The 121,896-nt window shown below is 42.0% G+C and overlaps 1 protein-coding gene across 6 annotated transcripts; it reads left to right on the forward strand.

The window, feature by feature from the left end:
* Positions 1-21,708: 21,708 nt before the first annotated feature.
* On the forward strand, positions 21,709-112,980 carry ARK2N (arkadia (RNF111) N-terminal like PKA signaling regulator 2N). Of its 6 annotated transcripts, none has more exons than XM_031003766.3 (5): positions 21,809-21,915; positions 61,816-62,600; positions 85,966-86,148; positions 99,681-99,807; positions 108,907-112,980. In XM_031003766.3, exons 2-5 carry the CDS (start codon positions 61,886-61,888, stop codon positions 109,094-109,096), a joined length of 1,215 nt encoding a protein of 404 aa, XP_030859626.1. In that variant the 5' UTR covers positions 21,809-21,915; positions 61,816-61,885; the 3' UTR covers positions 109,097-112,980. The 6 variants fall into 6 exon arrangements, with proteins under 6 accessions (XP_055224125.1, XP_030859627.1, XP_030859626.1 ...); XM_031003765.3 differs by lacking the exon at positions 21,809-21,915 and adding an exon at positions 22,229-22,533; XM_063699190.1 differs by lacking the exon at positions 21,809-21,915 and adding an exon at positions 35,141-35,249.
* The last annotated feature ends 8,916 nt before the right edge of the window (positions 112,981-121,896 follow it).

A 121,896-nucleotide genomic window follows, 5' to 3' on the forward strand; every position in this document is an offset into this window, starting at 1 on the left:
GAGAGCCACTTGGCAAGGAAGAGTGAGCAGCATTTAGTTGCGAGAACATTCGGCTGACCACCAGCAAGAAAATGGGTACTTCGGTCCTACAGCTGCAAGAAGGTGGATTCTGCCAACAGCCTGAGGGAGCCTGGAAGCAGGTCTTTCCCTGTTTGAGCCTCTGATGAGACTCCAGCCCCAGCTGACACCTTGATTTCAGCCTGGGGAAACCATGGAGCAGAGGAGGCAGCTAAGCTGAGCTCAGGTTCCTGACCCATAGAAATGACGCTAAGTATGTGCTATTTTAATCTGCTATATGACAATCATTTTTAGATGATTTGTGGGCAACACAGAAAGCCAGTACATTAGGGAAGTCTCTTAACCTCCCTGGGTCCCAGTTGTGCATCTGTAAATTAGGGAAATGGTTGAACTGGGTCACACCTAGGAGTCTCTCAGGATCTAGCTTTTGGAGACTCTGTATGGGCAGATGCTGAGTGCTGCACCGTTGTGAGAAGGAAGAATCGTTCTCTAATGGGTGAGCAGGCTAGTGCTCTCATGTGGGGGGCTGTGGGTGCCAAGGAGGTGTGTCGTTGAGGTGGCTGCTGCAAAATGCAGACAGCTGAGGACTCACCCTGAGTCCTCGATGACCCATCTGCCAGCAGGCTAGACGCTGACCACAACTGGCACCACGCCTGGCTGCAGAGGCGATCAGCTTTCAAGAGCAGGAAAAACAAACGTCCTCTTTCCCCTGCTCTGTAAGGGACGCGCGACCATGCTGGGCATCCATCCCCACCTCTGTTAATTTATTGGGGGGCAAAGGGCCCACTCTGCAATCTTCCTCTCATGACACCTAAAACTCTTGGGCTTGTGACCTCTAGGACTGCCCTGGGGAGCTCCTGGGAAGCTGAGTCAGGGAGGGCATCAGGTTTCCTGCTAGCTCTTGGCACACTTCTGAAGTAGGTGAGCTTGTGCTTCTGTGCTGTCCCACCCAGCCGGTCTGCCAGGTCTCTCTGCTTCCCACACCCGCTGCCGCCTGTCCCAGGGGCCCGGACCACCAACACACCCCAGAGGTGGGGCACCCACTGTCTGCCTTCCCTCCCCCAATACTCCCTCACACACAGCTGACACGCTCATCTGACTGGCTAAAGGGATTGTCCCTTATTAAATTCCTTGGGGGATGATCTCATTAAGCCTTGTTATGGGTCACTTCTATTTCAGGGAGAATAAATTTGCTGCAATCTACGGGCAGCTAGTTAATTGAAACCTGAGGAAGGGGCTGGGGGAGGGGAGGGCACGGGTGAGGGGATGGAGGGAGCCTGAAAGTGTGGGGAGTGCCTGGCCTGGTGAGAGCTGGGAGCTGGCTGGGAGGAGGCTGAAGGTGCACATGAGGGTAGCCGATAAGGAGGAGGCCACAGGCAGTGGAGGGAGAGGGGAGACAAAAGCAGGTGTCAGCTGCAGCCTGATGCAGGGAGATAGCCTCCTAACTGCCTCCCAGGCCTCTGTGCTCAGCCCTGCCCCAACATATGAGTCCAGGCCAGCACAAAGTGATAAGCACCTAGGCCAGGATGTGGCAACAGAGATGGAAAAGAAGGAGATATGAGAGAACTTGGAAACAAATTCGATACAGGGATGAAGGAGAGGAAAAAACCCAAGATGACCTTTAAAGATGCCTGGAGAATGGGGAGAGGCGCCAGCCGGAGCACAAGCCCAGCAGAGGCCTCTGAGCAATGCCAAGTTTACTGCTCTGCTGTTTAAAGAATCATTCTTCACCCATTTCCGAAAAAATGTTTCCTATCTCCGGGTTTCTGGCTCTTCCGCCATTCATTTATTCATGCAAGCATTCATTCGGTCCGTCAGAATGGAGACCTTACGTAGCACTCTATCAGCCCCTCTGCTGAATACCGGCAATGCAAATATAAACAAATACATTTTATAGGCTAAGCGTCTTGAGTCCACCCAGACCAGTTAGCCACTCCCAGGAGCTCTTTTCCTTCCATTCCCTCTTTTCCAACAGTTGTGTTGATTTTCAGGATAGCTGCTGCAGAGAAGAGAATTCAAAGATGGAGGAAGGTTTTGTGTTGGGGATCTAAAGCCAAAGGAACTTGTGACTTTTGGTCATGCTGAGAGACAGGTGACCACTAATTGTGTAGCCCTTGGCTGGTCTCTGTCTTTTTGAGACTGAGTTTCGCGCTTGTTGCCCAGGCTGGAGTGCAGTGGCACGATCTCGGCTTACTGACACCTCTGCCTCCCACTTTCAAGCAATTCTCCTGCCTCAGCCTCCCAAGTAGCTGGGACTACAGGCATCCATCACCATGTTGGCCAGGCTGGTCTCGAGTTCCTGACCTCAGGTGATCCACCTTGCCTGGTCTCTTAATGCTCTTAGCCTGAATTTTATCATCTGTAAAAGGAGAAATAGGCTTAGATGATTTTAGAAAACTCTTCTACTTTGTATCTATGCTCTTGTTTTATGGATGTGAAAGTACTCTGAAAAGTTTGATTTCTACGCAGATGTGAGGTAGTTCTTTATTTCAGAAAGCAATAACAATGCGAGTGCCCACAGGATGGATGTGGGTTGTGAAATGGAAACTCCATCCCCTACTTCTTGCTTCCCTGTGGAGGGGTCTCTATTGGAGCCACATTTCTGGAGTCTCTCTGGCCTGACTCTCCTGGCAAGAAGAGTGGTTCCCATCCGGTAATATTTTCTCCACCCAATATTTTACCTGAAATGTCACCAGGAAATATTAATCCCCATGGATCTCATGTCAGCTGCACTCCTTTATATTTCAAGACCATGGTGGGAGGTAGAGCATGAAACCAGTTCACCTTCTGGTGTGAAGGTTTCAAGGGAGAAGTTGAGGTGTGAAGCCTCACCAGGTATTCTCTTTAGGACTTGCCTGAGGGTAGATTCTGGGCTGCTCAGACAGGGCAGCGCTCCTGTGACTGGTTGAATAGTCTGTCTACATTTGCTGTGACAGGAATGGGATAGGAAGTTCATGGGGGCTGCTCATTTGCACCATGTCCCCCAATCCAGCTTTGATCTGCCATAAAGTTGACATTTAAGTGTTCGCCTGTTTCCTGCATCTTATTTTTTAGTTGGTTCCAAACTTGAGGAGAGAAAGAGAAAGGGTTATTTATTACACAGGCCCCAACCCTAGCAAGAGAAAAAAAAAAAATCACAGTCCACGTTATAAGTCTTCCTTGGGATTTTGTTCTTTTTTTCTTTTTTCAAGACAGGGTCTCACTCTGTCATCCACACTGGAGTGCAGCTATATGATCTGGGCTCACTGCAGCCTCCACCTCCCAGATTCAAGCGATTCTCCCACTTCAGCGTCCCGAGTATCTGGGATTACAGGTGCCCGCCACCATGCCCAGCTAATTTTTAGTATTTTTAGTACGGATGGGGTTTTGCAATGTTGGCCAGGTTGGTCTCGAACTCCTGACCTCAAGTGATCCACCTGCCTTGGCCTCCCAAAGTGCTGGGATTACAGGAGTGTGCCACCACACCCGGCTAATTTTTGTATTTTTAGTGGAGACAGGGTTTCACCATGTTGGCCAGGCTTGTCTCAAAGGAGATTTTTTTCTTTTTTCTAAATTCCTCCCTTACCCTTGCCTTCTCCATATCCAAATGAGTATCAGCCTCCGGGCACTCATTCCCAAAATGACCTAGTCCTTTCATTCCACTGTGACATCTTTCCAGAATGCTTTTCCTCTTCTCTATGAGGCAAAATTCTTGTCATTCTTAGAGTCATGGCTCAGAGTTCTCCCCCTCGGTGAGTCAATCCTTCTCAAGGAGCTCAGGCTGAGTTTGCAGCTTCCTTGTCTCAGTTTCTAGGACTCTATTCTATTATGCTATCACTAGTCCTAATGGGAGGCGACCTCATGCCTGTCTTACCCAATAGAGCAGACTAGGTTGAGTGCTGTACCTGGAAGTTCCTCTGGCCACATCTATGTCTTCTTAGAACTATTGTGTCTGGGGTTTCCTGGGTGGGGAAGGCAAATGAAACCTCAGCAATGACTGGTATGAATTCTCCTGCCAGGTGGGGGCCTTAAAGTAGAAATCAAACTGATTTCTAGGAAATGAAGAAAGTGATGTTTCTTGCATACTTGAGTTGGAGGGCTAGAGTATTATTCACTGCAAATAAATTCTGACCTTGTTTTTTCATGAAATGTTGCTCTCCTTCTCACTCTTCCACCCTAGAAATTTTGTCAAGGCTTGAATCACTCCAGAATTTACTCTATTGTTCCCTTACCTGTTGCTTGGAATGTGACCGTTTGGGGAGTGTGTTTTGTTTTGTTTTGTTCTGAGACAGAGTCTTCCTCTGTTGCCCAGGCTGCAGTGCAGTTGTGCGATCTTGGCTCACTGCAACTCTGCTTCCTGGGTTCAAGCGATTTCCTGCTAATTTTGTTTTTTTTAATTTTTAGTAGAAAAAGCATTTCACCATATTGGCTAGGCTGGTCTTGGACTCCTGACCTTAAGTAAACTGGCTGGCCTTGGCCTCCCAAAGTGCTAGGATTACAGGCATGAGCCACCACACCTGGCCTGGGGAGTGTTTTACCATTCCTGAGACTAGATGGTGACAGGTTCTTACAACAGCCTGAGCCAAGCCTGACACAGAGGGGGAACCCCTTCAGTGGATGGGTCCTTCCTGCCACAGACTAAATGTAAATAAAGTCCTTCTGCTGTGTCTTCAGTGAGGATGGAGAACAGAGGGCTGCTCAAGGTCAAGTTGTACACTTGGAGGCTGGAGAAGAAGCCCCACACAGAGAAAGCCCAGGTGAGCTGAGCAGGACAGGAAGGATCCTCCGAGACCTGCAGATCATGCCACCAACCAGCACCAGGCCTATGTCCAAGGAGTGCAGGGTATCCAGGAAGAACATCAGGCCATACTCTCTCTCAGGCTAGACCAGTCCCTTCTATTCCAGAGAAGACTTCTCAGGGCTGGAAGCATCCCCCTCCCCTCTATAGCCCCTCTCTTGTACTTGCTGCCCTCCTTGACCTCGGTTCCCTTGGTTTCCAGTGAGCCAAGTGGAGGTGTACTCTCCCACCTCGTCATGTGCAGCCTGCCTGGGAACACAGTGTCTCCAAGGCTGACTGAGGAGAACAGAACTTGAGGAGAAAAACAGCAGCACAGAGAAGGAAAAACAGAGTGGGGCCTGGGGAGAAAGGAGAGCTGTCAGCTGGGGTTTCCCACAGAAGCAGAGTCTCAGACAAGAGCTTGCACACAGGTCATTAATTTTGGGAATTACCCCAGAACAGGAGTGAGGAACTGGAGAGAGTGACCCAAGGAAGGAGGGAGAGCCATTCCAATGTGTGCTGCCTTATCAAGCTCATCTCCAGGGAGGCCGCCTGGGCATGGTCCACCTGTTTGCCCCTAAAGAGAACCAAAGAACGAGCTTCAAAATTGTTCGTCTGAGGGAAATAATAGAGGATGTTTATCCACCAGTTCTGGCCCCCTAGGGTCAAGGTTGCCCCATAGGATGTTAACTCCTTCTGTCTTCTAGGTTTGTCCACATGCAATCCAGAGTTTCCCAGGAGGGAAACCCCAGGGCAGGTGATACCTACAGGCAACTGCAACAATGACTGGAGGGTAAATGTGGACCAAGGTGTGAGCTGGGGCACCATACACAAGCACACAGCAAGTCAATACGCCGAGACACCGGGTTGAAGCAGAGAAAGAGGTTTAACTGTAGGGTCACTGAATGAGGAGATGGGAGAAAACCTCATCTCCATCTCTCCAAGGAATTTGGGGTTAGGGTTCTTAAGGGTTTTGGAGTGGGCAGAAGTGCGGAGATCATTGATTGGTGGAAGAGTGCAGGCTGAAGTCCTGGGACAGGGAGAGGAATAAGCTGTATTCTCACGTGGATCCTGTTCCTCTGTGGGGATCTTCAGACTGGGTGCTGGAATTGGGGGGGTCTGAAAAAACCTTTTAGGTCGGGTGCAGTGGCTCACACCTGTAATCCCAGCACTGGGAGGCCGAGGCAGGTGGATCACTTGAGGTCAGGAGTTCGAAACCAGCTTGGCCATCATGATGAAAACCTGTTTCTACTAAAAATACAAAAAATTAGCTCGGTGTGGTGGTGCTTGCCTGTAACGCCAGCTACTCAGGAGGCTGAGGCAGGAGAATCGCTTGAACCCAGGAGGCGGAGGTTGCAGTGAGCTGAGATCAGGTGGCGCCACTGCACTCCAGCCAGGAACCATGGGGATGCAAATCAATTATTAGTCTTATGACCCTAATGTCAGAGATCCTACCTGTAGGCAAAAAGGCAATGCAAATGGTCAGGAACTAGTGACTTTTAGCAACAAGAAAGTGGGCAGAGTGCAGCCTGATTAGTGTTTAATTACAACTATATTTCTGTCCAGAACCCAGCATACAATTCTTGTCAGCCTTCTGGGGGCTGACAAGTCTCAGGAGGACAACCGAGGAGAAGACAAAGCAACCATAAACAGTCCTTGTTTCAGGGAGAGACGTGAGCAGGGCAGAGGCAGCCCTTTAGCAGCCGGGGCTTCTGCCGAACTCCTAGAACTGGCTAGGGTGAGCCCTGAATTGTACACAGTTCTTGCTGCTACAAGACTCTGGCAGGCCCACTGGCAGGGATGAGTGGCCCTGGCAGTGACTGTACATTCCCACCCCCTTGTAGCCTGGGACAATCTCTTTTGGGCCTCCCATGATGATAAGCTGTCTCCTGAGCATTCCTGACTCTTCCAGTTCAACAATACCAATTTAGAGTTTCTAGCTGAGAACACACCTCTCCCAAAGGGCAGACTGAAGGAACAGGATTATAAAAGGGTCATGACCTGCTAGAATGGAAACAAGTTTCCTACAGTTCTTGTGGCAGGGGCCCCCCAAGTTAGGGTTATGGTTGCTCCCCGCCATCAATATAGCCCCCAAGATTGGATGGATTTGAGGAGATGGATTCTAGAAGCTTCTGAAATTAAGTGGAAATCTTTGGAAAAGTAAGAAAAGGGTTCCAGGGGAACCTTTTCAGTACCCTTTGTAAAGGCCTGGAACATTCTATACTTGTATTCTATCTACACTTTAGACCCAGTCTTATCCCACAATAGTGTGGGACTCTTTCCACACTATGAGTCCATTGTGGGCTCACTTCCACAATGATCTTTTCCCTTTGTGAATTAATATAGCTCTAATAATATCAGTGCACAGATTTAGCTTTAGCTCTCAATGGTCCTCTTTTTTAAAATTTAATTTTTTTATGTTTATGTTTTAGAGAAGATGTCTTGCTCTGTCATCCAGAGCTAGAGTGCAGTGGAGCAATCATAGCTCACTGCAGCCTCAAACTCCTGGCCTCAAGTGATCCTCCTGCCTCAGCCTCCAGAGTAGCTAATAGGTGTGGACCACTGCACCCAGCTCAATTGTCTTCTTATTGTTCTTTTCCTTTGAGTTATTCGTGTCTTTTTGTATTATAAATTCTAGAGTTAAATTAGCAGGGCATGGTGGTGCATGTCTATAGTCCCAGCTCCTCAGGAGGCTGAGGCAGGAGAATCACTTGTACTCAGGAGGCAGAAGTTGCAGTGAGCTGAGATTGCATCACTGCATTCCAGCCTGGGCGACCGAGTAAGACTCAAAAATTTTTTTAAAATTAAAAAATAATAATAATAATAAATAAATTCTAGAGCTTTGTGTTTTCCTGGTTCCTGGTACACCAGGACTAGAAAATAGTTGGATTTGTGAATCAGTAAGAATCCACGAGTGTGTGTGTGTGTTAGACTGGCTTTCTTAGGCCACCAGAATGTTATAATTTGAGGATTCTATAAAACCTGGCTTGGGGGCCGGGTACGGTGGCTGACACTTGTAATCCCAGCACTTTGGGAGGCCGAGGCGGGTGGGTTATCTGAGGTCAGGAGTTTGAGACCAGCCTGACCAATATGGTGAAATCCCGTCTTTACTAAAATTACAAAAGTTAGTCGGGCATGATGGTGTGTGCCTGTAGTCCCAGCTACTAGGGAGGCTGAGACAGGAGAATTCCTTGAGCCTGGGAGGCAGAGGCTGCAGTAAGGAAAAAACAAAACAAAAAACCTGGCTTGGGAAGTCGAGACTGTGGTGAGCTGTGATCGCCACTGCACTCCAGCCTGGGCAACAGAGTGAGACCATCTTAAACAAAAACAAAACAAAACAAAACAAAACAAAAAATGTGACTCAACAAAAAGATCTCCCTCTCCCGAGCTGAGATGCCTTACTCTTTGAAATTCTTACCCTGTATGTCACTCCTTGACTGCCTCTAGAGAAGTGTTTGTTTTAGACAGACAGAGTATTTTGTCACCTGGGAAGGGCAGTATATTAGCCAGCTACCACTCTAGTAAGAATTAGTTTCTGTAATTAATCGTTGTTAAGACATGGAGTACGGAAGCCTTAGAGATTGAGTCCTAGGCCAGGAAGGTTTGGTTATTGGAAGTGAGGAGGGGCAAAGAGGGCTGAGGTCTTGGGGCCTTGAATAATGAGAGAAGGCACTGGCTGGGTTTAAGAGGTCATGAGCATAGCAGGGAAGGACACACCAAAGACAAACTTTGGGTTCATATTTTTGCTTAGGTAAAGCTTCCTGTAGTGAAGGCAACTCATTCAGGAAACTGCTGTTTGTTTCTTTTTTCTTTTTTTTGAAACAGGGTCTTACTGTGTTACCCAGGCTTAGTGCAATGGTGAGATCATGGCTCACTGCAGCCCCAACATTCCAGGCCCAAGTGATCCTCACACCTCAGCCTCCAGAATAGTTGGGACTACAGGCATACACCATCATGCCCAGCTAATTTTTTTTGTAGAGATGACAGTGTCTCCCTATGTTGCCCAGACTGGTCTTGAACTCCTGGGCTCAAGCAATCCTTCCACCTCAGCCTCCCAAAGTGCTAGGATTACAGGTGTGAGCCACCTTGCTTGGCCTCTGATCATTTCACTAACAGGTCTTGTTACCGGAAAGGGGTCTCAATCCAAACCCAAAGAGAGGGTTCTTGGATCTTGCGCAAGAAAGAACTCCAGGTGAATCCATACAGTAAAGTGAAAGCACGTTTATTAAGAAAGGAACAGACCGGGCGTGGTGGCTCACACCTGTAATCTCAGCACTGTGGGAGGCTGAGATGGGTGGATCACCTGAGGTTAGGAGTTCGAGACCAGCCTGGCCAACATTGTGAAACCTGTCTCTACTAAAAATACAAAAAATTAGCCAGGTGTGATGGTGGGTACCTCTAGTCCTAGCTACTCGGGAGGCTGAGGCAGGAGAATCACTTGAACCTGGGAGGTGGAGGTTGCAGTGAGCCAAGATTGCACCATTGCACTCCAGCCTGAGCAATAAGAGTGAAGCTTTATCTCAAAAAAAAAAAAAAAAAAAAAAAGGCCGGGTGCAGTGGCTCACGCCTGTAATCCCAACACTCTGGGAGGCCAAGTCAGGCAGATCATGAAGTCAGGAGATGGAGACCATCCTAGCTAATGTGGTGAAACCCCGTCTCTACTAAAAATACAAAAAAATTAGCCAGGCGTGGTGGCGGGTGCCTGTAGTCCCAGCTACTTGGGAGGCTGAGGCAGGAGAATGGCGTGAACCCGGAAGGTGGAGCTTGCAGTGAGCCAAAATTGTGCCACTGCACTCCAGCCTGGGCAACAGAGCAAGACTCCGTCTCAAAAAAAAAGGAAAGGAATAAAACAATGGCTACTCTATCGGCAGAGCAGCCCTGAGGGCTGCTGGTTGGCTATTTTATGGTTATTTCTTCATTACATGCTAAACAAGGGACAGATTATTCATGAGTTTTCCTGGAAAAGGATGGGTAATTCTCCTGGAACTGAGGGTTCCTCCCTTCTTAGACCATATAGGGTAACTTCCTGATGTTGCCATTGCATTTGTAAACTGTTGTGGTGCTGGTGGGAGTGTCTCTTAGCATGCTAATGTATTATAATTAGCTTATAATGAGCAGTGAGGACAACCAGAGGTCACTTCTGTCACCATCTTGGTTTGGTGGGATTTGGTCAGCTTCTTTACCGCATGCTGTTTTATTAGTAAGATCTTTGTGACCCGTATCTTGTGGCGGCCTCCTATCTCATCCTGTGACTTACAATGCCTAACTTCCTGGGAATGCAGCCAGTAGCTCTCACCCTTATTTTACTCTGCCCTTATTCAAGATGGAGTCGCTCTGGTTCAAACACCTCTGACAGTCTTAGTTGTCTGCAGGCAGAGACTGGCCGTATGCACCTTATATACCCCTCAGTCTGACTCAAAGTGCATGGATGTGTGCTCTCTTGGGTTAAAGGGATAGGGCCAGATTTGTAGCTCACCCTCCAGCTTTACAGGCATCCTGGACTTGTGGTGGGCCTGGCCTCACTCCGTGAGGCCTCCCTGATATCCCAGGGATGGATTTAGGTAAGCCTCCCTGCAGAGCTGGCCTTCTGCCCTTCTGGTGACTTGAAGAACTAATGAAAGAAACTACCAGCAGAATTAAAAAGCTAAAACAGCTGTACTATGCACTTTAAGGACACATTTCTCCAAAAAGTGAAGTTAGTACAAAGATGCCATTATGTTGAGACTCTTTTTTTTACTTTATTTATTTATTTATTTATTTTGAGATGGAGTCTCGCTCGCTCTGTCGCCCAGGCTGGAGTGCAATGGCATGATCTCGGCTCACTACAAGCTCCGCCTCCCAGGTTCACGCCATTCTTCTGCCTCAGCCTCCCGAGTAGCTGGGATTACAGGCGCCTGCCACCAGGCCCAGCCAATTTTTTGTATTTTTAGTAGAGATAGGGTTTCACCATGTTAGCCAGGATGGTCTCGATCTCCTGACCTCGTGATCTGCCTGCCTCAGCCTCCCAAAGTGCTGGGATTACAGGCGTGAGCCACCGCGCCCAGCTGGGACTCTTTAAAATACGATAGTGATCTCTGAGGTTGCTTCTAGGCTGGTGCTTACTCGTGGTTACCAGTAAATTATAGCTACTCATGAATTGTGGAGCCTTTTGAAAGCTTCCCAGAGACCTGTGGTCCCGGTGGTTTGTCGCCTGGCTGGTGGGGGCCCTCCTAGCCTGCTGTCCCCTACCTCCAACCAGGTTCTGTAAATCTCTTATTTGTCTTTCTCCCAGGGAGTCCCATTCTATTTCCCCAAGGCCTGGTGCCTTTGCACCGGACTCCTCAAGAGAAGACTCACATGAGATACTCTGCTTCATTTAATTTTAGGTTATTGTTGCTGCTGTCAGTCTATTGAAGTACTTTAATGAATGCTTGTATTCTTCTCCTGCCTGGAGTTTTTTCAGATGATCAGCACATTATAAAACACAATAATGAGTCTAATTCCCCACCCCCAATACACAGACACAATGGCACTGCTAAGTCCCCCAGATATGTACAGTAGTGAAAAGAGTTTGGGATTTGGAGGAGCAAAATGAGGTTTAGTCCCTATTCTCCCATTTAGTGCTGGTGGCCTTGGGCAAGTCATTCATTCATTCATTCATTCACTCATTCAATAGGCATTTATTTGAAATCTTTTGGTGTCAGTTGTATAATCTCTGCAAAAGGGTAGCAATACCCACCTAACCTAACTACCTTTCACGGCTGTTTAGAGGAGCTAATGAAATCCTCCTTATAAGAGGGTTCAAGTTAAGCTCTATTCAAATGTACATTCTTGGCATGAATAAGCAAAAACACAAAAACAAAATTGGAGGGGAGGGGATAAGGGCCCAAAACATAACCCTTATGTATCATTTGTATGAGAGACACACCTGTTTTGGAGTCTGGCTGTGCCCTGCACTTTCCTGATACCAGCCTTCCCTTATGCCAGACTTTGCCCAGGATACCTTTCTCTTCATCTCTATCTGTGGAAGCTTTGCTCTTTCTCCAAGGCCCTAGTCAAAAGCTTCCTCTTCCAAGAAGTCCTTGGTGCTCTTGGGAATTAATTTCTCCATGCGACATGTCCCTATTCTGCATCGACCCCCTCTGCTATTGTGATGTGTTTCTAGGTTGAGCCCTGTTCTTAGACAGACAGCAGTAATCTTGAGGGAGGTGACCATGTTCTCTTCCAGGAATCCTGACTCCCTCCCTGACCTTTAGCCCATGTGACTTGCTTAGGTGAATTGTCTTCTCTGAGCCTAAGTTTCCTCCTCTGTAAAACCTACCTGTCCTGCTCATTGTCATGAGGATTATATGACAAGAGCCTAACAATGTGCCTTGTGGTTAGTGGGCAGGCTTCCAATGAATATCTTTAGAATAAAATTGAACAACACGCATCATTTGGCTCTCTTAATACCCACCTAGAGAAGACAGCCACGTAATCATGTGTGCATACAAGGAATGTTGGGATGGTCCCCACCTGGTAATATTTTCCCCACTCACTACTTTACCTGAAATGTCACCAGGAAAGATGAATTCCCATGGATTCCACCTCAGAGGCACTCCTTTATAATTCAAGACCCCTGGGAGAGGCAGAGCATGAAACCAACTCACCTTCTGGTGTCTGGGGGAATGGCCACTTTGACTGCCACCTAAATAAAAGGTAGAGAGGGTCACACAGAAGGAAGGCAAGGAATCCTCAATAAGAGATTTGCCCTAGGACTGGTCTTGCTTAATATAACATATCTAGTTCAAACCACATATAACATATTTGTTTAAAGTCAGGCCAGCCACAGTGGCTCATGCCTATAATCCCAGCTCTTTGGGAGGCCAAGTCAGGAGTGAGAGACAGGACTAGCTGGATTTCCTAGGCTGACTAAGAATCCCTAAGCCTAGCTGGGGAGGTGACCGCTTCCACCTTTAGACACGGGGCTTGCAACTTAGCTCACACCCGACCAATCAGATAGTAAAGAGAGCTCACTAAAATGCTAATTAGGTAAAAACAGGAGGTAAAGAAATAGCCAATCATCTATTGCCTGAGAGCACAGTTGGAGGGATAATGATCGGGATATAAACCCAGGCATTCCAGTTGGCAACTGCTACCCTCTTTGGGTGCCCTCCCTTTGTATGGAAGCTCTGTTTTCACTCTATTAAATCTGGCAACTGCACTCTCTTCTGGTCCGTGTTTGTTAAGGCTGGAGCTGAGCTTTGGCTCGCCGTCCACCACTGCTGTTTGCCGCTGCTGCAGACCCGCCGCTGACTTCCATCCCTTGGATCCGGCAGGATGTCCTCTGTGCTCCTGATCCAGCGAGGCGCCCATTGCCACTCCCAATCAGGCTAGAGGCTTGCCATTGTTCCTGCACGGCTAAGTGCCCGGGTTTGTCCTAATCGAGCTGAACGCTAGTCACTGGGTTCCATGGTTCTCTTCCATGACCTACGGCTTCTAATAGAGCTATAACACTCACCGCATGGCCCAAGATTCCATTCCTTGGAATCCGTGAGGCCAAGAATCCCAGGTCAGAGAACAAAAGGCTTGCCACCATCTTGGAAGCAGCCCGCTGTCATCTTGGGAGCTCTGGGAGCAAGGACCGCACCCCCCCCCCGCATAACAGGAGGATAACTTGAGGCCAGGAGCTCCAGACCAGCCTGGACAACATAGTGAGACCCTGTCTCTACAAAAAAAAAAAAAAAAAAAATTTAGCTGGCCATGGTGGTATGTGCCCCTAGTCCCAGCTACTTAGGAGGCTAAGGTGGGAGGATTGCTTGAGCCCAGGAATCCAAAGTTACAGTGAGCTATGATCATGCCATTGTACTCCAGCCTGGGTAACATAGAGAGACCTTGTCTCTAAAAACAATATAAAAATAAAAATAAATAGGCCAGGCATGGTGGCTCATGCCTGTAATCCCAGCACTTTGGGAGGCCAAGGCAGGCAGACCACCTGAGGTCAGGAGTTCAAGATAAGCCTGGCCAACAGGGTGACACCCCTTCTCTACTAAAAATACAAAAATTAGCCAGCTATGGGGGCATGTGCCTGTAGTCCCAGCTACTCAGGAGGCTGAGGCAGGAGAATTGCTTGAACCCAGGAGGCGGAGGTTGCAGTGAGCCAAGATCGCGCCACTGCACTCCAGCCTGGGTGACACAGCAAGACTCTGTCTCAAAAAATAAAACAGTAAAAATAAATAAATAGGCCAGGCTCGGTGGCTCACACCTGTAATCCCAGCACTTTGGCAGGCCAAGGCCGGTGGATGACCTGAGGTCAGGAGTTCCAGACCAGCCTGGCCAACAGAGTGAAACCCTGTCTCTACTAAAAATACAAAAGTCAACTGGGCGTGGTGGCATGTGCCTGTAGTCCCAGCTATTCGGGAGGCTAAGGCAGGAGAATTGCTTGAACCCAGGGAGGCAGAGGTTGCAGTAAGCCGAGATCATGACACTGCACTCCAGTCAGGTGACAGAGTGAGACTCCATCTCCAAAAAATTAAAATAAAATAAAATAAAAAGGCCAGGCGTGGTGGCTCACGCCTGTAATCCTAGCACTTTGGGAGGCCGAGGCAGGTGGATCACCTGAGGTCGGGAGTTCAAGACCAGCCTGACCAACATGGAGAACCCCATCTCTAATAAAAATACAAAAAATTAGCCAGGCATGGTGGTGCATGCCTGTAATCCCAGCTACTCAGGAGGCTGAGGCAGGAGAATCGCTTGAACCCGGGAGGCAGAGGTTGCGGTGAGCTGAGATTGCATCATTGCACTCCAGCCTGGGCAACAAGGGTGAAACTCTGTCTCAAAAATAAAAATAAAAATAAAAATAAATAAGTAAAATGAAGTCAAAGTTTTAGAATCCTGTATTTTTTTTTTTTTCTGGTACCAGTTTTCTAATTCTCTGACAGCAAGTGAGTATCCAAGCAATTAAGTTCAATTTAACGCAATTCTGACACTAACCACCCAGAGTTATTTCGAACCCCACAGGCTAAGGGCCCAGTACCACAAGGCTGCCCCCACTTCAGATGTTAGCCACAAGTGAGGTGCCTGGGCTCCCATACTTACGTCTAGCAGATTGTGAATTTGGGGGTTCCCATGACCTCTCCCCCCTTAAATTCGATAATTCACTAGCAGGGCTCACAGAACTCTGGAAAGTGCTTTCCTTACTAATACCAGCTTATTATAAAGGATTCAATTCAGGAACCTAAATGGGAGGTCCCGAGTTGGATCCTTTATAATATCCTTCCTTGCCTTAGGCAAGGAAGAAAGGCAGATGGTAGCTTTGAGCTTCCATGCCCTCTCCAGTGGGCCATCCTCCCAGCACCAACCGGAAACTCTCTGACACGTGGTTTTGGGGATTTTACTGAAGTTTCCTTGGCCTTTGGTGATTGAACTCCAACCCCTCTTCCATCCTGGGAGGTTGTGGGTGGGGAGGGGGCTGAATGTTCCAACCCTCTCTCTAATCATATGGTTGGTTCCTGTGGTGACCAGCCCTCACGCAGAAGCTATCTAGGGACTCTCCAAGAGCCAGACTCAGGTGTGGCTGAAAGGAGCTCGTTCTGAATAACAAAGGACATTCCTACTACTCAGGAGATCCTGAGGCTCTTAAGAGCTTTGTGCTAGGAACTGGGGCAAAGACCAAATGCGTATTTTTTATTCTACCACAGATACCCTAATTTTGTCTTTACTTAAATACTGTAGTTTTGGGAGCTGGGGAGAGGAAGGTGAAGACAGTCTCTATAAAGCTGATGTTACAAGGGCTTTGAAGCTTTTACCAAGCCCTTTCTTCCAAAACAGTGTCTCAGCCAGTCGCGGTGGCTCCCGCCTGTTATCCCAACACTTTGGGAGGACAAGCAGGGCGATCACTTGAAGTCAGGAGTAAGACCAGCCTGGCCAACATGGTGAAACCCTGTCTCTACTAAAAATACAAAAATTAGCTAGACGTGGTGGTGGGCGCCTGTAGTTTCAGCTACTTGGGAGGCTTAAGGGAGGAGAATGACTTGAACCTGGGAGGCAGAGGTTGCAGGGAGCTGAGATCGTGCCACTGCTCTACTCTAGCCTAGGTGACCGAGCGAAACTCTGCCTCAAAATAAAATTAAATTAAATACAATTAAAAATAAAAATAAAAAATAAATCCCAGGCTTCTTACGCTCTCAATGCTCTCATTCAATCCCCCAACTTCCCTTGAAGCCTTCTCTCTCCTCACTCCTCTGCTGTCCAGCTGCAGGCATCTGGCCCTTGGGTAGTTGTCCTCCAAACATCCCAGGGGCTTTTCTTTTCTTTTTGAGACGGAATCTCGCTCTGTCGTCCAGGCTGGAGTGCAATGGCGCCATCTCGGCGCACTGCACGTTCTGCCTCCCAGATTCACGCCATTCTCCTGCCTCAGCCTCCTGAGTAGCTGGGACTACAGGCGCCTGCCACCACACCCGGCTAATTTTTTTGTATTTTTAGTAGAGACAGGGTTTCACCGTGTTAGCCAGGATGGTCTCAATCTCCGGACCTCGTGATCTGCCCGCCTCGGCCTCCCAAAGTGCTGCGATTACAGGCATGAGCCACCACGCCCAGCATCCCAGGGGATTTTCTACCTCTTACCCACCCCTCCCACAAAGTCACTTCTCTCCACACTTGTCCTTTCAATCACACAAACTCTTTTTGGCTGTCACATCTGCCAGGCTCTATGCTGGACACCAAGGGGGCAGTGAAGAAGGATGACCTGGCTCTGCCCTCAAGGCACTGAGTCTTCCTCCTTTTTAACCACCTGCAGGCAGGTTTCAGACCCTCCCTGAGGCATTCCCCTACTGCCTTGTCTGCAGGGGTCCCTCCTTCCTCCTGGCTTCTAACCCACTTGGCACCTGGCACCACTTCCTTGTTTCGACATCCTTGTAGGTTTCGGAATCTTAGGTCTACTTCCTCCATTCACTACACTTGCACTGAGCGTGTCTGGGGTCTCTGCGTGAGGCACTGAGCACGATCAGACAGCATGGACCCCGCCCCCTGGCCGCTCGTCCCTCTGGTGTGTCCAGTGAAAGCGAAAGAGAGCATGCAAAGCAGGAACACATGAGGGCACGTGTTAAGAAGACGGGTGCAGTAATGGGGAGGGTGGGTGCTAGTTTAAATGGGGTGTCAGAGGACCCTCTGCTCCACCCAGGAGGTCCCCCAAGGTCACGTACTATGTCACACAGGGCAATTCTTTTCATTAAAATATGAGAGGCTTATACATACTTGTTAAATTTAAAAACTGTCCTTTGGGCCAGGCATGGTGGCTCATACCTGTAATCCCAACACTGGGAGGCCGAGGTGGGAAGATGTCTTGAGTCCAGGAGTTCAAGACCAGCCTGGGCAACATAGTGAGACCCTGTCTCTACAAACATTTTTATTTTATTATTATTATTATTATTTTTAGAGGGAGTTTCACTCTTGTTGCCCAGGCTGGAGTACAATGGTGCGATCTTGGCTCATCACAACCTCCGCCTCCTGGGTTCAAGCGATTCTCCTGCCTCAGCCTCCCGAGTAGCTGGGATTACAAGGATGCACCACCACACCTGGCTAATTTTGTATTTTTAGTAGAGACGGGGTTTCTCCATGTTGGTCAGGCTGGTCTCGAACTCCCGACCTCAGGTGATCTGCCTGCCTTGGCCTCCCAAAGTGCTGGGATTACAGGCATGACCCACCGCGCCCGGCTACAAAATTTTTTTAAAAATTAGCTGGGCATAGTGGCATGTGCTTGTAGTCCCAGTTACTTGGGAGGCTCAAGTGGGAGGATTGCTTGAGTCTGGGAAGTTGAGGCTGCAGTGAGCTGTGATTGTGCCATTGCATTCCAGCCTGGGAGATAGAGTGAGACCCGGTCTCAAAAAACAACAACAACAACAACAAAAAACAACCAAACAAACAAAAAATGAAACTGTCCTTTGCATTTATTTTCACTTTTTTTTTCCCCATTTTCAGAACTTACAGACTTTCTACATAGATGGAGTTTCAGGGGAATCACCTGGTTAGAAAGAGAGACTTGGAGCTGAGTTTCAGAGTACTTTACCCAAGACAGACCAGTCTTAATTGGCCAGCCCAGAGAACCAGGGTGGGGAGCTAGAGGTTTGTGGGGGAAAGGGGGCCCCCTCCCAGTCACCCTTGGCTACACTTTCATGGTATCCTTCTGCACTGTTCCATTCTGGTTCCACGTGAACCTGCTGCTCTGGAAAAATGAGTCTGTTGAGATGGAAATTTCACTGTATTTGACCACTGAGAGTCTGTGGCCTAGAAGGTGCTGGCCTGGAGTGCTGCCATCAGAGCGGCAGCCTCGTTCTAGAGCATTCTGTCTGAGCCGAGCATGGAGCTGAGAGCTGAAATCATGAGTCATTCTACCCTCACTCCTCCAGAGCCTGCAAGGGAGTACTGGGGGGTCATCCATGTCTGGCAGGCGAGGACAATAGGGCTCAGTGAGGTTACATAACTGCCTGAGGGTCACTCTGCTAGAGAGGCGGAACTCAGTCCAACGTCACATCTGTCAAACCCCAGAGCCCCTGGTCCTGACAACTGTCTGATCTTCCACTACTCAGAGTCCTTAGAATGCTTCTGGATGTCCTTGTGTTGGAGGAGGCCATTCAATCCCATGGAATGACGCTGTGAGGCAGAGCGAGTCATGTTAACCCTGGAAGCGGTGACTTGTCTGAGGTTCTGTGGCTACTGTTGTGCAGAAGGTCAGCATTTCCCCAGAGGCCACTGCCTTCTAGCAGGTCCTGGGCGATCCTAGTGGGTGCTGGCTATGGTGGGGGTGGGTGGTTACGTTGAGGGAGGCCAGGTTGCCCCTTCTTCTTTTTGAGTCGGAGTCTCGCTGGAGTGCAGTGGCACAATTTCAGCTCACTGCAACCTCCGCCTCCCAGGTTCAAGCGATTCTCCTGCTTCAGCCTCCCGAGTAGCTGGGACTACAGGAGCGCACCACGACACCCGGCTAATTTTTTTTTTTTTTGAGACAGAGTCTCGCTCTGACACCCGGGCTGGAGTTCAGTGGCGTGATCTGGGCTCACTGCAAGCTCCGCCTCCTGGGTTCAAGTGATTCTTCTGCCTCAGCCTCCTGAGTAGCTGGGACTACAGGCGCCCGCCACCATGCCTAGCTAATTTGTTTTTGTATTTTTAGTAGAGATGGGGTTTCACCATGTTGGCCAGGCTGGTCTCAAACTCCTGACCTCATGATCCGCCCGCCTCAGCTTCCCAAAGTGCTGGGATTACAGGCATGAGCCACAGTGCCCAGCCTTTTCTTTCTTTTTTTTTTTTTTTGAGACAGAGTCTCGCTCTGCCACCCAGGCTAGAGTGCAGTGGCACAGTCTTGGCTCACTGCAACCTCCATCTCCAGGGTTCAAGTGATTCTCCTGTCTCAGCCTCCTGAGTAGCTGGGATTACAGGTGTGCACCACCACACCTGGCTAATTTTTTGTATTTTTAGTAGAGACAGGGTTTCACCATGTTGGCCAGGCTGGTCTTGAATTCCTGACCTCAGGTGATCTGCCCGCCTCAACCTCCCAAAGTGCTGGGATTATAGGCGTGAGCCACCGTGCCCGGCCTGTATTTTTTTTTTTAGTAGAGATGGAGTTTCACCATGTTGGCCAGGCTGGTCTTGAACTCCCGACCTCAGGTGATCCGCCTACCTTGGCCTCCCAGTGTGCTAGGATTACAGGCATGACCCACCACGCCTGGCCTTAGGTTGCCCAATTCTTAGCAATCTGAGATGGAAGGGAGGGGGCAGCCCAGAGCCCAGAAATGAGGGTTCCCTCCCGTCGTCTCCCCCTACTTTCATCATCTCTAGAGTGGTTCTCATAATTGTGTCCATTTTACAGGGCAAATGGTAGAAGTAACCTGCTCAGTCAGGAGAGATCAGGTTACAGTCAAAGCCAGACCAGCCACGCCCTGATGCTATTGTCCAGGCCACCACGGCTGGCAGGTACCTGCTGCAGGCTTAGCCCCAGGCTAGGCGGTATATCAGGTGCAAAAAATGATGGTGAAGAGTGATTCTGACAGGCTTGGCTCTGGCCTCTAGGGCTATGACAGAAGTTGAGAGGATGACGAATATGATTTAGTAGTAACCCTACAGATAGACCAAGGGCAGACATGTTTGTAGGACAGTGTGTGTGCGCAGGGGAGTCCTGACTCACAGTGGAAGGCCAGGATGGAGGGGGTAATAAGGGTAGTGGTGACGGGGGTTGTGTCTGGGCTGAGCTGGTTTTATGGGAGAGATGGCATTTCAGGAGCTTGTAGAGCTAAGTATTGGATACACAGAAGACTTTGAGGCAGAAGTAGGATCCCTTCTGCTCCTACAAAAGAAGGGGAAGAAGCAAGTAACTGTACCATTTAATAATGGAAATATAGTAGTAATAAAAATATTAGTAATTAGGATATCAAATGCCCTAGCCTCCAAAAATATACAAAGGCCATTCAATGTAGGAAATTGACTTATTGGTATTAAACAGGAGAAGGGGCTGGGTGCGCTGGCTTACACCTGTAATCCTAGCACTTTGGGAGGCTGAGGTGGGTGGATAACCTGAGGTCAGGAGTTTGAGACTAGCCTGGCCAACATGGTGAAACCCCGTCTCTACTAAAAAAACAAAAAATTAGCTGGGTGTGGTGGCGTGCACCTGTAATCCCAGCTACTCGGGAGGCTGAGGCAGGAGAATCGCTTGAACTCGGGGGGCAGAGATTGCAGTGAGTCAACATCGCGCCACTGCACTCCAGCCTGGGCGACAGAGCAAGACTCTGTCTCAAGAAAAAAACCAAAAAACCAAAACCAACCAACCAAACAAAAAACAAAGAAACAACAAAAACAAAGCAAAAAACAAAAAACAAAAAACAGGAGAAGGACCCAAGATGGTATCTCAGTAGTCAGCGTCCTACTTTAGTATTTCTGCAGCATTGATTAGATCAGACTGTCAAGGAATCTTTTAAAAACTCAATGTATTAGTCCACATTCATTCATTTCCAGACTGAAAGTTGTGATCTTAGTGTGATTTTTTCTTTTCTTTTCTTTTTTTCCTGAAATAGGCTGGGCTCTTGTCACTACCCCATAACCTCTCAAATCCCTTGAGGACTCAGGTAGCAGAAAGTAAATAAATGAATGAACGAGTGAAATAACATACACAGATAAACTACTTAGCCAATACACACTACGTTCTCTGTGATTCTCAGTGAGGCAGTTGGTGGCTGTGGTTAAGAAAGTAAGCTCTGCCTGTGTTGGAATCCAACACTGCCACTTACTTGGATGTGTCATCTTGGGCAGGTCACTCTGTGCCTCAGTTTCCACCTTTGCAATTTGGGACTAGTAACGCCATCCAACTCATAGGGTTGTTATGAGTTGTAATGAGGATTCAGTGGATTTAACCCATTTAAATGCAAGGTGCCTGGTATAATAAAAGTCATTTTCTTTTCTTAATTTATTCTTGTAGCTGGGGATGAAAAACTCGCACTCCTGTAGGCAGTCAGAAAAAATGAGTGAAGTGGGGGAACTAAGGGGCCTGGTCTGAAGGGGGATACTGATGTTTAGGGGAGTGCGGACCCAGTGGTGTGAGATTTTCAGAATCTCCTCTTGACGGGTCTCATCCGAGGTGATGGGTCTCATCCGAGGTTCCAGCACAGCTCTGTAAAGGTAAAGACCGTTTACATTTTCCTCCTCAAAGCTTTATTATTATTCTTTTTCTTCTCAAAACATTGCTTTGCTTTGGGGGAGCGCGGGTCCTTGGCCAGATCTTGAGTCGTGAGGTATGTCTTCAGCATCTCCTGCTCCTCCTTGGGAAACGCTCCACCCGCCAGTGGGCCTGCGCCCTCCTCCCCTTTTTCGGGGTTCGGGTCCACCTCGTTTCCCCCACCCTCCCCAGGGCTGACTGCAAATCGGAGGGCGACTGCAGAGGCGGAATTCGGGGCAGAGCGGGGTCTCCCCAGCGGGCCCCGTCCCACCAGCAGGTGGCGGTCGATCTGCAAGGCCTGCAAGGTGCCCGGGCAGAAACTTGAGCAGATGTTGGTGCCGCTGCCCGAGAAGAGCTCAGCCGAGTCTCCCCGAGCCCAGCTATCGGCATCCGCGAAAAAGCGGGGAGAGAAGGGCACGGGATCTCCGCTGGAGCGACTCTGGGATTCAGACACCGCAAGCTGCTTTCGGAAGGGCTTCAGGAGGGGGTGAGTACTGAGCAGCGCACAGAAAAGGGAGCGCTGTCCTTTGCTGAAGGCATTGTCCTTGGCTTGCATTGAGTGGCTTTCCCACCCCCCGGGAAAGACATTTCGGGAAGGTGACGGTCTCAACAGAAGGAGGGAGCGCGGGAAAGAAGCCCGGGGAGCCGGCGCCTTCACGCCCCGCAGTCTGCAGCGGGAGGAGCGCGGGTTCCATCGCGCCAGATGGCGCTGTCTGGCTTTTCTCGGGCCTCGGGCGCCAGTCTCCAGAGGTCTCCGGCGCAGCGGCCTCTCTAGCCGGCAGACGCGGGCTCTGTGTTTCCGGGCGGAAGTGAGGCGCCCAGCGGAACGGCCTGTGGTGACATTTTCTTGGGGGCGGCGCGGACGACTGAAGGGACTTGGTGGTAGAGGCTGCGGAGGCGGCGAGGTTCACTTTGGTCCCGGCAGGGGCTCTGACCGTGACCCACTGCTCGCTGCCGGGGCGTGTTCCGAGGAGGAGAAGGCGGCGGTGGCCGTCGCGTCCTGAGTCACCGCAGCGGGGAAGAGTCCCGGCCGGGGGTTCGGTGCGTGCCCCGACGGGGCGCGCGCGGAGCGAGCGAGAAGGCACGGAGTCGCCGCGGAGCGCAGGTGAGGCGGGAAGGGGCGCAGGGCCGCGGCCTGGCTACTGGTCGAGTTGGGGGACCCGGGTTGCGTCCCAGAGAGGGGTCGGGGCGAATCGGAGGGCTGCGGGCCGCGGTGAGGACTCTGCGGCGTCCGGACGCTGGGGTCCTAGCGGGCCTGGCTGGTGGGCGCCGGGAACTCGCAGCCTGGATTGCTGGCTGACGCTGGGGCATCGCACCTCTCCGACCTCCTTGCTCGTCCGCCGTTGGTGACCCTAGCGTCCTCCCGGCCCGGCGGAGTTGGCTCCGGCACTCCAAGCCCCCAGACGCTGGGGCCGGGTTGAGGCGAGTCCTTTTCCGGGGGTGCTGAGGGGAGGCTGGAGGTGCCGCAGTCCCCGAGCTGCGGGGGGAAGCGACTTCACGGCCCTGGAGTTGTCTTCACGCAACTTTCCGGCCCCTAGGCTCGCGGGGGAAGCAGTGGCGGCAACTCCGCCGGCTCCGAGAGTAGGGGGTCTGGCGCTGACACCTGCCCCTGCAGCGGAGAGCTCCGGCGCCGCGGCCGCAGTGGCCTTGGTGGAGGGAGAAAAGGCTTTCTTATAGGCTTGGCGCCGCCTGCCTCTCGGCGCTTCCACTACCTTCGGTCGGCAGGCGCCTCCAGTCAATGCGAGAGATGTGTCAGTCTCCAAAATAGACCGCTTCTGGGGAGTTTGTCAACTTTATTTCAAAACCGGCGAGGATGTACACTGACGAACCCGGGTTAAAGACTATCGCCTTTACTCAAGCCATTCATTCTCACTTTTAAATTGTCCACCCCCCCCGCCCCGACCTCCGTCCCCAGCAGCCCCCATCACAAAATTGATGCTCACAGGTTGAAGTAGAGAACATCGGTACGAGCCCTACCAGATCGTTGAGCAGTTTCTGTTTGGATGGGTTTTTCGTTTTTTGCCTGACCTTTTGCTTTCTGAATCCTCTTACCCAGTAGAATTAAAATCCTACTGATGATACTTCGTCAAGGTTGGACCTCTTAATTACAAAAACATCTGCCAATTTTGCTTAGGCTTTTATTGTGTAGTATTGGGTACATGCTAACAGAATCACTCCCTTTCTTCTCTTGGGATATTTTAAGGATGGAAGCTATTAACTTTCTAATGTAGTTTTGCTGATCTTGGCAATCTAGAGTCCTCCGGTAATCAGAATTGCCTTTTGGTTTAACAAGCATTTTTAGAGGCCTACAATTGATAGTTACTGCCTGATGTCCTGAGGAGTCTCAGGACAAAAAAAAAAAAATTTTTTTTTGAGATGGAGTCTCGCTCTGTAGCCCAGGTTGGATGGAGTTCAGTGGTGCGATCTCGGCTCACTGCAACTTCCGCCTCTGGGGTCCTGGTTCAAGCAATTATCCTGCCTCAGCCTCCCGAGTAGCTGGGATTACGGGCACGCGCCACCACGCCCAGCTAATTTTTGTATTTTTAGTAGAGACTGGGTTGTACCACGTTGGCCAAGCTGGTCTTGACCTCCTGACCTCGTGATCCGCCCGCCTTGGCTTCCCAAAGTGCTGGGATTACAGGCGTGAGCCGTGGCGCCTGGCCTGAATCAGATTTCTTAATGGGAAAAAAAATTTTTTCTGACACCTTTTTGTGAAAAATAGGATGGACTGGATGTTGGAGCTGGAAACTTTCTCCATTGTTAGAATAAGTTCACCGTGTAGTTGTTACTTATTCACTTTATATTACTTTAACATGCATTTATGTGAGAGTAACTGTCATAATACTCTTTGTTTTATGGTTATGATTAATTCAAAACCCATATACTAAAGATAAATTCAGCTTTAGGTTCTAATTTAATGCAGTTCCATTAGAACTGAGGGCTAATGTGTGTCCTTCAAAGGTTTCTTGCTTCTAATATTAATAGTGACATTGGTACTTTCAGTCTCTTTATTGTGTGACTAGTAAATTCTGTGCGCTTCTGTAGTTACTCATTATACAAGAAGTTGTTTTGTTGGGATTCCCAATCTTACAGCTTTTTTTGACACGTGCATGAACAGACTTGATAAATAGGCAATTTCAGTATTCTTCTTTCTAAAGTTTGGAATTCATGTACACTAGAGACCCAAACCTTTGGTAAATCATCTTAGATCTTCCTCATTTTCCTGCACGTAACTGAGGATATGGAAATAGCATGTATTCGTGTTTACTGAATAGACAGTACTTGAGAAAAACCTGTAAAACGTGAAAAATGTGTGTGTGTGCTTTTTGTTTTTTTTTTTAAAGACACTCTTGCTCTGTCACCCAGGCTGGAGTGCAGTGGCATGATCACAGCTCACTGCAGCCTCAACCTCCCGAGCTCAAGCATTCCTCCCACCTCAGCCTCCGAAGTAGCTGAGACCACAGGCTCACGCCACCACACTCAGCTAATTTTTAATTTTTTTTTTTTTTTTTTTTTGAGACAGAGTTTTGCTCTTGTTGCCCAGGCTGGAGTGCAATCTCCACTCACCGCAACCTCCACCTCCTGGGTTCAAGCGATTCTCTTGCCTCAGCCTACCAATTAGCTGGGATTACAGGCACGTGCCACCACACCTGGCTAATTTTGTATTTTTAGTAGAGACGGGTTTTCTCCGTGTTGGTCAGGCTGGTCTCGAACTCCTGACCTCAGGCAATCTGCCTGCCTCGGCTCCCAGAGTGCTGGGATTACAGGTGTGAGCCACCATGCCTGGCTAATTTTTAAATTTTTTGTAGAGATGGAGTCTCCGTATGTTGCCCAGACTTGTCTTGAACTCTTGGGCTCAGGCAGTCCTCCTGCCTTGGCCTCCCAAAATGTTGGGATTAGAGTTGTGAGCAACTGCACCCGGCCTAAATGTTGGATTTTTAATGTGTTCCTTTAAGGAATACTGATTTCATTATCTTCTGTTATTTTAGGAAAGAGTTCGGGACCAAATAAAGTTTCTTGGGTTACTGTAATTCTCTAGGCAAAATGAAGTACATATGATACTATGAATAAAAAGTTGTGAGACTATAAAAGGGGAGAGCTATATAGAAGGGGGATAGAAAATAGAGTGGATAAAATATTTGTAAGGGGCTGGGCACGGTGGCTCACACCTCTAATCCCAGCATTTTGGGAGGCTGAGACGGGAGGATCAGTTGAACTCAGGAGTTTGAGATCAGCCTGGGCAACATAGTGAGAGCCCCTTTCTTTTTCTTCTTTTGTTCGTTTGTTCTTTCTTTTTTTCTTTAATTTTTTTTTTTTTTTTTTGATGGAGTCTTACTCTGTCGCCCAGGCTGGAGTACAGTGGCGCGGTCTTGGCTCACTGCAACCTCTGCCTTCCGGGTTCAAATGATTCTTCCATGTCAGCCTCCCAAGTAGCTAAGACAGGCGCCTGCCACCACGCCTGACTAATTTTTTATTTTTAGTAGAGATGTGGTTTCATCATGTTGGCCAGGTTGGTCTCGAATTCCTGACCTCAAGTGATCACCTGCCTCGGCCTCCCAAAGTGCTGGGATTACAGGTGTGAGCCACCGTGCCTGGCCTTGAGAGCCCATTTCTATAAAAAATTTAAAAACTTAGCTGGGTGGGGTGGTGTGCATCTTTAGTCCCTGCTGCTTGTGGGGCTGAGGTGGAAGGATCGCTCAGGAGGTTGAGGCTACGGTGAGCTGTGACTGTGCCGCTGCACTCCAGCCTGGGCAACAAAGTGAGACCTTGTTTCAAAAAATAATAATTCATATGGAGAGTCTATTCTCACAGCAACAATTTATTGAGTGTTTACCGTGTGCCAGCAGTGCTCTAGTTGCAGGAACTATAGTGGTGAATAAGACCAACAAGGCCACCTGGTGCTTAAGGAGCTTAGACATTTAAACCTGAGGTTTGAGTTGGATTTCCAGGTGAGCATGCCAGGCTAGGGCAGCCTAACCAAAGTCATGATTATCAGTGCACTTGAATGGTTAAGTGGGGCCAGTGCCTTGAGTTTTCAAAAGGAATGGATAGGGCAGATGGAGATAGGGCCAAGTTGCAAAGGTACCTTATTAGTCCGCTAATGGGTTGGGAATTTTCTTCTTTTTGGAGGAAAGAATTCCAGGTAGAATGTGAAGAATGAGATAGGCATTCCTTTTATTTTTATTTATTTATTTTTTTTGAGACAGAGTCTCGCTGCGATGCCTAGGCTGGAGTGCAATGGCACAATCTCTGCTCACTGCAACCTCCACCTCCTGGGTTCAAGTGATTCTCCTGCCTCAGCCTCCCGAGTAGTTGGGATTGCAGGCATGTGCCGTCATGCCCGGCTAATTTTTGTATTTGGTAGAGACAGGGTTTCACCATGTTGGCCAGGCTGGTCTCGAACTCCTGACCTCGGTGATCCACCACCTCGGCCTCCCAAAGTGTTGGGATTATAGGCGGGAGCCACCATGTCTGGCCCTGACATAACTTTTTAAAGATTTTTCTGGGGCTACTTGCAGTGGCTCATGCCTGTAATCCCAGCATGTTGGGAGGCTGAGGCCGGTGGATTGCTTGAGCCCAGGAGACCAGCCTGGGCAACATGGCAGAACCCTGTCTCTACAGAAAAATTAAAAGATTATCTGGGTGTGGTGGCACACGCCTGTAGTCCCAGCTACTCAGGAGGCTGAAATGGGAGGAGCAATTGAGCCCAGGGGTTTGTGGCTGCAGTGAGTGATGATCATGCCACTGCCTGAGGCTCTTTCTCAAAAAAAAAAAACAACAAAAATATTTTTCTTTATTATCCTTAAGTTGAGTGAATACAAATTTTTTTCGAGATGGAGTTTTGCCCTTTCACCCAGGCTGAAGTGCAGTGTCAGGATCTCTGCTCACAGCAACCTCTGCCTCCTGGGTTCAAGTGATTCTCCTGCCTCAGCCTCCCGAGTAGCTGGGATTACAGGCGCGTGCCACCACACCCAGCTAATTTTTTATATTTTTGGTAGAGACGAAGTTTCACCCTGTTGGCCAGGCTGGTCTTGAACTCCTGACCTCAAGTGATCGCCCACCTTGGCCTCCCAAAGTGCTAGGATTACAGAGGTGAGCCACTGAGCCCAGCCCAGTGAATATAAATTTTATTGGTTTTATTTATTTTAGTTTGGTTTATTTATTTTGATTTCTTGGTCATCAGATTAAATAAATCTGATAGTTATTTTTCTTTAGTTGTCAATTTCCAGTCTTGGTTTTGAGTTTGACTGTTGTCATGATACTCTTCTGAATCCTTTTAGCCTTTACCTGTACCTCTTTTCCTTACTTTTTCAGAACTCTTATGATTCCACTTAAAGAAGCAGTGTTTTTTACTTCTGTGTGGGCAGCTTCTCTCAGCAGAAGTGGGATTGATGTTCAGTCAGTCAGTTTTCACACTCAGCCTACAGGGCCTTGTAAAAGTAAGGAGCAGGAGCAGGGTGAAACTAAAAAGTAATCTTGCTTTTTTAAAGTTATCTTTTTTTTTTTTTGAGACGGAGTTTCGCTGTTGTTGCCCAGGCTGGAGTGCAATGGCGCCATCTCCGCTCACCGCAACCTCCGCCTCCCGGGTTCAAGCGATTCTCCTGCCTCAGCCTCCCGAGTAGCTGGGATTACAGTCATGTGCCGCCACGCCTGCCTAATTTTGTATTTTTAGTAGAGAAGGGGTTTCTCCATGTTAGTCAGGCTGGTCTCAAACTCCCGACCTCAGGTAATCTGCCCGCCTCGGCCTCCCAAAGTGCTGGGATTACAGGTGTGAGCCACCGCGCCCGGCCTGAAGTTCTCTTCTATATTCCTGAACTACTAGGAGAGGAAACTATGTGATCTATGTGTTATACAGATTTATCGGAACGTATTTGTAGCAGCTGATAATAGTAAATGTGATTTTAAAATACTTTAAAGTAGCCAATATAACTGAGATTTGATAAGTTGTTTGATTAGTTGTTAGGATTTTTGGCTTTAATTTACAGTGTTTTAAGTTTTGTTTCTGTTCTCTTTCATGTCTGTTCAAAATAAGGGACCTCATTCCTCTTTGCTCAGACTCTGCCACTTAATAGGTAGATGGTGTAAATTCCTAAATTATTAACTTGACTTTAAATAATTTTAAAACCTACCTAAATGAGTATTTTCTAGTTAAGTGACAATTAATCTAAAGTGGAAATCTATCAGCAGGGACTTAATGCATATGTGGTATTTATACCTGGTTAAATTAAAAACCCATTTACTGAGCATTTACGTGCCAGGTGGTAATGGGCACATAAAATAAGCAGTTTGGGGCAGGGCACGGTGGCTCACGCCTGTAATCCCAGCACTTTGGGAGGCCGAGGGGGGCGGATCACCTGAAGTTCGGAGTTTGAGACCAGCCTGACCAACTTGGAGAAACCCTGTCTCTACTAAAAATACAAAATTAGTTGGGCATGGTGGCGCATGCCTGTAATCCCAGCTACCCGGGAGGCTGAGGCAGGAGAATCTCTTGAACCTGGGAGGCAGCTGTGGTGAGCCAAGATTGTGCCATTGCACACCAGCCTGGGCAACAAGAGGGAAACTCTGTCTCAAAAAAAAAATAAAAATAAAAACAAAACAAGCAAGCAGTCTCTGCCCACAGAACTCAACCTAGTGAACCAGATGATTTCTGAGTTTCCTTCCTGCTCTAAAATGTGGAGAAGAGAAAGTAGATTATAAGGGAAAAAAGTACTGTATAACAAAACAACTGTAGTATGGAACTAGTGTTTTCCCTTATAAATTCATTTTAAATAAGGTATTAGAAAATAGCATTTTTCTTGGTATCTCTAAGCTTGAAAAGGCTGGAAACTTAAATGTCGTTTTTTGGGCTGGGCATGGTAACTCACGCCTGTAATCCCAGCACTTTGGGAAGCCGAGGCAGGTGGATCTCAAGATCAGGAGTTCAAAACCAGCCTAGCCAACATGATGAAACCGTGTCTCTACTAAAAATACAAAAATCAGATGGGTGTGGTGGTGCACGCCTGTAATCCCAGCTACTTGGGAGGCTGAGGCAGGAGAATTGCTTGAATCTGGGAGGTGAAAGTTGCAGTGAGCAGAGATCATGCCATTGCACTCCAGCTCTGGGCAACAGAGCAAGACTCCCTCTCGGGAGGTGGGGGGGGGAAATGTCGTTTTTTTGTAATGCCAGTTCATTTGCAAAATACATTTGCTTGTAATTCAAGTTCATGTATTAAGTTCTGATTGTTGTTCAGAGAGAAACAACATTAAATCTGTTAAAACTTAGAGCAGCCATTCCTAAGAATGTATATAACCTAGAATTGTGCCAGGCATGGTGGCTTATGCCTGTAATCCCAGCACTTTGGGAGGCTGAGGCGGGCGGATCATGAGGTCAGGAGATCGAGACCATCCTGGCTAACGTGGTGAAACCCTGTCTCTACTAAAAATACAAAAAATTAGCCAGACGTGGTGGCGGGCACCTGTAGTCCCAGCTACTCGGGAGGTTTGAGGCAGGAGAATGGCATGAACCCAGGAGGAGGAGCTTGCAGTGAGCCAAGATCGCGACAGAACGAGACTCCGTCTCAAAAAAACCCAAAAAACTAGAATTGTGCTTGGGTAGTCTAGAAATTAAGTTTATTTTGATTGATTGATTGAGATGGGGTCTTACTATGTTGGCCAGGCTGGTCTCCAACTCCTGGGCCCAAGTGATCCTCCCATTTCAGCCTCTCATAGTGCTGGGATTACAGATGTGAGCCACTGTGCCTGGCTGAAATTAAGTTTTTATTAGCATAGTTAGCATTACAGAAACAAGATACTGACCAAAGTGACCAGTAGAAGTTATTTTTTTACTGAGTTGACTAGTTTTAAAAAATGACCTTTACAATAATGTCTGGAGTCTGCATTTTGTTAGGTGCCTTATAATTAGAGAAAGGTATTGTCGGGGATAGGGAAGTTGGGTGTGGACTAAAATTTAAGGAAAACAGGATTGTTTTTCTTTCTGTATTAAGAACAAAAACTTCATGTGGTTAAAATTTTAAGCAGTATCCTGTCTGCCTTCGTTTTAACCTAGCATAGAAACATAGCTTGTTCTTAAATCAACAATTTATTGTGAAGGGTTTCTTACTATTTTTCTCTGCTGAAATCAACTAAGCACTTTGCAGTGAGCCTGAGGGTGTGTATAGTGGAGAGAGTTTTGGCAGCTTTTATCTTGGGACCTCAGTTCCTGGCGTGTGGTTATCCATCTTTATGTGAATTGTCTTCTGAAGGAGATAGAAAATGACCAGGGCAGAAATCTTGGAGAAAATTTAGAACCTTTGTTTTAGACCCAGGCATGGTAGCTCACACCTGTAATCTCAGCACCTTGGGAGGCAGAGTTGGGAGGGTAGCTTGAGCCCAGGAGTTTTAGACCAGCGGGGGCAACAAAGTGAAACCCTGTCTCTATTAAAAAATTATTTTTAAAAATTAAAAGAACCTCTGTTTTAAAATTATTCTTGATTTACGCTGATGATGCTTTTGAGTACTTTAGAGAGTCATTAGCCACAGTGCTTTTTTTTTTTTTTTTTTTTGCATTTGATAACTTATTTGGCTTCTTACTTGATGCTAGTTTATTCACAGCCCTGGTGCGGGTCCAGGTACATGCCAGAAGTAGTAATATCTGCAATATGAAGTGATTTGAGCAGCCATTATCACTCTTGACCTATTTATAGAGTTTATATCAGTGGAGAAAAAGTTGGCTGGCAAGCAAGCAAAGCTGATCTCTGGTGGTTGCAGTCCCACAATTTATATTTAAGTTCCGGGTAGGCCAAATTCAGTGCATTATGGACAGATCCATTCAGCTGTATTAATATTAGAGTTCCCTTTCTGTACTCTAACTTTTTAGCACTCCAGTTTCCCAGTCAGCTTCACTGTTGAAGGAAAGAAAACCGAAAAATTTACCACACTAAAAAAAAAAAGGAAGAGTTCCTTAATGTAATATGATAGTCAGTGTTCAGATTTCCCTATTATCTCATAAATGTGTCAGATCAAGAGCCAAATAAGGTCTCTGCATTGTTTTGTAATCTGTAGGTTCCCCCTCCATTTCTTTTCCCTAGCAGATTATTAGTTACAAAAGAAGTTTTCCCAGTCTGGATTTAGCAGTTACATTCCTTTGGATTCCTGTGGTGGTGGTGGTAAACGTTTTTCTCTGACCCCTGGGTTTCTAGTTAATTGGTATTAGATTTAGAAGCTTGATCAGATTGTTTCTATAATATATATTCTTTCTCTTGCTTCTTTTGCAGGGGATGAGGGGAATACTTTATAGATGGTACTTGGATCAGTAGGTGCGTAATATTTGGTTCCCTGTGATGTTAGTAGCTGTTGGTGATCATTGCCCAGTTCTGTTAATTTGTTACTCATAATTCCTTACTCTGAATGGGGCATCCTCTCTCATCAGTCCTAGTTTGAGTCTTTTATGCTTGTTTATAGCTTCTTCAAACTTTTCTTTCTTTTGAGGATTAAGGGAAGGGATGAGTTGCTGTGGAGAAAAGGGCTCTTTCTACTATATTGTATTTCTGTAAGTGTTTTTTATTTTAGTCCTAATGTTTGGTTCTTGCATTGTCTGCATTGTCTATGCTGCAGCTTCTTGGTGGGAAAACTGACTCAAAATCCCAGCAAATAATTGAAAGAAGTCCTTCAAAACCAAATTTTTAAAAAATTTTTTTTCTGAGTTAGAGTCTTGCTCTGTCGCGCAGGCTGGAGTGCAGTGGCGCGATCTCAGCTCACTGCAACCTCCGCCTCCCAGGTTCAAGCGATTCTCCTGCCTCAGCCTCCTGAGTAGCTAGGATTACAGGTGTGTGCCACCATGCCTGGCTAATTTTTGTATTTTATTTTTGAGACGGAGCCTCACAGTGTCACCCGGGCTGGTGTGCAGTGGCATGATCTCAGCTACTTGCAACCTCTGCCTCCTGGGTTCAAGCGATTTTCCTGCCTCAGCCTCCTGAGTAGCTAGGATTACAGGTGCCTGCCACCACGCTTGGCTAATTTTTGGTATTTTTAGTAGAGACGGGGTTTCACTAGGTTGGCCAGGCTGGTCTCGAACTCCTGACCTCGTGATCTGCCTGTCTTGGCCTCCCAAAGTGCTGGGATTGCAGGTGTAAGCCACTGCGCCCAGCAGTTTTTGTATTTTTAATAGAGACGGGGTTTTAGCATGTTGGCCAGGCTGGTCTCGAATTCCTGACCTTGTGATCTGCCTGCCTCGGCCTCCCAAAGTGCTGGGATGACAGGCATGAGCTACTGCGCCCGGCCTCGAAAACCAAAATTTATGGCCAGGTGTTGTGGCTCACACTTGTCATCTCAGCACTTTGGGAGGCCAAGGCGGGCAGATGGCTTAAATACAGGAGTTTGAGACCAGACTGGGTAACATAGTGAAACTCCGTCTCTCCTAAAAATACAAAAATTAGCCTGGCTTGGTGGCATGTGGCTATAGTCCCAGCTACTCGGGAAGCTGAGGTGGGAGAATCACCTGAGCCTAGGAAGGTAAGGCTGCAATGAGCTGTGATTGTGCCACTACACTCCAGCCTGGGTGATAGAAGTGAGACCCTGTCTCTAACAACAACAACAACAACAACAAAGATTTAGGAAGATGAGTATTATGAATGCAATGGAGTCTCTTCGTAGAATTGAATGTGTAAGGAGAGGGGCCTTCATTTGAATTTTAGTAAGATACTGCTTTCTACCTCATTTTGTGGTTATGTAGCCAAAGATTACTTAGTTTCATAGTGCCTGATTCTTGCATATTTGCGTATAGATACACAATCACTTTAAATGCAGTATTCTAAATGTAAGGAAACAGCTTTACTAGGCTATTAGCAGTTGAGTCAGTTTTTGTCTTAGGTTTTATGTAGAAAGAAAAGGGAAGTTACTCTGTGAGAAATCATGTTGATTCTATGTAATGGAATGTATTTTCATATACAAATGAATAGTACTTTTACGCAAACAAGTTGTTTCATTAGTGGTCTTGGTTTAAAAGATTCAGTTGATCAATTCAACAAATATCAGATATTGATTATGTGTTAGGAACTGTGAGTGAACTGATACTGAACATGATCCTTGTTTTCATGGGAGATGCAACATAGAGGGCTGAGGGAGTAAGTAAAAACATTTAGGTGCATAATTTGTTTCTTTTCAGTTGTCTTTCTCATAGTGTGCTATTTATTCTCCTCCCTCATGTATAAAGTTAACTCTTAACTTCTTGGGCTTAAATTTCCTCTGATAGCTCTGTGTGTGCACATGTGCCACAGTCAGAAAAATCAGGTAATAATTGTTAGGTGTTAATTTTCTTGGATGATTACTAGTATTGTGATTGTCTTCCACCACTGTCATAGCTCTCTACTGTGCTAGCCAACTTGTCTGACTGAAATAACTTTTAAGTCTTTTTGTGACAATTGCTAAAGCCAGCAGGAAGTAGGCCCACAATAATGTTTGAAAGCCCTGCTTCATTCTAGTTTTATCTTCATGCATTGCAATTTGTCTCTTGTTTTCCAGTCTGCATATTCCCTATCCTCAATTCTTGTTTAAAAAACCAGGTAAGGCCGGGCGTGGTGGCTCAAGCCTGTAATCCCAGTACTTTGTGAGGCCTAGGCGGGCAGATCACTTGAGGTCAGGAGTTTGAGACCAGCCTGGCCAACATGATGAAACCCCGACTCTACTAAAAATACAAAAATTAGCTGGGCTTGCTGGCTTACACTGGTAATCTCAGCTACTCAGGAGGCTGAGGAAGGAGAATCGCTTGAACCCAGGAGGCGGAGGTTTCTGTGAGCTGAGATCGTGCCACTGCACTGCAGCCTGGGCAGCTTGAGTGAGACCCTGTCTCAAAGAATAAAAATAAAAAAACAGGCAAAACTTCGAAAATACCTTAAGTTGGGCATTTTGGACAGGGAGGGGGGCATTTTTTTTAAGTGTTTAGGTATAGAGTAGGCAAACTTGCACAAAGAGCTAAGAGTGTTTTGATTTTATTATTTTTATTGATTGATTTAAAAGTTTATGGAGAGTGGTTTTTAAAGATGCACAGCTGATTATCATGAATTTTTTTTTTTTTTTTTTTTTTGAGACAAAGTCTTGCTCTGTTGCCAGGCTGGAGTGCAGTGGTGCTATCTCGGCTCACTGCAGCCTCCACCTCCCAGGTTCAAGCGATTCTCCTGCCTCAGCCTCCCGAGTGGTTGGGACTACAGGTGCACGCCACCATGCCCACCTAATTTTTGTATTTTTAGTAGAGATTGGGTTTCACCATGTTGGCCAGGATGGTCTCAATCTCTTGACCTCATGATTCGCCTGCCTTGGTCTCTCAAAGTGCTGGGATTACAGGAGTGAGCCACCGCACCCAACTGGTGATTTTTTTTTTTTTGAGACGGAGTCTTGCTCTGTTGCCCAGGCTGGAGTGCAGTGGTGTGATCTCAGCTCACTACAAGCTCCACGTTCCGGGTTCACACCATTCTCCTGCCTTAGCCTCTCGAGTAGCTGAGACTACAGGCGCCCGCCACCACGCCCAGCTAATTTTGTTTTTGTACTTTTAGTAGAGAGGGGGTTTCACTGTGTTAGCCAGGATGGTTTTGAACTCCTGACCTCGTGATCCGCCCACCTCGGCCTCCCAGAGTGCTGGGATTACAGGCGTGAGCCCCCATGCCCAGCCCAATTTTGTTTTTTTAACCTTACTCCCAACTATTAAAGAACTTACTACTACTTTTTTTTTTTTAGATGGAGTTTCGCTCTTGTTGCCCAGGCTGGAGTGCAGTGGTATGATCTCGGCTCACTGCAACCTCCGCCTCCCGGATTCAAGTGATTCTGCTGTCTCAGCCTCCCGAGTTGCTGGTATTACAGACATGCGTCATCATGACTGGCAAATTTTGTGTTTTTGTTAGAGACGGGGTTTCTCCATGTTGGTCAGACTGGTCTCGAACTCCAGACCTCAGGCGATCCACCTGCCTTGGCCTCCCAAAGTGCTGGGATTACAGGCATGAGCCACCTTGCCCAGCCCTTACTACTACTTTTTTAAAAAGACGGCTGAGACAGGAGAATCGCTTGAACCCGGGAGGCGGAGGTTGCAGTGAGCTGAGATTGCGTCATTGCACTCCTGGGTGACAGAGAGAGACTCTGTCTCATGAAAAAACGAACAAACAAAAAATCAGCAGTAGATGCCAACTATAATGTTTTATATGATAACTGTCTTTTTTTTTTTTTGAGACGGAGTCTCGCTCTATCACCCGGGCTGGAGTGCAGTGGCGCCATCTCGGCTCATTGCAACTTCCGCCTCCCGGGTTCAAGCAATTCTCCTGCCTTAGCCTCCCGAGTAGCTGAGATTACAGGTGCACGCTGCCATGCCTGGCTAATTCTTGTATTTTTAGTAGACACAGGGTTTCACCATGCTGGTCAGGCTGGTCTCGAACTCCGTACCTCAGGTGATCCGACCGCCTTGGCCTCCCAAAGTGCTGGGATTATAGGCGTGAGCCACCGTGCCCGGCCAATAACTGTCTTAAAGGCAGAAATTTTTATTTTCTTGGAGTTAACTATATTCTTGTTTGTGGTCTCTTGACTTCGGTTTATTTAGTTTCATTCATATGAGAAGTGCCCAGTTTCCTTCATTTTTGGTGCTAGGATAGTACGTAATTTTTGAATAATAGATTCAGTAATAAACATAACATGGTTTAATATTTAAACTGTAAGCCAGCTGACAGTTTTTGGGTTTTCAAGCTAAGCCTATTAAAAAATAACTTAAAAAATTTGTTTAGACTAAACTGCTATGAGGCTAAACTGGAACTCCCTCGCTAAGTAACTCCCTTGCTTAATAACTCCCTCTTCCCTCCTTGTATGGCGTAGTTTTTCTTTTATTGATTAACCATTTGGCATACATTGAGCATAATTTTAAGTAAGCACAGTATGGAAGTTTTTTTTAAGCCTAGTATCATTATACCTATTTGAAGGGCACATACTGTTTTTATGATGCCTTGGCAGATAATGTCAGGCAAGAGTAACTGAGGTAAAGAGTAACTGTCCACTTGTACAGATTTTGTCCTTTAAAATCTTATATATATATATTTTTGAGACAGAGTTTCGCTCTTGTTGCCCAGGCTGGAGTGCAATGGCGCGATCTTGGCTCACTGCAACCTCTGCCTCCCGGGTTCAAGTGATTCTCCTGTCTCAGCCTCCGGAGCAGCTGGGATTGCAGGTGCCTGCCACTACGCCCGGCCAATTTTTGTTTTTTTAGTAGAGATGGGGTTTCACCATGTTGGCCAGGTTGATTTCAGAACTCCTGACCTCAGGTGATCCACCTGCATAGGCCTCCCAAAGTGCTGGGATTACAGGTGTGAGCCGCCACATGTGGCGGCCCAGCTTGTTTTTCTTATTTTTAGTAGGGACAAGGTCTCACTATGTTGCCTACGCTGGTCTCGAACTCCTGAGCTCAAGCAATCCTCCTACCTTGACCTCCCAAAGTGCTGGAGATTACAGGTGTGAGCCACCATGCCTGGCAAAAATTTTAAGTGGTTAGGGAATTATTAACATAAAAATATAAGATTTTGAAATGTCAACTTATCTTTTAAAAAATCAAAACGTTGGCTGGGCGCAGTGGCTCATGCCTGTAGTCTCAGCACTTTGGGAGGCAGAGGCCAGGGGATCACTTGAGCCCAGGAGTTCAAGATCCTGAGTCAGAAAAGATCGTGGTATGTTGAAAGATCTGGAGCCTAATGAGGGCAAATGATGCTGCTGATGAGATTTGAGTGACACATATCTGGGCTTCAAAAAAAAATCAAAGTTGACCAGGTGCGGGGTGGCTCACGCTTGTAATCCCAGCACTTTGGGAGGCCGAGGCGGGTGGATTACCTGAGATCAGGAGTTCGAGACCAGCCTAGACTAAATGGTGAAACCCCATCACTATTAAAAATAAAAAAATGAGCCAGGCGTGCTGGCCGGTGCCTCTAATACCAGCTACTCAGGAAGCTGAGGCGGGAGAATCGCCTCAACCTGGGAGGTGGAGATTGCCGTGAGCCAAGATTATGCCACTGCACTCCAGCCTGGGTGACAGAGCGAGACTGTCTCAAAAAAAAAAAAAAAAAAAAATCATAGTTTATTCTAATTGGAAGGAAACACGTATAGGGAAAGTATAAGGCAAGGAGCTGTTTTGTTCCCCTTCTTACGTATGAAATGTAGATGTGCTTTTATTTACACAAAAGGTGTATTCTTGTGTATTTGTGGGCAACCAAAATCTAAATAGCAACCTTCAAATACATTAGGAAAACTTACTTTAAAGGAGTCTGTATTAAAACTTTTTTTTAAAAAAAATTATTTAAAGAGATGGGGTCTCATTATGTTACCCAGGCTGGCCTTAAATTTCTTGGGTTCAAGTGATTCTCTGCCTTAGCCTCCTGAATAGTTGGTACTGCAGGCACATGCTATGGTGCCCAGATAAAACCTTATCTTTGGCCGGGTGTGGTGGCTCATGTCTGTAATCCCTGCAGTTTGCAAGACCAGGGTGGGTAGAGTTTGATACCAGTCTGGGCAACATAGTGAAATCCTTGTTTCTATAAAAAATTACCTGGGCTTGGTGGCATGTGCCTGTAGTCCCAGCTACTTGGGACACCAAGGTGGGCGGATCGCTTGAGCCTGAGGGTTTGATGGTGCAGTGAGTGATGATCATGCCCCTGCCCTCTAGCCTGGGTGACAGAGTGAGACACTGTCTCAAAAAAGGAAAAAACAGAAAACCTTATCTTTTAAATGTGTATAACCTAATTTATCTTTTGTAAAGATACAGACATTCAGAACTTTTATGTTTGGTTGAAGAAGGCTACTTGTTTAGCACGATCTAGTCTTATCCTGAGAGGCAGGTTGGAAATTCAGAAACTCTTCTAAATATATCTATCTAAATATATTTTGGCCACTGACCTACATATTCTTTTCTTAGAAATCAGGATTATACATTTTAGGTTAGCTATGAGCAATAATTAATGAAAATAATTAAAATGTTCTGAAAACCTAAATAGAATTTTTTAGAGATAGTTGTCAACATGGGAAGGCCATTTTTATCTTGTGTAGTGTTTTAAAATTACAGCTTTTCAGGCCGGGCGCGGTGGCTCACGCCTGTAATCCCAGCACTTTGGGAGGCCGAGGTGGGTGGATCACATGAAGTCGGGGATTCAAGACCAGCCTGACCAACATGGAGAAACCCCATCTCTAGTAACAATACAAAAATTAGCTGGGCGTGGTGGCACATGCCTGTAATCCCAGCTACTCGGGAGTCTGAGGCAGGAGAATCACTTAAACCCGGGAGGCAGAGGTTGCGGTGAGCTGAGATCACGCCACTGCACTCCAGCCTGGGCAACAAGAGCGAAACTCTGTCCCCCGGCCCCCCCCCCCCCAAAAAAAGCAATTACAGCTTTTCAAAAAACCTGCAAATATGCGGTAAAACATTCATCAATTTAAAAAAATCGTTAGTGTCTAGAGCGTTCTTTGGATGGATTTTTGAAATGAAATTACCTACATCTTTTAAAAAAATTTCTTGAAACTTTTTGAAAACATTGAGATCTCAGCTAATTCATAGTAAGATTATGCTGTATCTAAAGTTTACCAGCAGCCCCAGTGACACCCCTGTAGTGTAGCGTGGAGGCACTAGTTTTAATGCTAAGAAGCAAAGGCCAAGGTAGTACAGATTGCTCCCATATTGCCTTATCGAAGTCTGTATGTAGACCCATTAACTGCACTGGTTTTCTGTATGCTATGACCCTAGCTCCTATGAGAGATGTTTTTGCAGAAGATGGCTGTAGTGTGTGTGTATGCATCATCTGTGGTTTTTTTTAAAGCAAAAGTGAGATTTAATAGATTCATTTAACTGTGACAAATCCAGTGTGCAACTGGTCTCTGGCCCAACTGGATCCAGCACTCATTTGATATTATCTCAGCACTGTTTTTTATCTCTTTGGATACTGGCTCTGTGTACTGCTTTTGGGCTTTATTTTCAGCCAGGCTTTCCTCTCATGAGGGCAGAGTTGACCCCCAGTAGCTCTCAACTAACTCATTTCCTCAGTATTGAGAAAAAAAATTAATAGACTTTATTTTTTAGATGAGTTTTAGGTTTGCAGAAAAATTTAACAGAAAGTACAGACGGTCCTCAACCCATTTTGCCCTGTTAACATATTGCATTAGTCTGGCATATTTGTTACAACTGACAAGCCAATATTGATACATTATTATTTATCGTTTATTTAATTTTTTTTTTTTTTTGGTAGAGATGGAGTCTCTACAAAACTTCATCTTGTGTTGCCCAGGCTGATCTCAAGCAACCCTCATGCCTCAACCTCCCAAGGTGCTGGGATTACAGGCATGAGCCACCACGCCTGGCCTGATACATTATTAAAGTTCGTAGTTTACATTAGGGTTCACTCTTTTTGTATTGATTAATACGGAGAGTCTATGTTGAATAAAACCAAATAACAGTTCTGTGGGTTTGGACAAATGCCTAATGCCAAGTAAAATATCTCCCACCAGAAAGGCACAGTTATTGCAATTGTTGAACCTCCATTAACTTGTCCTTCTCACCCAAAGTTCATAGGTTATATATTAGAGTTCACTGTTGGTGTTGTACATTGTAGGGGTATGGGCAAATTTGCAATGACATGTATCTACCATTACAGCGTCATACAGAGTAGTTTGGCCTAAAAATCCTCTGTGCTCGGCCTCTTCATTCTTCCCTTCCCCCACCCTCTGGCAACCATTGATCTGTTGTCTCTATAGTTTTGCCTTTTCCAGAATGTCATACAATTGGAATGATACAATATGTAGTTTTTTCAGATTGGTTTCTTCACTTTGTGATAGTATTCAAGTTTCTTTTGTGGCTTGGTAGCTCACTTCTTCTTATGGATGAATAATATTCCATTGTCTGGATGACCACAGTTTATCCATTCACCTACTGAAGGATAGTAGGTCACTTCCAATTTTTGATAGTATGTTTGCTTCCAGTTGGTTGCTTCCAATTTTTGGTAGTGTGTTTTTCAGCATTTTTGACTGAAAATCATAATGTTAAAAGAGCATAATTATAACAGAAGCATCCTTTCTCTTGACTTTACCAATTTATTGATACAGCTCATTATTATAGGATGTAGTGGTAGGTAGGATTTGCTGTAGAGCAGAGAGTGGTTAAGAATGTGGACTCTGGCTGGGTGAGGTGGCTCACGCCTGTAATTCCAGCAATATGGGAGGCTGAGGTGGGCAGATCACAAGGTCAGGAGTTCGAGACCAGCCTGGCCAATATGGTGAAACCCCGTCTTTACTAAAAATACAAAAAAAAAATTATCTGGGCGTGGTGGTGCATGCCTGTAATCCCAGCTACTCAGGAGGCTGAGGCAGAAGAATTGCTTGAACCCGGGAGGTGGAGGTTGCAGTGAGCTGAGATCATGCCACTGCATTCCAGCCTGGCGACAGAGCAAGACTCCATCTCAATTTTTTTTTTTGAGACAGAGTCTTGCTCTGTCGCCCAGGCCGGAGTGATGTGATCTCGTCTCACTGCATTCTCCGCCTCCCAGGATCAAGTGATTCTCCTGCCTCAGTCTCCCAAGTAGAGTAGCTGGGACTACAGGCCCGCCACCATGCCTGGCTAATTTTTGTATTTTTAGTTGAGATGGGGTTTCACCATGTTGGCCAGGCTGGTCTTGAACTCCTGACCTCAAATAATTCTCCCACCTTGGCCTCCCAAAGTCTTGGAATTACAGCAGACGTGAGCTGCTACGCCCGGCTGAGACTCTGTCTCAAAAAAAAAAAAAAAAAAAAAAAAGAATGTGGACTCTGGGGCCAGGTGCAGTGGCTCACGCCTGTAATCCCAGGACTTTGGGAGGCTGAGGTGGGCAGATTACCTTAGGTCAGAAGTTTGAGACCAGTCTGGCCAAATAGTGAAACTGGGCATGGTGGCACGTTCCTATAGTCCCAGCTACTTGGGAGGCTGAGGCAGGAGAATTGCTTGAACCTGGGCAGTGGAGGTTGCAAGTGAGCTGAGATTGCACCACTGCACTACAGCCTGGGCAACAGAGTGAGACTCTGTCTCAAAACAAACAAACAAAGAATGTAAGAATGTGGACTCTGGAATGACTTTATTTAAAATCCTGACTCTACAGTACTACCTACAGCATTGGCAGTATTGGTTCTGTGAGTTCATGCAGATTCCCCACCCCTGCTTTTTTTTTAGAGGTGGAGTTTCGCCCTTGTCACCCAGGCTGGAGTGCAGTGGCACGATCTGGACTCACTGCAGCCTCCGCCTCCTGAGTCCAAGCAGTCCTCCTCCTTAGCCTCCAAAGTAGCTGGGGTTACAAGTGTGTGCCACCACACCTGGCTGATTTTTGTATTTTTAGTAGAGACAGGGCTTCGCCATGTTGGCCAAGCTGGTCTCGAACTCCTGACCTCAAGTGATCTACCCGCTTCAGCCTCTTAAAATGCTGGTATTACAGGCATGAGCCACTGTGCCTGGTCCAGATAAACTTTTGAAGAAACCCAACCATTATACCATTGTCATCTGCAACAATTAACAATAATAATATAAAATAATTTACTGTCTAGTCTGTGTTTACTTTTTCTTTTTCTTTTTTTTTTTTGAGACAGAGTTTCACTTTTGCTGCCCAGGCTGGAGTGCAATGGTGCGATCTCGGCTCACAGCAACCTCTGCCTCCCGGGTTCAAGCAATTCTCCTGCCTCAGCCTCCGGAGTAGCTGGGATTACAGGCATGCGCCACCACGCCCAGCTAATTTTGTATTTTTAGTAGAGACGGGGTTTCTCCATGTTGGTCAGGCTGGTCTTGAACTCCGGACCTCAGGTGATCCACCCGCCTCGGCCTCCCAAAGTGCTGGGATTACAGGCGTGAGCCACCGTGCCCGGCCAAGACGGAGTCTCGCTCTGTCGCCCAGGATAGAGTGCAGTGGCGTGATCTTGGCTCACTGCAAGCTCTGCCTGCCGGGTTCATTCCATTCTCCTGCCTCAGCCTCCCGAGTAGCTGGGACTACAGGCGCCTGCCACCACGCCCTGCTAATTTTTTGCATTTTTAGTAGAGACAGGGTTTCACCATGTTAGCCAGGATGGTCTTGATCTCCTGACCTCGTGATCCACCCGCCTCGGCCTCCCAAAGTGCTGGGATTACAGGTGTGAACCACCTTGCCTGGCCGAGTTGTAAATGTTAAGCCTATTTTGCATTTGTAAGATAATACCACTTGTATTTTTGTACCTATTGTTGCATAAAAATTCTCCCAAAATTTAGTGGGGTGATATTAGCAATAAACATCATTTCAGCATCTGAGAGTCAGATATTTAGGAGCAACTAACTAGTTGGTCAGTTATGACTTTATGAGATTACAGTCAGGTTGTCAGCTTGAGGCTTCAGTTATTTGTAGACCTGATGGGCTGGAGGATCCATTTGCAAGGTGACTCACTCACATGGCTGGCAAGATAGTGTTGGCTTTTAGTGGAAACCTCAGATTCTTTCCATTTGAACCTCTCCAAGAGTGCCCTCATGGAATGGTGGCTGGTGTCTCCCAAAGGGAGCAATCCTAGAGAGAGAAGTGAGAAGAAAGAGAGCAAAGCATGTCAGGTGGTAACTATCTTCTTTATAACCTCATCTTGGAAATCATAGAACATTACTTCTGCCGTCTTCTATTATTAGAAGCAAGCCATCAAGTCCAGCCTGCATTCAAGGGAGGAGAATTAAGGTCACCCTTTTGAAGGGAGGAACATTAAAGAATTTGTGAACAGATAAAAAAAGATTTTAGCTTGTGTTTTGTGGCCATGAGTTATTTACATTTTTCCACATGCCAGATATACTTAACTCCCAAGATTGCCCAAAAGTCGTGTCCCTTTCTTTTTCTTTTTTTTTTTTTTTTTGGGACAGAGTCTGGAGTGCAGTGGTGCAATCATGGCTCACTGCAACCTCTGCCTCCCGGGTTCAAGCGATTCTCCTGCCTTAGCCTCCCTAGTAGCTGGGATTACAGGTGCCCACCACTACGCCAGCTAATTTTTGTATTTTTAGTAGAAATGGGGTTTCACCATGTTGGCCAGGTTTGTCTTGAACTCCTGACCTTAAGGGATCCACCCACCTTGGCCTCCCAAAGTGCTGGGATTACAGGCGTGAGCCACCACGCCTAGCCAAAGTCTTCTCTCTTTACAGCATTTAATTAAGTCCAAGTACGGCTGAAGCTTCTCTGGTGAGGTTCCTTGAATGTAGTTCCTTGATGAATACAGTTTCATTTGATCTGAAGACCTGTGAACCACGGAGAGAACTTACCTGCTCCTGTATATATACCCGACATATAATAGCCAGTTAGTCGTTGGATAACATCTATAGACTCTCTTTTCAAAAAGGGGAAAGCAAGAAGTACACTGGAGTCACTGATATATATAGCATTTCTGAAATCCAGGAGGACGTGTGTTGGTAGTTCCTTGATTAGGACTTATGATTCTGCATGATGTACTTTCACCTCTTTTATATTTTCCATCTCATATTTTTTGTATGCCGTTATGGGTATTTTCTTCAAATCTGTCTTTTAGTTTGCTAGTTTTCTTTTTAGCTGTGTGTAATCTGTTACTTAACCTGCCCAGTTTTTCCTACGATATTTCCATTTTTGAAAATTGTGGGCCAGGTGTGGTGGCTCACGCCTATAATCCCAGCACTGTGGGAGGCTGAGGTGGGTGGATCACTTGAGGTTGGGAGTTCAAAACTGGCCTGACCAACATGGTGAAACACTGTCTTTACTAAAAATACAAAAGTTAGCCGGGTATGGTGGTGGCGCCTGTAGTCCCAGCTACCTGGGAAGCTGAGGCACGAGAATCACAGAATCACTTGAACCCGGGAGGTGGAGGTTGCAGTGAGCCGAGATCGCGCCACTGCACTCCAGTATGGGTGACTGAACCAGACTCCATCTCCAAAAAAAAAAACTGTTTGGTTCTTTTTTAAATTTAATTTTTAGTAGTTACATTGTAATGCAGTTTTGAAAGATTTTTACATTGGTCCATAAAATGAAGAACTATGAGACAATATAATAAAAAGTTCATTCTCCCATTTTGATTCTCTACCTTTCACCTTCCTACTTTTCACAAGTAAGAATTACTAATTTCTTGTTTCCTTATAGATTTTTAAAATACGCAAATGTAGGTAGATTTTCTTCCCTCATGTTTTATACAAATACCATATTGTACCCACTCGTCTTTCTTCTTTTTTGAGATGGAGTTTTGGTCTGTTGTTCAGGCTGGAGTGCAATGGTGCATCTTGGCTCACTGCAACCTCCACCTCCCGGGTTCAAGTGATTCTCCTGCCTCAGCCTCCCAAGTAGCTGGGACTACAGGTGTGCACCACCACACCTGGCTAATTTTTGTATTTTAAGTAGAGATGGGGTTTCACTATGTTGGCCAGGTTGGTCTTGAACTCCTGACCTTGTGATCCACCTGCCTTGGCCTCCCAAAGTGCTGGGATTACGGATGTGAGCCACTGTGCCCAGCCTTTTTCCTTCTTAAAAATGGACCCTGGAGATCATTTCTAATACAGAAAAGAGTTCCTCATTCATAGTCCTTTTGTAGCTTAGTTTTCTCATGATAATCATAAACCTACATCTATAGTCCAGCTAGAATTGGAAGATGAGATGGGAAATATGGAACCCATAGAATTACAGCAAATGAGCACGCAAAGATTATGGATTTTAAAGCAGTCTGGGAGTAAATGAGATAAAACAAAATTAAATTTGAAACTTGCCCTCAGTCAATATTTAAGACCTTCTTGCTTGTTTTGCACCTCTATCTTAACTTTCATGGTATTCATGCCATCTTTTACCTTTCTATGGTGGGCTTATATGTTATCTCAGGCTGCACTACATTTCCTAGAAACTCCTTTCCTGTATCTTTCTTTTTAATTTTTAAAAATTATTTTATTTTATTTTTTTGAGATGGAATCTCTCCCTGTCGCCCAGGCTGGAGTGCAGTGGAGTGATCTCGGCTCAGTGCAACCTCTGTCTCCCGGCTTCAAGCGATTCTTCCTGCCTCAGTCTCCTGAGTAGCTGGAACTACAAGTGTGTGCCACCACACCCAGCTCATTTTTTTTTTTATTTTTAGTAGAGGTGGGGTTTCACCATGTTGGCCAGGCTGGTCTTGAACTCCTGACCTCAAGTGATCCACCCGCCTCAGCCTCCCAAAATGCTGTGATTACACTTTCCTGTGTCTTTCTTGTAAGGTTGGGCACAAGAGAGATTACTGTAGGAGATTTGGAGAGTGGCCATTTTGTTGCTTGTATACATTGTTGCTTATCTGTTGAGTCACCTCACTTCTTTGTAGTGAAGCAGCTTATGGGACTGCAACTGTTTAACTCTCCCCTGGATCTCCTTCCCAATCTTCTTCAGCTCTGCTGACTCCTGGGCCAGGTATATGTTTAGCTGTTTGACAAAGAGGTTTGGTTCTATAGGACATCTATACCATCAAGGTTAGAGGCAACAAGAACTAATACAGAGTTCAGTTTGTCCTGTGGACTTAAGCTTGTGTGTGTGATTTCTAGCTCGTTGTTTCTTGCTCTCTCCTACTTGTTCCTTGCTCTCTCCTACTTGTTCTCTGCCACATCCATCTTTCTGTCTCACCTGCGGCCCTGTGGATTTTAAGCGCCAGCATCAGATGCAAAGATAGCCTTACAGAAAGTTCTTTATTGTGTGTGTGTGTGTGCGTGCGTGCGTGTGTGTGTGTGTGCGTGTGTGCTGGGGGCAGAGGGTGTATTTTTAAGACCTGGTGGTTCTGTTTCTCTGACCAAACCTGAATTATTCATTTTTCCAAAAGACCACATTTGCTATCTATCTAATCAATCAATTTTATCAGTTTATGGAAACTGGGAGTCATTTATACTGAGTTCAGGATTTGCCAGGGACAAGATGTCAGATGTCACAGGATACAGTTTTTTTTTTTTTTTTTTTTTTTTTAAGACAGAGTCTTGCTCTGTCACCCAGGCTGGAGCGCAGTGGCGCAATCTTGGCTCACTGCAACCTCTGCCTTCCGGGTTCAAGCGATTCTCCTGCCTCAGCCTCCTCAGTAGCTGGGATTACAGGCACGTGCCACCACGCCCAGCTAATTTTTGTATTTTTAGTAGAAATGGGGTTTCACTATGTTGGCCAGGCTGGTCTCAAACTCCTGACCTCATGATCCGCCCGCCTCAGCCTCCCAAAGTGCTGAGATTACAGATGTGAGCCACCGCACCTGGCCAGGATGGGGTTTTTATGGTTGGGCTTTGGCACAGGTAGGGCAGCTGAAGTCTGGCTGTAGGTAGCAGTATCCATGAAGTGGCTTCTTATTCATTTCTACAGCTGCAAAGCATTGCATTGGAACTCTGGATGTTTTTTAGCATTTGCTGTCATTGTCCCTGCTCATTTTGATTACATCATTTTTTTTTTGAGACAGTGACACTAATGCAGCAGTTATTTGAGAATATCTTATTTCATCCTTAACTAAAGTGCCTAGCTCATGCTAACTACACACAAATAAATGCCTTTTCTGTGTTGAATGCCTTTTCTGTGCTACAAATACATGGGTGCTAGTAGGGCACTACTACGATTTTGATTACATCATTTTCTTTTTTCTTTTTTTTTTTTTTTTTGAGACAGGGTCTTGCTCTGTCACCCAGGCTGGAGTGCAGTAGTATGATCACAGCTCACTGCATCCTCAGCCTCCTGGTTCAAGCGATCCTCCCACCTCAGCCTCCCAAATAGCTGGGACCACAGGTGCATGCCACCATGTCCTGCTAATTTTCAAAATATTTTTTTGTAGATATAGGATCTCCTTATATTGCCCAAGCTGGTCTTGAACTCTTGAGCTCAAGAGATCCTTCCTTACCTTGGCCTCCCAAAGTGCTAGGATTGCAAACGTGATCTACTATGCCTGACCTTGGTTTTGTTTTGTTTTTTAATTTTGAAATACTTTTCATATAGGCTTTCAAAAAAATATGTGTAGGATGATTCCTTGCAGGTTTGAATATGTATTTGTAGTTTCAACAGACTTTGTGAAGTAGACTTGTTTTTTTGTCCATTTTGGACTTTTTTTTGTCCTATAAACTCTATTTGGTTAAATTTATGTGGTGGAGATTCTGAGATCCTAGGGTGACGATGCTTTCCTTCATTGCGGATTTCTTTGCTTTTTCAGGGTTTCTTGACCACATGGACAGTGTAAATTTGAATTCTAGATCCAAGTAATAATAAGGAAGTAGTATCAAATTTTCTGAGTTCTGATCTCCCAGCATTGACCTACAAGTTTTTTGGTAAGCCCTCTGTTGGCAGGTGTTTTTTTTCCCCCTAGATCTCCCTTTCACTAGTGGTATAAGCTACTGTGAGAGTCCCAACTCATGGCAGGAATATCAGATCTAGTTTTCTTTTCTTTTCTTTTCTTTTCTTTTTTTTTTTTTTAAGACCTAGTCTCACTCTGTTACCCAGGCTGGAGTGCAGTGGAGTGATCTCGGCTCGCTGCAACCTCTGCCTCCTGGGTTCAAGCGATTCTCCTCCTTCAGCCTCCTGAGTAGCTGGGATTACAGGCGCGCGCCATTACGCCTGGCTAATTTTTGTATTTTTGGTAGAGATGGGGTTTCGCCATGTTGGCCAAGATGGTCTCGAACTCCTGACCTCAGGTGGTCCACCTTCCTCAGCCTCCCAAAGTGCTGGGATTACAGGCATGAGCCACCATGCCTGGCCTAGATCTAGTTTTCTTAACTTTGCCCTGGCCTAAAGCTTAATCTTCTGTTCTCAAACTAGTATGGTATTTGCTCCCAGGACAACTCTAGTATTTCTAGGTTGTTTTATGTCCAATTTTTAGCTCACTGTTGTGTCTGTTGGGAGGTACACTTTGAGTTTTTCTTACTTTGTTGATAGTTCACAAAATATTAAAAATGTTGCAATTTCCTCAGGATCTGATTGCCCTTTTTGGGTAGCATGCACACTAGCTGAAAAGTGCTCTACTAGCACCCATGTACTTGTAGCATAGAAAAGGCATTCAACATAGAAAAGGCATTTATTTGTGTGTAGTTAGCATGAGCTAGACACTTTAGTTAAGGATGAAATAAGGTATTCTCAAATAACTGCTGCATTAGTGTCATTGGAGGGATTATAGAGAAGGAAGAGACTATATTTGTTTGAAGAGATTGTGTAGACTATATTTGTGTGGAGAGGCTGAGGAAGTTGGATCACCTGAGGTCAGGAGTTTGAGACCAGCCTGACCAACGTGGCAAAACCCCGTCTCTACTAAAAATACAAAAATTAGCTGGGCGTAGTGGCGGGTGCCTGTAATCCCGGCTACTCAGAAGGCTGAAGGAGGAGAATCGCTTGAACCCGGGAGGCAGAGGTTGCAGTAAGCAGAGATCGCTCCACTGCATTCCAGCCTGGGCAACAGAGTGAGACTCGGTCGCAAAAAAAAATAAAAATAAAAAAATAAAAAAAAGAAAAGAAAACTAGATCTGATATTCCTGCCATTTTCTTTTCTGTTGGAGACTGAAATAGAAATATGTAGATCATGTATCTTCTAGATATGATGGACTTGGAGAGAATACTGTTTTACTTCCACCAGAATGACTAAAATAAATGCCTGAAACAAACAAAAAACCAACCATGCTAGTGTTGGTAAAGCATGAAAAAAACAGAGACTCTCAGACATTGTTGGCAGGAGGACAAATTGATGGAAGCATTTGGGAAAACTTTCTAGTAAAGCTGAACATAAGCATATTCTATGACTTAATCTAGGAGTTGTATTAACTCCTGGGTATATATACAACAGAAACATGTGCAAACGTGCACAAGAAGACATGTATGAAACTTTTCATGAATGCATTGCTCGTGATGTCCCAAACTGAAAAAATCACAAATGTCTATCAAGAGTAGAATGGATAGATAAATTGTGATATAGTTATACAGTGGAATACTTTGCAGTAATGAAAATAAGCTGCTGTTGCATACTGTTGCATGGATGAACCTGAGAGACATTGTTGAACTAAAGAAACTTGACACGAAAATAAAAGAACAGGCAAAATGATTTGTGATAAATGTCAAAAAGTGGTTACTTTTTAGGGTGGGTAGTGACTAGAGGGGACACGAGGGATGCTTCTGGGGTGTTGGGAATGTTCTGTATATGGTCATTACGTGGATATGTTCATTTTATATAAATGTGTCAGGATGCACACTTAACGATGTACATTTCTGTGTGGTAATACTACAATCAAATTTTTCCTAAGGTTTTTTTTTTTTGAGACAAAGTCTCACTCTTGTCCAGGCTGGAGTGCAAGGACACGATCTCAGCCTCTGCCTCCCAGGTTCAAGTGATTCTTGTGCCTTGCCTCCTGAGTAGCTGGGATTATAGGCATGCACTACCATGCCCAGCTAATTTTTGTATTTTTAGTAGAGATGGGGTTTTGCCATGTTGCCCAGGCTGGTCTCAAACTCCTGGGCTCAAGTGATCTGCCCGCCTCGGCCTCTCAAAGTACTGGGATTACAGGTGTGAGCCACCACAACCCCCAAAAATGTTTAAGGAGTCTGACTGATTTGATTTAAAGAGCAGAGAACTCAGCCCTTAGTTTGTTTTTTAGTGGGCTTATATTCCTTTTGAAAATTTGTGGGCATAGATTGAGTTTTTATGGGGAGGGAAGTGGGTAGGAATTTAAATATTGAAGGTAAGAATAGACCTGCATGGAAAGTTGATCTGTAGTATGTGTCTTATAGACTTATTTTTATGTTCTTTTTTTTTTTTTTTTGGTCACAATTACAGAATTTTTAGTATCAATTTTATATAAAGTGAAAGACTGCAGTAATCTTAGAAAAAACTGTGATAAATTCTATTCAAAATACCTTGTTCTCTCATTCTCTCAAGGGAGATTGGTATACACCCTATCACTTGATATTGAAGCTAAATTAGATAAATAGCATAAGGTTTCCTGTTAGGCCCAGTCCTAGATTGCAAGGGAATCAACATGATCACCTGTTAGGCTTTCTTTTTTCTTTTTTTATTTTTTTGTAAGCCTGAATTTCTGTGACAGGAAAAGTACTATAGCCTCTTGTGTGCAAAGGCTTTGTTTTGTTAGCAAAACATTGACCTTCTTTAAAGTTGCCTTTCTTTTTTGGTCTAAGTAGAAAGCATTATTTAATTCAGTGTTGCTTTGTAAAATAAAGCAACATCGAATTCATGAATTATCTAATATTAATACTTTTGCATGTGGAGCAGCAATATAAGTTAACTGGTTCATGTAGACCATGTTTGAGGCATTAGCTGCTTGTGTTTCTTACAATTCTAGGTTGGTAATATAAAATAAATAGATGCAAGAATGCTAGCAGTTAGAATACCCTATTTTACATGAATGTAGAGGAAAATCTTACTTAGAAACATATCATTTAATGGGCTGTGCTTTTGTCAGTTTATGGTGTCAACTTGTGGTTTCAACTGAAAAGGAAAAGGTCTTGTGGCAACAAAAAACTTGTAACAGCAGATGACTTTTGCATTCCTTACATTAGGAAGGATGATACAGTTTTAGTTTATTCTTTTTTTTTTCCCTGCTTTCTTTTTTCTTTTTTTTTTTTTTTATTTTGAGACAGAGTCTTGCTCTGTCGCCCGGGCTGGAGTGCAGTGGTGCGATCTCGGCTCACTGCAACTTCTGCTTCCTGGCTGGGACTACAGGAACCCACGACCACGCCTGGCTAATTTTTTGTATTTTGGTAGAGACGGGTTTTTACCATGTTGCCCAGGCTGGTCTCGAACTCCTGAGCTCAGGCAATCTGCCCGCCTCGGCCTCCCAAAGTGCTAGGATTGCAGGCGTGAGCCACTGTACCTGGCCTATTCATTTGTTTTAATGGGAGCATTATATCATTTTAGTGATGTTAAAGGATGGTTAATGATGGTTGTTCACAGGTAATACGGAAAGGGGTAAAAAGCAAGTCTTAGTTATATTGAGTGCTTAATGATTTTATGCATTGCTATGTCTAAATCTTCAGGAGGATTTCCGATAGTGCTTGGTCTTTGGTAAGATTCCATTAATCATGGTCCTTTCTTACAATCTGAGTCTACAGGAAGTTGTTAACAATCAAAAAAGAGCATTTCGAGAAGGAATGTTTTCTCTGTGTTTTACGGGTATGTCTTATTTCCCTCCAAAAATAATTCCTTGCCTATCAGTTTATATATGAAAACAATTGGTTCACATCTTTTGAACTTTAATTTCTGTTAAAGTCTCTTCTATGTTCACTGTGGTTTTTCCCTGGATGAACTGATGTATTTAACCATCATCTGTCCTTATACCAATGATGTCAAAATCTGTATTTCTATATTTTTGAGACCTGTGGGTTGTTTTGTTTTGTTTTGTATTTTTGAGACAGGGTCTCATTCTGTTGCCCAGGCAGGCATTATTTAATTCAGTGGCACAGTCATGGCTCACTGCAGCCTTGACCCCGTGGGCTCACACCATCCTTCCACCTTAGCCTCCCTAGTAGCTGGTACTACAGGCATGTGCTACCATGCTCGGCTAATTTTTTTGTATTTTTTTTCTATAGGTGGGATTTTACCATGTTTCCCAGGCTGGTTTTTAACTCCTGGACTGAAGCTACCCTCCCACCTCTGCCTCCCAAAGTGCTGGGATTACAGGCATGAGCCACTGCCCCCAGTAGAGACCTGTGTTATGAGGATTATCCAGTCCAAATCCAAGTTGATTATTTCTCTACCACCAAACTTGTTTTTTTTCTTTTTTTTTTCTTTGCTCTGTCTCCTGGGCTGGAATGCAGTGCCATGATCATGGCTCACTGCAGCCTCAACCTCTGAGGCTCAAGTGATCCTCCCATCTCAGTTCCCTGAGTAGCTGAGACTACCAGCATGCACCATTACACATGGCTAGTTTTTTAATTTTTTGTAGATATGGAGTCTCACTATGTTTCCCAGGCTGGTCTGGAACTCCTGGCCTTAAGAGAGCCTCCCACCTCTACCTCCCAAAGTGCCGGGATTATAGGGGTGAGCCACTGCTTGGCTGTACCACCAAACTTTTTACTCTTCCTGTAGTCTACCTGTAGTCCCCCAAAGAGTGGTCTTCAGCCCTATTTTTTCTCTTTTAGAGAACTTCCCTGATCTGTGATGAAAACTTGTCTCCTCTTTCTTTAAAATATCTTCTCTCAAATCTGACTTTACTGATACTGTTTGATCTCATTTATGGGTAATTTAAATAATCATTTCATCTCAGACATTAAATACTAACTCTTTGAGAATCACTCAGGTGAGTTGTTGGAGATACTTAAAACATAGTCCTTGTTTTGTTTTTTTCCCCCTGCTATCAAACATTGAATTTATTACCTTTATCTTACCGTATGTTAGTACCTTTTAACCCACTTCTCTTCATTCTCCTCCTCTCTCTGCCATAGCCTTTCTTTTATTTTTATTTTTTTGAGACAGGGCCTCACTCTGTCACCCGGGCTGGAGTGCAGTGGCATAATCACAGCTCACTGCAGCCTTGACCTCCCAGGCTCAAGCCATCTTCCCACTTCAGCCTCCCAAGTAGCTGGGCTGCAGGCATGCACCACCATGCCCAACTAATTTTTAAATTTTTTGTAGAGACAGGGTCTCACTGTGTTGCCCAGGCTGGTCTTGAACTCTTGGATTCAAGCAGTCCTCCCACTGTGATTTCCCAAAGTGCTGGGATTATAGGCATGAGCTGCTGAACGTGGTCAATTCTTACTGATTTCAGTGTACACATAAGTGATCCTTCTGACGCTACTCAGTAAGTCATGTGAGGAACTCTCCTGTAAGATTTTGTCCACTACCTTACCTCAGTCACCTTCTTCCACGGTTGTACCCTAACCAGTGCTTCTTGAACTATCCATTGTGAAGGACTAGTATATTTTTATTTCTAGTCCACTGTGGATTGATTATTTTATAACATATGATAAAAATTGATTACTAGGTAGCTGAAGTACTGATTTTGATTGTTGTAACAATATAAAGTTGCTCTAAGTTTCTCAGTAATTACTCAGTTTCTATACTTTTTTTTTTTTTTTTTTTTTTTTGAGACGGAGTCTAGCTGTGTCACCCAGGCTGGAGTGCAGTGGTGTGGTCTCAGCTCACTGCAACTTCTGCCTTCCGGGTTCAAACCATTCTCCTGTCTCAGCCTCCCGAGTAGCTGGGATTACAGGCGCATGCCACAGTGCCCGGCTAATTTTTGTATTTTCAGTAGAGACAGGGTTTCACCATGTTGGCTAGGCTGGTCTTGAACTCCTGACTTCATGATCCACCTGCCTTGGTGTCCCAAAGTGCTGGGATTACAGGCGTGAGCCACAGCGCCTGGCCTTTTATACTTCTTTCACTGCAGGTGTACATTGATTTACAGACAACACTTTCAGTAGCATTGTTTTAGATCCTGTCAGTTATCAATAACTGCAACCCTTCCATAATCTGTTCCATTCACAGCACTCTTGGATTCTATCTTTCTAGCTCATTCTTTACAGTACCCTGATTTCAACATTCTTTGGCTCTGTTGGGATGTCCATTCCATTGGCCTACCCCATTTTTAGTGCTCTGTACTTTCTTGATGTGATCATTAGAATGATTTCCTTGCATACGCTCTTGCTTCTTGCTTCGTTCTACTTGTTGGGCAAAACTAAAATTCTGGTTAAATCCAACTTTTACCTTCTCTGCACTTGTATTTATGCAGCTGAACTTGAAAGGAGAAAAACATATACCTATATACCAGTCTTTAAGTTCATGGCTACAATCCTTAGAGTGGGCCCTTACTATTGCCTGGAAATTGTATTATACTATGTTGTACTTCTCTGGTTCTTTCACTTTCCTAGTACTGTTTCATACCTAGTCCTCTGATAAACTTCAGTACTACCTCATTCATCCTCACCTTAACTAATGACCTTGCTTTATGCTTTAAGAAATTTGCAATCCAGGGAAAACATACACAGATTCTTATAATGTTTATCATTAGTCCATGCAAAATTAGAATGATGCCTTTTTTCTTGATAATATTTTTTGTGTTAAGGTCTGTTTTGTGTATTACAGATAGAGATAAATCAGCTGGGATGGTAGTTGATTATTTGATTTTCTGTTCTTAAATCTTTTTTTTTTTTTTTTTTTTTTTTTTGAGATGAAGTCTCGCTCTGTCACCAGGCTAGAGTGCAATGGCGTGATCTCGGCTCACTGCAGCCTCTGCCTCCCAGGTTCAAGCAGTTCTCCTGCCTCAGCCCCCCGAGTAGCTGGGATTACAGGCATGTGCCACCATGCCCAGCTAATTTTTATGTTTTTAGTAGAGACGGCGTTTCACCATGTTGGCCAGGATGGTCTCGATCTCTTGACCTTGTGATCCATCCACCCTGGCCTCCCAGATGCTGGGATTACAGGCATGAGCCACCATGCCCGGCTCTGTTCTTAAATCTTTTATGTGTCCTTATGTATGTGGAATGGACATCAGACAGTTATAGTATACAGTTACTTAATTAAATTGTGCAAAGTACTGTGAAGGAGGATAATGTGGGTAATATGCATTTCATAGGGGTAATATTAGTATGTAATTTTACCAAAGGCTAAAAATATTAGCCTGTATCATTTACCAAAGGGTTATTCTAATTTCTGAAGGGTAGCCAGCAAGAGGATAGGTACAAAATGAAAATGACTGTGAAAGGCCAGAGATCTGGAAAAAACTCTTTTTATGTGACATTCTTGGTAGTTGGAGGGAGCTAGGGTGTGAGTGGTCCAAGATGAAAACTAGAAAGGTGGGCAGGGGTTTTGAGCAGGGGAAAGCAATCACATTTTCCCTCTTAAGTTTGTGTTAATCCCATTAGTTTGGAAATTGAGCATTGTGAATTGTTCTGACTATATGAATTATTGTACTCAGCAGTTTTAATCTCTGTCAGATTCTCTGTAGCAGATGTTATAATACTTCTCCACTTTTTTTTTTTTTTTTTTTACAAACCCCCAAGCCTGCCTTCTTTTCACTTTGTATTAAGCTTTGCTGACCAAGAAGGAGGTCTGATATGAACTTCCTCAACTTTTCTCTTCCAGATTTTCACAAGTAACCTCATTCAGCTTTATACTTTATAGTTCCTGTCTCCTGTTTGAGCACTGTATACTGCTTAAATTCCATGGTTTAACTCTTTGAGCTGTACACATCTTTTGTCATCTTAGTTTCTTAAAGAGTACAAGGGCTAAAAAGTGAATTCATTTTCATTGTCCATAATTAACAACCTGTTTTTTGTTTTGTTTTGTTTTTTAAAGATGGAGTCTTGCTCTGTCACTCAGGCTGGAGTGCAGTGGCGTGGTCTTGGCTCACTACAACCTCTGCCTCCTGGGTTCAAGTGATTCTTCCGCCTCAGCCTCCCGAGTAGCTTGGACTACAGGCGTCCGCCACCACACCCGGCTAATTTTTGTATTTTTAGTAGAGATGGGGTTTCACTATGTTGGCCAGGGTGGTCTTGAACCCCTGACCTCATGATCTGCCTGCCTCAGCCTCCCAGAGTGCTGGGATTACAGGCGTGAGCCACCGTGCCTGGCCAACAAACTGTTTTTTCAGATTATTGCATATAATCTGTTTTCCTCCACATTCACCACTGATCAAAAAGCAATATTTAATCCCCTTTTAAAGGGAGAGAAAAACATCAGATAAATCTCAACTTGCCTTTACCCATCCTCCTCTACCCTACCTTCTAGGACTTAAAAAAAAATACTTTCTCTCATGAAGAGAACATATTTACCTTGTAGAAATATTGTTCTGCCTGCTATGTAGAGAACAGGTTGGTGCATAGGAGAAAGACTGAGTTTGAAGAGACAGGTGATGATAGTCAGTACTATTGAAAATAAATGATGGAGGTTGTGTCTAGAGTGGTGACAGCGGATATGGAGAATAGTGGACAGACTAGAAAACTATTAAAGAGGTGGGATTGATAGAAGTTAGTGAATGATGGACGTGGTGAATGATGGGATTCAGTGAGTAAAGAAGAAGGCATTGTCAAAGATAACTCAGGCTTTTGACATGAGCAACTGAGATAATAGCAATAGTAGTACTATTTACTGAGCTAGAGAAAGCCAGAGAAGGAGCAGAGTGGGGTAGATCAGAGATGATCTGGATTTGAATATGATGTGATTGTGGTACCTTTCCAAAATCTAAATACAGATGTCAACTGGGTATTTGGGTGGACTGGTATAGAGCTCAGAGATCTGAGTTGGAGAAATAAAATTACTAGTCTAGGGATGGTATTGGAAAATGTGGGTTTAGAAGAGCTCACTTTGGGCCAGGCATTGTGGCTCACACCTGTAATCCTAGCACTTTGGGAGGCCGAGGTGGGTCGATCACTTGAACTCAGGAGTGTGTAACCAGCCTGGGCAACATGCTGATACCCCGTCTCTACGAAAAATACAAAAATTAGCCAGGCATGGTGGCTTGCACCTGTAGTCTCAGCTACTTGAGGGGGCTGAGGCAGGAGGATCACTTGAGCCAAGGAGGCAGAGGTTACAGTGAGCCAGGATGGCGCCCCTGCATTCTAGCCTGGGCGACAGAGTGAGACCCTGTCTTAAAAAAAAAAAAAAAAAGAACTCACGTTGGTGGATGGGAAAAGGACCTAGACCTAGGATTAAATCCTGAGATTTGGTAGAGGAAGTTAAGCCTACAAAGTAGATTGGGAAGGACTAGCCAGAAGAATAGAGAAACCTTGAAGCCAAAGAAAGGCATTAATTGGTTTAAAGAGCAGAGAGAGTCGTCAGGCATAAAATGTTGCTTAAATATTAAGTAAAATTAGGGCCAAAATATGTTGGATTTAGAGATAGTGAGGTCATTAATGACCCTGGTAATAAATGTTCCACTGGTTTTTTTGCTTTTGTTTTTATTTTTTGAGACAGGATCTTGCTCTGTTACGCAGCCTGGAACGTACTGTTGCAAACACGGCTCATGACAGCCCTGACCCCTTGGGCTCAAGGCATTCTCCTTGCTGAGCCTCCCCAGTAGCTGGAACCACAGCATGTGCCACCATGCTCAGCTAAATTTTAAATTTTTTGTAGAGATGGGGTCTTGCCATGTTGCCTAGGCTTGTTCCACTGGTTTGATAGAAGGAGATGTCAGATTGCATTGGGTTGCAGAAGGGAGTGTGAGAGTTAAGGAAATAGAAGTTTATACAGCTCTCACAATAAGATTGACTGTGAAAGACGAGCATGATACCTGGAGAGGGAGATGTGAGATTGAAGGTGATAGGTCAAAGGAGGATTTCAAAAATGAATGAATGGTCCAGTTGGGTGTGGCAGGTGGACGAGAGCCAAGGAATAATCAATAATGTAAGATATTAGGGAAATGAGAGGGGGATGAGCTCTAGTACTCATGTAGAGGAGGTTGCGTTTAGATTGGAGGGAAGAACAGCATGGGGTAAAGTGCTGTTCTAATAGGAAAAATGTTGTGTATTTATTACTTCACTGAATATAAATTTACTGTCAACATTAACCCAGAGGGTTGATAGCCTTTTATGCCATTTATGTGATGCAATTCCTATTTGACAATTATATCATTTTATACTGCTAGCTACTTGACTGTTCCTACCAGAAAAACCTATTTTTTTCCCCTTGACCAAAAACAATATATGCAGTAAATAATCTGGTTGTGTGGAAAGATTAATCTTTATGTATGACATCATTTCCCCCTGTGGTTAGGGCACTTCGTTTTTATTCCACTGAAGGGAGTTTAGTCAGAGCTTATATTTTCACTTTCTGTGACTTTTTTCTCCTGTATTTAATTAATTATAGCAAAATTCCACTATAGGAAGAAAGCATAGTAGAATTTATTGACTAAACTTGACCCAATGAGTAGTCTAGTGTTATGGCCCCAGAAAAGCACAACTTCTTTTTCTTCAGAAGACTTTTATGTCAGAGTGGATTTTTGAATAGATAATGTTTGTATACGTTACAAATTCAAGAGATACAAAACTGCATATCGCACTGTCTTCTCCTGTTCCCTTATTCACCTGCTTTCCTTCTTAACTGGTATTACTATTTTCTTAAGTATCTTTCCAGAGTCTATGCATCTACAGATAAACTCATGTAAATATAGTTTTGTTATTTATTTACATAAATGCTATAATGTATCTTTTTTCATTAAAATTGCATGAGAACTGTTTCTTACCTCTCTATATAAAGTGCTTTCTCATTTTTTTAATGGCCACATTGTATGAACATACCATGATGAGCTAACTTTTGTCCTGTTTCTGGTCAATACTAGTCTTTTGTGATTGATTTGAGCATATTTAAGTGGTTTTGACTGCAATACCGGTTACTAATTTAGGTAGTATAAATTAAATCTCAGTTAACACTCAAATTTAAGGAACTTGAAAGATAATCATTAAATTGAATGATGTGCCATATTGTCATTTTTTTAACAGGGAAAAACAATCTAGATTTACCTGTTTTATCCACACAACTTATTTCTTGAAGAAACAAGCGTTGTATGGTCATTTTAGCAAATTTACTTTTTAGTCTGATGCTGTATTATGTACTTTGAAAATATCCAGTGCTGCCTTCTTTCACAAATTGAGACTTTTGATGCTTGTCCTATATAGCTGACATTAATTCCATCTGAGTATATTTTCTCAGATATTTTAGCTTTAAGAAGAATTTTTTTTTTTTTTTTTTGGAGACTCTCACTCTGTTGCCCAGGCTGGAGTGCAGTGGCGGGACCTCGGCTCACTGCAAGCTCCACATACCGGGTTCAAGTGATTCTCCTGCTTCAGCCTCCTAAGTAGCTGAGATTACAGGTGCCTGCCACCATGTCTGGCTAATTTTTGTATTTTTAGTAGAGATGGGGTTTGACCATCTCGGCCAGGCTGGTCTTGAACTCCTGATCTCATGATCCACCTGCCTCGGCCTCCCAAAGTGCTGGAAATACAAACGTGAGCCACCGTGCCCCGCCTTAAGAAGAATCGTTATTCCAGAATATACAATTTGAATCTCCATAATAGAATTAACTCTCATTTTTATTCAGTTAGAAAATCTTGGTCCCCCCCACTGCTAAATTTGACTGGCTTAAAAAAAAGAACTTGGGTTTATTCCTCATACCTGGGGGTATTTTGTATCTGTGAATATTTTATTTCGTGTTTGTATTGACAGCATGCTTTATTTATAATGGTCTCCGTTGGTTTAACTGTTACTCCCTCTGTTGGCTTTCAGAGGTGTTACATTTTTTTGTAATGGTGTCAGAAAAAATATTTATGCTGATTTTCACTTAGCCTCCAACATTAGTATTATAATTGATACAAATATGCTTGTGAAGTAGGCTACACACAAGATTGTTTTATTTATTTTTTATTTATTTTATTTATTTTTTTGAGATGGAGTCTTGCTCTGTCACCCAGGCTGGAACGCAGTGACGTGATCTTGGCTCACTGCAACCTCCACCTCCCAGGTTCAAGCAGTTCTTTTGCCTCAGCCTCCCGAGTAGCTGGGACTACAGGCGCTTGCCACCATGCCTGGCCAATTTTTGTATTTTTAGTAGAAACGGGGTTTCACCATGTTGGCCAGACTGGTCTCGAACTTCCAACCTCAGGTGATCCACTTGCCTCCGCCTCCTGAAGTGCTGGGATAACAGGTGTGAGCCACCACTCCTGGCCTAGGATTGTTTTAAATTAACAAATGTTTCAGTGGCCATGAATGTTCTGGTTTCCATGAATGTGTTAAGGAAACTTAATCAGAATACCTGTTTTATCAACAGCTGAGAACAGGGCTATGAAAAACAACAGACATATAGAATATTTATGTTTGTATTAAGCAAAAAGTGGGCTTGGCATGTTAGATCTGTTTTAAAGGATTTTTCAAATATTTCCTAGTTTTTGTCTGCTATAGATTGAACTATCTAGGTAACTTGATGGAGTGAGATGATGGCGATGCCATATTGCACCTAGCATACCATATAGAATAATGGTTATGTGTGTCTGTGACCTATGGACATGATAGTTGCTTTCTGTAATGTAACACATACAGGGCAAGGTATTTACTTGTTTTCCATATTTAGCATCCTCTTTAAAAACCACCAGATTTTCATTAGGTTCTTGGAAACTGCGACTTTAAATGGAACAAGATACTGCTGGTCTTTGAATGATGTCCTTTAGTTATAAGGTTAATGAGAAAAATTGGTTTTGTTAAATGTCATTTCACTTAAAGTCTCAGTTTCCAAGAACCTGTTGACAATGTTAAGTAAGGACTTAACTGTATATAGGTCATAAGCTTTTGAGGTTAAATATTGTGTCCTGTACCTGTATGGTTAATTGGAGTTGTATCACTCACAGTGGTGGTAGAGTGTTAGGTTCTAAATTTAGCATACAAAGTGTACAATGGGTGTAGAGTATTTTCTCTTAAATCCCTTTATTCATTCATAGAGTATACTAGGCTTTCTGGGTTCTGTATTTAGTGACCATTGTGGATAAAACACCTATTTAAACAGTAGACTCAAATTCAGCATGATGAGGTATGTGGGAGCTAGGTAGGATTGAGGAAGCATCAAATTCTGGCCTTTCATCTTAATGCTTCACTAGAGCAACTCCTATTGAGGGGACTGCAGACAAGTTGGATGCATAGTATTTGGTTGCTCATTTGCCAAATGCATGTAGTTGGAGTGTGTTTGTGTTTTTGTTTTTTTAAACATAAATGTAGGGGCCAGGCACGGTGGCTTACTCCTGTAATCCCAGCAGTTTGGGAGGCCACAGTGGGTGGATCACTTGAGCTCAGGAGTTTGAGACCAGCCTGGGCAACATGGTGAAATCCTGTCTCTACAAAAAATACAAAAATTAGCCGGGTGCGGTGGTGTGCGCCTGTAGTCCCAGCCATTTGGAAGGTTGAGGCAAGAGAATTGCTTGAGCCAGGGCAACGGAGGTTGCAGTGAACTGAGATTGCACCATTGCACTCCAGCCTGGGTGGCAGAGTAAGACCCTGTCTCAAAAACAAACAAACAAACAAACAAAAACATTTGATGTTTCTCTGTTGTAACTGCCCTCCTCCCACCTCCTTTCTTTTTGGATTTGAATGTAAAAGTAGTCATTCCAGGTAATGCATTTCTAGACTAGTTTTAAAGCATTCTTTTTCATTTATATCAAAGTCAATGAATGCATATTAATTATATCAGAGTTTTGAAGATTTCTTTGTAGAACACTTTAAATAAAATTGTAAACTTGAAAATGTTCATTACATGTTGGCCTTGCAAGTTAGAGGATTAATATTATGGCATTTTTAGTAGCTCAGTATGCTTAGATTTTGACCGTATTAAGTCCTTTGAATTTGACTGTTGATCAAACAAGCAGATAATAATATATATATATTTTAAAGGCCTGTGTAATAGTAAGTTTTGCCCCAACCACTTAGAAAGGTAGGCATGTTGTGTTGACTAAATAATCTGGCATTCTGTTTATTGACTTTGTGTGTTTTTGTACAGGTTGCTTTCCTGTTGCATCTTTGATATCATTTCCTAGACTCTACTCCATGATTTAACTTGAAATTCTGAAATGAAGATGGAGGAGGCAGTGGGAAAAGTTGAAGAACTCATTGAGTCCGAAGCCCCACCAAAAGCATCTGAGCAAGAGACAGCCAAGGAGGAAGATGGATCTGTAGAACTGGAATCTCAAGTTCAGAAAGATGGTGTAGCGGATTCTACAGTTATTTCTTCAATGCCCTGCTTGTTGATGGAACTGAGAAGGGACTCTTCTGAGTCTCAGTTAGCATCCACAGAGAGTGACAAGCCTACAACTGGCCGAGTTTATGAGAGTGACTCCTCTAATCACTGCATGCTTTCCCCTTCCTCTAGTGGTCACCTGGCTGATTCAGATACGTTGTCTTCCGCAGAAGAGAATGAACCCTCTCAGGCAGAAACGGCGGTAGAAGGAGACCCTTCAGGAGTGTCTGGTGCCACAGTTGGGCGCAAGTCTAGGCGGTCCCGATCTGAAAGTGAAACTTCCACTATGGCTGCCAAGAAAAACCGGCAATCCAGTGATAAACAGAATGGCCGAGTCGCCAAGGTTAAAGGTCATCGGAGCCAAAAGCACAAGGAGAGGATCAGGCTACTGAGGCAGAAACGGGAGGCTGCTGCAAGGAAGAAATATAACCTGCTGCAGGACAGTAGTACCAGTGATAGTGACCTGACTTGTGACTCAAGCACGAGCTCATCAGATGATGATGAAGAGGTTTCAGGGAGCAGCAAGACAATCACTGCAGAGATACCAGGTAGAGGATGTTTTTTAAACTGACTGTAAAGTACCTGATGGCATTTCTCAGCTATCAGGTTCAGTTAGATGAGTGACACTTGAAAAAATCCAGGAGACCTGCAGCTCTGTGTAAATTTGAAGACTGCAGTCTATTAACAAGACATGGCCAATTTATAAAACCTGTTCTGAGGTTTCCAGTGCACTTTAGCACATCAGGAAAAAAAAATTAAATGGTTAATGATAGGGACAAGATTATTTTTAAGTAATGGAATTTCTCATAAGTCTGTCTGTAACACATTACCTGAACTCCCAATCATTGCCTTTTTGGCACTGCTTAGATTTAATACTCACTGTTCGGCATCATTACTGAGTACATTCTCCTCAGGAATAGGCACCTTGCTTTATTATATAGCCTCTGCACTTGAGCTTATAGTGTCTGAAATAACACATTCTATCTTTTGTTAAAGTTTTCTAATAATTTTTCCTCCAAAAACAGTAGTTTTATGTGTTTCCCCCATATTCAATGCATGAGAAGCTAGTTATCCTTGTTACAAATCTTTCTATCCTCACGTTGAAAAGAATGTCTTTCTGAAAAATTTCCCATTAGTTCCCCAAGTTTTAAAAAAGTTTGTTAGAAATCCGCTTGTTCTAGCTCTCATTGGTATAAGGGTCTGTAATTTATTACATATTTGGTAAATCTGCTTTCCCCATTCTTATTGCATCTGGTACTGTGTACTATAATACAAAGGCAGTCTTGAGATTTCATAGTGGAAGAAAGATGTATCTGAATGGTTCTTAAGTAGTGAATTCTTATTATCCAAGAGATCCTTACAATATGATCAGGAACATTTTGTAAACTGTATGGCATTGAATAGGTCATGGCAGTATTGTTTATTGCCACATTGAAGAGGGGCAAGTTTGGGTTTTCTAAAGTTTTATGGGTGACTATGTTTTTTCTCTCCCTTGTTTTCTGAAAGCTTTCTGTTTCTACATGTGAAGACAGCATATTGCTGATATACAAAGAATATTTCAAGAGAAATCATATTGGTTAATGGAATCTGTAGCTTCCCAAACTTATATAAATTCAGTAATAAGAATGATTGGTTTTAAAGCACTTTATAGGTGTTCAAGTTCTGATAATAAGTCTCGTTCATATAATATAAATATGAGTCTCAAACGATCTTTAGAAATGCTTTTTACTGTTTTAATATCTCTATTGGATTCCTTTGCTATTGTTCCTTGTAATAAAACTACCGGGAGGGGGATTTCAATGAAGCTTATCAGTTAAATGTATGAGAGAAACAGACTTTGGGGTTGTTCTAAGGCAGGTTTTAGGTATATATTTTAGTTTTACATGTATTAATATTTTTAAAAAAACCTTATTAATACCTGTAAAATTGTGCATTCCTATATCCTCTTCTAACCTCTTAATCAAGACCTTGATGGAACTCTTAATACAATACTTACTTCCACTTAGTAACAGGATTTTATGTAACTACCCCAATACTTTGCCTTTTTGTGGAAAGGAAGAAGGTGGGTAAACAAAATTCTCTTTAAAGTCAGAACCCTATTGTAAGGTGGCTTGAGAAATGTCTTCATAGGCACTTTCCCTGTTTTGCTTAAATAGGTTAGATGTGCTTTGTTCATATTTTCCTAATCTTCTTTCTAATTGAGTATCTTGACCACTGCTTAAAACTTAAAACACCAGTGTCTGTTTCTTGTCTCTTCTGAATTGTGTACTAACTGAACACCAAAGTAAATTAATTTGAATCTATAGTTTGGTTTCTATTCACACCATTTAGTAACTTTGTGGCTTTTGAAAATACACATAGTTTTCTAAGGTAATCCTGGAGAATCAAATGGTAGATTGAGGTACAGGGTCACTGTATGTGACTGCCTGTGTGTGTGCTGGCAGTTTTGGGAGGTCTTATGGTATACCTGCCATTCCCATAAGACAGGTATGAATGATCTTTACTGGAATTATGCAAAGCAGCAAAAATGGAACAACCTAGAGTTCAAATATTAGGAATTTCATTTCAATTGTCCATATTGTTGTCTCTTGAAAAATTGTGACATTGTGAATTTTTAATGTAACAGTGATGTATCTTTCAGTTTCCTGAGTCACCTTATGACTTTGGGGAAGAGAGGAGGCACACTCAACCTTATAGTAAGAGCAGTTGTCGAAAAGTTGCCTAAATTGTAAAGGTAGGATAAATTATGAACTGACTTGAGTTCAACAACATGGACATTCAGGTGAACTTAAGCTGGATGGGCCTAACAGAATCTCTTGGATGTCGGAATGTTAATTCAGCTGTTTACACAGAATGGAAACCAAGTGGAAAAGTAAAAACCGATTATTGCCATACTCTTTCATTAAGGTACAACCAATTTAGTAATTCAGAAAATGCTCTTTATAAGCTTTTGTTTGGGCTCAGCTTAAAAGTTGAAGGCATTATCCTAAATAATTCCTGTTAGGATATCCTAATACCTTAATCCTAAATGTTATGCCAAATAATTGTAACTGTTAATGCATTTTCTTTTAGAGAGTGCAAATAATTAATAATGCAGACCAGTGTAGTGCATGATCATACTTTAATTGAGTTTGATATCTGGGCAACAGATGTTTATGACGATTTTTTAAAGTTAGCAGTTAACTGACAGGCAGCTTAGTATCGGCGCTAGATCATCTCTCTTTGAAGTTTTTGGAAATATATTGATGTTTTAAGAATCTGTTTGGAGGTATCATATCAAAATAATGCTGGCAGTACTTTCATTTGGCAGACTTAGAGTTGAGTAAAGGGCATTTTATAGTAAACTTATAATATTTTATAGTGAATTCATGTAAAAGTACTATGTGATGGTTATCTTGAGTCTCAAGGCTTTTATCAAGTGATTTCTTTTTTTTTTTTTTTTTTTTTTTTTGAGACTGAGTCTTGCTCTGTCACCAGGCTGGAGTGCAGTGGCGTGATCTCTGCTTACTGCAACCTCCACCTCCCAGGTTCAAGCGATTCTTCTGCCTCAGCCTCCCAAGTAGCTGTGACTACAGGCGTGTACCACCATGCCCAGCTAATTTTTTTGTATTTTTAGTAGAGACGGGGTTTCACCATGTTGGCCAGGATGGTCTTGATCTCCTGACCTTGTGATCCGCTTGCCTTGGCCTCCCAAGTGCTGTGATTACAGGCGTGAGCCACCACGCCCGGCCATTATCAAGTGGTTTCTTTATGCATTATCTTTTTGTGCTTTGGTCATTCTCTGCAGTTTTATGATTAGAGTATTACTTTTCATGGGGGGTCAGTTTCTCTGCAAAAGCAGTTTTGAGACTAGCTCTATAAAATCTGTAGTTGGAGGGATTTTGATTTTAATGTAAATAATGGACATTAGCCTTCATTCAGTTTGAAAAAGTTAATTTTCTGAACATACTAACATACGTGCATCGGTGTACAGGGTCAGCGGGGAAAAGTTTTTCCAGTAACTGTTTTTCATAAATATTTAGCAGAGTGGACCTCCATGCAGGGTAGCTTTATCTTGTCTTGTCTTTAATGACCTGCTTTGTGGTTAAATGTCTATTCACACCGAAGTTCCAAAAATAATACCCCTCGTGGTAGGTAAGAGTCGGTTGTCTTGGTTTGTTTGCATTTGAAAATCTCATTTCTTTTGGAGAATGTCATTGAGGCTACTGAGGACAGCTGTTTAAGTTTACTTGAATTCTCAATCCATGCAGCCAGGCTAGACCAGCTCAGCCCCACTTCAAGACAAAATCTCAGCACCCATTACTCACCATACATATTTATGCAGTGAGCTGCATCATGACAAGCTATCATCTTACCTCACAGTTTTTTTCTCTGGTAGAGATAATTAACTTATTATGCTTGATCAGTTAACTCTTGCTTAGAAATCTAAAAAATATTTTTAAGTGACAAATTCTTTGTAGAAATTTTTGAAAATAGAAATATGTGAAGTAGAAAGTTAAAATCACCCACAATTCTGCTTTTGTTAACATTTGAATATGTTGTCTTCCATGATATATAACAAAATTTGTCTGGGTATTGCGTATGTCGTCCTTTCCCTCTTAATATTGCATTTTGAGCATTTAACCAGAACACTAAATATTCTCCCTAGAACATATGGATTTTGAATAATTTAACTAATTATGAAAATAACTTCCCTAATGGTCCTTTGGGCTCTTTTAAGTTTTTGCTGTTATGAGTTAAGGGTATGAACACTTAAGGCTCTTGACCACATACTGCCATACTGCCATACTGCTTTTAAAAAATAATTAAGCTGAGTGCGATGGCTCACGCCTGTAATCCCAGCACTCTGGGAGGCCAAGTCAGGTGGTTCATTTGAGGCCAGGAGTTTGAGACCAGCCTGGTGAACTTGGTGAAACCCCATCGCTACTAGAAATACAAAAGTTAGCCAGGTGTAGCAGCATGTACCAGTAGTCCCAGCTGCTCCGGAGGCTGGTGTGGGAGGATTGCTTGAGCCCAGGAGGCAGAGGCTGTAGTGAGCCATGATTGAGCCTCTGCACTCCAGCCTGGGTGACAGAGCGAGACTCTGTCTCAAAAAAATCCAAACAAAAACAAAAATAAGTTTATTTCACCCGGGAGCTTGAGTGTTCATGCATTGTATTCTTGCTATTGAATATTAATTTTTTTTAAAAGCTTGCTGATTTGATGGAAGAATGATATCTTGCTGGTGTGGTGTCTCACGCCTGTAATCCCAGCACTTTGGGAGGCTGAGGCAGATGGATTACCTGAGGTCAGGAGTTCGAGACCAGCCTGGCCAACATGGTGAAACCCCATCTCTACTAAAAATACAAAAAAAAAAAAAAAAATTAGCCGGGCGTGGTGGCGCGCGTCTGTAGTCCCAGCTACTCGGGAGGCTGAGGCAGGAGAATCACTTGAACCTGGGATGTGGATGTTGCAGTGAGCCGAGGTCATGCCACTGCACTCCAGCCTGGGTGACAGCAAGACTCCATTAAAAAAAAAAAAAAAGGTATTTTGATGTTAATTTGCATTTCTTTGATCACTAGTGAAATTGAAAAACGTTTAGCTATTTGTATTCCTTTGGTAAAGTCTGTTCATATTCTTTGCACATTTTTCTTCTGACGTGTTTTTTCTTACTAATTTTTGAGGCTTTTTAACCTTTTGGGGGTTTAATTGCTTGGCAAATTTTAAGTATAAGGCAGTGAGGAGGATTCATGGTTGAAGATCCCAAACCCACATAGTGAATCCATGAAGCGCAGTAATTGACCTTTTTCCTAGATTGGATATCAAAGGATTTCAGTGGCTAAAAGCCTCATGTCCCTATTTTAAGCCTTTTGTAATCTGGTTGTAGTTTGGTAGCTATTTAAGAGACTCACAAAATACATTGATAACAAAACACTGACACTGAATAATCAGGTAAAAGCTGTCTATTTTCAGATTGGTAAATGCAAATCAGGTGGGTAAAATACATATGGTTTTCAGTCTGGCTATGTATTAGAATCGGCAGGGTGGCATTTAAACCATCTGATGCCCAGACCCCACTTTAGCCCCATTCAATCAGAATCTTTGGGGTCTGACCCCAGGCATCAGCTTTAAACGATTGGCCTTAGGTGATGACACTGAGTAGCCAGGGCTCAGAACCGCTCAGTTAAGCAGTGATATGTTAAGTTTCCTGTATCTGAAAATCACTGTGAAACTGGTAGTCTGGTTCAATTAAGTTCTCTTACTGCTAATGGGTATCAAGTTCTAAACAGTGGAGTCTGGTTTTTTTGAAATTACATTAGTTATAAATCACAGCACAGTTCTATATTAATTAACAAGCATTAAGTGCCCTCTTTTACTTCATTTAAGCGATTATTTGAAAAGCATGCAATGTCTAAATGTGGTTTTCTGTACGCTACAAGGTCTAGATGATGTTAATTAAAAAGCTTTGAAGTCTTACTGGTGGGTATCCTTTGGCAATTTCTCATGTTAAAGCACCAAGATACTATTTTTGGCCTGCTTATTTCCTGAAGTGCGTGCCTATATTAACTTTGTAAAAGGAAAAGTTCTTTTTCTCAAAATAGGATATATCTTAGTGTTAATAAAAGAGCATGTGTGTGTTTAAGGTGAGAATGTGGTCCCTTTTTTTGTCATTGTTTTTTAATAGATTTTGCTTCTAGAGCAGTTTTAAGTTCATAGCAAAATCGAGCAGAGGAGACAGAGAGTTCCCATTTACCCCCTTCTCCCACGTAGCCACGGCTTCCCCTACTATCAACATCCTGCACTAGAATGGACATTTGTTACAATTATGAACCTACATTGACACATCATTATCACCCAAAGTCTGTAGTTTACTGTTAGGGTTCACTCTTGGTGTTGTAAGTTCTGTGGGCTTTGATAAATGCATAAGTGGTTCCTGTTTTTAAGGGCTCCAAATGTCTAGCTTATCAGTGATTATTGCTTGTAGGAATCTGTGAGGCTACAACTTATCTCACTGCCCCCCAGCATATACCATTATCAGCTTTTAAATACCCATTTTTAGTATTCATTGAGAAATAAGTAATGCGAGAATCTAAAGCAGATCAAAGGAGCCATGCGATTTCCTGTCCTATGCTTAAGTTTGCCCAGCACTTATAATGAGGCTTAAGGAAGTTAAACTTTAGATTTCATTTAGTCTTTTTTTCCATAAGCTAAACATACTAACCTTTGGGGAAAGGTATGTCCTTCTTGAGGGAGTTTTCATATAAACAAAACTTTTTTAAAAAGTGAAAACAGCATAGGGGATGGAGTAATCAGAGGAAAAGGAATATTATGAAATTAGGCAGAGGTTGGTGACCGACTTCATGAGGTTTTTGTTTGCTGGATAGAGCTGGGCTAAATGTTTGTCTCATAGCCTTTTAGGCATTGAAAATAGGTGGCCTGACTGATTTAAACATTCTTTTTTATCTAGGAGAAACAGTTATATTTGATAGTGAGACAGGGGAAACTTCTCTTTGCATCTTCATAAAAGGCCACTATGTGATAAAGCAAACCATGTTTTCACAAATTAGTTTAACAAATGCTCAATAGAGCATTTCATAAGAGCATTATTTATAAGACTCTTGATGTAGGTTGATGGTATAAGGCTAAGATTGGTTGATTCCATCAATCATTCTTCTATTCAGCAAGTATCTGAGCACCCAGTCCATGGCTTTGGGGATACAACAGTGAAAGAAGTCTCTGTTGTCATGGAACTTAATCTTTCATGAGGAGACAATAAATGAATTTATCATATGCTATCAGGTAGGGATATATGATGTGAATAATAATAAAGCAGGATATAAGAGATAAAGATTAGGAATGGGGTAGAAAAGCTATAGTAGTTAGTCAAGAATGATCTGAGGAAGTAACATTTTTATTAGGTCCCTTAGAATGAAGAGTTCAATATAGTTAGTTTTATTAGAGACCCAAACTATAGGTGACCCAAACCAAAGATAATCTAGCCTAGTTCAGGGATGAAATTATATATGTATGGGGCCATATCCTAAACTGGACCACTATGCTACTGGGTATTAATAGTTGTACACATGTTCAGGTGTTTGGAAAGTGCTGGATTATGTGTTAACAGATGCCTTTTGTTTTAAACCACAGGGCACTTCAGCCATTAGTGAATGTGCTCTCCAGAGGGGAAGGATGTGATTTGTAGTATATCCCAAACTTAACTACATTTTTGTGTGTGTGTGTATGGCATGCATTTTAACACTTCACACAGACCAGCGTTTGTAAAAGCTGACCTAGAGGTATTCTGTATCATCTCCTTCCTGTGGTTTTCCATAAGAATTAAAAAAAAAATTAAAACAGATCTTTTGTGTGATAAGAATCATCATCTAAGAGTGATTGTATAATGATTGAGTATGGGCCAGCTGACAAAACAACTTTTTAGAATTTTAAAGTGAAAGGAGTTAAAATACTCAAGAATGTAGTGGTTGTCAACTAAGGACATACATTAAAATCACCTGGGGAGCTTAAACCGAAACAAATCTTAGAAGCCTTGGAGCCACCCTAGGTTTTGGTATTTGTTAAGCCACTCCAGTTCTTACTGTTCAGCAAAGGTTGGAAACTACTGTTAAAGATTCAGTCAGTTGTATTCAGTCTGTGTAGTAACAGAATACATGCTGCCAGGTAGATATATTAAAGCTATGAAAAATGATAATGTTAGTCATTTTATTCTTTTGGAATTAGTGACTTTGATTAATGAATTTAATCACTGCCTATGAATGCTGGATCTATCAGGCTCTTCTTAGCAATGCTTGTGTCATTTTCCTGAGTAAGTGTGTCTTAATAAAAATACAATTTCCGAAGCAATAATGTTTTATGAAATGGCCTCAGTGTCTTTAAAGGTGTCTTCAGTCATGCTGCGGGATCTGAAGGAGTGCCCAGGGAAGTTACAGGATTACTTGACAGGGGTACTGTGTGATAGGAACTGCACAGGCAGTGGCCTAGAAGAGGCCAGGAGCTGTTTTTCCAAGATGCAGAGGCAGACAGAGAAGTTCCACATGTGGATGGAAAAGGTAACTCATCTTGACACTGGCGAAGAGAACAAGCAGCTACTGGAACCCAGGGGACCTAAGATGCAACTAGTTGGCCAAAGAATTTTCCCTATCACCCCATCAAGTGCTTACATGGCAGATGCCTGATTTCCAAGTACTGCCACAGCAGCCCTTTGGTTCTTACCTGACTTGTCCAAATATTGACAGTATGTCAGAGTTCCCAAAGATGTATAATTGCAATTTTCTCGTTAAAGTTGCTGGAAATGGAAATATTACAGAACAACCTTTGAATCTATCACAAAATTAATTGTATTGACAATCTGCGTTTTGGATTGTGTAAGAAATAATATGCTTTTGCCCATTGTAAGTTTCTTTTGATGATGTTGCTGTTTTTTTTTGAGACGAAGTCTCGCTTTGTCGCGCAGGCTGGAGTGCAATGGCGCGATCTCGGCCCACTGCAAACTCCGCCTCCTGGGTTCAAGCGATTCTCCTGTCTCAGCCTCCCAGGTATCTGGGATTACAGGAGCCCGCTACCACGCCTGGCTAATTTTCTTTGTATTTTTAGTAGAGACAGGGTTTGACTATGTTGGTCAAGCTGGTCTCGAACTCCTGACCTCGTGCTCCGCCCACCTTAGCCTCCCAAAGTGCTGGGATTACAGGCTTGAGCCACCGAGCCCAGCCCTGATGATGTTTTAAAAGCTGCAGTAGTAAACAGTTTCTTTTTTAAAAATTAGGTATTCACAACAGAAAGCCCCAGAATTTGGTAAATTTTAGCTTGAGTTTTGTTATGTATGGTAGGAACATAGAACCATATTTATACAATAGTGGGAGCCATCCTCTTCCTTGCTTTTTACCAAAAATATAAATAAAACAAAAAACTGAAAATTTTAGTGAACCCAAATAGGTAGATGGTTAATTCCTTGAGAATCTCTTAGCACTTACTCTCTACAGACACTGTTGACTTCTGCTTCTAATTGGGGGACCTCATAGTTAACTGTAAAGATCATAGATAACTGTGAATGTACTCCATGAACATTTTTGTGTCATTATTCCACATGTCATTTAATAATCTAATTTGTTGCTAGTTTTCATGAATTATATTCCGTATTACTTGTATGCAGGAAGAACACAATTCGTTTCTGAGCAAATATTTGCTATGTGCCTACTATGCAAGATAATGTAGGAAAAGCAGATTAGACTGCAGCTTGATTTCATGCATGAGAAAAATAGTATTTTTCATTGATATGGAGATGGATTTTTATTTTGAGCTTTAATTTAAAGCTCAGTGCCCAAGGCAATAATCTGGTAGGCATCAGCCAGTGGAATTTCTGGTACTCTGTTGTAAAGGATACCTGTAGAGGGTAAAGATAAAATGGTCACTATATCAAGGGTATGTATTGGGTGGGGTTTTAAATTGCTAGTGACTGAGTTTATTCATGAATGTACTACCAGTTTAATTTTGTTTTCAATCCTCGAACTAAAAATAAATGGGCCTTAGTTATGTTAAAGAGCTCATAGAATGTGTCAAAAGATAGAAAATACCACAGGATTGAAGGTCTTGCAACATGATAGATGTTTTTATGTGCAGCCTGGGATTGGTAAATGCTGGCATTTTATCTTTTCAAGATTTCTAGTAATACTGTGAGACGCAGCTAAATTAGGATGACAGTCTTCAATAGGAATATGTAAGTTTGCTGACACTAAGTGGTTTTTTAAAACTGGGTTTTCCACTGGATTTACTTTTTTTTTTTTTTTTTGAGATGGAGTTTCACTCTTGTTGCCCAGGCTGGAGTGCAATGGTGGGATCTTGGCCCGCTGCAACCTCTGCCTCCGGGGTTCAAGTAGTTCTCCTGCCTCAGCCTCCCAAGTAGCTGGGATTGCAGGCGCCTGCCACCATGCCCAGCTAATTTTTGTATTTTAAGTAGAGACGGGGGTTTCACCATGTTGGCCAGGCTGATCTCGAACTCCTGACCTCAGGTGATCCACCCGCCTCCACCTCCCAAAGTGTTGCGATTACAGGCATGAGCCACTGCGCCTGGCCTGGATTTATTTTTGAGAGGAAATTATTCTTTCACATTTATAATAACATCAATATGAAAAAGGTTCATTTTATTTAATGAAGTTGCCACTTTGGAAAAAACATAATTCTGCGTGTGTTTTTTAAGAGGAAGTATAGGCAGTATATTTAGAGTCTTATATAAACAATCAAGATCTTCGATGTCTCAATATTTCTTAGTAACGTTACTCAGAAAAAATGTCACCACTTTGTTTTAATTCAGTTCTATATCCACATATTTGTAACTTGTAAATTACCAGTAATAGACTGAACCACATTTTTTCCTTTTCTGGTTTTGAATTGAAAAATTACTGCTTTATTTGTTTTTTTCCTTTTAGAACTGGTTTTATGAGAATTGGAAGTTAACTTTGGGGATGGCTTATTTCTGTGCTCAGTTTTTGTTTAGGGATATATACATCCTTGTATAAGGATACATATATAAATATATACATACGACTAGAGGTCTCTGCATTTTTTTTTCCCCCATTTTTTGAGATGGAGTTTTGCTCTCGTTGCCCAGACTGGAATGCAATGGCACGAACCCGACTCACTGCAACTTCTGCCTCCCAGGTTCAAGTGATTCTCCTGCCTCAGCCTCCTAAGTGGTTGGGATTACAAGCATGTGCTACCATGCCTGGCTAATTTTTGTATTTTTAGTAGAGATGGGGTTTCTCCATGTTGGTCAGGCCGGTCTTAAACTCCCAACCTCAGGTGATCTGCCTGCCTCAGCCTCCCAAAGTGCTGGGATTATAGGCGTGAGCCACTGTGCCTGGCCAATCTCTTTTTTTTTGTGTGTAATGATTTTTAGATTTTCTGAACTTAATATTTGACCAGTAGAGGTAAGGTTTGAACACCAAGCAACTTACAATAAATAATGTTAGTATGATTTTTCAGTATAAAACATATGAGTTTATTATAACTGATGGGTTTCCCTCTGAAATTATAGTGCAACATTGGTTAACTATTTCCTCAAACAGATTTTTTTTAAAATTAAGTTTTACATCAACAGGAAGAGCATATTGGTTTTGGATGACTGACTGAATTTTAATGAATCTACAGTCTTTACTTGAAGTTTAGGTGTTTTCAGGGAAGTTCTGCCTTCACCTTCTTCCTGGAATCCCAGATTTTTATTAGACATGGATTTTTAGATGTAAGAAAATATTAATTTAATTTCATCATGTTAAGGACTACTTTTCTATGCATGTGTAAACTGCTTCAAGCACTTAACAGGCTTCTTTTTTGTTTTATGATACGATAATTAATATATTAAGCATGCTTTGAAATGCATTTTAAGATAGAAAAGGTTAATCTTTTAAGAATAACATAGACAACTTATTGCTAGTATTGTATTGACTGGATCCATTCTTATTTTTATTGTTATTGAATAATCAGGCAAGAGCTCTGTAGATTTTTTTTTGCCTTTAAGAAAAAAATTTCAGTGGAATGGAATTAACAAACATAGGTAGCCTTTTTTTTTTTTTGGGAGATAGGGTCTCACTCTGTCATCTTCGCTGGAGTGCAGAGGTGCCATCTCGTCTCACTGTAACCTCTGCCTCCCAGGCTCAAGTAATCCTCCCGCCTCAGCCTCCCAAATAGGTGGGACTAGCACCTGGCTAATTTTTATATATTTTATAGAGACGGGGTTCTGTTATGTTGTTCAGGCTGGCCTCAGATGCCTGGGCTTCAGGGATCTGCACACCTTGGCCTCTCAAAGTGCTGAGATTCTGTGGGATTCGCACCTGGCCTAAAACATAGGTATTAATAGTTATATTCAAGGTAAGAATAACATTTTGAATATTTGAAAAAGTGTTGAACACTAATAATTTTGGAAAGCCTTTTCTACAAAATTTTGAGGAAAGGAAGAAAAAGAAGTTTTGGCAGAAAGATAAGGAATGCCAGAATACACTGATTAAATTCTTAGAACCTATACCAAAATATTAAAAATTTTTCCTAAAGTAAAATTTGACATTCTGTGGTTTGGAGAGTTTAGGAATAATTTATAACAGAAGCATATATACGAAAAATTTTTATCTTGATTTTCAGTTTTTTCAGAGTGCTTTGAAGGTAATACGTTGCTGTCTGAAGGAGTGTTGTTTTGAAAAAAAAAATAGGTTTTGCTTTAAAATGGTTACACCTTTTCCAGGTAGCGCAATTAAAAAATTCCCCTTTCAACATACTTTGTTTTTATATTACAGACATTTAAAAAAGTGTCAATATGGTAAGTACTTGTTGTTTTTTGAGACGGAGTCTCGCTCTGTCGCCCAGGCTGGAGTGCAGTGGCGCGATCTCAGCTCACTGCAAGCTCTGTCTCCCGGGTTCATGCCATTCTCCTGCCTCAGCCTCCTGAGTAGCTGGGACTACAGGTGCCTGCCACCACGCCCGGCTAATTTTTTGTATTTTTAGTAGAGACAGGGTTTCACTGTAGCCAGGATGGTCTCGATCTCCTGACATCATGATCCGCCTGCCTCGGCCTCCCAAAGTGCTGGTGTTGTTTTTTTAATTTTTTTGAGATGAGGTCTCGCTCTATTGCCCAGGCTGGAGCGCAGTGGCACGATCACGGCTCACTGCAGCCTCAACCTCCCAGGCTCAAGTGATCTTCCCTAGTAGCTGGGACCACAAATGTGTGCCACCATGTCTGGCTAATTTTCTTATTTTTTTCAAAGGTGGGGTCTTGCTATGTTGCCCAGGCTGGTCTTAAACTCCTAAGCTCAAGGGATCCCCCCGCCTCGGCCTCCCAAAGTGCTGGGATTACAGGTACGAGCCACCACGCCTCGCCTTGTGAAGTAGTGTTTTTTGTTTGTTTGTTTGTTTTTGAGACAGAGTCTCGCTTTGTCGCCCAGGCTATAGTGCAATGGCACGATCTTGGCTCACTGAACCTCCACTTCCTGGGTTCAAGCGATTCTCCTGCCTCAGCCTACTGAGTTGCTGGGATTACAGGTGCCCACGACTGGCCCGGCTAATTTTTGTATTTTTAGTAGGGATGGGGTTTCACCATACTGGCCAGGCTGGTTTCAAACTCCTGACCTCAGGTGATCTGCCTGCCTCAGCCTCCCAAAGTGCTGGGATTACAGGCGTGAGGCACCGCGCCTGGCCTGTGAAGTAGTTTTAATATGTACATTTTTTACATGACTAGTGTAGGTTATTGCATTCTCTTTCCCTGAGGCAGTCTGTATTCTCAAGATTACATGTATAGTACTAATAATAGTAGTAAGTGGGAATTACTTTTGGATTACATGACGGCATTTTTATGTAGCTATTGTTTAAGTCCCTAGTGGTCCTCCCTTCATTTCCTCTGAATTCCCTTAATTTTCCTAGAATTTTAAGAAGGTTAAGGACCATGTCCTGTTTGTATTTATTTGTACTCTATGAAGGGTTAATGCTGGAAAGAAATCTCTTTCAACCTACAACACTAATCCAGAAATGGTTGAAATGCTTTTTTATTTAAGAATAAAATCCCATATCCGGACTATTGCATCTCTCTAATATGTGCATATGGAATTTTCCCTTTGTCTAATCTATCAGATAATTTTTTTCTCTTGTTTTCATGGGAGAGAATTAAAAGGATTAAGCTGCAGACTTTTAAAAAAGTTACTTCATTTAAAAAATCGCGGAATGTTGTTAAAAAATAACTTGAGAAATGTTAGGAAACAAATTATAGTTTTAACTACCACAGTTATAATTTTATTACTGGTTGTTACATGTTGATACTTCCTTTTAGTGTTTCTTTTTAGTTGGCATTTAAGAGGCCATTATCCTCTCACTAAAGGTAAATGTGTTTTTTGATAATCTAGCTACAGCCTGCTTTCTGCCTAGTGTGTGCTAGCTCAGTCCTAGGACATTAGATATCTAATCATCTTAAGAGAATTTAACCAGCAGATTAGAGTGATCTGGTTATTTGAGCCACTTATTAGACAATAATAACTCTCTTAATCATATTGATCTGTACTTTTTGTGCATTATTAAAATTGAGCATAATTTTTAAAGCCCACATGAAATTTTAATTTAGAGCCCAACAAGGTCAAGTTAAAATCTTAAGGCTTAATATTTTACATGAAGTTTTAACTTTTTTAAAAATTAGGAGTAGCATACAAATTATTTGGAGGGCTCCAAGGGAAAGTGTTATCTGTTTTTTGTTTGTTTGGATTTTTACTAAGAGAAATTAGCCTAGTTTCAGGGATATGTGTATGCATGTGTGTACCCATCTTCAGAATTCTGAAGTAACTGAATTTCATTAATGTTAGACTTGACAAATGGCTGGAGGCAGATAACTGTACAGTTGCTACAGTGATTTCGAATGGATTCAGATTATTAATATAATACCTGTTTATTGCTTCCTAAAGGTATGTAAGAAAATAAAAGTTGCCTACATATAAACCTAGTTATGGTAATTAAGCTTGAGAAAAAATGTCTTTTTAAAAATGATTAAAGGTTTGGGGCTTTTTTTTTTTTTTTTAATCTCACTAGCAGACCGAATAGAAGAATATACAGTAACTAATTTATTTTGAGTATTGCTTTTGTCATTCCCTGCTGTTACTAAGATTTAACAGCAAGAGTCTCTGGGTCTAGGTATATCTCAATTTACATACGATTTTTCTTTTTTTTGTTTTTTGTTTTTTTTTGAGACAGAGTTTTGCTCTTGTTGCCCAGGCTGGAGTGCAATGGCATGATCTCGGCTCACTGCAACCTCCACCTCCCAGGTTCAAGTGATTCTCCTGCCTCAGCTACCCGAGTAGCTGGGATTATAGGCGCCTGCCACCATGCCCGGCTAATTTTCTGTATTTTTAGTAGAGATAGGGTTTCACCATGTTGGCCTGGAACTCCTGACCTCAGGTGGTCCATCTGCCTTGGCCCCCCAAAGTGCTGCCACAGCGCTCAGTCTGATTTATTTCTTAAAAGTTGTATGCAGAATGATTTAAAGTGTATTAAGTCTGCTTGTTAATGAAAGAAACAATATAGTGAATTCTTTTTTAAGCAAAGTACCCTAAATTGATATTACTGGTAATTTTTATTTTTAACATATAGCTGACTTTGCCTAAAGGTATACAGTTACATGAATGTTATAAGAAAGATGGCAAACAGGCTTTGTGTTATCATTTGTTTAAAATAGCAAATTATAGGCAAGTTATCTTACAAAAAGGTAGCCTTTTAAATTAATTGTACCTTTTATATTTTATTTAGCTTATATTGATTTTCATCTCTCCTTTTAAAAAATTATTTAAATAGTACAGTGAGGGTGCAATGAAAAAGATTTCGTGGAATGCCACATGTCAGAAAATACAGTGTCAAAACAATTTCAGTAAATTTTTTTCTCAAAATCCTCTTCAAAAATACCATATGCCCTTAATCCTAGTACAGATAAAAAACATGTCATTTTAATTTGTTTAGAAGTTACGAGATTGTGAGTTGTAAGTAACAGGGAATAACTTCCAAGTTTGTTTACTCATTTTTCCCCCTGATTTCTATTTTTATTTCCTCTGAAGTTTAGGAAAGTTAGTGGAAGTTGCAACCAAACTGTTAGTTTGCTAGTATTGAGTAGATATTCTCATGTTGTATTAAATTACCACAGTGTAAAATAGAAGACGTCATAAAAAGTGAAGGAATAATCCACAAAGAAGTGTATTCTATGGCAATTAAGTCTTATTCTTAATATAACTTTAAGATTTGGGAAGAATGTTATGAAATTACTGTTTTTATTTTATTGCATTTTCTTAATATCCTTTACCTCACTGTGCATTTGACATGTAACCTAGATGAATAAAAATTTTGAAAAAGAAATGTTTCCTGTTACTCTGTTGAGGATGGGGTTATGTGGTTCCCTACCAGTTAATTCACATTAGGTGTTCCTGAATCAAGAAACTTGCTTTTCTGTAATGAAATAAATGGTATTAGTTTCTAGTTAATATAACAATAGATTTTGCACATTTGGCGGATTATTTTTAGTTTTTTTGGTAATTGAAAAAAAGAATACCACTGTGAACATAAAAAGTCAAGATTCTTTTTCTTTAAACTATATGTCCTACTAAACTGTCCTATTAAAAATTGATGAATATTTGGAAAAATAGCAAAATTTAGACTGATTCAAGGAGAAATGAAAAGGCTAGAATGTGGAATGGATGACTCTTTAGCAGGGTACATAGACATAGGGATGTGGCTAATATATCTAAATTTTGTGCTCTTTCTTGCTGTATGTAGTACAGATATTTTAGTTTTTTTATCTGTGGATCTAAATCCTCAAAGCAGTAGGTCATGGATTTGTCCCTGAAATAGATAAATTGAAAGATGGTGACCTCTTCAGGTGCCTCATTTCTGTATTTATAGCTTCTCTTAAATATCCAGATGAATTACCTGAGTTATCTTCCAAATAACCCCACTTGAATCAGAGGCTTCATAACTTTATAGTTAGTGGTGACACATTAAATTATTTTTCTTTTGATCAGCTTTTCCATTACTCTGATAATCTTGGATCTTTGCTTTTACCTCTTTTGATCTTTTCAAAATGGTAAACCCTTCATGAATATCATAAATAGCTTTCCTGGGTGGACAAAATGATGTAACGTTTACCAGTATAAGGATAAATGTAATCCTTAAAATCTTATTTTCATCTTGGAAACTTTATAATAAAAAGTTTAAATTTTTAATAATTGAGTATAATGGAAAAAGTACAAAATACATTCATTTGGTTTTATTTTAAAAACGACTTAATTCCGAAACAAAGTTTCAGTGCATATTGCTGCATTTCATTTCCATGTAGCCCTATCTTAGACATTTTTCCTTTTACTGAAATAATTTTCTGATGTTATTCTGAAGAAAATAATACACATGTAGTTTTTGGTATTTAAGGCTTTTTTCTGGAAATGGCCCTTTATAGATTTTTATCTTTTGTTGATGAAATTCTTTTCTAAGAGATGTTTTGAAAATGACTGCTTTCTTTTCAAATTATTCTGCATGTATTTTCTATTTTCTTGATTGATATTTTTACACTTGATCTTAGTCAAAAGGCCGAGAAGCGATGATTGGTATTTTTATTACTATTTTTTATCTTTCTTTTTTGAGATGGAGTCTTGCTCTGTTGCCCAGGCTGGAGTGCAGTGGCGCAATCTTGGCTTACTGCAACCTCTGCCTCCCAGGTTCAAGTGATTCTCCTGCCTCAGCCTCCCGAGTAGCTGGGACTGCAGGCGTATGCCACTCTGCTGGGCTAATTTCTGTATTTTTAGTAGAGACGGGGGTTTCATTATGTTGCCCAGGCTGGTCTCGAACTCCAGATCTCAAGTGATCCACCCACCTCGGCCTCCCAAAGTGCTGGATTACAGGCGTGAGCCACTGTGCCCGGCCTCATTTGTAAATATACATTTTCATCTTGGTAAATATTCTGATGTGTAATAAAACTGCTTTTTTTTTTCTTGAGTAGGTCTTGAGTATTAAAATGCAAATTTCCTTCTGTAGCTCTTGAGGTTTGCCTCTTTCCCTCAGTCCCTCATGCCCACACCTTATTCCCCCTATTTAGATTCCTTGGCTAGATAAGGTGTAAGATTTTTTGCTTTTCATTGTCTGGATTGAGGCTAAGTATGATGTTTACCCCTTCCTTCTTTCTCTTGGTGTTGTGTGGATAACAGAACCGGGCCTAGGCCATCAAAGGGCCTGTGATAGGGTCTTTTGACAGCAACAAGACAGATTTTTTTTCTTCTCTTGGTGAGGAGATTGGCAAGATTAGGTATGGCAAAGAGGAGGAAGGGAATTTCCTCTACGCTTTATTGTATATTACTATGGCTGCATAGACATTGAAATGGGGGTCAAAGGGGCCAACCATGTATTTGTCCATTGCCCCACCTTTCCTTGTGCCTTAGACTTAGCAATAGAAGAGGAAGGGGGAATGATAGTCCCATGTGTCTCTGGGTTACAAGAATTATTCCTGTTTCCTAGATTTAGTTAGAATTCATAATGAGAGAGTGACAACACTTGTGTTAGTGGAGGTGCTCTTGTAGGCAAGATGATGCTAAATATAGATTAATCCAGAGCAATTTCCATTTGGCTTTGAAACATTTTTCTATGAATACACGCAAGCTGACATTTCACTTCAAACAAAAATACAAAAGTCACATTTGTGATGACCTTATTCAACTATGAATCCTAGCCAAAGCATTTACTTACCGAGTTGGGTTCATCTATGACCAACATAAGGCACTGGCCTAGGCACTGATGTTCCTCAGAGCTTCTTGCATGCCAGTGGTGTACAGCAGAGTATACATGCAAAAGTAAGCAAACAAACAACAAAATAGGGCAGGTGCTAAGTATAATGGAAAGGTAGGGCAGTGGACCAATATTTAAATTGCTTTTGTGTTCTTTGTTAACGTCTTCTTTAACCCTCACCATAACTCCGTGAAGACACTGAGGAGTGAAATAGTTTACCAGGGTCATGTAGCTAAGAGAGAGTAGGCAGGGATTTAACTTGTGTCTGCTGCCAAAAATCTGTACTTCCTATGCTGCTACCAGTCTCATCCTGTATATGCTTCTTTCCTTCAACAATGAGAACAAGTATAGTCTATTGTGGTTTCACCTAATTAGGACTCAAATTTTCATCTGTAAAATGATAGTAGTGTTTGTTTAGTTTTAAAATCCTGTGCTTCTGATTGTCAAACCTGGAAAGGGGAATTTGTCATGGGATAAACAGTAAAGGAAAAGTTAGGTTTTGTTTTGATTTGTTTTTGTGATTCATATTTTCTAATGAGATTTAGAACATACTTGAAAAGGAGACTAATTCGTAAAATTAAACATTTGATGGCAACAACGAAGAAGGCTTAAGGTCATAAGAGGGTAGACCTCACTGTATCAGGAATATGTGACAACAGATACATCTATATTTCGGTATTTGAAAAGTTCGAACCTATTTATTATAGGATAGAAGCTTAGTGAGACAGTACAAACCCATTTCTAGCATAAAATGGATGACTTGATGTTTTTAAATAAAAAGTAGTTGGTAGATTTTTAAAAAATTCTAAAATTTTATTTTATCGTTATTATTTTTTAATAATAGAAATGGGGTTTTGCTGTGTTGCCCAGGCTAGTCTCGAACTCCTGGGCTCAAGCAGTCCTCCTGCCTCGTCCTCCCAAAGTGCTGGGATTATAGGCATGAGGCACTGTGCCCAGCCATTGGTGGGTTTTTGACCTTTAACTTTTCTTGTGTTGTGATTGTAACAGCAAACATTTCAAAAGAATTTGATCAGGAGGAGAAATAGCACCTGAGTTAACCACAGATTGAATGGTTATTAATTATTTAACACAGATGTGTTACATTTACCTCTATAGAAAGATGCTTTTAATGATTGTAGAAAAACCAGTAAGTTCAATATTAGAAATTTATGTTTTAAGATTGTGACAGACATCAGAGCTGGCAGATGGGAGAATGTGCAGCTTGGATAACTTAAATGTTGTAAGCATGGAATGTGCCTATGTTAATGACTGAATCTTAAATTGGAAATGTTTTCATGTATAACTTTATTTGAAGTAATTACTTTGATGTTTTTGAAAGTCGAAACAGTCTCTTTGTAGCAATGCAGTTGTTTTAGTAGCATAGAGGAATAATCATGTCAGAGCAAGGGCAGTATCCCCATGTTTATTCTATCCTATAATGAACTGATAGAGTCAAATAGATAGCAGCTTCTGTTTTTTGTTGTTGTTGTTGTTGTTGTTTGTTTTTTGCGATGGAATCTTGCTCTGTTGGCCACACTGGAGTACAGTGGTGTGATCTCAGCTCACTGCAACCTCCGCCTCCTGGGTTCAAGTGATTCTCCTGCCTCAGCCTCCCAAGTAGCTGGGATTACAGGCACGCACCACCACACCCGGCTAATTTTTGTAATTTTAGTAGAGACGGGGTTTTACCATGTTGGTCAGGCTGGTCTCAAACTCCTGACCTCAAGTGATTCACCTGCATCAGCCTCCCAAAGTGCTGGGGTTATAGGTGTGAGCCACCGTGCTCAGTCAGCTTCTGTTAATAATGTGCTGAATTTTCCTAGTTCCTCCCTAGTGATTTTTTTTTTCCCTTCAAGAGATATTTCTTTTAAAAAGCAGATAAAATAACTGCAGAATCTTACCTGTCATTTACTTCTGTATAGCAAGAATCACATTTTAAAAGAATGTCACAAATTGTTACCATAAGTTAGCTAATATTTGTATAGTAGCTCAGAGTGCAAATCCTGAGGCCAAGTGCTTTTTTTTTTTTTTTTTTTTTTTTTTTTGAGGCAGAGCCTTGCTCTGTTGCCCAGGCTGGAGTTCAGTGGCACGATCTCGGCTCACTGCTACCTCTGCCTCTCAGGTTCAAGCGATTCTCGTGCCTCAACCTCCCAAGTAGCTGGGATTACAGCCGTGCGCCACCACACTCAGCTAATTTTTTGTATTTTTAGTAGAGATGGGGTTTCACTGTGATGGCCAGGCTGGTCTCAAACTTCTGATCTCAAGTGATCCACCTGCCTTGGCCTCTTAAGTACTTGGATTACAGGCGTGAGCCAGCACACCTGGCCCCAAGTGCTTTAAACAAATCTTACTTAATTTTGGTTTCCTAATGATAGTGTAAAATGACCTTGGAACACAAGATCCTTAATTGTGGCTTCTTGTTGGAAGACAAAGTTGGAAAGACAACCATTTCATTATTTTACTGAAGTTTATATAGTATTGACTTGTCATTGTTTGAATATATTGGAAATGAAAAATGACAGTGATCATAATTTATTTTCAATTTTAAGTGTAATATATGAAAATATTGCTGTCTCTGTTTATGATGAATACTAAATTTAAGCTAAGTTATAAGGTGTGCTGTTTGGAAATATGGAAGAAACAAGAATGAAGCCAGATAACAAGTTTATGCTTGTATTTCCTACTGATGAAGACTTTCAGACGAGTTATTTTCATGGGTAGGTGATGTCACTCTGCATGTATACACTTATACTTTTTTGCATGATTATACATGTAGGAGTGGTACAATTTTGACTTGACTGTTGACCTGTTGCCTCAATTTGGGGGTAGGGGTGGAGAATATGAGGGCAAGAGGCTCTGAATGGTATTAGTCATATAAATTTTAAAATAACTCACTAAAATAACTTACTACAAACACCTAAAAAAAGCCCTTAAAAAATAGAACATATGGTCAAATAGTCAATATTGTACTTGGCCCTTATATCTTCTGCATCCAAGTATTTGGACATCACACAGTATCTTGATTCCATAATAATCATTTTGAACTCTGACGAGAACGCCATTGAATATTGCAGCTTTCTTTTCTTTTTTTAGAAAAGAAAAACCTCAAACATGAATCATTTTCTTGCTATTTAAACTAAAATCAATTACCAACTGATACCAAGGCCACACTGTTGAATTTTATGGTCATTGAACTTGATTTACCCCTTAAGGGGATCTGGAAATTATTTTTAAGTAGTCAACTAAAGTTGTCATGATCGTCAGAATTTCATATTGTGACATGTCTGTTCTTTATACAGTGGCACCTAACAACTCATTTACTTTTATGTTTGGTCATTTTTTATTTAAAAAATATTACTACATAAACCTGTGGTTTGGTAGTTTAGTTTTAAGGGATCACTACCCAAAGTGTGTTTTTGTTCAGTGACAATTGACACAATGGATATTTGTATTAAAATAGTAATACTTCATTGTGTTACATTTTTATGATTCATTGGCACAGATGCATTCCTTCATAGTCAAGAGTTTCATAAAATAGGTGTGTTTAATATTCATTTGTTGGATGATATCTTAAAAACCTTAATGGAAATAGTTTGCTTGCGCTTCATAAATAGCCTTTGGGGGAGAAAACAGCATTCCTTTATTTCTGCTTTATATTAAAATAGGGGTAGTAGAGGGATTTCTTACTTGAAGGAAAACTTTATGTTTGCTTTTTGCTGTTAATGTTTTTCTTAAAAAAAGGGGTAGAATTAGCATTTTAAAGCATGTATCTATTCTACAAGCATGAATATTGACTTATTTTAGCATGAATTGCTGCAGTGTAATTAATTTACTTTGAAACTCAGCTGCCTTTTTCAGCCAGTTAGGGGGATTTGAGGGTGGAAGGGTCCTCTTCCAGTAAGAACTTTAATATTTTCTTGTAAAATCACCCATAAGATTGCATATTGTTTAGTTGGAGTATGAGCTGGTTGTCTTTCTTAAGGAAAAGGAAATAGAAATATCCCTCATAAGATATCCAAAGCAAAATCCTGAAAATGGATTTGTTGTATTCTCTTTTTACAGAATGTCATAAAGTGTATAACATCCCTGTTTTTATAAAAGGACTTTACTGGAAATAGATATGTTAGTCAAACAGAGCTCTAGTGTTAACCTTATTTCTTTAGGACATAGGAAAATACATTTGATTTTCTTTTCTGAATCTACTAGAGACTTTTTATATTACCCAGTAAGAGAAAGAACTAGATTCATTCTTTTAAAAAATATAAATTGGGTTTTAATAATTTGCGTCAGTTTTTTCCTTTAAGAAATCAGTTCCACTTTCTCTGTGGAGTCATCCTTTTTTTCTTAATCTTGCTCTTTAAAAGTATGACAGGAATTCAGTGTAACATTGTTGAGTATAGTCTTGTCTTCTGTTCTTCATAGTAACACTCCTTTTCCTCCTTCCAAAATGTGTCCATCATCTTTGTAAGCTTGGATTATCTTTTTCACTTTCACATTTTGTACAAAATATTAGATCTATAAAGTGCAGCTTTTCTGATGAGATAGAATAATGAAGGCAACTGACATTAGAGGGCTCTTACTAGTTTCAGAAGTGTTTTTCACCCCACACGTTAGATACAAGTATACATTTTCTTTCCTCCCTAGATGGACCTCCAGTTGTAGCTCATTATGATATGTCTGACACCAACTCTGACCCAGAAGTGGTAAATGTGGACAATTTATTGGCGGCTGCAGTAGTTCAAGAGCACAGTAATTCTGTAGGCGGCCAGGACACAGGAGCTACCTGGAGGACCAGCGGGCTTCTAGAGGAGCTGAATGCAGAGGCAGGTTGGTCTTCCCCATTCCCCTTCTCTAACGGTGTAATATGCATGTGTCCTGGAGCTGTTTTCCTTGTAGTGGACCCTGATGAGAACAGGTCATACCAGAGACATCTGGCATTGAATGATTGGTTGTGACTATCCAGGCTGCCATTTATACGTGAAACAATTTGATAGCTTGTCATTCATCTTTCCTACTCAGAAGGAAGTACAAATAAGAGCATTTAAGACATTAATTGTAGGTATTGGTAGGTTTCAGTAGGCATATTTCTTGGATTAAAAATGCCCAATATTTGCAAAGATGACCCAGATATGCTCATATTCTTTGGCCAGTTCTTTCTCTCACTTTAATTCTGGGTAGTGACCTTGCAGCTTGGATAGGGAATTGTTGAATCTCTCCCTGTGGGGCTGGCTGTTCATACACAGCGCTGCCGCTGTTTCTTGTGCTTCTTGCTGTGGAGTGACCCTGTTAATTCCTCGTCAGTAAGTTCTCATTTGTCTTTTCTAACTCCTTTCTTTTAGTTTCTGTCTCTGTTAGCTCAGGAAAAAAAATCTCTGTCCCTGTCTTACATTTTTTTAGTTTTGTGATTATTCTTTAAGGTGGTATTTATTCACTAAAAAATCCACTGCTGTTACCTTTGAAAAACTTTCACAATACCTCCAAGTCGTCTTCAATATTTTCTTCAAAACTTTCTTTCAGCATTCTAATTTAAACCTTGTTTTGTTGTTGTTGTGAAAGTACTAGCACTGAACATTTAAGAAGAGAAGGGGATTGAGAGACTGCTTATGCAGTGTATAATTTCTTTAGTGTTGCTGAAAGATTATAGTTTTCTAGTTAATTTATAAATGCATTGGTTTTATGAGTTAATCTAATAGTTTAATCACTACCTAAAGTTATTTTTATGAAAAATGAGTTTTACAAAAAAAGAGTTATAGTTTAGAACTTTTTATATTGAGACAGAACTCCATTGATTGTTGTTGTCTTAAATTATTCCTTTTATAATCTTTGATTGGAATTACAGAAAAATCACTTGTTTGTTGACCTGATTGATTTACTGTAGCTAATTTTGGAACTGAACCTGGATTTAGTTTTGATTTTTTTTGACTGGTAACTGCTGCCTGTTTGTCCTTGGACCAGTTGTTTCTCCTCTGGACTTCAGTTTTTATATGTATAAATCCTTGTTTTGCCCAACAAGTGTCTTTTAAGGATTTATTAATATGTATTAATACAAATACTTTGAAAAGAAGTAATAATGCTTCTGGGCACGGTGGCTCACGTCTGTAAGCCCAGCACTTTGGGAGGCCAACGTGGGAGGATCACTTGAGGTCAGGAGTTCAAGACCAGTCTGACCAGCATGGTGAAACCCCGTCTCTACTAACAATACAAAAATTAGCTGGGCGTGATGGGTGTGGTGGTGGGCGTGGTGGTGGGCGCCTGTAATCTCAGCTGTGGAATTGCTTGAACCTGGGAGGCAGAGGTTGCAGTGAGCTAAGATTGTGCCACTGCACTCCAGCCTGGGTGACAAAACTAGACTGTATCCCCCCAAAAAATAAAAAAGAAGTAATAATGCTTTATATCAGTGGAAAGTAGTTTGGCCACATTTTGTACAATATGTGTTTCTAAGTTATTTATTTATTTAATTTATTTATTTGAGATGGAGTTTCGCTCTTGTTGCCCAAGCCAGAGTGCAATGGCGCGATCTCAGCTCACTGCAACCTCTGCCTCCTGGGTTCAAGCGATTCTCCTGCCTCAGGCTCCTGAGTAGCTGGGATTACAGGCGCGCACCACCACGCCTGGCTAATTTTTTGTAGAAATGGGGTTTTACCATGTTAGCCAGGCTGCTCTGGAACTCCTGACCTCAGATGATCCGCCTGCCTTGGCCTCCCAAAGTGCTGGGATTACAGGCGTGAACCACTGCACCCAGCCTTGTAATTTGTATATTAGATGGTTTATCTTTGTTTTTCATCCTTTGGCAATTAAGTCGTCCATTCCACTTCAGTTTTATTTCTCTGTTTTCTTAGTCTTGCCGTTAAATATAGACCATTTTATGGTAAAGTTTTGGGGTAAAAAATGAATGATTACCAACGTTTTGCTCTTCATATGCAGAATTCTTAATATTAGGTTGAACCGTATGGAATTGTTAATATTTGACTTTTTGACCTACAACAAATCAGCCATTTCTTATGACTTGACCGAATAATGCAAAGTTTGCGGTTTTAAAATATCATTAAAGTTTAGCTTTTGGGATGGCATTCACATTTTCAGATTCAAGTAATTGTTAGCCTGACTATTTAAAAATCACTCTTAAGAAACTACCACCATTCTTTTTAAGAAATAAAACGTGGTAACAGTATGTGAGGAGGAAAACAACTGTGGCTTCAGATGTTTTCCTTCCCTTTGCCCTTCCCACGCCAAAGCTATCCTAAATTGGATATTTAATGTGTGGTATTCCTGTGTATTTCTTTATATATTTGTACTACATTTGTTATATATCTAAATAAGCATGTTTTTAAAACTAATTGGTATCACATTGAAGGTAATCATTTGAAATGTGCTTTTTTAGTTAAACATTTTATGAGTTTTGTTGTTGTTATGTGTGGCTCTAGTTCATTTATTTTCCACTGCTATTTAGTATTCCACTATATGAATATATCACAATTTACCCATTCTCTTGTTGGACATTTAGGGTGCTATTTTAAGTGATACTGCTCTTAACATTTCTTTATGTGTTTTTTGGTATATGTATATGATAATTTTTCTAGGATATAATTAATATATAGAGAAAGCATTTGTGCATATTGGACTATAAATTTTGTGTAGGTTTCTGTATATCATAGGATGCAGTCACCACTGCTCAGCAGATCCCCATGACATTTTGTTATGAAGCTTATTGGCTCTTTCAAAGGCATTTTTTTTTTCTTAAATCTGACAATACTGGTATGTGGGTAATAAATAAAAATAATACTGTAGTCTTGATGTGATTATCATAGTGGAACTCATCTTGTGAAGATATTTGAATGTGCTTACAGTGTCTCAATAAAATATTAATAGAATTTATGCTTAGGAGCCAGTTAATAGTTTTGAGACTTGGACTATTAGTCAGATGGTCATTCTTATGGTGTGAGTGTAAGTTAAAATTTTAATGGTTAATCTGGGTCCTGTCTTTCCCCTTCACAACAAAATAGCAAGCCTAGTTATTGAGCAGACTATTCAGGGGTTCACTTTAATCAACAGCAGCATCTCAACCCAGGTCCAGAGCCCCATCCCATTTAGGATCACATAGGTACGCACTAAAGATAGAGTAGGTTGCCTTTTTCCAAGCAATTAGATGATTATCTTGCATCCAAAATATATATTTAGTTTTAGTTTTAACCTAGGCAAAAGACTTGAATCACATGCAGGGATTAGAAAGTAAGTTGAAATTAGAGAAGCTACTGATCAACAAAAGACCTAAATTTTCCATTTCAATTCTTACCATGTGTTTGCTTTTTTTAAGTTGATGCTGGAATTGAACACTGTAGTGGGTGATTTTGAACCAGTGGCCACTTAGAAACTGCATGCCCTCAGGTAAATTATATAAAGCCTCAGTTTTCCCTATCTACAAAACTGGGGCACAACCTTTATAGTATCTACTCCAAAAGGTTATTGTTACCACTGAGTGAAATACAGTGAGTTTACTACAGAGGACAGCACATAGTAGGCCCTCAGAAATGCTAACCAGCATTATGTTAATATGCTGAAGTAGACTGAGTAAAGAAGTGATTAGTGGCTCAGTCACTGGATTTCTAATTACTCTCTTGCACTGCAACGAGTTGCTCTTGCTACAAGTACTTCTTAAATTTTGCCAGAGTGTAGAAATTACCCAGTGTGTTTATAAATATTCACACTCCTAGGTTTCTCCTGATGATTCTGTCAATAAATCTGAAATGGTTTCTGGGAATCTCTTTTTAATAATAGCCTCAGGTAACTCTTGTATCCAGCATGTTTAGGAAACTGTATTAATATATCTGAAAATGGCTTCATTTTTGTTACTAGTAAGGGCTCACTGCAAACAAATGTAGTTGGGGCAAGAAGAAGCAGAAGTCTTGGTGAGGAAGGCTTATAGCTGTGGTAAACTGAACTTATTTAGGATTTTTTTCCCTGGGAAGTTAAAACTTTAAATACCTTATCTTTTCCATCAGCCTTCTTGTCAAGAAGGTAGGCTCTGAGCATTTCCCCCATCCTTACAATAGGGATGGTAATCTTGATTTGTCCCTAACATGGTGGCAGTACAGAGAAATGAATCCTGGGTTTCCTGTTCCTAGTGTAGGGTTTTTAATAATTAGACCAGAATGGCCATGTTTCTGAATCAGTATAGTGAAGGAGATGAAGTACGGTCATGTTCTTCATGTTTATCTGCATCAAATTGATGGTAAGATTTTAGATTTTTTTTTTTTTTAGAGGGAGTCTCCAGTCCCCCAGGCTGGAGTACAATGGCACATTCTGGGCTCACTGCAACCTCTGCCTCCCGGGTTCAAGTAATTTTCGTGCCTCAGCCTCCCAAGTAGCTGGGATTACAGGTGTGTGCCACCGCGCCTGGCTAATTTTTGTATTTTTAGTAGAGACAGGGTTTACCATGTTGGCCAGACTGGTCTCGAATTCCTGACCTCCAGTGATCCGCCTGTCTTGGCCTCCCGAAGTGCTAAGATTACAGGCATGAGCCACCACACCCAGCCAGATTTTAGATTTTTGAGCTCTTCCTTCACTCTTTTTTTTGTTGTTGTTGGAGATGGATTCCAGCTCTGTTGCTCAGGCTGGATGCGGTGGCAGTCTCCGCTCATTGCAGCATCTGCCTCCTCGTTCAAGTGATTCTCCTGCCTCAGCCTATCCAGTAGCTGGGATTACAGGTACCCGTCACCACGCCCCGTTAATTTTTTTGTATTTTTAGTAGAGATGGGGTTTCACCATGATGGCCAGGCTGGTCTCGCCCTCCTGATCTCAAGTAATCTGCCCACCTCTGCATCTCAAAGTGCTGGAATTTCAGGCGTAAGCTACCATGTCCAGCCCTCTTCCTTCACTTTTTAAGGTTGTTTAACATGCTCTTTAAGGAACTAAAAGTAGGCTGAGTGCTGTGGCTCACGCCTATAATCCTGGCATTTTGGGAATCCGAGGTGGGCAGATCATGAGGTCAGGAGTTCGAGACCAGCCTGTCCAATATGGTGAAACCCCATCTATACTAAAAAAAATACAAAAATTAGCCGGGCACGGTGGCGTGGGCTCCTGTAGTCGCAGCTATTTGGGAGGCTGAGGCAGGAGAATTGCTTGATCCCGGCAGGTGGAGGTTGCAGTGAGCCGAGATTGCGCCACCTCTCTCCAGCCTGGGCGACAGAGTGAGACTCTGTCTCAATAAAAAAAAAAAAAAAAAAAAAAAAAAGAACTAAAAGTAGTAATTTGCTGTTTTTAAAGCTAAATGAGTAGTGACTTATTTATTTTATTTTATTTTTTTATGCCTAGCATGCGACTGTCATACCGTATGTAGTATTACTTTCTCTTCAGTGTGTTGCAAAGCTCAGGCCTAGTTCTTACCCAGTGGATTTACAGTTTAAAAAGTAGCTGGATTATTTCCTTTAAAGACAGAAAGAAACTGTTTTCCATGATAATTTAGTTACTACTTTTTCTGTGCTTCTTTTTCTTACCCTATTTTGGTAACTACCTTATCTTGGTAACTTTTTCTTACCCTTTCTTGTTGAAAAGGTCTAGTGGGAGGACAAAATTTAGAATTTTCTCATATAGTGAAAGAAGTTATCTTTCCAAAGACCTACACAGGCAGAGACCTACACAGAGACAGCCAGCTGTCACAATAGCTAAATATAAGTGCTCTGCTTTATTTTCAGTTTAATATATGGTAATTGTGGTATTTACATTTTTCTCTACAGGGCTTGTTCTTGTCTTAGAACTGGAAAAGATTACTACCACTGACAGTGTTTGAAGAACCTCATAGCATCTTTGGCTCACTTTTCTGTATGCTTTAGGCACTGTTCTGCCATTGGAATCCTGTGAAGTCCTCCAAGGGGGTTGAGGCGGGGTGGGGAGGGGCAGAGCAGAAAAGGCCCAAAGGCCAGAGAATGTCAGGTTCTATACTGGAGCTCCCAAAGGAATGTGTGGCATGCTGAAGAGGGTTACAGTGACAGAAAAGGACTAATGGTCCTGGCTCTGAAATAGAAGAAAGAAGAGGCAGAGGCATCCCAGAATGCCTTTGGTGTCTCTTGTAGAGCACGGCATCTCATTGCCTTGGTGTGGGTCCTAGCTGATTTGTTTTCTGTGTGGCACAATTTATCTAAGGCTCTGACAGGAAATTTGGCAAATGTCTCACACTATTAGTCTAGGAGTTGTTAACATTCACCAGGCAGTCTATATTTAGCACCCCCATCACTTTCTCATGCCTCTTATCTTGCACTAATATATTGACCAAGCATTACAGATAAGAGCAGACCCCAGGCCAGGGCCTATAAGAGCAGACCCTAGGCTAGGCGCGGAGGCTCACACCTGTAATCCCAGCACTTTGGGAGGCCGAGGCGGGTAGATTACCTGAGGTCAGGAGTTCGAGACCAGCCTTACCAACATGGCCAAACCCCGTCTCTACTAAAATACAAAATTAGCCTGGTGTGGTGGTGCATGCCTGTAATCCCACCTACTCAGGAGGCTGAGGTGGGAGAATCGCTTGAACCCAGGAGGTGGAGGTTGCAGTGAGCTGAGATCACATCTTTGCACTCCAGCCTGAGCAACAAGAGCAAAACTCCATTTCAAAAAAAAAAAAAAAAAAAGCAGACCCCAATTTTAAGTGACCAGTTTTAGCATATCATCTGGGTTTTGTAACCATGTTAAATACCAGCAGGTTTGGATTGCAATTTTTATGGCAAAAATTGCACTACCAGAATTGTTTGGATTATCTAACAATGTGGAAGGAATATTACTAGTTTCTAGATCCATAATGAATGAATAAAGTTAGAAGAATCTGAAATATTGGTGATGGTACCTTGTTTTTTTTTTAAAAGACAGTATAAAATTAACAAAAGTAGCATAGTAACTTTTCGTTTCATAAAAAATAAAGTGATGACATTTCTAGCTCTGGAATAAGGCTATTGGAGGTAGTAAGGTGCGGATGGCGGGGTCCTAGTCAGTGAAGACTGGTTATTCAGAAATATTGATGACAGATATTTCACAAAACATTCCTGCTAGAGAGGGTAGAATTATAAATTAGAACGATGGTTACAGGAACCGAGCAAAGAGATACTAAGAATTAACTAATTCCATCATATTCTTGTTGTATTTTCTTAATTACCATTGTTTAAAAGCATTGAGTGATCAAGGAGGAAGAGTTTGGTTATAGTGACCCTGCCTGTCTACAGTCTGCCTTTTTAATTTGGTTTAATTAATTTCATTTATTTATTTTTAGGATCCCAACAGGCTGAACCCCTTACTGTGAGTCTGCCACAAGTGGCTTTTAGTACCTCTTGGAGCTCAGCTCCTTGCTTGGTTGCTTATTGATTGATTGAGATGGCATCTCGCTCTGTCATCCTGGCTGGAGTGCAGTGGTATAATTCACCTCACTGCAATCTCGGCCTCCTGGATTCAAGCACTTCTTCTGTCTCAGCCTTCTGAGTAGCTGGGACTACAGGGGCGTACCACCATATCTGCCTAATTTTTGTATTTTTAGTAGAGACGGGGTTTTGCCATGTTGGCCAGGCTTGGTCTCAAACACCCGACCTCAAGTGATCTGCCTGCCTCGGCCTCCCTAAGTGCTGGGATTACAGGTGTGAGCCATGGAGCCCAGCCCAGCTTCTTGCTTCTTAGTGAGTAGGCACAGACAGTTTTGAGGTGGTTTTTCACATAAATAATGAGTATTCATGATAGCAGGACTTGTAAGTAGAGAGAGACTAACATAGGTGCCAGGACTGTTTCATGAATGAGTAACAGTCATGGAGTCAGTAGATGGCAGTGAAACGGTAACCTCCTGGAAGGCACTGCCTGCTGGTGTTGGTACATGAGGATGGAGATGAGTAATTTATAAGTGATCTGCATCCCAGCATTGGGGGTTAAGAGCAGCTTCCTCTTCAGAAGACTGCAGGGGAGACAACGTCTTCAGGAACGTCAGTCAGGTTTCCACAAGGAGGTGGAGAGAAAGTTCAGTGTATTTTACCATGGAGTTGGCATTCCAGAAGGTAAAAGTTGTAGGAGGGTGAGCAGTGGGTGGCTGGAGCAAAGGAAGACAACAGAGTTGGGAATAAGATGGCAAAAAATGGATGATCCCAGGTGCTTATATTTTGTAGGTAGCTAAGAGGATGAAAGTATAGTGTTTTACTTCTCATGACCACTGGTTTTCCTTCTACCCCTCCTTACTGCTTTTTCCTTTTCCACGTAGGCTTTTCTATACTCTTTTTGTTTGTTTGTTTGTTTGTTTTTTTGAGACGGAGTCTTGCTCTGTCACCAGGCTGGAGTGCAGTGGCACGATCTTGGCTCACTACTGAAACCTCCGCCTCCTGGGTTCAAGCGATTCTCCTGCCTCAGCATCCGGAGTAGCTGGGACTACAGGCATGTGCCACCACACCCAGCTAATTTTTGTATTTTTAGTAGAGATGGGGTTTCACTGTGTTGGCTAGGATGGTCTGCATCTCTTGACCTCATGATCTGCCTGCCTTGGCCTCCCAAAGTGGTGGGATTACAGGCGTGAGCCACTGCGCCTGGCCTCTATACTCTTATGCAGCTACTTCCACCACACTACTTTTCTACTTCATTGGACCAATCCCCCATCCCTTTATCAGTCCTCTCCCAGCTTCATGTCCTTCACTATCAAGCCTATATAGGCCCAGCTGTCCTTTGCCAATGTCACTTGTAGAGTTGACTTTCCTGTAGTACTTACCTGGCAGAGTCTGATCCCTGGATGCACACTTTGAGCCTATATCCCCCATGCTAAGCATAGCTGGAGAAAATCACTTTGTCACAGAGTTAAAGGTTGCCTTAATTTCCTAGTCTGCAGCTTCATCCAGGCTCTCAGCGCTTCCCAGAAACTCCCCCTTTTCTTTAGGCAGCATTCTTTTTTATTATTTTTTTTGAGACGGAGTCTTGCTCTGTCACCCAGCCTGGAGTGCAGCGGCGCCATCTCAGCTCACTGCAAGCTCTGCCTCCCAGGTTCACGCCATTCTCCTGCCTCAGCCTCCTGAGCAGCTGGGACTACAGGCGCCCGCCACCACACCCGGCTAATTTTTTTTTGTATTTTTAGTAGAGACGCGGTTTCACTGTGTTAGTCAGAATGGTCTCGATCTCCTGACCTCGTGATCCACCCGCCTCGGCCTCCCAAAGTGCTGGGATTACAGGCTTGAGCCACCGCGCCCGGCCTTGCATTCTTTCTTCGTAGTGGCTACTTCGCTTTTCTGCACCTGCCCACACCTACTCTGCAGATGGCCTTGCCACATTCTTCAAAATCCAGATTACCTCAGCTTTCTGCTGTCAAACCTATTCTCTGCCCTTTTGGAATATGAACAGGTCTCTCTCATTGTTAAAAACTATGTATATACACATACATACACACACCCTTCCCTCAAGCCCATATTCCTTACTCAGTACCATCCTATCTCCTTTTCCTCCATAGCCAAACTTCTTAAACTGTGCTTGCTCTTCCTTCCCTTTCATTATTCTTCAGATTGCTTTGCTATATTGGCTTTCTCCCAGGCTGGAGTGCAGTGGTGCAATCATGGCACACTGCAGCCTTGACCCCCTGGGCTCAAGCAATCCTTCTGTCTCAGTTTCCCGAGTTGCTGAGTCTGTAGTTGCACACCACCACGCCTAATTCCCCACCCCCCTCGCCCCACCCCATCTCTTAATTATTTATGTTCATCAATACTTGGGTTGTGTTTTCTAGACCACTTTTACTCTTCAGGATGATGTTTATTCTCTCATCTATTGCTGAGGATTTAACAAGTCTGTATTTCCTCTTTAGACCTCTGACCTGAGCTTTAGAACAGTACCAGTTGTACCATTGACTGTCATCTGCTTACTCCGTGATAGTTTCACTCATTTATGAAACATTCGTGGCACCTGTCTTAGTCTGTCTTTGCTTGCAAGTCCTGCTATCATGAACACTCATTATTTATGTGAAAAGTTATGTGAACTGCTTATTGGACATATTAAAGGCACATAATCATCATGCCCTGAGCAACCACCCTCAGCTTTTATTAGTGCACTGAATGGCACTGTAACTCTATCCATTTACCTAAGTCAGAAACCTAAGCATCATTTTTGACTTTCTATGTTCTTTCATTTACCTAATTCCCAACATTACTAACCCTCCATTCGTACACACACACACACACACACACACACACAGTATTTTCCATTGTTTTTTTTCCTAGTTCAGCCACAGTCATTTCTCACCCAGGAAGCTGCAGCAGTCTAACTGGTTTTGTTGCCTCCAGTACTTCCTGTCCTGCTTGCTATCAGTTTCATTTCTATACTCTGAAAGGAAATTCTTTAAAATGCAAAACCAGATGACGTCACCCCTCTGCTTACCCTCTGCTTAAATCGTTCAGTGGCTTCCTACTTCTCAAAGCTAAGTCCAGACAGCTTACCATGATCTGACCTGCTGACTTTGGTAGCCTTGTTTCTTATTACTCTTTTGACTGTTACCCCCAAATCTCACCAAACTTTTATACCTTAAAGGACAACAGAATGTTCTGTATGCCACTTCCTCTCATCTGTGCGTACTCTTCCTTGAGAACCCAGCTTCCCTGATTACCCTCAAGTCTGGTGAATGTTCCCTATCAGAGCAGTTTTCAAGCCATGGTGCAATAGATTGCTTTTTATTATCTCTGCATATATCGCAGGTTCATTGAGGGTAGAGACTATGCCTGCCTTGTTCCCCATAGTATTTCTAGCACTTAGCACAGTGCATAGCATGTCACAAGTATTTATTGTAGGTACAAACAAATAAACAGTAAAGACTGTTTGAATTATTGAATATGGAAAAGTTGAAGGCTATAAAGAAGAGAGTCTGTGATTTTATATTCTTCCTTAGCAGTACAGTTGGAACAGTGTGCATGAGGATAGGAATAACTAAAACATTGAAGTAGAACTTGGATGAAGACTTGGCCACAAGCAAGGTATTGGGGATCAGAGCAAGAGTCTAGGTTTACGAAAGCAAGACTTAACCAATTCCATTTAAGCAGCCTCCCTAGATTTAATAAAACAGGGTTTTATCTGGTGAATGCCACCTTTTGTGTGCTTATAGGGTCCAGATATGTGCCCACTGCCAGTGCCACATAATCTGGATTACAAACCCACGCAAACTGTGATATATAATCTCAATCACTGGTTTAGCTAGGAGCCATTCTAAGCATTAAAAAATTTTCACATATATGCATCATTTTCAGTCAAAGAATAAAAGGTAAAAATAGTACTAAAGAATTATGAAAAAGACCCACAATCATATTCAAACTTGATTATTTTTCACAGCTTTACTCAGAATCTACATATTTTTATAGTGTTATGTGTAATACTTTATGTTAGTATACATTTTTCCAAGTTGCTACATAGCACTGTAATGAATATCTTTGGATATAACATTTTGCTTGTTTAAAGGCTAAAGAGTAAATTATTAGGGATGGGTTTACAGGGTCAGAAGGTATAAAAATTGTAAGCCTTGGTTTGAGACTGTCTGTAGCTTCCAAAAGGTTTACACTCAAGGGTGACAGGAGTATGAAAGTACAGGATTTGGCCAGGTGTGGTGGCTTAAGCCTGTAATCCCAGCACTTTGGGGAGGCCAAGGTGGGCTGATCACCTGAGGCCAGGAGTTTGAGACCAGCCTGGCCAACGTGACGAAACCCCATCTCTACTAAAACTACAAAAATTAGCCAGGTGTGGTGGCGCGTGCCTGTAATCCCAGCTACTCGGGAGGTTGAAGCAGGAGAATTGCTTGAACCCGGGAGGCGGAGGCTGCAGTGAGCCGAGATTGCGCCATTGCACTCTAGCCTGGGTAACAGAGCGAGACTCCATCTCAAAAAAAAAAAGGTACAAGATTTCTCAATAACCTTGAAGCATTGGGTTGAGTAAAGGGAGAAGAGAGTTGCATGTAAAATTTTCTTTTCTTTTCTTTTCTTTTTTTTGAGACAGAATCTCCCTCTGTCGCCTGGCTCCTGGAGTGCAGTGGCGCGATCTCGACTCACTGAAACCTCTGCTTTCTGAGTTCAAGCAATTCTCTATCCTCAGCCTCCTGAGTAGCTGGGACTACAGGCACGCCGCCATGCCCAGCTAATTTTTGTATTTTTAGTAGAGATGGGGTTTCAACCATGTTGGCCAGGATGGTCTTGATCTCTTGACCTTGTGATCCGCCCACCTTGGCCTCCCAAAGTGCTGGGATTACAGGCATGAGCCAAAATTTTATTTTATTTACATTGGTTTAGTTTAGATTAGGTGTTGTGTAGATTTTTTTTTAAAATATGGGAAATAATTTTGTATCAGATCACAATATATTTAAATAAAAATACCCTTTAGAGGGTAAATGAGAATTTGTACTCATTGCAACTCTGTTTATTCTATGTTAACTCCTAGGTATTCTACAATTCAGCCTTTTAAATCAGAACATTCAAGAGCTGGTACATAGGCCGAATTATTTTAGCTCTTGCTAGAATTGTTTTTAGAGCCATGTACTTTGATGCCATGCCATTAGCCATTATTGAGAGTTCTGTGAAGCTCATGTTTTCTGTGATGTTGGAGAATGTATTTTATTGCATCATATAATACGTGCTTTGGGAAGACTCTTGTAAAGAAGTCCTTACATCCCCCAGTGCCACAAACTGTTACGTTTTTCCAGAGTGTGTGGTTTGTTTCTAAGGAGAACTCTCAGCAACGTACAAGTTACATTTCAGTTGCTCAGAGCCAAAATTGTGATTTACCTCCAGCCTTCCTTTTTAGATGTAGTTTTGGGTCAGATTTTGTCAAATCTATGTTTCTTTAGAGAGAACATGTGCTAAATCTTTCACAAAGCATCTCAGTATAAATATGTTATTAGTGATTACTTCTATTATTCTATATGTGCCTTTGGGCTTTTCTGGTTTAGAGTTTGGTTCTATTAAAATGATAAGCAGTAGAGAGCCCCACTGCCTTCTAGGTGGTTATGCAGGTCGTTTAAAAGCTGACTGGAGTTGAATGCAAAAAGCATTACAGCATAAAATATATAGAGTTTGTTATGGTTTAGGTAGACAGATATAGGTATTTACCAAAGCATTTAAATTTTTTTATCCTAAGGAGTAGCGAGTGAGAGACTTTGAGTTCATACTTTTATGTACTGCCATGTTGTTTGAATATACATCATAAGCATATATTCTGTATATTTTTTGAACAAAGAACACTGCTTCAGCTTATTTGACAGTTTTGCTGTGGCAAGCTCTCACAGGGTGATTCTGTTTCTGTGACTAAACCTAGATGACAAATCTGTCAATGAGTTGTTTCCACTGTTTGTGAGGAATAAAATTATAGTGCTTGTTTTTTTTCCTCCCCTTCTCTCTCAGGTCATTTGGATCCAGGATTCCTAGCAAGTGACAAAACATCTGCTGGCAATGCACCACTCAATGAAGAAATTAACATTGCGTCTTCAGATAGTGAAGTAGAGATTGTGGGAGTTCAGGAACATGCAAGGTAGGATACTAATTGGAGTAGTCTGATATTTTAAGTTATAAATTCTATTTTAACCAGAAAACAAGTTAAAAGAAAATGGTAGACTTTATGGCATAGCTGGCATGTATGAATGATGGGAGCTCTTGGTTTTGTTTGGTTTAAGAAATACTTTTTGTTTAGACACAATATGAGCGTTAGAGTGTGTTATATATTGTCTCATATCAAGGACATTTCAACCATACATGTCTGTGAACTAGAGATGATGTTTTTTTCTTTTAAGCAAATGTTTAGTTAGCTTGACAGACTTTTCATTTAAGGCAGAAGTATCATTGTACTTTTTTCTCTCACGTTTATACTTTCTTGCCTTTCACTTTACCTGGAAATATACTAGGAGCAAACAGTTGGGAAACATGCATCTGACATCATGCCTTTTTGACTGGTTTCCTAGAGCAACTCTCCTTGTCTTTCATTAGAAGCAACCTTGCAAGTTATTTTGGTCTGTTTTTACAGAGTGTATTTCCAGTAATGCTCATATAACTAAGGGAGTCTTTTTTCTTAGGATTAAAAAAAAACCCCACAAGACATCAAGTTGGTGTGTAGCATTATAAACATAATTTATGAAGTTTGGCATTCGTTAAGGTAGGGGTCAGCAAACTGTGGCCCATAGGCCAATTCTGGCCTGCTGCCTGTTTTAGTCTGGGCTGTGAGCTAAGAATGATTTTTACCTTTTTAAGTGGCTGGTGGGAAAAAAAAATCAAATGAAGACTGATACTTTGTGACATGTGAAAATTACAGGAATTAAAATTTTAGTCTATAAATAAAGTTTTATTTTAACAACCATGCTTGTTCATTTTATATATAATCATTGATGTCTGTTTGTGCACTTCACTGGCAAAGTTGAATCGTTTCAACAAAGATTATATGTCCTCCCCAAAGCCTAAGATATGTACTGTCTGAAAAGTCAATACCTTTGCAGAAAACATTTGCTGACTCCTGCTTTAAGGTATGTTCATAATAATTGGTTCCAACCCTTTCAGTGATATTCTTCTGAAACATTCTGGAACATCCTTTCCCCACCTCCCCTGCCGCACATGCACACACCCACCCACCCCCCAAAATTTAGACTTTAGAACTTGTGTATTTTGTATAAAGCAAACAACTTTTCTCCCATGCCACGAGAGTGAAGTTGTGATTTTCTGGTAAATAGGTATGTAACATAGTGTATTCGTTACTTGGCTCTTTGATCTGATTTTACTCTGGTTACCCAGGTAATAAAACACATTTGCCAGCATTTCTTCTGTCTCTTATATAAAAGACAAACTTAAAAGTATAGAGTGGAGATGAAATACAGATACATGTACGTTAAGGGTATCTGTTTCTAGAGAGATCTAAGTATACTTTGAGAGCATTTTTCAGTCAAATAATTGGAACTTTAAGGATGTAGAGTTAATTTGTAGTTTAACATGCCATCTCCCCAAAAGTGGCCAATTCTGGCTTTTTCAGAACTAGTCTTGTCCTAGCACTTCATCCTCTATTCTGTATTTATACCTTCTGTATTTATTCTGTAAGTATGCCCATAAGGCTGCTTCATTTTTTCTTTTTCTTTTTCTTTTCTTTTCTTTTCTTTTTTTTTTTTTGAGATGGAGTTTCACTCTTGTTGCCCAGGCTGGAGTGCAATGGCACGATCTTGGCTCACTGCAACCTCCACCTCCCAGGTTCAAGCAATTCTCCTGTCTCAGGCCCCTGAGTAGCTGGGATTACAGGCATGCGCCACCACGCTCCGCTAATTTTGTATTTTTAGTTGAGATGGTGTTTCTCCATGTTGGTCAGGCTGGTCTTGAACTCCTGACCTCAGGTGATCCGCCCACCTCAGCCTCCCAAAGTGCTGGGATCACAGGCATGAGCCACCGCGCTTGGCCTCTTTTTCTTTTTTTTTAATGATTATTCTCCCTATTCCGGTGGGAAATAATTTTTATTTTTCAGTCTTTCCTTTACTCTTTGTTTTCTGCCTTAATTGCAAATTTTTTCCTGTTAAATTCTCTTCCATTTTTCCATTTTTCTGTTTAGGCTGACTTACCTACCAGATGAGAAAGCTAGAACTACTGATTTCTTCCTTTACATCAGCAAATTTTTGTCTTTGGTTTATTTCACCATTGTTGCTTATGATATAAATTATCCTTTTAAGCCCCATGTCAGGATCTTTCTAGACTATTGTATTTTTAAATTTTAGGGTTCCTACTATGATACCCTGCCCATTGACAGGTCAGTGTGGGTGAATTATCTTCAAATGTGCCAGGGACATATTATTCATTCACCAACTTCCTTTTGAGTTACATTTCACATTTTAATTCATTGTACTTATGTGTTCCTACTTAAATAGGGAAGGAATAGGTAGTAACCTGTATTGTTTATCTAGTCTCTTACTCTGTGCTAAGACATATCACTTGGTCAAGTTCTCTATTAATTTCTAACTCATCTCCCTTTTTATTGTTTCCTTATGCCTAGAAATGTTACAGCATGAACCACACTTATTTTTAGCTTCTTTGTTCAGTGTTTCTTCATCATTAAATGTTTATCTTCTTTTTCTAAAAAAAAATATATTTTTGTATCTGGAGTTACAATTATCATTATATTTCTATTAAAACCTGGAAATTTAAATTCTCAGTTCTCCCCACCCCTAACACACACAATCCCTATTCTACATTTGAACAAAGTGACTTTGTCTACATTTTAAATAACGTTACATTATTTTCAAGGATTTTTTCTTACAGGCTCTGAAGCATAAAGCTGTGTTTTATTCTTACTTATTGGTTTGAATCCTGGGAAATCGTATCCTGTAGGTGACATCCATTTTAAAACCTCAGTGGTGGTTAAAATTGTCCGTATAATGGAATGTAGAGTTTACAGATTCTTTGGGGTATTTTTCACTGACTCCTTTATTATTTTGTGAGGGTGTCTTTTATATTGATCTTGGGTCTAGGACTGAGTCTTTCTGATGTTTTTTTCCCCCAGCAGCTTCTGTATCAGTAGCCTGATAATCTTTCAAACATTGGGATTAAAAAGCTGAGAAGCAAGTAGGAGAAGAGGCTTTCTTGTTGGTTGCTTCAGAGTTGCCCCTTGGCTGCCTGTATCTCATCTGGAATTTATTTCTTTTACGGGTCTAGGGTTGCAGTTATGAAGTATTGATGTGCTTCTGGCAGGGTTATCACTTGGAAAAAGGTTTTAGGTTTTGATCCACATCTTTTTGTTCTCATTTGATTTGCATGTATAGAGTAGATGTTTTGTTTGGATTTAGTTGTCCTGTTCTTATTTTTTCTTTTCATATTCTACATTGTTGTTGGGTTTTTAAGAGTTTATAAGAACTCAGATTTGGTCCTTGAGTTGTTCTCTGGAATTGTGGCTGCCCTGACTTGTGTGGGGTGCCATTTTTCCATATTGGAAGCATTTTGTTTGGCCTTTGCACTCAGTAATTCTAGTTGTGATATGCCTCTCCCCCTCCTTTCTTCATAGTTATTTTTCTTTTCTTGCATGCTAATATCTTCTCCTATTCTTTTATTTTAGATTTTGATGTATTCATTTCTCTTTTGTGTATCCTCTAGTCCTAGACTAGAAAGCATGCTTTCTGAGCTAATGGTTGAACGCATATTTTATGATTGCCTTGTATTGCTGTGTTGAACTCCTGGTTACCTAAATGTTATTTCCAGATGTTAATTTTTGGACAGTCCAGTTTCACAGATGCTCTTTGCTAGTGAGATGGAGACTTTCCCAGCATCTCTAGTTCTTCTGTGCCCACTTAATTTTGCCAAAACTTTTAATTTACAAACCCCAAGCCAATAATTTTTTTTTTGTCCTTGGTCCTGTTATTTTTTCCTTCTACCGACCTCATTGGTAATTGCTCTAGGAAGAGGAATACATATAGTACAGATCTGTATGTTATGGAACCGTGTTGGAACAGTTCCTTTTGGTACCTGTTCTGAGGACCTCATTCTAGTCTGTTAATCCTGTGATCATTGGCGTTCATGTTGGGTTATTCCTCAGCAAAGTAATTGGTGTAGGAAGCTGTATTTGAGACTCATTGCTTCATAGGACCAGTTGCTAATTTTTTTTTTTTTTTTTTTTTTTGAGATGGAGTCTCGCCCTGTCCTCCAGGCTGGAGTGCAGTGACACGATTTCGGCTCACTGCAACCTCCGCCTCCTGGGTTCAAGCAATTCTCCTGCCTCAGCCTCCCAAGTAGCTGGGACTATAGGTGCACGCCGCCATGCCTGGCTAATTTTTGTATTTTAGTAGAGATGGGGTTTCACCATGTTGCCCCGGCTGGTCACGAACTCCTGAGCTCAGACGATCTGCCCGCCTCGGCCTCCCAAAGTGCTGGGATTACAGGCATGAGCCACCATGCCCAGGCCTGTCGCTAATATTAACTCCAAAAAAAACTAGTGATACAGATGAGTGTTTCCCTACAATCACAAGGATTCATTTCCTCTTCAGTTAGGAAAAAGAAGTAGAAATGTTATCTAAGAGGTCACCTTCAGGCTGTGTGTAAATGAGAATAAAATTGATTAATTTTAATATTGTTTTCTTAGAGTGGTAAGCTAACTATATCAAAAGTTGACCGTCAGAGCCTGCTGTGTGTGCGCGCGCACACTTCATTTCCACTGTGCAGCCTTTCTATTGATATTAGTGTATGAAGAACAGGAAATTATTCTATCAAACCATATTATTTATAATTATTTTTTCCTAACATTTTGGGAAGCAAGACCCAAGCATTTTCTTGGTTAGAAAATGCAAAGTATGGCTCTAGGTTGTGTTTCATACCTGTCACCAATTGTATGCAGGTTAAACGCTTTGTGAGAACAAAGCCTGTATCTGCACTAATACAGATTAGTAATACAATTGATTGGACCAATTAAAAACCAGCTGAGTATGTTCCTACCTCATGTCTTTCATGATACAGAAAAAGCATATGTGATAATACATGAAACTATTTATTTTTTTATGTTGCGTCGCAAAATTTTGAGCCTCTTGCATCCATTATAGGACCACTCCAGAGGCATAACAACCATTGTGCTCCCTCTTTCTCCTGAATTTTTTTCCCTATCTGGTATAAATTTTTGCGTAATGTATATTCTCTTATAAAATAGTTGAAATATTTCTCTAGCACCCTTCTGTTTACTAGATTGACTGTTTTTTCCCTCTGTAGTTAAAAAAAAATGTGTTAAAAGCCTTGTTCTGTCCTCATCCATCTCCTAACTCCCATTTTATTCAGTGTGTTTGAGATCATTAAAGTAAATGATTTTGTGAATATTTTATTGGCTAATAACACATGGAGATAACTAATAACGTACCTTTTTTGCAAACTGCTTATACCCAAGTAACAAGCACTCAGATCAGAACACAGAAGTCACTCTGAGCTTTCTTTCTTTCTTTTTTTTTTTTTTGAGACAGAGTCTCATTCTGTCACCCAGGCTGGAGTGCAGTGGCACGATCTCGGCTCACTGCAACCTCCGCCTCCTGGGTTCAAGTGATTCTCCTGCCTTAGCCTCCTGAGTAGCTGGGACTACAGGCACATGCCACCGTGCCTGGCTCATTTTTGTATTTTTAGTAGAGACGGGGTTTCACCGTGTTACCCAGGCTGGTCTTGATCTCCTGACCCCATGATCTGCCTGCCTCGGCCTCCCAAGGTGCTGGGATTACAGGTGTGAGCCACCGCGCCCAGCCACTCTGCACTACTTTCTAATTACAACCTCCCCCTTTTCTTTTCCCCGTAACTACTATCTTGACTTTTATTTTTTTGTTTTTATTTTTTGAGACCAAGGCTCAGCCACCCAGGCTGGAGTGCAGTAGCATGATCTCTGTTCACTGCAGCCTCGACCGCCAAGGCTCAAGCCATCCTCCCACCTCAGCCTTCTGAGTAGCTGGGACTATGGGTGCCCACTACCCCACCCAGCTACTGTGTGTGTGTGTGTGTGTGTGTGTTTGACAGAGATGGGGTTTCACCATGGTGCCCAGGCTGGTGTCGAACTTGTGAGCTCGAGTGATCCTCCCTTCTGTGTGTGTGTGTGTGTGTGTGTGTGTGTGTGTGTTTGACAGAGATGGGGTTTCACCATGGTGCCCAGGCTGGTGTCGAACTTGTGAGCTCAAGTGATCCTCCCGTCTCACCCTCCCAAAGTGCTGGGATTACAGTCATGATTCACTGTGCCAGCCTATTCTGACTTTTAATGATAGTTTTGCCTGTTTTTGAACAAATCTTAAAGTCACTGTTGAGCTTGGAGGGCATCTTAAAATCTTCCTTAACATTCCTGACGGATGCCTCAGCAATTACTTGAGTACTTAAAAGGCAATTCATTCCATTTCTTAGTGGCTTTGTTCTATAGCAATGATTATCTGAAACTTGCCTTCTAGAAACTGATTCATGGTTCTAAGCATGCTCTCAGTGGTTTGCCTCGAGCATGAAATAGTACCTTTCATGGTGGCTTCCGCCTCACAGTGATTCTCCCTTTGGGAATTCCATGTACAACTATTAATAATTAGAGTTAGGAAAGCTTTTGACCAAAGATAGTATCATCACATTCTCCAGATAATCTAAAGTTTTGAAGTAGGAGAAATAGAGAGGGTTAGGGGTTGTTCCATCATCTTAGGCTCTTTGAGGTGCCCAGTGTCCTACTAATAAATTCTCTTCATTGTTTAAAGTAGCCTAAGCTGGTTTTTGGTAACTGGAACCATTTGTAACATAACTTCAGAAGTGATCTATTTTTAGATAGTTGAAGTGCCCTGTCTCCTATTCTCTCTCCTTCAGCCATTCCTCAGTAGGAAATAAGGTCTCTAAACCTCTCACTCTTCTAGTTCTTTTCCTATGCCAGACACTTTCTAAACTCTTCTTTGCCGCTTATTGAATGGCCCTGGGAACCAGGCAGTGCTTGTTTCAGTCAAACATGATGTAGTAACTTCAGGTATAGCCTGAAGAAGGCATTGTTATTCAGTGGAAAATAAACCCTTGAGTGGAGACCTGATTTTACTCCAGTTCTATGCTTAACTTGTTTAAGAGCCTAGGTGGTTGTCTTTTGGCCTAGGTTTTTTCTTCTGTATAATAAACAGATTAGATCAGATTTTTTAAAAAGCCACTGCTTGATGTTACATTGTATGATTACTTAGTGAGCAATACAGATAAACAATTGGGACTATATACTTCTTTTACTTCGGAGATATTTTTAGAAATTCTGCCAAAGATTACATTGACTCTCTTTGCCACTCGTTGCCTGAATTCTTACCAGGTTTCTAGCCAGCTTTACTTCAGTTAGTGCTTGTACAGGTGAGCTTTTGAATTGTCAAGTAACTTTATACTTCTAAATTGTTAGTTTGGGTCTATTTTTGTACTCTGATGATTCTTGTGTTTTGCTGCACCCAATTTAATACACACATCTGTAAAGCAACAACATGATATGGAAAGCATTGGACCCAAAATCAGACCTGTCTTCCTTGGCCTATCACTTTCAAGCATTGTGACTCTGAGCAAATCATGTAACCTGTTTAAGCCTCAGTTTCCCTCTCTAGAGTGAGGATAGTAAATTCCATGCTTACCTCATAGGTCTGTCAGAATTGTCCAATGAGATAATATATGTGAAACTGCTTAGTAAAGGTAGTGTTCCGTTGGCCTTCAGTCATCAAAACCGTTTCTATAAATGTTGAATGGACTCCTTTGGCTGACATTTTTCCATGACTACATGGTCACTTAATATGAATTTATATAATGGGTTGAACAGATGTGAATTAGACATTGGGCTTTATGTCCCTTATTTTAATGTCCCTATTTATTTCGCTAGCTAATCTTTGAAAAGGTAGTAGCCTCTGGGTTAGTAACTACATAGCCCATCTCTGGACAGATGACGGGCTTCTGGTACTGTAACAAATTTGTGTTCTGCCCTCTGCTCTGGCCCTGAGAGATCTGTTCTTAGGGATTTTTCTTAGTAAGGGAGAAGTTATCAGATTAAGCCTTTGTAGGAGTAGGGCATGTTTGCAGGAGTTTAAGGGTCCTTGGGGCAGTTTTGCAACTGAATCGTGTCCATTGTTACCCTAATGTTCTTTTGAACTTGGTGGTATAGGTAGCATTAAACCAAAGCTGAAATTCTCAAGTGGCCCAGCATTATTTGTTGCTTACAGATGGTCAAACAGCTGCTCAGGAGCCACTGTGGTAGTTTAGTGACTAGACTCATGCCACTTGTTACTTGTCACATAAGCTACCTGAGGGCTGGTCAGGAAGTTTAGATGAGAGGACATAGCATTGATCACATGAGTTGCCTGCCTTCCTCTCATTTGAGTCAGAACTTAGTGTTTTGGCCTGGAGGTTCACAATTCTATCATTTGACTGGACTGTGGAATTCACACTGTCAGTGTTTCTGAAACAATTTTATTTCAGTGAACTCTTGGTGTGACTTGCTAACAAGGCAGTTCTCTCCCTCCGATAGAAACCTTTTAGTGGATCTAAACTGAAGATTCAGCTGTGTTACTTTCACGGAACCAAATTATAAGCGATTCAGTTGAATGAACCAAGTGCTTCTGTTGTGACCTTCAGGACAAGGGAAATTGATCCTTTATTCATGATCTATTACTTACAGACTTTTAGAAATTTAATCTGTGAAAGGGTATTACTGTCACTGTCTTTGAAGGCATTATTACCAATTATAAAGCTTATTTTAAGAACAAGTTTTAACTATTTTTCTTACTGTTTGATTTGTTCAGACTAAGATTGTTTGGGCATCTTAACTTTGTTCTGGATTTATGTGTTGCCCTATCATGAAGATCCCAGAGGTGTAAATGAGTCCAGAGAAACATCCTGTCACCCATGGTCAGTGACTAATCTAGACACAACTCAGGAGTTTCTGGCTGAGATAAGACCCTTGGCCTTTTTAAGGCTAAACTGAGAGAGGGACCAAGTGGGGTGTGGTGGGGTAGGGAGAGAGGGAGACAGACAGAGATGGAGGGAAGGATATTGATTGTGGGTTTTATGAACTTGCATACTAGGTTTATCTTAGTAAAAATGTTGATAAGTACAACTGAGGTCATATTGTCTTCTGTTTTTCCTGTGGTGGAATTAACCATGCTTTTGTTCTTCATCTCAATTGCAGGTGTGTTCATCCTCGAGGTGGTGTGATTCAGAGTGTTTCTTCATGGAAGCATGGCTCGGGCACGCAGTATGTTAGCACCAGGCAAACACAGTCATGGACTGCTGTGACTCCCCAGCAGACTTGGGCTTCACCAGCAGAAGTTGTTGACCTTACCTTGGATGAGGATAGCAGGCGTAAATACCTACTGTAATACAATGTCACTGTGTTTCCTCTGCACTGTTCCCTTCCACTTCCTCATCCTCTTTGTGACATGGAAGTTCATTGTCATAGCTTCAGCTTCAGAAGCTGTTTGTGGCATTTGTAGGATTCAAACTCATGGAAAATTCCCTCCTCTTCCCCCTTTTTTTTAATTAAAAGAAGTCACTTAGGAAAATAACATCACAGAGAAAAGAATTTCTTCTTTCCCTCAGTAGGAATATAGAATGATGAATTTTATTAGACAACTTTATTTTACTTGGTGACTTTTAATCTTAGGAAACTCTGCCTTCCTTTTAGAATAATATTTTAATTGCCAGGCAAAATGGGTTTCAGTTTTTGAATCTTGTATTTATTTTTCTGTATAATGAAATTAATATCTAGACTTGACCACTATCTGCCCACCCCATTGGCACTCCCATCTTAGGGCATTCGCACACATATCAGTCAGGTCCTTATTGGCACCTAGTAGGGCATGTGCATTTAAAAACTTGTCCTTAAAAATAGAAGACAGAAGTATTAAAATTATATTTTCTTTTATTTTAAGTCTTCTGCCTTCTTTCTTGAGTTTGCTCCTGTTGACTTCCCACAGCACAGATAATTGACATGTCCCTTTGTGTTTATAAATACTACTAAGGTGACCTAGTTGGTCTCCTTGTTGCAATAATTAATAACTCTTTGCAAAATGTCTCCTTTGAGACAGAGGCATTTCAGATAGATACCCACCATGAGGTTTTCTGGGCATCTGAAGGTATTAAAGAGTTCAGTGGGAAAAATCTCTCTCCCTCGCCTTTTTTTCTGGTTTAGTCAAATAACGGGTGAACATAGAAACCTGTTGGGAAGAATATGAAAAGTTATGTGGCCTCTGAGGCTACAGGCACTTGCAAATCTGAGAGGAAAGTGCCATCTTTCATAGCTGGTCTCTATATAAAGAGTATGTAGCAACAACTGTTTAACATCCGAGATGAAGTGGACCTGATGCTGTATTTGGGTATTTTTCTCCTCTACCTTCTAAAAAAAAAATACCATAAGAAGAATCAGAATGTACCATAAGAAATCAGATGCAAAGCACGTTAATGTCATTGGTAAGTTTTACAGAATCTAAAAGGATTAGCAAAGGGTAGTAGGAACTTCAGGGAATTCAGGAAATGCCAGCATTGGAATTTTGTGGCATTAGTTACTACCTTCTTTCTTATAATATGTTGTAGTTACTAGTGAATTCTTTTAAAAGCAATACCTAGAGTTAGAACACTATGTACTCTGCACAGGGGGAGTGAAGTAATATTGGCTTAGAAGACTTCACCTTTTGTTTTTCATGATTTTTGTTTGTTTTGTTTTTGTTTTTGTTTCCATTGTTACCGTTGCTATGGCCCTTTGCCTCTCTCTCCAAATCCCCTGGTGGCTCTTCTTATCATAAGAGTATGAGAATTACCATTTTCAGTTTTCATTCAGCAAACAAATTTACCAAGTGCCTGCTCTGCATAAGGCACTGTGAGGGGTGGGTGCTCTGGGGGCTGCTGAGATGAATGACACACACCGCACATACACATGCATCAGTGTCTGCCTGCCTCCACCTGCCCAGCCTGTTCTTCTTCTTCTTCATCTTCATCTTCTTCTTCTTTTTTTTTTTTTTTTTTTGTAAAGACAAGTTTATTCCTTTATGCTTCTTGTTGCATTAGTTCTCCTGTATGTTCCTTCTTCCACAGGAGTGTATTTGTGCATATGTTCTTTGATCTTCTCTGATAGCATCTCATTTGATCTGGCCTCTGTCCTTCATCAGCTTTTATTTTTTTTATTTTTATTTTCTGCTTTTGTTAGATAAGGCTTTTAAGATCATGAACCTCCAGCTTTAGCAACTCATATATCAGTCTCTCACATGGCCACAATTCTAGACAAAAACCAAAGACCCAGAGGCCAGAGCAAAGTAGGACCTTCTCAAGATTCACTACTGGTGTATCCTTGGACCTTCACATTTTACTTTAGGATTAATTTATTGAATTTTACTGTTACACATAGTTTTTGACTTGAATTAAAATACTAGACAGAGCAGAAATGTACAATTTCTGGTCTGTGTTTTCCAGGAAAATCATAGAGAAGAGAATAGAGTGGATTATGTGACTTGAAGTTTTTGCAGCTTATTTTTTTCCCCCACTGTCAGGGCAGAGGCCCATTTTAATGAATGTTTTTGCATGACCTGTTCTTATGTTAACCACATATTTTTTTTCCCAATTCCACACAGCAGGTGATTTCCCGTGTGACATATTTTCTTCATAGTCCCTAATATAGTCATCCTCTACAGAGTTGGCGTGCTGTGTGCACTGTGGATTAGGAACAGAGTGGAGCTGTAACCAGTCTCTTCTCTGGCCCTTTGCCTTTATGTCAGCTTGCACTTTTGCCTCACTTATTCCTAGTCCAGCTCCCAACTGCCTGACTTAATGGACCAGAACGGAGATTTGGATATTAAGATGCAGAGGGGGAGGGGAAGGGATGGTAGAGATAGACAGCTCTCCCCTACTAGGTTGGGTCATTTCCCCTAATAACTATAGAGAGACTGTGTTTCAACTCTCTTTTCATTGCTGTTTCCAGAAGAGTGGAGAGTGTGGTTTCAGGCAAGGTATTAATGATACAATTCCGTGGTATACAGCTCCTGTGACATTTGAAGTTTCTTTTAAAGGGGTTTTTCTTAATCAAAGTTTTACATTTGGTAGCATAAGTAGTTCTTTATGCTTCACAGGACATTGTCTTCAGAGTAATCTCTCTGCTAAAATGGTACATGTGGGTCACAGATTGGTTTATGCCACTGACTTGGTTAAGTTTCCATCCCCTCCAATTTGTGAAAAACAGAGCAGCGACCTAGCTGTTGCATCATCATGACTGCCATGTAACCTGTAATTGCTGCTCTCCAGTAATTGTCTTTTCATTTTGATGGTAGGGGCCAGACTGAATGAATAATGCATTCTTTTTTATTCAATTTATTTCATTCAGTTTATTCTTGGCAATCAAACATCCCATAAACTTTGCTTTTATTATCAATTATGAATATGAATCGTCTGGTTTACTAATTTAGTCATTTGTTCATCTTTACTTTTAGCAGATTAGCACCATAACTAACTTAAAACTAAGTTTGTTACCTGCTTTTTATACTGTCACAAAGGTTTTTGAAAAAGCTGGGGACACTATTTTGTCTTTTAGTTTTAGACTTTTTTAAGGCAAAGCAAGCTCCCCAATCCCTGTTCTCCAATATGTGTATGATGTGACTTCCATGTAGATATAAAAATGATTGTGCCCTAACCAAACTTCCTCAGATTGTGCACTGTTTGTTTAAAATAATCACGTATTTTAGTCTGATGCTGTTGTATTTTTTCATTTTATTTAAAACACTACTTACTTCTTATTCTCTTAACAAATTTTAAAAGGTAGTGATCTTAAAAAAAAATCACTGGATAACTAGGAAATATTTTTGTTGTTGTTTTGTTTCTTAAAGAGTACAGAGGCCATTGAAGCCTTTTGCTCCTCTTACGTGAAAATGAAATGTTAGCCATTGTATGGCTAGGAACCAATGCACTTGGCAGTTAATGGATCTGCTGTTGCTGGAGTGTGAGCGTGGACTTGATGCAGTGACGACAAATCATTGCTTAGAATTAATGTTTTCAAATGTGCAACTCTAGTTTTTAAAACAAAATTTGGTTCTTTACATTCATTATTTCGTTTTTGTTTCCCTTTAGTATTTAATGGTCTTTGGAGAAAAAATAATAAAACAGAGTGTTATATATATATTTTTTGGTGCAAGATAAGATTTTCTGTTTTTTGAAATAAGTCTGTAGCATAAAGGTTAAACTATTTTAAGACAAAATAAAATAGAGTGTATTTAAACAATGATATCTTCTGAGGGTTTTTTTTTTTTTTTTTTTTTTGGTCCCTATCTGCTTCAGTTAATTAGGTGGTACCTGGAGCAGTTTCCAAGTTACCTTTTAAATGTGAAAGTGGATTCTATTTTGTTAACAAGTCTTATCTTTATAAGGTGTCTGAGTTTTCAAAGCAAGAGCTGTATCCTTGCGAGGTTACTTGCAAAACTACTCCCAAGAAGTTTTGCAAGTAACCTTGGATAATTGTTGGATCTTGATAAAAATAGCTTTGCATTAGCTTTCCTGTAACCCCTACCTGAGATTTCAAAGAGGGCCAAAGACTTATTGTTCTGGGCACCTTTACTCCTGGCAACAAAACTTCACTGCTGGTTATTACTTTGCAGAGATCAGAGAGTCAAGGTAAGATGCTGCAACGGCATGCACTTTGCATGTGGTTAAACATTGAAGCAGGTATAGGGTGTTTGAAAAATAGACTAAATAATTTTTTCCATAGTTTGGTTCTATTTTCAGATTTTTAATTTGGTTATTAAAATGATAGGAACTACCATATTAACACCTCATGATGTTTGTAACTTATCTTCACGTAAAGGGGAATGAGGAACCACAGAGAGTGAAACCTCTTTTTATTAAAACATTCAACTCCTGAATCTCTTAGTTTTCCTCAAGAATTTTTAGTTCTGCTTGTACTGGAAAATGATCTGTTAACAATTAGGAAACACAATATTAACTAGTAGGAAATATCTTCAGATTTTTGAAATTGTTCTTTTATACCACCCCGTATCTGAGACGTAGACATATTAATACCTATAAGAAATCTTTGGATGGGTGCAGCGGCTCATACGCCTGTAATCCCAGCACGTTGGGAGGCCGAGGTGGGCGGATCATCTGAGGTCAGGAGTTCGACACCAGCCTGGCCAACATGGCGAAACCCCGCCTCTACTAAAAATACAAAAATTAGCTGGATGTGGTGGCGTGTGCCTGTAATCCCAGCTACTCAGGAGGCTGAAGCAGGAGAATCGCTTAAACCCAGGAGGCAGAGGTTGCAGTGAGCCAAGATCGCGCCAGTGCACTCTAGCCTGGGCAACAAGAGCAAGACTCTGTCTCAAAAAACAAAAAATAAAAATAAAAAAAGGAAAACTCTTCTTTGACTCTAGAAGGAAACTGTTTACCTAGGATCTCACGTTTGAACCCTTTTGCCCTTGGATACTGCTTTTGAAGAAGAAACTAGGCACAAGTAAGTAATATAACCTGTAGCTAGTGCTTTATGTCATTTGGGCTGCTTCTTTCTGTTCTTTTGCAGGCATTTGGCCTTTCCTTCCCTTATTTTGTTTTTCAGAGTAGATACCAACTATTTATAATTATAGTCTAATTAGAAAAATTACAGATAAAGAATCTTTACCAAATATATATGTATCTTTTCAGCTCCATTTTTGCAACCTAAGTAAAGTGAATTTCTTCTAGGTTTTGTTTTAACCACACTTGGAACCAAGTGCTGTATGAAAGAGCGATCCTCCTAGGTCATTCGTAGGCACGATTTTTTTTTTTTTTCGTGATTCCATGATTGAAAGCACTGATTCATAGAATTAGAGAGGTTCTGGCCTATAGTGGAACTTTGGCTGGGAGAATCTGCCTGGAGCAGAAGAAAGCAACAGTAAGTAGTGGTAGGAGCAGTGAGTTCAGAAAAAGATGCAAGTAGTGATCATGAGTGTCAGAAATTTGGAAGGAGCATCCATTCACCTGATACTCTCTGTTGGTTTAATTCATTGTACACGTGACATGCCTTCTAGGTGGAGATGGCTTTAGGCAGGGATCCCTCTGTGTGATGAGGATTCCCTGCCAAGCCTTGAGGACCCATTTGGTAGGGTAGGGTGAATGATGAGAGTGAGTGCTGGCAGCGAAGTCAGCCCTCAGAAAGGAAGTGTGGCAGCAGCAGCTGGTATAATCTGCTCATAGACTCTGGCCTGCTGTTGGGAAACACCTTGGTTGTAAATTATATCTGTCTAGCTTCTTACCCTTTAGTGAAGGAAGCTATTTGGTGCCAACTTTTTCTTTTTTATTAAAATTTTTTTTTTCCCCATTGGCCTTGCTGAAGCTTTTAGAACATACCAGCTTTTTCTTTTGTGCTTTGGTAATTGACATCTCAGAGTCACATCTGTTCCCCTTTCATGACTGCTCCATCCTGAGAGTGGAAAGGTAAAGTGTAGTGGACTGTTGAGCCCTCACTTTTGTGACTGATTCTAAAGCAAGCAAATCTGACTTGAGGATGGATCTTGAATTCTGCAGCATGAGAGGGTTAGATCAGAGGCCAGGTGAGTGAGTTTAGGCCTGACCCAGGGAACAGGAGATCCCAGAAAGGCCAAGTGACTGCTATAGGATTTAGTTTCTGCACCTGCAAAATGAAGAATGTCTTGGGTTTCTTTTTTGAAAGTAAAAGGCTATGTGATTTTAGGGGATGATTCATTGTTCTGCAGAGCCATCAGGCTTTTCAAGCAGTAACTCAAGAGAGCTGCTTACTCCAAAAAACTGCTCAAAGGACTGTAGTTCTGTCATCTCACTTAAGCCTTGGGAAGGCATTGGATGACTAACACCAACAGAACCTTGAATTTCTACAAGCTATTTTCAAAGTTTTAAAAGAATGTTTATTTCAAAAGTTTCACATGGGGTAAGAAGTACAGATTATTATCCTAATTTTACAGATGGGAAAACTGATAACAGAAGAATAACTGTGTATTTGGATTTACATAGGTAGACTTTGTGAGAGTAGATGTTTTAAAAAAATGACTCAAATTAGTACCTTTTAACTGTTCAGAAAAACAAAACCTCAATTTTCTGGTTTTCCTGCCCATTTTCTCTGCTTCTTCACTTGGGGCAGAGAAAAAGCAAGTTGCAGAATATGCACTACGTGCTGCTATTTGTTTGAAATTTTAAAAGACAATATAATACTGCATACTGATAAAGGATACATACACATCTAGTAAGAGTATAAACATGCATGAGAATAATAAACACCAAATTCAGGGTAATAGTTGCCACTGGAAGGGGAGGTATGGAGGAATCACAGAGGACTTCAGCTTTATTGGTAAAATTTCATAAGTTGGGTAGCAAGGACACAAATGTATGTTATTCATTGTACCTTTTTGTATATTTTAAATATTTCATAATCAAATTTTTTCCTGAGAATGAAAACCCTTTTGTGACTTTCCCAATGTTAGTGGAAACAAATAAGATCTGAAGCTGATTCCCTTTAGAAACTCTCAACACTTCTTAGCTATGTTCACCAAATGCGTGAGCATTGATAAATTAGACTTTATCAAAAAAAAAAACTTGTGCTTCAAAGGACACCATCAAGAAATTAAAAAGACAGCCCACAGAATGGGAGAAAATATTTGGAAATATTAAATCTGATAAGAGACTTGTATCTGGAATATATAAAAAACTTGCAACTCAATTCTAAAAAAAAAAAAAAAATCCAATTAAAAAATCAGCGAAGGATCTGAATAGACTCTTCTCCAAGGAAAATATACAGTTGGTCAATGAGCACATGAAAATATGCTTAACATTTCCATCAGAGAGATGCCAGTCTAAACCACAATGAGATACGACTTCATACCCACTAGGATAACTAGAATAAGAAAGATAGGTATTGGTGAGGAAGTGGAGAAATCAGAACTGTCATACATTGCTGGTGGGAATACAAAATGGTCAGCCACTTTGAGTTTGGCTGTTCCTCAAATGGTTAAACCTAAGAGTTACAATGAATGTTGATAGCAGCATTATTCATAATCGCCAAAAGGAGAAAGAACCCAAATGTCCGTCAGCCAATGAGTGGATAAACAAAATATGGTGTAGCCGTGTAAGTGAATGTTACTCAGCTGTAAGTAGGAATGAAATGCCAATACATTCTACAACATTGATAATCCTTGAAATCACGATGTTAAAGGAACCAGTTACCAAAGACCACATATTATTCCATTTACAGAAAATATCCAGAATAGATAAGTCTATAGAAGTAAAGTAGATTAGTGGTTGCCAGAGGCTGAAGGAGGTAGAAATAGGGAGTGACTGCTCATAGGTAAGGGGATTCTTTTTGGGGTCTTGAAAATAGTCTAAAAGTAGAGTGGTGATGGTTGCATCTCTGAACATTTCAGTAGCCCACCCTTATCCATGGTTTTGCTTTCTGTGGTTTCAGTAACCTGCCAATTGCAGTCTGAAAATATTAAATGGAAAATTTCAGAAATAATTCATAAGTTTTAAGTTTCACACTGTTCTGAGTAGCATGATGAAATCTTGCACCGTTCCTCTCTGTCCCACCTGGGTCATGAATTATCCGTTTGTCCAGCGCATCCATACTGTATATGCTGTCTGCTCATTTAGATACTTACTAGGTGTCTTGTTTATAAGATTGATGACAAGAAGGGTGAGTATAGTACGGTAAGATTTGAGAGAGACAACATTCATATAACTTATTACTGTATATTGTTAAAATTCTATTTTGTTAATCTCTTATTGTGCCTCATTTATAAATTAAACTTTAGGTATATATGCATAGGAAAAAACACTATATATAGGGTTCAGTACTATTCATGGTTTCAGGCATCCACTAGGGGTCTTGGAATCTATCCCCGGCAGATAAGGGGACTGTTGTACTAACCAGCATTGAATTGTACACTATAAACGGGTGAATTTTATGGTATGTGAATTATATCTCAATAAAGCTGTTATATGAAAATGCACATAACCTTTGGAATTGAGGGTATAGTGCCTTAAGCTGTTACTACCATGTTGTGAATAGGTACCACACTTCAGAAAATGAGTTGAGATAGTGGAGGAAGAAAGGATAGTAGGAAGGTACAACTCAGCTACAGGGGACCCCAAAGACCAAGATGGCAGTTACTGAAGGCGAGCATGACCAACTTTCTCCCTGGCTGCAGGCTTCCCTGACCCCGAGATGTGCCTTTAGTAGGAGACCTATCCTCTGTGAAGAGAAATGTAGCTTGCTGAGGTTTCTGTGCCGTCCAAACCTGCCACCCAGGGGTGAAGATTTTTCAGAAAGAAACTAACCTTTATTCCCTGCTGAAATTAGAGTGCTTATCAACTTCCAGGGAGTGTTCCACAGACAGGCTTTTGGGAGGTGGGGTGAAGGATGCAGGTGTTTTTTCCCTCTGGGCAAGAACATCACCATAGCTTGTGAGCTCCTGGGCCTTCACCTGGCTTTTGCCCAGAAAGTTTTGCAGTCGCTCTGACATACCTGCCAGAGAGCCCATAACTCTATCCTTTGGGCACTGAGGTGGGGATGGGGATGCTTTCTCATTATACATGCCCTTTCCTTCTGAGATGCTGCTTCCATGATTCCCACTCCCTCTCTTGGTTGCAAGCCCTGAGAGTCACTGTCATAACTGCTGAAATTTCATGGCATTCCTTAGGGCTGTGAAGGCAGAAAACATGCTGGGACCTTGGCTTTATTCAGTGCTGGGCACTTCTCTTTGGTCTATTTAATAGTCTTCTACATCTCCTCAAGTCTTGGCTAAATTCTTGCTGATTAGCTCTTTGGGCTCTTGGTAGAGTGGATTCATTTGCCATAACGTTAAAAGTGGATATCTTAAGAATGCAAACCTTTTATTCAGGTGAAATATTCAAAAATTTTTCAGCATCCTTTCAGGCACCAACCAGTTAGAATTAACACTGGAGGTGTGGCTGCCACAAGTTCCTGGAAACCGCAGTCTGTGGCAGATATGGAATTAACCCTAACACTGCTACACTGTGTGAATCCTGGCAGGGCTGCCAGGGTGGTGAGGAAGGCACTCAAGCAGCTCAGGGCAGGGGCCCTTTACCAGCTGGAACTGAAGTATGTCATTGTTTTAACAGCCAATAGAACCAAAGAATACATTCGCTTAACCTCCCCGGACCTCAACTTCTTCACTCATAAAATGGGGATAATAGTTCCTATCTTACAGGATTGTCATAAAGAGTTAATGAGTGGAGGCCTAGTTCACTCCATCCAACTTTTCAGCCCTACATTGGTCCTTGTTTGGCTAGCTCAGCTGAGAAGTGTGTATAACAAAATCTGTCTGTAGGCGTGCCGACTATTTCACAGCAACACAGTTAAAGCATTACATGCATCCTTGAGACATAAATGAAGTACTTTAGAGAAAGGAGCAAGCAACAGTTGGGTATGTGATAACTGGCCTGGGGTGGTGAAAAATCACAAGTCCCAAGATCTAGTTTTGGGTCATGTCTTCATTGCTAACAAGCTGTGTGACCTACGAGGCCAGCCACCTCTCTGGTTCTTACCTTCTTCATCTCTAAAAGGGAGGATAGTTGTATGCCTACCACCATCCCTAGATTTGGGGAGAGGGATCAAATAAGGTAACAAGACAGCAGTTTGGAATTTGCAGATTCAGATGGCTATAGAAGCAAGGCTGTTAATGGAAATAATTCGTTGGTCCAGATAAATGGGGAGTGTGGCAAACTGGATAGAGTTTATGCCAGTCTAAAGGAGGAAGCTGCAACTGTTATGAAAGTAAATGTTCAGTATTGCCATATCTATGGATTTTTCAAGAGAAGATGGAAATCTGGATTTTAGAAATGTAGATGTGGAATTTCTGATTTGTAAATGTTCGTGTGTGGCCATGGTCAGGTCTACTGAATATAAAGCTTAAAAAGACCTGTTGGTGCAGGAAGAAAGAAAAATTGGGTGGACTGTCACCGATGTGCCACCTTCCCCACTCCACACTGTGAGCCTTCCTGGCACGGGATAAAAAACAGTGAGCCTAGGGTGGTTCTGGTGTTCTGACCCCCATTTTTGTGCAGACTACTGAGACCTGGAGTTTTAATTGAGGTACTGCTGCAAGGGACTGAGTGCATCCAGGGAGCTGTGGTCACTTGCATCCTTGGTCTGACGTTTCCTGTGTACATCTCTGGCTGCCTAGACAGGTAACCAAAGAGAATGGAGGCCAGCTCTGGGTCATCAGTCTTGAAAGTCTTATAACCTGGATCAATCCTGTTTGTCCTCTCAGCCAGGAACTGTGTGGGCCAAACAACACTTGTCTGCAGGACTGGTTTAGCTTGAGGGCTGGGGGTTTACTACCTCTGGACTGTGCACATTTCACTGGTTGAGCCAGTGCTTGGTATTTGCTATGTGCTAGGCACTCAGCCAGACCCTGGGGCAATCCTCACCCTCAGGTCACTACCTCTGTCTGGTGTAACAAACTATTGTCACAAAACCTGACAAATGCTGCTAAGATTAGCACTCAATGCAGGGTGCTTTGGGAACAAAAAGGCTCCCTAAACTAGCTGGTGGGATGGAATGAATGAATGATGGAGGAGCTCTTGGAGAAGGCAATAGTTCAGCTGAGTTTGAAGGATGAGTAGGAATTAATGGAATCCAGGGAAGTAAAGAGTGGAGGGTGTGGGTAGGAGTCATTCAGATTCAAAGTTCAGGCATGGCATGGAGGTGAGAGAGAGCATGGCTCAGTAGAGGGACTAGTAGTTGGGAGAAAGCAGAAGTGATAGGGAGCAAGCTGGAGACGTAAGAGCTATGTGGCAAAGGACCTTGAATGCCTCACTAACATTCCACAGACATGCCACCTCTGGAAACCAATAGAACATGTTTATTACCTGCAAAAAGCCTACTGTTGGAGGTAGAAAATGGGCATCTAGATACATAAATGCAACAAAGATGTACCTCTGAAATGATGGGGAACAATGTAAGTATTGTATAGAAGAGAGGAATAAGAGCCACTCTCCCTGGCAGTGGAGTGAATTAGAGGAGAATTGATATTGGAAGTAGGGAATTTTATTAGGAAGTTTCTGCAGGAATCAAAACAGATAAATGATGAAGGCTGAATCAAGGCAGTGGGAGGGGAAATGGAAAGGAGAGGTCAGAATGAATAAAGTTTGAATCTGTGGGACTTGTTCATGCAGTGTTGGCGGGGGTGAGGGATGAGGTGCAGAGCCCATGGGTGAGGAAGAAAGGAAGAAAGGCTGCCAGATGTTGCATTCACTAAGTAGGAAATACAGAAAAGGCATCAGGTTTGGAGAGTGTAGCAGATGCTTTTGGGTCACATGTGCCCTCTGAGGTGAGGATAAATTAATTGCCTTTTGTATCCTCCATCACAGTGGTCCCCAACCTTTTTGGCACCAGGGACCCATTTTGTGGAAGAAAGTTTTTCTGGGGGCTGATGGGGGGAATGGTTTCAGGATGAAACTGCTCCACCTCAGATCATCAGGTATTAGTTAGATTCTCATAAGGAGCATGCAAACTAGATCTCTCGCATTTGCAGTTCACAATAGCATTTGTGCCCCTATGAGAATCTAATGCCACAGCTGATCTGACAGGAGGGGGAGCTCAGGTGGTAATGCTTGCTCACCTGCTGCTCACCTCCTGCTGTGTGGCCCCGTTACTAACAGGCCACAGACGGGTACTGGTCTGCGACCAGGGGGTTGGGGACCCTTGCTCTGCCATTAAGAAGAACACATGGTGCTCTTTGGCTTTGGAACACAACACATACCATATTTAGAAATACTGCTCCAACCCATTTATTGCATGACTTGGAGCAAGGAAAGGCTCTGCAGCACAAGCCAGGCTACAATGCTAGCTGCCCTGTCACTTGGACCATGTGACCCAGCAAATCCACGATGCTGGAAGTATTCCCAGTGGAGAGACATGAAGTGTGGAGTCTCTGGCAAGCTGCAATAGGAGAAGTGTGTTATAGATTTCCTAAGGATTTTGGAGCAAGGCTATGCCTTCTGCAGCAGAGAACTATAAACATTTTGAAAAGCAGATCCCAATGTGTTTTGGGTCCTGATAGAGACAGAGCATCTGACCATTGGACATAATTAATCAAGACATCAGAGATGTTTATCATGAGCTGGGTTTTGTGCCACTCAGGTCATAAATTCAGGCAGGCCAACAGCAATTCATTCTAAG

The sequence above is a fragment of the Gorilla gorilla genome, chromosome 17, assembly GCF_029281585.2.
Source record: "Gorilla gorilla gorilla isolate KB3781 chromosome 17, NHGRI_mGorGor1-v2.1_pri, whole genome shotgun sequence".
NCBI classification, from domain to species: Eukaryota; Metazoa; Chordata; class Mammalia; order Primates; family Hominidae; genus Gorilla; species Gorilla gorilla.

Bases quoted from the DNA above. Each gene is read 5' to 3' on its own strand.
- ARK2N (XM_031003766.3), top strand. From the start codon at position 61,886: ATGAAGATGGAGGAGGCAGTGGGAAAAGTTGAAGAACTCATTGAGTCC. The intron at 62,601-85,965 runs GTAGAGGATGTT...TTTCCTCCCTAG, and splicing joins AATCACTGCAGAGATACCAG to ATGGACCTCCAGTTGTAGCT. The intron at 99,808-108,906 runs GTAGGATACTAA...TCTCAATTGCAG, and splicing joins GGAGTTCAGGAACATGCAAG to GTGTGTTCATCCTCGAGGTG.